The sequence below is a fragment of the Sturnus vulgaris genome, unplaced genomic scaffold (genome assembly GCF_052056855.1).
Source record: "Sturnus vulgaris isolate bStuVul1 unplaced genomic scaffold, bStuVul1.hap1 Scaffold_195, whole genome shotgun sequence".
Taxonomy (NCBI): domain Eukaryota; kingdom Metazoa; phylum Chordata; class Aves; order Passeriformes; family Sturnidae; genus Sturnus; species Sturnus vulgaris.
Window position 1 is genome coordinate 89,687 of NW_028276170.1, and position 143,100 is coordinate 232,786.

A 143,100-nucleotide genomic window follows, 5' to 3' on the forward strand; every position below is an offset into this window, starting at 1 on the left:
AAAATCCCAGAAGAAGTAGCTCTGCCATTACTTTATTTTTTTAATTCTTATTTAAAATTTAATTTTAGATAAAATACATTATTTACTTTTTCCATAATCCCGTGTTTATTCTCTGTGTCCCCCTAGCCCTTGTCCCCCTCCCGGAGGTTTGTGGCCAGGTGCCGTCCCACAGCCCTTCCTGCCCCGGCACCCGTGGCCGCTCCGGTGCCGTCAGGCCCCGGCTCGAAGGGAAACCACAAACCCCTCTGGAAATAAACCCGGTCTGGGGGAAAGCCCTGCAGGGGGGATTGAATCCCACGGGCAGCGCTGGCTGAGAGTTGGAGATTCCAAATGCTCCAAGGGGCCGGAGGGAACCGCGCTGGGGCCTCGGGGCCTCCCTGGGGCACCTCTGAGACCCCCGAGCAGAGCGACCCCTCCTGCTCCCCAAAATCCACAGGTTTGGGTCTGCTGAGGAAAAGAGCTGGAAAAAGGGATTGGAAAGGGGGTGGAGCCCGAGGAGAGTGAAACACTTATCTTAGAAAAGTTAGGGGTTTATTTAAAAGTTAGTTATTTACGAGAATTATATAAAAAGCCATTAGATAGATTTACCTTGCTGAAAATAATGAAAAGTTAGAAGTTAGTTAGAAGAAAATCGGGTTTGAGACAGTTATGTGAAACTTAAATAATTGTTTGCCTGTCATTTTATGTTTGCTCAGCTGTGCTTGCAATGGGAAAAGATGAAACTAGTCGGTAGATTCATAGAAACACAAACAATTGCAACCAGGAACGAATTCAAAGTCACAAAGAGAAGGAAACTGGAGTTGCCCCATTAGCCATTTTTATTGTCATTGATAGAAAAGGTCGAGAGTTCAGGGGGAGGAACACTCACATTACTTCTTCCTTTTGAGACCCCTCCTCACGAAAAGGACTCCAGACTTAATTCAAGAAGCCAACCGCTCTTGCTTAATAGCCATTCAAGCTAATTACTATAGGAAGCGGGGGGGGGGGGGGGGGCTCAGGCTGCTGCCCAGCACTGAATAAACATACACTTTCTAACTTTAAATTGTTAGAGAGTCTTTTGTCTGTTACAGCTGAGTATCGGACCAATAAACCAATACTCATATTTTGGTAAATCATATTGTCTCATAGTCATGGTCATCTCATGGTCATCTCACAGTCACCTCATGGTCACGATTGTCTCACAGCCATGGTCATGTCACGATCATCGTTCTGTTTTGGTAATCTCATGCTCACGGTCATGTCGCTGTAATGGGCATCTCACAGTCAAATCATGATCATGATGCACCTGGCCATGGTGTGTTGTGGGCATCTCATGGTCATCTCTTGGTCACAATCATCTCAAGTTCATGGTCACCTCACAGTCATGGTTATATTGTTGTAATGGTCACCCCATGATCCTGGTCCTCTCATGGTCACAGTCATCTCAGGGCCATTTTATGGTCATTGCCTGATCACCATCATATCATGGTCATGGTCATAGTTCAAACCAAGTTCATATCATGGTCATTGTCATCATATGGTCACAGTCATCTCAAGATCATGGTTGTGTCATGGTCATTGCATGGTCATGGTCATCTCATGATCATCTTGTGGCCATCTCATGGTCACTATCATGTCATGGTCTTGATCCTGCCATGGTCATGTTGTGGTTATCTCACAGTCATGGTCATTACATGGTCATCTCAGAATCACCTCGTGGTCACAATGGTCTCATGGCCATGGTTGTGTTGTGGTCATCTCATGGCCATCTCTTGGTCATAGTCATCTTAAGCTCATGGTTGTCTCATTGTTATGGTCATCTCATGGTCATTCTTGTATCATGGCCATGGTGATCCATGCCTCATGTCATGGTTTTTATAACCCCATGGCTATGGTTAAGTCATGGTCACTTCATAGTCACCTCATGACCGTAATCACCTCACGGCTGTGTCATGGTCATGAAATGCTCACACTCATGAACTGGTCATGGTTATGTTGTGGTCAGCTCATGGCCACAGTCATGTCATGGCCATGGTCACAGTAATTTCCTGAGCACCATCATCTCATGCTCATGGTCATGGTCCTCTCATGGTCATGATCACCTCATGGGCATGGTCACAGTAATGACCATCAAATGGTCATGGTCATCTCATGATCGTCTTGTGGTCAACTCAAGGCTACAATCATATCATGGTCATCTCATGGTCATGTGTAGCAATGAGGAACAAAGACACACGGATTTGCTTGCTTGCTCCAAAGAAGATCGTTTATTGTAACCAACTGAACGTTTTTTATACTCAAAACTTAACCCAAACCGAACCCAAACTTTACTGAAACAAGCCCGCATTGGCTGCCTGTCATTGCGGTGTCGCTGTTGACGTGTCCCTTGACCCAGTCAGCTCTCTGATCATGTGGTGTCCACGCATCTCCCCAGACCATCACTGCCTCACACACGAGGTGACCACCAAGCCACTCTCTGGCCATCTGACCTGCAGCTGAGCCCTTCCCAGAGTGCCCGCACCCTCAGGGAGCGCAGGGCTGGATTTGGCCGCCAGAGAGTTGGTGACCCTCGTGAGATCCTCGGTGCATTTAGTTCCTACAGGAGTGTGGGGACCGCTGGGAAATGATCTGCATGCCTTGTTAATTGGATGTTCTTCCACCGCTAGCCTGGGGTAGGATCTCTCCCGGTCCTCCTCTCGACTCCCAGGCCTCTCCTCAGCCAATCAGAGAAGGCACCAAAATAATTGAGCCAATCAGAGCACGCGGCACTGATGACTCCTCAGGCAGTACCAGAGCGCCCAGAGCTCCTCACCTGGACTCCACCCGCGCCCCGCCCCCAGCGCCCCCTGCCAGGAGAATTTGGGGCGGGGGAGGTGTCAGACCCTGCCCGGCGCTGGCCATGGGGCGTGTGGGGCAGCTGGGGCCCTACTGGTGCCACTGGGAGCCCCCCGGGCTGGGGGCGCAGAGCTCTCGGGTGAGCGGGAGGGGCAGGAAGGGAAGTGGTGGGAATGGTGGGAACAGTGGGGAGAGGAAGGGAAATGGGGAGGTGGGACCCCCAAAGAGATGTTGGGGGGGGGCTGGTGACTGGGGAGTGTTGGGAAATGGGGAGGAAAATACAGAGAAGGGTGGAAAAGAGGAATTGGGACTGCGGGAAGAAGGGTCCCATGGTGGCTGTGGGGCACTGGGGATGCGGAGTCGGGGTTGCCCTGGAGCTCTTGGCTACTGTGGGCTGCTGGGGGGCTGCTGGGGGGCACCCCCGGACCTATGTCCTGCACACACAGCGCTGTTCCAGGAGATGGTGAAGTCCGAGCGTCACTTCATTCACGGCACCGACCGGCTGAGGTTCGTGGAGAGGAACATCTCCAACCGGGAGCAGTTCCTGCACTTCGGCAGCGATGTGGGGCTGCACGTGGGGACACCTCCTTTGGGGACAAGGCTGCCAGGCACTGGAACAGCGACCCGCAATGGATGGAGTACAGACGGGCTGCGGTGGACAGGCACTGCCGGCACAACTACGAGTTGTCCAGCCTGTTCCTCGTGGAGCGCAGAGGTGAGCGTGGGGCAAAGCGTGTCCCCTCGGGCCCTGCTCTGGGAAAGACTCTGGAGCCCCTCAAAACCTCCCTGGGAATCACCCGAGACACATCAGCCCTTCTTGTGCCCATCCCCGGGGCCTCCTGCTCCTCACTCCAAGTGACTCCGGTGGCTCTCCAAGTTCATCCCAATTGCTCCTGCTGTCCTCACAGTCCTTCCCCGTGTCACCAGAGTCCCTCCCATTTCTTCTCAGTCCACAGCCATTCCATTCCCTGTCCACTCCCAGAGCAGAAAAATCTCTCCAACCCCTTGCCCCACCCAACACGGATCACCAGGACCACAGATCACCAGGGCTCTGCCCAACGGGGGTCACTGGGGATCATCCAACACTGATCCTCCCATGGGGGATGGAACTGGAGCAGAGCACGAAGCTCTTCCCACACTCCAGGCACTCACAGGGCTTCCCTTAGTGGAGACTCCGTTGGTGTCGGGTCAAGGCTGAGCTCTGTGAGAAGCTCTTCCCACACTCAGGACACTTGTAGGGCCTCTCCCCAGTGTGGATGCGCCGGTGGGCAGTGAGAGGGGAGTTGTGCTTGAATCCCTTCCCAAAGTCGGGGCAGCAGAAGGGCCTCTGTTCTGTGTGAATCCGCTCATGTACGAGGAGATTGAAGGTGGTCTGAAACCTCTTCCCACTCAGGACACTCGTAGGGCCTCTCCCCAGTGTGGATGCGCTGGTGGACAGTGAGGGTGGAGTTGCGGTTGAATCTCTTCCCGCAGTCGGGGCAGTGGAAGGGCCTCTCCTCTGTGTGAATCCGCTCATGTCTGATGAGAGTGGAGCTTCTGTGAAACCTCTTCCCACACTTGAGACACTTGTAGGGCCTCTCCCCACTGTGTGTGCACTGGTGGTTTATCAGGTTGGACATCCACCCAAAGCTCTTCCCACATTCCAAGCACTTGTAGGGCCGTTCCCCTGTGTGGATCACCTGGTGCTGGATCAGGCAGAAGCTGTCTCTGAATCCCTTCCCACATTCCCCACACTCGTAAGGCTTTTCCCCAGTGTGGATCACCGGGTGCCGGCTCAGGCCGGAGCTGTTGCTGAAGCTCTTCCCACAATCCCCACATTCATAGGGCTTTCCACTAGTGTGGATTCTCTGGTGCAGGATCAGCTCAGAGATGGAGTTAAAACCCTTCCCACATTTCAATCACTTGTGGGGCTTCTCCCCTCCAGGAGGCTTCTCCACCAGCTCTGAGCTCTGCCTGGATCTCCGGCCGCCTTCCCAGCTCAGGGAGGGTCTTTCCTCCTCACAGCTCCCTGGGCTGGGTTTGCAGCCGCTCCTTGAGAGGGATCTCTGGGGCTTTTCCTCCTCCTCCATCTGCCAACGTCTTGGGAATGAAAAATCCTGGTTTGGGGAAAAGAGAAGAGGAGAGTGTGTTGGGCTGGTGGTTCCTCCCTGCCCAAGTGCAACTCAGGAGGTCATTGGGCATCTTGCGTAAGAACGTCTAAAACACCAAGATTCAGACGAAAAATCCTCCCATCATGACACAGATCAAAAACCCCACAAACACCAAGATTTAGCCAAAACCCTCTCCAAAATACTGAGATTCAGCCCCTGCAAAAAACCAAAGCACCAACATTTAGCCAAATAAAGCTCAGAAATACCAAGATTAACCCATGTGAAAATCATGGATCCCCCTCTCCAGTCACCTGCTGCATGTGATGGGGACAATGCTCCTGAGGCCTGGGGAGAGGCTGCAGACACAGGGAGGGGTGGAACCTTGTGCTCCTTCCTGTTTCTGCTCTTCCTACTCCTGTGTCCCTACTATTCCTCCTACTCAATCCCACCTTCTCCTCCCCATGCATCCTTTGACTATTTTGTTCTCCATCCCTGCTTCTCCTTCCCTTCGCCTCCTGCCCCCAGGCCCAGCACCCACTGCCAGCTCCCTCTTCCCCCGAAACCCACAGCATCCCAGCGCAGGGGCAGCGATGGAGCTGGGGCAGCTCGGGCTGGGGCAGCGCTGGGCTCTCGGCCGCTCCCGCCCGCACTCGCTCCCCACTGCAGCCGCTGCCGCCACCACAGCCCGGGGGGGCCCGGCCTTGGTGCTCCCCACCATGACTGCATTCAAGTGACAGAGCCCCAGAGCCAGCCTAGGAGTGATTTAGGAGACATTCCCTGGCCTGAGGGACAAAATGTGCTTATGGATGGCTCTTCAAGGGCAGAAGAAGGGAAAAGAGCTCTAAGACAAGCTCTGATGAAGGAAAGGGAATTAGACCAAGCTCAGGTTACCGCCTGCATGGTCAGCTCAACCGGCAGAGCTGGGTGTGCTTGGAAGAGCCTGGCACTTAAATGCCCTGAGCAGGAAGGCTCAAATTTCTTCTGGTGACAGCATGGCAGCTAACAGGGTGAAAAAAGCAATTCTGACTTCTCCAGCAATCTCTGGATCACTTATTAAAGTATTTTTAAAACAAATATCTCCAAGATAAAGAATTGTGGAACTAACAGACTCTGAGATGGGGAACTCATTTTACAGGAAAAACCCTTCAGGGGGTTATGGCTGCTTTAGGAATACAATGGGACCTCCACAAGCCCTGGCACCCACAGAGCTCTGGGCAGGTAGAAAGAAGGAATGGGGAAATAAAGAAACACCTTTGGAAGCTGGTGAGAGAAACCAAGATGCCATGGATACAGCTTTTGCCATTGGCTTGGGCAAGAATAAGAGGCAGACCCAGGGCAGATATTCAATTATTTCCCTTGGAATCGATCTTTGGAATTCCTTACCCTGGGAATTCTCTGCCTAGTGCAGGGTGGAGATAAGGGATGTATATTTCAAGCAGTCTGTGGCCAGAATCCTCTCTTGTGAAATCTCTGCCACAGGAAGCTGGGCTGGCACAGAGCCTGCCCTGGCACTTTGCTGTTCACAACATCCACCCAGGACATCGGGACCTGCCTAAGGAGTGCAAAGAAGCACCACTGGTGGCCAAGTGCCGTGGCCCATTCCAAGTGTCCTTGAGCACAGAAACAGCCGCCAGCACAGCTCAACACGGGGGGACCCCTCACCCTGGGCTCAGGGGCTCTCAAGCACCGGAGATTTGGAATTCCCGGCTGCAGGAGCAGCATGGGAGGGCACCACTGACCCTGCACTGAAGGCAACGCAGCAGCAGCCAGGGCTCCACATCGGGCCAAGCCCCTGGGCCTGCCCACAGATCCTCTGCTGAAATCCTCTGCCTGGGCACCCTCCTTTGGCATCTCCACACACTGGGGCCAATCCTTGCTGCCACTGCTGGAGCTTCGCTGCTTTCTGTGCCTGCACTGCCACAGCTGCTGGGGAAGACAACGGCACAATTCCACTCTGCCTCTCGGTTACACTCACACACTGGGCTGACTGGGATTCCATTGCTGGAATATATACCAAATCTAATTGAAAAAAAAAAATCTAATTTCTCTACTCTGGCCTGGTTTGCCTTTGCACTGGGGAAAGGAATTTTAAAGGGTTTTTTAAAGAGATTTCCACCACTCAACAGAGATGAGTTTATCATCTCAAGAGACTGGGAATAGCCCAAAATATACCCACAAAGTGAACAAACATCAAGGGAACAACGGCCAGCAGCAAACATCAAGGAACACCCACGCCAGACACTGCCCTCCGCACAGATGGAGACACCTGGTCTGGAAAAGGCTGACAATGAACTCCGGGAGTGTGGACCTAATTAACATTAGACGGGAAGAAATCTGAGTCCAATAGGAAACCAAATACTGAGAACGTCACAACTTGGAAGAAACAAACACTAAACCAATGGATTTCAATGGGTTCAGACTGCATAAAGTTTAGGAAAAATCTAGCAAAACTCACGTGTCACGGAATGATGTTCTCTGCACACTCAGGCCATTATGTGTGGATGAAATGATTTCTGTTCCACACCCTGGCCAGAATCAAGTAATGCCTTGACTCTCACATGAAAGATATTGTTGGATTGCTTTTGTTTTTGCCACATTTTCAGTGACAAGATTTCACCACTATATTAATTTTTTTTAATAATCCTACTTCTATATCATCAGTTAGGTTTGGGTCAGGGATGTGACAAGCACTTTTTACTCCTAGGAGAAGAAGCAGAAAAAAATTGATTGCACTGCAAACCTTTTGTGTATCTTTGTACATGTCTCTTAGTGATGGCAAAATTCTGGTATGGGTTTTTAGGTGTTCACCTTTAGGTTGCACTTTGCAATACTAGAAGACTATTAATAGTGATGCTTCAATGCATAAACAGTTAATGTTTATGAATATTGTTAAAATTATTTATGAATATTGTTAAAAAGAAAAACAAAGAGAAAATAAAAGGAGATGGTGGGGGGATGAAATGTGAGTCTTCCAATGGTGGTCTTTAACAGAAGCTTCATTCCAGACAGCCAGGAGAGGACCTTTAGAAGTGGAAATTAACACTGCTGGAGCAAAGTGTGGACAATGTACCAGGGTCTTTTTTGCCTGGAGGAGGAATTCGGTGATTCTCTCTGCCCCTCACCCCAAGCTCTGCCTGCTTGCACAGATGGAATTTGCACAACTAAAGGCAGAGTCCATATTGGGGATATCTGACTGCAACAGAAATTGGTTAAGCTCCAAAGGGAAACAGCAAACGGAGAATGTTGGGAAAACTTTACGAAAAAAAGTGGGGGTAATCACCCCTCTCCCCGCTCCAACATGTGCTGTCACTGTCTATGTTACATTAGGGTGTATTAGAGCACTGATGTGTTTTTCCTTGCCCTGAGAAATCAGTTGGGAATTCAAGTACTTGATGATTTAATTAGAAAAAAGTGGTCAATTGACTCTTCCCTGGCTGGAAGGCACGCCCAAAAATGGAGAAAAGATGAACAGACACCAGAACAAATCCTACAACACCAAGGACCAGCCCCTGGGATCCCTAACGAATCCTACCTGCGTTGGGGCCGCCTCCGCGGGCTCCGGGGGCTGTCGCCGTTGCCGGCCCACACAGAAGACCCCACAATGGCGTCTTTGCCGCGCCAGGGGCGCCCCGGCGGCGGGCTTGTCCCCGCTCTTCCCAATCAGCGCGCGAGAATGAGAAGTGACGGCAGATTCAGCGAATCGCAGCGAGGGGCGGGCTCTACACACGGCCCAGCCTCGGCGCTGGCTCTTAGGGCTGCGTCGGAGCCCTAACGCGCTGGCCCGGGAAACGCGTGCCGGGAGCTGCGGAGAACTTTGTTTGTGTTCTCAGGCCAATCTCGGATCGAGCTCGGGGCCGTTCCAGGGCTGTTCCTCATCTCCGCCTTTGCCCTCCCACAGCCCGGGGGCCCTGAGAGCGCGGGCCGAGGCTGGGCCGTGTGCAGAGCCCGCCCCTCGCTGCCATTGGCTGATTGTGCAAATGTCACTCCTGGTTCTCGCGCGCTGATTGGGGAGAGCGGGGACAAGGCTTTTAGGCGGGGTGCAGTAAAGGCGCCATTGTCGGGCAGTTTGTGCGGGCCCGGCCGCGGCGGCGGCAGCGGCGGCGGCCCGAGTCCAGTGAGGCCGTGGCGGAGCTCGCAGGCGGCCCCAGCGTAGGTGGGAGCCGCGCTCGGTTCTGCGGGGGCTCGGGGCTCGCTGCGGGCCGAGGGGGCGGCAGGGGGCTCTGGCGGGTTGGTTGTGCCGGTCCTGGCCCGTGTTGGCGCTGGGCTGAGGAGCTGTCTCCTTCCCGCTGGGGCCTCGGCAGGAGCCGGTGCCGGAGCAGCGCTGGCTCGTCCCGATTCCTGTGGGTAGCATAGAGGTGGCTGTCCTGTTCCTGGAGCTGTTCGGGAAAATTCCCGTGGCCGGAGGTTTGTGTGACCAAAGGAGACAGAGGAGTCCTGTAAAAGTGACTTCCTTCGTGAACAAAGGGAGACGCCATGCGGCATTTGCCATGCGGTCTCTCCAGTTGTTGTAGTACGCAGTCTCCTTTCTATCCTCATTTTCCCGGCTGCATTCCCCGTTTCCCTTTCGCCACCAACTGAGGTTCTTGGAAAGTTCAGACTTCCCAATCCGCCTACTGCATGTCCTCGTTAATATGTACCTCTCCTTTTGTATAACATCCGATCTTCCTGGCTCTGTTAAGTGTTTCTCCTTCTCGAAGGTCAGGCACTGAGCAGGATCTTGGCTGAGCAGGTGTCTCTGGAAATTAGTAACAGTTTCTGAAAACGATGGTTTCTCCCATTACTTCATTTTATACAAATTCCTGGCCCTATCTCCAGGCATATTCATCTTACTCTACTCAAATCCTCTTCTCATTTTTTCAGTAATTGTCTTTACTAACTTTAATTTCCATTGGCTTAGTCTCTTTTCCTTGGTCCTCTTTGGTTTGGGATTATTCTCAGTGTCCTCATTCCCTGTCCTTTTATAGACATTTGTGGATCAAGAGGCCTGGCTGCCACCTGCATCCCCTTGCTAACCTGCTGAATGAGCTGCACTCAGCAAGGTGTCGTGCATGGTAAAAAGATGAGAGTTGCTGCAGCACATCAGAGGAGGAACAGCATTCGTTTAACCCATGGAGCCCCAAAAACTTGTCTAAATCTCATCCATTCTACATTTCTACCAGAATATGAGCTACTTTCTTCTTTCCTTTGTTATCTGTTTCACCACTTTTTGGTTATTATCTGTTTGCAAATAGCAGTTTGAATAATTTAATTTTCTACAAATGTGGCCTTCATTTTTGGCGTGTTTGGTTGTCATAAGGTTCGGAGCTGGATTTGTCTGCTTTATTATTATTTCGAGGACATCTTGTAATCTAATGCTGTAGTTCAAATGATAAATGGGTACTTATCCCCAGCAGTGTTAATCAGCGTTTCTAAAGCTCTTCTGACTGCCTGGAGCCAAAGGTTCTCTTCCAGAGCAGGCATTGCATGACTCAAATGTGGACCCTCTACAATCTGCTTTTTACTTGATATCTTCAGTGTTGGAGAGGCAAGGCGTTATTTGATTCTGGGCAGGATGTGCAACAGAAATCATTTCATCCACACATAATGGCCTGAGTGTGCAGAGAACATCATTCCGTGACACGTGAGTTTTGCTAGATTTTTCCTAAACTTTATGCAGTCTGAACCCATTGAAATCCATTGGTTTAGTGTTTGTTGCTTCCAAGTTGTGACGTTCTCAGTATTTGGTTTCCTATTGGACTCAGATTTCTTCCCGTCTAATGTTAATTAGGTCCACACTCCCGGAGTTCATTGTCAGCCTTTTCCAGACCAGGTGTCTCCATCTGTGCGGAGGGCAGTGTCTGGCGTGGGTGTTCCTTGATGTTTGCTGCTGGCCGTTGTTCCCTTGATGTTTGTTCACTTTGTGGGTATATTTTGGGCTATTCCCAGTCTCTTGAGATGATAAACTCATCTCTGTTGAGTGGTGGAAATCTCTTTAAAAAACCCTTTAAAATTCCTTTCCCCAGTGCAAAGGCAAACCAGGCCAGAGTAGAGAAATTAGATTTTTTTTTTTCAATTAGATTTGGTATATATTCCAGCAATGGAATCCCAGTCAGCCCAGTGTGTGAGTGTAACCGAGAGGCAGAGTGGAATTGTGCCGTTGTCTTCCCCAGCAGCTGTGGCAGTGCAGGCACAGAAAGCAGCGAAGCTCCAGCAGTGGCAGCAAGGATTGGCCCCAGTGTGTGGAGATGCCAAAGGAGGGTGCCCAGGCAGAGGATTTCAGCAGAGGATCTGTGGGCAGGCCCAGGGGCTTGGCCCGATGTGGAGCCCTGGCTGCTGCTGCGTTGCCTTCAGTGCAGGGTCAGTGGTGCCCTCCCATGCTGCTCCTGCAGCCGGGAATTCCAAATCTCCGGTGCTTGAGAGCCCCTGAGCCCAGGGTGAGGGGTCCCCCCGTGTTGAGCTGTGCTGGCGGCTGTTTCTGTGCTCAAGGACACTTGGAATGGGCCACGGCACTTGGCCACCAGTGGTGCTTCTTTGCACTCCTTAGGCAGGTCCCGATGTCCTGGGTGGATGTTGTGAACAGCAAAGTGCCAGGGCAGGCTCTGTGCCAGCCCAGCTTCCTGTGGCAGAGATTTCACAAGAGAGGATTCTGGCCACAGACTGCTTGAAATATACATCCCTTATCTCCACCCTGCACTAGGCAGAGAATTCCCAGGGTAAGGAATTCCAAAGATCGATTCCAAGGGAAATAATTGAATATCTGCCCTGGGTCTGCCTCTTATTCTTGCCCAAGCCAATGGCAAAAGCTGTATCCATGGCATCTTGGTTTCTCTCACCAGCTTCCAAAGGTGTTTCTTTATTTCCCCATTCCTTCTTTCTACCTGCCCAGAGCTCTGTGGGTGCCAGGGCTTGTGGAGGTCCCATTGTATTCCTAAAGCAGCCATAACCCCCTGAAGGGTTTTTCCTGTAAAATGAGTTCCCCATCTGAGAGTCTGTTTTTTCCACAATCCTTTATCTTGGAATTATTTGTTTTAGGAATACATTAATAAACAATCCAGTGATTGTTGAGGAATGTCACAGTGTTAGCTGGCTTACACTGGGCAGTGAATTTGGCCACTGATAAGAGAAGCGGCCTGGCCTAACAGACAGGAGAGAGAACTCAGGTAGGACAGAATTGAAGATAGACGAGGATGTAACCCAATGAGTTCCATCCTAAGCTGCAGGGGCTATTGTTCAGAGTGCTGAGCAGCCTAAACTTGGAACCAATCACAGCCGCTAGCCTGGGAACATTAAGAAAGCTACGTAAGAAGTAGTCAGAAAAATAAAGGCTTTTTTACATGGATCAGCGAGTGCTGTGTTTTCTGTCTCAAGTACAGCAGCAGTCGACTCAACAGAAGAAGTCAGAATTGCTTTTGTCACCCTGTTAGCTGCCATGCTGTTACCAGAAGATATTTGAGCCTTCCTGCTCAGGGCATTTAAGTGCCAGGCTCTTCCAAGCACACCCAGCTCTGCCGGTTGAGCTGACCATGCAGGCGGTAACCTGTACTTGGTCTAATTCCCTTTCCTTCATCAGAGCTTGTCTTAGAGCTCTTTTCCCTTCTCCTGCCCTTGAAGAGCCATCCATAAGCACATTTTGTCCCTCAGGCCAGGGAATGTCTCCTAAATCACTCCCAGCCTGGCTCTGGAGCTCTGTCACTTGAATGCAGTCATGGGATTCTTCCCAGCCCCCTGTGCAGGCTGTTCAAACAGGAGCCTGGGTTAAACCCTTCCCCTGTCCTCAATTCTAAATCCTCCTGTGCCACTGAACAAGTTTCATTCTGTGATCACCGAGCACTGCTCATCCATGTAGAGGCTCCTTTGGTTATCACAGCTTTCACTTGGTGCCAGACTTCAACAACAGGAGATCTCCTGCCATCAGTTTTTGGGCCTCAGGTCCCACTAAAGCTGTGGCTGCACAATTCTACAGACAGTGAGGCCACTCTGGCCACTGGGCTAACCATTTTAGCACAAGAATTCCTTTGGCATGGCCCTGTTTAACATCCACATACAATTAATTTTTTTTCCTGAGTCTGGTAGAGCCACGACTGCGGCATCAATCATTTGTTTATTTCATTTTCTTAAGTTTTGTTCCATTTCTCATGTCCCTACCACAACATTGATGCTATCTAGTGTTAAAAAGTATACAGTGTTCTGGCTAGAACAGAGAATCCTCAATCCAGATCCTGCAATTTCCTGTTAATCCTCAGACTTCTTACAAATCCTTTTTAGTCCTGGATGACTTCTGAGCTTCCCTGGTCTCTCTCTGGGTCAATACACCAGAAACCTGCAGTCAAAATATGTCCCAAATATTTAACCTTTTTCTCCAGCATTTGTACTTTTTTTTCCCAAATACTCAAAGATGCTTTTTAGCCTGAACATTAAGTTATTTCACAGAGACTTCTTCTGCCCCTTCTTGTCCTCCTGATTGCAGCAAGTCATCCACATCCTGCATTAACCCAATCCCTGGGGGTGGGGTAAATTCTTGTGATATCTTCTGCAAGGCTTGCCCGAATAAGGCTGGTGCTTCCGTGCATCCCTGCAGAAGGACCGTCCATGTCTTTCCCATTTTCCCTTCTACCTCTTGTTCCCACTCAAAGGCAAAATACATTTTACCATCCTGTGTAAGTGGCCATCCCCCAGAAAGCATCTTTGCCATCAACGGTGGCAGTGTGAGGAGGGCACCTGGTTGAAGATGGTGTAAGGATCTGAGAGCCCCTGGGTGCTTGGGCTGCCTTAATATGCACCCCACTTTTGTATAGCTAGTGATATTCATGGCTCTGTCAAGTTTTTGTGCTTCTTCTGGGAGTTCATGAATTGAGCAGGACCTTAGCTGAGCAGCAGTCTGTGTGGTCAATTAATAACATTTTCTGACCCTGATGGCTTCTGCTGTCCCTTCCTTATGTCCACGTCCCCGGCCCTGTGTCCAAGCGGATTCGCAGCATGTGTTTGCAGAGACCCTTTGCTGTTGTTCCTTGCATGGGGGTCCCCCGTTTTGGGGCCATCCCCCCTGGAGCAGGGTGTCCCGGCTTGGTGCAGCCCCGCCCCTCGGGCAGCGCTGAGCCAATGAGAGCGCGCGGCGGTGATGACGCAGCAGTGTCCAGGCAGAGCCGCAGCTCCCAGCGTTGCCCACCTGGAGCCACCTGCGCCCGGCCCGGGCCCCAGCGCCCCCCGGCAGGGGAATTTGGGGAGGTGGGAGGGGAGGAGCGCCAAGGCCGGGCCCCCCCGCGCTGTGGTGGCGGCAGCGGCTGCAGTGGGGAGCGAGTGCGGGCGGGAGCGGCCGAGAGCCCAGCGCTGCCCCAGCTCGAGCTGCCCCAGCTCCATCGCTGCCCCTGCGCTGGGATGCTGTGGGTTTGGGGGGAAGAGGGAGCCGGCAGTGGATACTGGGCTTGGGGGCAGCAGGAGAGCGGAAGGAGAAGCAGGGTTCAAAAACAAAATGGTCAAACGATGCACGTGGAAGGAGAAGATGGGATTGTGCAAGAGAAGGAGGAATAGTAGGAGGAACAGGAGTATGAGGAAGAGTAGGGACACAGGAGGTGCAGTAAGCGTAGAAACAGGAAACAGCACAATGTTCCACCCATCCCTGTATGTGCAGCCTCCCTGCCAAGCCCTAGAAGTGGTGTTCCCCCCACATGCAGCAGGTGACAGGGGAGGGGGATCGACAATTTTCACAGGTGAATCTTGGTTTTTGTGAGCTTTATTTGGCTAAAAGTTGGTACTTTGGGTTTTTTGCGCTGGCTGATTTTGGAGGGGATTTTGGCTGAATCTTGCTGTTTGGGTAGTTTTTGATGTGTTTGTCATGATGTTTGTAGAAGATTTGGTATTTTGGACATCTTTACAGATAGAAGATGTGCAATGACTTTGTGAGTTCTGCTTGGTCAAAACAGAACCCCCAGCACAAAGCTCTCTTTTTTTTTTTTCCCCCCCCAAACCAGGATTTTTCTTTCCCAATGCATGGGCAGAAGGAGGAGGAAAAGCCCCAGCGTTCTCGCAGGAGGAGGGGCTGCAAACCTAACCCAGGGAGCTGCAAGGAGGAAAAACCCTCCTTGTGCCGGGAAGGTGGCCGGAGATCCAGGCGGAGCTCAGAGCTGGTGGAGAAGCCTCCTGGATGGGAGAAGCCCCACGAGTGCTTGGAATGTGGGAAGGGTTTCAGGTGGAGCTCCAGCCTGATCCGGCACCAGAGGATCCACACTGGGGAAAAGCCCTATGAGTGTGGGAAATGTGGGAAGAGCTTCAGAAACAGCTCCAGCCTGATCCAGCACCAGGTGATCCACACAGGGGAACGGCCCTACACCTGCTTGGAATGTGGGAATAGCTTTGGATGGAGCTCTGACCTGAGAAAGCACCAGCGCATCCACACTGGGGAGAGGCCCTACAAGTGTCCTATGTGTGGGAAGAGTTTTAAGACCAGCTCTGATCTCCTCAAACATGAGCGGATTCACACAGAGGAGAGGCCCTTCCGCTGCCCCGACTGCGGGAAGGGCTTCAAGGAAAATGGCACCCTCATCAGGCACCGGCGCATCCACACTGGGGAGAGGCCCTACGAGTGTCCTGAGTGTGGGAAGAGGTTCTCCAGGAGCTCAGCATTGACCCAACACCAACGGACGCTCCACGAAGGGTAGCCCTGAGAGTGCCCTGAATTCGGGAAGAGCTTCTGTTCTGCTCCAGCTCCATCCCCCATGGGAGGATTGGTGTTGGATGATCCCCAGTGACCCCCATTGGGCAGAGCCCTGGTGATCCGTGGTCCTGATGATCCGTGTTGGGAAGACACCTGGCTGGGGGGGCTCTGCATCATCCTCTCTCCCTGTGGACATGTGGATGAATGCAGGGGCAGGAAATTCCACTGGGACCCGAACTGACATTGGGAATTGTGGAGGGAGCAGAAACCATTCCCAAAGCAGACACCCTCTCTGTGTCTTTGGAAAGGGCCCCATGGAAAACGATATCTTTAAGATGAAAAATTGCTTGCTCAGAGAGACGAATGCCAAAAGATATTCTGCCCCCCTTGGTAGACCCTCATGTTATCTTTTTGTAATATTAGTGGTCCATTTTCCTCGTGAATTAATTGGTTAGTTTCTTACCTAAAGTCCTTTGTAGATTGGTCAGTTTTAGAATTCCCTTGGTAATTGGTGCAAAATGTAAAACCTTCAAAACATATAAAAACCCCTTAGAAACCCCACCTGTTGAATATGCTAGACTGGATAGACTGGACCCCTTCGTAGAATAAAGATATGGAAAAAATCCTATATTTTTATTCCGATCATTATCTCTTCTGGCTCAGAAGGCACTTTGCAAGCAAAATTTTATGTGGGCAAGGCTTACAAGCGTGCCTTGTTGCCAAGAACTGCTTGGGCAATTTTGGGGTCTCACGGAGGGTCCCACCGGCGACAGGGAATTCCTTGGGGAGAGCAGATTTGTTGACTTTCAACCCTAGGAAATCTTCTGTGTTCACTCCTATCTTGTGGTGGCATCCAGGAATACTGAATGGTCTTGGAGGTCCTTTCCAATCTCAGTGATCTCACAATTTTGATTTCCTATTACTAAAGGGTGTCTTCCACAACAAAATGGTGATGGATTGGGGCAAAGACCAAGATTTTGGAGACAGTGGGGTGGAAACCCCTTCAGAAAAGGTTCTTCCCTCCCACCCAAGCACGTGGATCCTCAGCCAGCACGGACATAGAAATCCTTTTCTTTTGGCTTTGATTTGCTCTTCATTTCTCTTCATCCCTTTAAAACATCCAACACTGGGTAAAAATAAAGACACTGAACTGAGACATGGGTGGGGAAATGGGGGGACAATGACATGGTGGGACACAGACATGAAGAGTGACATGGGTACACATGGACATGGAGGGGGATGTGGCCATCCATGGGGATGGAGATGTGGGAGACAGTGACAGGGATGGAAACATGGTGGGGACACAGCCATGGGTGAGGACATGGTGGGACATGGCCAGTGACATGTGGGGACACGGCCACGGCCGGTGCCATGGGGGGAACTTGCAGGGGCTGTGGGAGATGCTGGCTTGGAGGGAGTTGAGGGTTCCTGGCAGGGACTTGGGGCTCGCTGAGGCCTTTGGGGACCCCAGGCCGAGCGGCTCCGGCTGCGCTGGGAGACCCTGGCGGAGGTTCTGGGGCAGCTGCTCAAGGACCCCCTGCCCTGGAGCCCCAGCCGGGCATTGGGCTCCTGGAAGGGAATGAACGTCCTTGTCCCCAGCAGGACAGATTTCTTATTTCTTGCAGGTGCAAATGGTTCTCTTACCAGAATAGCTTGTTGTGTTAATTGTTTTCAGGTTTAAGATTGTTTTCACCTGGGAACAAGCAAGTTACTTAGCTGCACATAGAAGAAGTGACAGGCTAGCTATTAATTAGCAGAGAGCAAGACCTGATTTTATGAAGCCTTTTATAATTTGTCTACCTGACTGCAACATCTCACCCTTTTTTGTTAATTCAGAAAAGGCTCATATGTTCTGATATTAATATAGCTCTCTCTTGTGAGGGTGTTATCTCATTAAGGTTATTACTGGTTATCTCTTAGATATGGGATAAGATACACAAAAGACCGATTACAATCAACAAAACTTAGCAAATTCTATCATGTCATGGACACAGGGTTTCACAGCATGAGGAAACAAAAGAATAATGTCCAGTGTGTCCTAGGGAAATGGAAAGAAATGAGCATTGCTTTAAAGTCCAAATAGTCCATTAGCTGGAAATGTTGATCTTTGACATCACTGAATGTGCTCTTGGATCCTGGAACAGGGAATAACTGAAGAAGGTTAGTAGGAACACTATACCATGATGTTGACACAAGGCTTTTGTTGGCAATTTGCCTCTAAATTTCCAGGCACAGCCATGTCTTGGCACTCCTACTTCTGGTTTTGTTTTGGCCACGAAGGCTGAATTTGTGATTAGGTTCTTTTTCTTCTCAATGGGCTTAATTTTCTTGGAGGCAACTCATGTTTGGCTGAATGAACAGGTGACTACTTTGAACTTGTTGATGATAGAAACACATGCGTATCTTCTCCTTAAGTTAATGAATTAATTAGTCTTTGTAAATTCAATTGATGAGCCTTACGTAAAAATATTTTCTTTTTTTTTGTATAAATATTGCACTGTTCATATTTTCTTAGGGGTTAATTTCCCCTTCTTTGTTTTAAAAACAGCATGCGTGACTCTTGCCATGAACATGAAGGGAACATCAAAACAAAACAATATATATAGTAAAACCAAAAACTTACAGCAATCAGGAATAATTCAGATACAACAATGCAAAACATTTCTGATAACAGATATAATTAATAACACATGTGAAATTACAGGATTACCAATCACTACAACATTGTACCATCATCCCAGCGTCTGCAACAGCTGATAAGCCTCAAATCAGTGAAGAAGTGGATAATCATCACCGAAAATGATTTGGGACGAAATGAGCGCACAGCCGCCTGTGGCTGCAGTGCAGAGGCAGCTCCCAAGTCGGGCAGCAGACGGCGGGGGGGGAGCTCCGGGCCCCGCGGGGAGAACGGGAGCCTGAGCCGGCGGCGCTGAGCAGCGGGGGCTGCAGCCACCCGAAAGGGGGGTGGGAAAGCGCCACAGCGGGGAACGGGGGGGCTGTGCTACCCCCTGAGCCGGGGCCTGAATCCTTAAAAACCGGAATAATCACGGACAGAGACCCTGTAACTAATTAAAGTTAAAAAGTGGTGTGTTTATTCACAAGCACGGGAGTCACCTCCGAAAGGAGTGACCGCCCTGAACAAGGTTCTTTGCCCTCTATTTATTGCCCAAGATCTTACATACAATACATATGCATAACCCCAGCACCTCCCATCCCCATCCCATATTAAAATGAGCCCATTCGTCCTTCATGCGTGGCAGTTCTTCTCTTGAATTGGGTCGGTGGTCTCGAAATGGGAAATGGGTCAGTGGTCTCAATGGATGAAGTTGGGAGAGTCTTCATCAGGTCTCTGTGACGCCCTGGAACAAGCCAAGGCCTGGTGCTTTGTGATTAATGGTTTATTATTTTACGTTCTTCTATACATAAATTCATAATAGCAGATAATTATACCAATTAGCTCTAGCCTAAGCATCTAGTAATTATTAACTTACCATTTACCTACCTAACTTACATCTTGGTCATGGAAACTACTTTTACCCTTAGCAAAAATCTTAACTTTTTAAAACCATGATTCACCCATTTCTCTCTCTCTCTCTTTAACTCTCCTTCTATCACAAAACTGAGTTGTTTGCCCTCAATAAAGTGCAATATTTTTTGAGCAAACTGATTTGTCCTTCTGTTGTTGTCTTTTGTAACTCTGAGATCAAAACGAATCATCACGACTCCCGCCTCGATTAACAGCGGATCGGGACACCTTCCCGCCCCTCCCGCTCACCCCAGAGCTCCGCAACCCCAGCCCGGGGGGCTCCCAGTGGCACCAGTAGGGCCCCAGCTGCCCCACACGCCCCATGGCCAGTGCCGGGCAGGCTCTGACACCTCCCCCTCCCCAAATTCTCCTGGCGGGGGGCGCGGGGGGCGGGGCGCGGGTGGAGTCCAGGTGAGGAGCTCTGGGCGCTCTGGGACTGCCTGAGGAGTCATCAGCGCCGCGCGCTCTGATTGGCTCAATTATTTCGGCGCTTTCTCTGATTGGCTGATGAGAAGCCTGGGAGTTGAGAGAAGCAATGGGAGAGATCCCCCCCGTGCACTTGCATGGGAACAACAGACCCAGCCTGGGCACAGCAACGGAATTTATTACAACCAAATCACAGAAGTACAAGGAGAAGTGAAAGAAATATCTCCAACCCCTTCCCCCACCAAATGGGGATCACCAGGACCAGGGATCACCAGGGCTCTGCCCAACGGGGGTCACTGGGGATCATCCAACACTGATCCTCCCATGGGGGATGCAGCTGGAGCAGAGCATGAAGCTCTTCCCACACTTGGGGCACTCAAAAGGCTTCCCTTAGTGGTGCCTACGTTGGTGTTGGGTCAAGTTAGAGCTGTGTGAGAAGCTCTTCCCACACTCAGGATCCTCGTAGGGCCTCTCCCCAGTGTGCATGCGCCGGTGGACAGTGAGGGTGGAGTTGAGATTGAATCCCTTCCAGCAGTCGGGGCAGCGGAAGGGCCTCTCCTCTGTGTGAATCCGCTCATGTAGGAGGAAATTGGAGCTGGTGTGAAACCTCTTCCCACACTTGGGACACTCGTAGGGCCTCTCCCCGGTGTGGATGCGCTGGTGTTTTCTCAGGGCAGAGCTCCACCCAAAGCTCATCCCACATTCCAAGCAGGTGTAGGGCTGTTCCCCAGTGTGGATCACCTGGTGCCGGATCAGATGGGACCTGTCTCTGAAGCTCTTCCCACATTCCCCACACTCGAAGGGCTTCTCCACAGTGTGCATCCTCTGGTGTTGGATTAGCTCGGAGGTCCACCTGAAACTCTTCCCACATTCCAAGCACTTGTAGGGCTTCTTCCCTCCATGAGGCTTCTCCACCAGCTCTGAGCTCTGCCTGGATCTCCGTCCACCTTCCCGGCTCAGGGAGGGTCTTTCCTCCTCGCAGCTCCCTGGGCTGGGTTTGCAGCCCCTCCTCCTTAAAGATCTCCGGGGCTTTTCTGCCTCCTCCATCCCTGCACACCTGAGGAATGAAAATTCCTGGTTTAGGGGGAAATAACAAGAAGAGAGCTCCATAAACTGGGTGTTCCTCCTCGCCCAAGTTCGTGTCTGGAAGTCATTGAGCATCTTGTGTCTGTAATAACCTCCCACACACCAAGATTCCCACCCAAAATCCTCCAGACTTTAAGACATGGATCAAAAACTCCCCAAAAATATAGATTCAGCCAAAATCCCCTCCAAACGTGTGCTGGTTTGAAAGCAAAGCCAGTGAGAGACTCCAGTTCAGAAATACAATTTTATAGGAAAAAAGAGAAGAGAAAAATAATACATGCAATAGTACAAAAGAAAACAACTGACAGAATCAGAATACAACCTGATACCCCGCTAGTTAGGGTGGTGGTAGCAGTCCCAATGAAGTGGTCTTGTTGTAGTAGAGATGCTGTAAGAAAGGTCTGGTAGCTCTTGTCCTCTGGAAACCAGTGGGTAAGGGCTGCCTTGGTGTTCCAACTCTCAGATTTTATCTAGGTAGGAAAGGCTTGGCTCCTCTCCCTGGCTGGAGCATCTCCCAATGGGATGATGGAATTTTATCAGTCATGCAGTGGCACTCAATGGCCCATTAACAGAAGATATCTTCCTGGAGGAAGGATGGGTTGTGGGAAAGATAAAGAACACTGCCCCACATGGTTTTACCAGATGGCCCATTAGCAGAGGATATCTCCCACACAGATAAGGATCACTGCTCCACCTGCTTTTTCCACCACTCTTTGTTCTTTTGATTCTTCCCGGGACCTCTGACTGGTTATTTCATGTTTGCTGCTGATTTCCTCTCCCTTTTGCAGATGAAAATGGTAAAAGTGTCTTTGACCTGCCTTGCTGGATATTGTGAAGAGGAACAGTCATCTGTTGCAAGTGGAAGTGTCACAGGTGGAGCAGAGTTCTGTGAGTGCTGTATCAAACCAGACCTCGTCAGACCTGCCAGAACAACTGGTCCATGCTGCCCTTCACTGCTCTGCCTGTTCCACACGGTTTCATGCCAGAGTAATTTAACTGTTGTTAATTGGGTGTGTATTTCACTCGAGCCAGTCCAGCAGAACCAGCAGAAAGCAGCCCCAGAATGTATGGGGCTCTGCAGAGGAGCCCCAGACTATTCATCAGCCTGCCCGCAGAACTGGCTCCAACTCTGAACCCTTGTGACCACACTCTGAAGAAGAGACACTTCTGATATTTCTGAGGCACTTATGACTGAGGCACTGCACGTGCTTGTGCAGGTAAGAATCCCAAAGTTCTTTCTTACTTCAGGAAAAACCCTGCAGCAGTGCATACCCAGCATCTACTATCAGCACATCCTGGCTGCACGTGCAGGAGAAGCAGCAGCAGCATTGGACACGTGGGATTGTTAAGCTCAATTCCCCTACACTTTGAACAGTGCTCATCACAAATATATTTAATGGCACACCGATGCCTTACATTTCTCCTAAAAGCCTCCCTTGTAACTAAACTTTGCTAGAAAGTTAATACCGAGGATGAACGAGCAACTTCGGTCTCAGTCCGGAGGTGGAGGTGTTCTAAACACTGACTTTCCGAGAGCAGCATCTCTCCTGAAGCGCTCGGGGCCACCTGAGCCGCCGCCGGGAGCGCGGTGCAGAAGCCGGCCTGGACTCAGCCGCAGCGCCGGGCACCGCGCATCGCTGCTCTGCAGGGCGGCCCGCACGTCCTCCAGCAGCTGCCGCAGGCTGCCCTTCTCCTGCTGCAGCTCGGCCATGCGCTCCTCGGCCCGCTCCAGCGCCACCATCTCCTCGCAGCGCTCTCGGGAGCAGGGCCCCGGCGGCCGCCGCTCGGACTCGGCGGGGGCTGCGCGGGCGGATGTGGCTCTCGATGTGCTCGCCCTCCCGGCCCAGCGGCAGCCGCGGCCCCGCGCGGGTGCTGAAGTGGCCGCAGAGCCGCGCGTGGAGCTGGCGGAAGGTGAGCTCGGTCCAGAGCCCGTCCCACAGCCCCGCGCACTCCTCGGGTTCCGCCGCCTCCTCCGGCCCCAGCGCCCGGCACAGCGTGCAGGACTCCTCGCCGGGGATGCGGCCCGGCCCGGCGCAGTCCCGATGCTGGAAGATCTCCTGCAAGGACTGCTCCGGGCCGCTGGCCAGCACGACCATCTCGTTCTCCACGCCGCGCTCCAGCCCGGGGCGGTGGGCGAGGGCGCTGAGCAGCCACTGCGTGCGCCGGGCCGGCCGCCCGGAGGGGTCCCAGCCCTCAGGCGGCTCCTTCGCGCCCGCCCGGCCCGCGGCGGTACCCGAGCATCCTGAGCGCCGCCCGCCCGAGCGCTCGGCCCCGGCCCCGGCACGGAGCGCCCGGCTCGCCCCGCACGGAGCCGCGTCCGCCTTTATCCGGCAGGAGCAGGGACTCGGGCAAAGCGGGCAGGTGCCGCCCTGCTCCCTTTGTCTGCCAAGCCTGAGCCCCAAGTGTGGTTCTTATTTCTTAGCTAATTTCTCCCTGGTTTCTCTCTAACACAAGCAAGACAATAGCATCGCACAATCCAGTTTGACAAGTAAGGCTTGTGAACGAGTGAGTGCTTCCACTAAATAAAAAACCCCATGTGCTTGAACTCCGATCTTCTGTTTGCTCAGGCTTCCTCATCTCTGTAGATGAGGTGACTTTCTGGTGTTGGTATGTGGATGTTAAGATGTCTGTGTTAGAGATGAGTAAGCGTTAAACTTGTTGAAACGAGCTGCCCAAAGCAGTGATTTTGGTCTCTCTTTGCCTGGGGAGCAGGACCAGCATTGTTGAACGCAGGCACGGCACGAGCAGGGCTCATCCAGCAGCAGGGACACGCCAGGAGCCAGAGGGGACCGTGACACCAGAGGGGACCGTGGCACCAGCCGTGCCCGAGGTCTGAACAGGCTGCCAAAGTCAGGTGGTGCTGACAGGCTGCGTTAACAGCCCAGGCAAGGCGTGGTGAGGAGCCAGGCCTGGGGGCCACCCAGGGAGTCCTGTCAAGAGCAAATCGTTCTAATATTCTCTCTAGGACAAAAAAGGAGCAAACCAGTCCAGCTGATATGTGAGGAAAAATAATTCAACTTCGTTTAAAACGCTGCTTAATACAGAGTTTGGTTTCTTTTGAGTGAACTGATGCTAATAAATATTTGCTCCCATATGGTGGGGTTTCTCTGCAAATAGGCCTTGATGGGAAATTTCTGACCACCTTTAGTTTTGCTCTTTCTTAGGTAGAGCACCTGAGTAGCTTTGTTGAGGAATGGAGAATTGTTTGTAGCTCAGTATTTTCTCAGGAGGAGCCTTAAATTTTAGCACAGGAGAAAGGAAAGGCAAAGGTTTGAAAGCCTTCCCCTGCTGAAGTGACACACTTTGAGAGGGGTCTGTGAGGAGAAGTCCCCTCAGGCACTGCCAGGGCTGTTTGCCTCCTGTGCAGGCTCAGTGTTCTGGGAGTTCCACAAGCCTCAGCTGCCACTGTATTTTCCTCGGAATATTTCTTGTTGTGCAGTACACAGGGAGAATATTTTGTGCTAGATTGTCCTCTGGACTTTGAGGTGAATCTCAGTAATAGTGGTGATTTTCATGTCCAGATGTACGTTTTATAGATAGTAAGGAAAAAGGAAGAGGTACCAAGGAAAATTAGTTGCTCAAAATGTGGGTGGCCAACCACACTAAAAATGAGGTCTGAACTGAAGAAATTTTTTTATTGCTTTCCCTTGAGAAGTGAGGTAAAACATGCAGTGCTTAAAATGTTCTTTGAAAAGATTCAGCCAGGGCCCAGGTGTATGAAAATCAAAACAGCAAAGGATGAGGCAGGGCATGGGAAGAATCTTCAACCCTTCCTCTTGAAGGCACAACAGTATGAAAACTGCCTCTGGATGTTATCCATAGGTAACACGTGTTATTTGTAGAGAAGAGCAGATGCCCCAAGCTGTTGCCGGCCCAAGTCCTGCCGTGGCTGGCCCAGTGTCAGTCCTAGCTGGACCAGGGTGGCTGGCTGGGCAGGGGAGGAGGTGGGGGGATCTCGGGGGGCTTCCGCTTCACGGCCGGGCTGGGGGGCCGTGGGGGAGGCAGGGAAGGCTGGTGCTCTGCTTTCCTGGGCGACTGCTGCTGCTGAGGCCGTGTGTGAGAACTGTCAAACCGGACGGTCCTTGGGCTCCCTGGGGGCGAGGGAGAGTCGGGCCTCCCTGACCGGGATGGTGGAGCTGCAGCAGGGCGAGTGTGGAGAGAGGAGTGGGTGAGGCCCCAGCTCACACAGGGACCCTCCTGCACAGCAGGGCCCAGAGCTGGCAAGGCTACCCAGCACGGCTGGAGCTGCTGGCACACCTTGGCTCAGCTGGACAGCTGCCCCTCAAAGCCCTGGCGAGCAGGGGATGGCTCTGGGCAAGGGTCCCTGGCCAGGAGCGGGCCCCAGAGCACGTCTGCCTTCCAAGGGCGATCTGGTCCCTGCTCTTTCTCCTCCCCACCTTGCTCTGCCTCTGCCCGCTGCTCCTGGGGCTGCTCTTGGCCACACAGCCTCAGTGGGAGCCAGCACTGGCTGCAGCCCCAGCGGGCTCCCCAGGACAAGGCCCAGCAATTAAGAGGCCAATTAAAGCACTGGGCAGCAGCAGAACCCTCAGCAGAACTATGTGGACAACCACTGACCATCCACAACTCCACAGCAGCCTCACTGGGAGTGTTTCCTATCAGCTGCCTTTAAAGAAGCTGGAGGGTGGAGATCAACAACAACAACAATAACAACAACAACAACTTACTGTTTGCTTTCCTTTCCTTCCACCACCGGAACCCGACATAGCACAGGACCATGGAAAGTGGCACAGTGAACATTGTCACTACTGTGCCGATCATGCAGGACCTGCGCACATCCTGGGGGCAGACAATTCTTGGGGTGCTCGGTGGATTTTCGGCATCTGTATCTGACTTGCCAATCCCTTCTGTGGGAGCAATGGGGAGCGTGAGCCCGTGCTGTGCTCCACTGCTGAGCTGGCAGCTCGCTGCATACGGCCAGGACGTTCTCTGTTTGCCCCAGAGCTGGGGCCTGCAGGCACCTTGGCACCCCTTGGCACAGGCTGTGCTACCCAACAAAGCCCAGGAGGCCGGGAGGAGAGCCCGGGGCCAGCGCAGCTGCTTGGGCAGTCGCTGCTTCCAGGGAGCCGCGCCCAACCCATCCCTGAGCAGCCACTGCCAGCCCCGACCCTCCCTGCCCCGTGACAGCTCCCCCAGCCCACAGAATGGATCCCACAACAGCAGTGCTCAGCCTGTGGGCTCAGCAGGGACACACCACTCACCCTTGCCATGGGAACTGGGTTTGTGCACAGCATCCAGCCCTGGAACTGCCAAAGTGCTCCCTGCAGACACACCTGTAACTCAACAGCCACAGAAGCTTCTGTCACCTGGTTTCTGCCAGGTTGCTAATGATTTTGCTGTGAGGGGAAGTTAAGAACTTACCTGCAGAAGCTCCCAAGAGTTCCAAATCATCTTCCACCCAACTTCCTTGAGAAGCCTTCCCAGGAATGTCACCTAGAAGGAAGCACAGATCAGAAGCATTTCCATGGTGTGCTGGGATCCCCTTCCACCATAGGGAGCTGGGCAGTGCAAGGAAGGGAAATACACCCACCACGGTGTCTCTCCAGATCACTTAGCATTTGGTCCAGATGTTTGGCAGCCTCCAGAGATTTCTGGTCTCCTGTGTCTTGGCTCTTGGATTTTGGAAGACCTTAGAGCAAAATAGTTGCACTTCATGTGTATGCATAGGGTGAGGCTGTGGGAACCAGGTGTGAATGGACATGGCCAAAGCTGCAGAGGGGCCTGGGGAGCTCTATGGTAGCTCTGGTCACTCTGCACACTCTTTCCATGCCCTGTTCAACATCCCTGGAGGGGAAACCAGGCCAGCCCAGGGCCCCTGCAGACTCTCTCCCTCCCACAGAGGAAAACCTCCCTAAAGCCCTATGGAAAACCATCCCCAACGCTTCCTGGGGAGAAGGGAGCGCTGTCCCAGGAAAGGGGAGCCAGGCCCCCAGCTCACCTGCTCCCTGTGCTCTCCACGGAGCTGCCTGGGCAGCCCTGGCAGGCAGGGCCAGTGCCAGGAGGAGCAGGAGGAAGAGGCGCAGAGCCAGGGCCATGGTGCCTTGCCCTGTGCCAGTCGCGCAGCTCTTGCTGCCCCCGCTGTCCTGACACCGCTGTCCCAATGTCAGCACCACTGCCGCCGCCGCCGCTGCTGCCGCAGCAGTTGCGCTCAAGGCCTGACTGATCGGTGCCTGTGGTGCTGTGCAACCAAGGGGCTCTGGCACCTCTGGGACCTCACAGCCTGCTGTGACCTCACAGCGAGGGTGGAATTTTGTGGGGAGTGGGATCTATGTTCTTTGGGAGGGAGCTCATCCTGCCCAGCAGCTCTGTCCAAGGGCTGTGACACAGTCCCAGTCCAGCTGATCTCACAGCCTGGGGGATGAAGGGATGGAGAGCAGCTCTGCCAAGAAGGGCTTGTGGGTGCTGCTAGATGAGAGGCTGGGCATGAGCCAGCAATGACACATCCAAAGGAGTGAATGTTGAAGGAGGTAATTCCACCCCTCTGGTCTGATGAGACCCCACCTGGAGTACTGCATCCAGCTCTGGGTCCCAACACAGGAAGGACATGGTCCTGTTGGAGCTAGTCCAGAGAAGGCACAAAATGATCTGAGGGCTGGAGCCTCTCTGCTTTGGAAACAGGCTGGGAAGCTGGGGGTGTTCATCCTGGAAGAGAGAAGGCTCCAGGGAGACCTGATTGCTGCCTTTCAGTACCTTAAGGGACCTTGTAAAAAAGATAGGACAGAATTTTTAGTGGAGCCTGTTGTCACAAGACCGAAGGGTAATGGCTTTAATCTAAAAGACAGTAGATTCAGACTAGACATGAGAAAGACGTTTTTTACACTGTGGGTTTTGAAACCCTGGCACAGGTTACCCGGAGAGGTGGGCAACCATCTCTGCAGACATTCAAGCTCATGCTTTGGGCAACCTGATCTAGTTAAAGGTGTCCCTGCTCACTGCAGGGCATTGGATCAGATGGCCTTTAAATGTCCCTTCCAACTCAAGCCATTCTGTGCTCCTGTGCACCTTCAAAGCAGCGCTGGATTAATGCTGGGGTGACGATGCTGGCACCTGTATTTTGGTAGTTGTGCCATTTAGCAATTGGCCAAGAGAGGATTGATGGGCTGGACAGTGAAGTCTGCAAACAACAGACAGTGTGCTCAAACAGAAACAGGAGAGGAAAACGACTTCCAGTTCAGATAAATGCCAGCATTTTGTCTGCCCATTTCTTGTTAAGAAACAAAGGAATGTCCTGAATATCCCTTTATGTGGGTGTGCTATTGGCTGTGTCAGTTCTTGTGTTATGTAAAACAGGTAAGTTGTTACAGCTTCTTGCCCCATTTATCACTGGATAAAACCCAAATATGCATTGCTTCATGTTTACTTTCTTCCAAGTAAAGGCAAATTTTGTTCATTATTGAGCGGGACATATTCATCCGCTCACAAGCAAATTCCCTTTGCCATTCACACAGTGTTGATTTGCTCTAATCTGACTCCAATTAAAACCTACCTCTCACTGGAATTAAGGCTGATGCATTGTGAGGCCAAGTGCTGACTAATTTGTCCTGGTGTCTGGCACTGTCGAGAGTTTTTCTGTAATTAAATGACATTTGAAGGCAGGTGTAGTCTACCATACTTCTGGCATACTAGAAATGAAAAACAGCCTTTGAAACGGGATTTTATCCTTTCTTCCTCCTCCCAGGAATTTTAATCTCTGAGGTCTAAGCTCTTCAGCTGCCTCACAAACATTGTTTTAATTCAAACAGGCATCCATGCAGTGAGCAACAAATCAGGACTGTGGCTGTGAAGCTTGAAGCAATGTAGGTTTATAGCACTAAAAATAATAATCCATTACACAGGCAATCTGTTACACAGCCAAGTATTTCCCAAATAATTCTACCTCTCCTCAGGGATGTTTCAAAAAGGATTGTAGTAAAAGCTGGGAGCAGGGAGAGAGAATGTCAACAAAATTAAAAATACAGCTTTCTGAGACCATTCTATTTCTACAAAAACAGAGTCAAAATTGTTCATATATGGAAGATTAACTAAGACGTGAATGACAGATTGTCAAAATAATTGCTTGGGAACAAAAAAACCTAAATAAAAATAAGTTTATGTGTGGATTTATAAGTAAACCATCATGTAAAGAAAAACAAAACAAAACAAAACAAAAAACAAAACAAAACCAAAACCAAAACAAAACAAAACAAAACAAAACAAGAAAACAACAACAACAAAAAACCCACCAAAAAACCAAAACCCCAAAAACCTCAGATCTGCCATAACTAAAAACAATAAGGCTGTTTCATCTGTCTCAATATTAAAAAATCATTGAAAAGGATGAGAGATCCTCAAGACCATTACTATATACAGAAGCATCCAGGTATTGGGAATAAATGAAGGAAACTGTAGTGTGCAATTCACAGAGGTGACCTGGAATTTATTGGTGGATTTGTTGCAAAGTTTCTGAGTGCAAACTGCAAAAGCAGGGGGGCTTATCAGACCACGTGTGGGCATTTACACAGCAGTCTGAGGGATGTTTCTGGGACCGACTGCAGGGAAGAAGAGCAACACACAATTCCTGGGACAATCTCTTTCCTGGCTGTAGACTCTTTGACAGTCTGCCCCCTTGGGCAAAGCACTTTCCAAGCTCCTTTGTTGGTTGCTGCACACAAGCCCAGTTCCCATAGCAGGGGTGAGTGGTGTGTCCCTGCTGAGCCCACAGGCTGAGCACTGCTGTTGTGGGATCCATTCTGTGGGCTGGGGGAGCTGTCACGGGGCAGGGAGGGTCGGGGCTGGCAGTGGCTGCTCAGGGATGGGTTGGGCGCGGCTCCCTGGAAGCAGCGACTGCCCAAGCAGCTGCGCTGGCCCCGGGCTCTCCTCCCGGCCTCCTGGGCTTTGTTGGGTAGCACAGCCTGTGCCAAGGGGTGCCAAGGTGCCTGCAGGCCCCAGCTCTGGGGCAAACAGAGAACGTCCTGGCCGTATGCAGCGAGCTGCCAGCTCAGCAGTGGAGCACAGCACGGGCTCACGCTCCCCATTGCTCCCACAGAAGGGATTGGCAAGTCAGATACAGATGCCGAAAATCCACCGAGCACCCCAAGAATTGTCTGCCCCCAGGATGTGCGCAGGTCCTGCATGATCGGCACAGTAGTGACAATGTTCACTGTGCCACTTTCCATGGTCCTGTGCTATGTCGGGTTCCGGTGGTGGAAAGAAAGGAAAGCAAACAGTAAGTTGTTGTTGTTGATCTCCACCCTCCAGCTTCTTTAAAGGCAGCTGATAGGAAACACTCCCAGTGAGGCTGCTGTGGAGTTGTGGATGGTCAGTGGTTGTCCACATAGTTCTGCTGAGGGTTCTGCTGCTGCCCAGTGCTTTAATTGGCCTCTTAATTGCTGGGCCTTGTCCTGGGGAGCCCGCTGGGGCTGCAGCCAGTGCTGGCTCCCACTGAGGCTGTGTGGCCAAGAGCAGCCCCAGGAGCAGCGGGCAGAGGCAGAGCAAGGTGGGGAGGAGAAAGAGCAGGGACCAGATCGCCCTTGGAAGGCAGACGTGCTCTGGGGCCCGCTCCTGGCCAGGGACCCTTGCCCAGAGCCATCCCCTGCTCGCCAGGGCTTTGAGGGGCAGCTGTCCAGCTGAGCCAAGGTGTGCCAGCAGCTCCAGCCGTGCTGGGTAGCCTTGCCAGCTCTGGGCCCTGTTGTGCAGGAGGGTCCCTGTGTGAGCTGGGGCCTCACCCACTCCTCTCTCCACAGTCGCACCTCTGGACAGCAGCTGAAGGATGGTGGCTGGATTTCAGAGCCAGACAACTTGAGCAGCTCCTCCAGCAGTGATGAGAACCCTGGCAGCCCCATGAAAAGCCCTGGGAGGACGGCCCCAGAACAGCTGCCATCAAGGAGGAAACATCCGATCCATGTGGAGATCCCAGTGCCACCTCCACTGCCTGCAGGAATCCCTGAACCACCTCCACTCCCCACGGGGATGTCCAAGATGTCTCCACCCCCTCCCAGCCCATCCCCACTTGTCCAGCAACCCGAGAACCAGTTCAGCACCTTCCATACCCAACTGACACCACCACGGCCACCTCCTCCACGGCCAAAACCCCCTGACCTGCCTTCCAAATGATACTGAAGGTGCCACCACTCTGCCCCCCCTACCCCGTGCCAGGGCAGGATTTGGCCCATGGTTTCTGTTTCAATAAAGAGATGGAGCTGTCACCGCTGTGTCCAGGTGGTACCACCAGCACAGCCCACACGGCACCAGCACTGGCTGAGCTCCATGTCCAGGAGCAGCCATGGATGCCCACGGTGCGGGCAGGCAGGAGCCAGGCAGGAGCTGCTGTGACCATTAACGGGGCCCCGAGGGGCTGGGGGAGCCCGTGCTGAGCGTCCCTGGGCTGGGGGCACATCTCCGTCAGTGGCATCATCTGGGACTGGACCTCCACCAGTGGCACACCCAGGAAAAGAGGGGAGCCATGGAGAGCATCTCCAGAGACACAGCCTGACCAGCAGTGTCAGCAGGCAAAACAAAGGTTTTGCTAAGCAATGGCCTTTGATGGAGCAAAACATTTACAATCAGGGCAGTGCATTCGTGCAGATGGGGGTGCACTCCGGGGGCACAGCTAAGGCCATGAGGTCACAGCAGGCTCTGGGGTCACAGCAGGCTGAGGTCACAGCAGGCTGTGAGGTCCCAGAGGTGCCAGAGCCCCGTGGTTGCACAGCACCACAGGCACCGAGCAGTCAGGCCTTGAGCACAACTGCTGCGGCAGCAGCGGCGGCGGCGGCAGTGGTGCTGACATTGGGACAGCGGTGTCAGGACAGCGGGGGCAGCAAGAGCTGCGCGACTGGCACAGGGCAAGGCACCATGGCCCTGGCTCTGCGCCTCTTCCTCCTGCTCCTCCTGGCACTGGCCCTGCCTGCCAGGGCTGCCCAGGCAGCTCCGTGGAGAGCACAGGGAGCAGGTGAGCTGGGGACCTGGCTCCCCTTTCCTGGAACAGCGCTCCCTTCTCCCCAGGAAGCGTTGGGGATGGTTTTCCATAGGGCTTTAGGGAGGTTTTCCTCTGTGGGAGGGAGAGAGTCTGCAGGGGCCCTGGGCTGGCTCGGTTTCTCTTCCAGGGATGTTGAACAGGGCATGGAAAGAGTGTGGAGAGTGACCAGAGCCAGCCCAGAGCTCCCCAGGCCCCTCTGCAGCTTTGGCCATGTTCCATTCACATCTGGCTCCCACAGCCTTACCCGACCCCCTTGCAGTGCCCAGTTCCCTAAGGCAGAAGGGGATCCCAGAAAACCATGGAAATGGTTCTCGTCTGTGCTTCCTTCTAGGCTGGGATGGTGACATGGATTATTTTGAAAAACTGGTGAATGACAGGATGAAGGTTCTAGAGCATGGTGGAGGCAAGTTCTCAGTGTGCCTTTCCTGACAAAATAATCTCTGTCACTGTGGCAAGAGCTCATTCCTGTCATGTTTCCCTTTAAATACTCCCAGGGTTGAGGTATTCTGGAATCTTTGCCCTGCTCCCTTCTGGAGCCCTGACTGATACCACAGGATTGCTGTCAGTGGGAGGAAGGAGCATTAAGCTGTCAATCCTCTTCCCGTGTGCAATGCAATCCCTGTGCAGCCACGGAGAAGAGCAGAGAGGGAAGGGAAGGGCCCAGGGCTATGCCCCAAGGCTGTGCCTTGTGTGGCTCCTTTGCCAGCCCCAGGCAGCCTGAGCTGCTCCCACTGCCGCTGCCAAGCCCTGGCCCTGGCCGGGGCTGGGTTCAGAGCTGCTGGCAGCTCCAGGGAGTCCTTTCTCCCCTGACTGCCAGGCACAGTCACAGGAGGTAATTGCTGAGCCTTTGAGCCTGAGCCCTGCTGAGCCTTTGCGCAGCCATCTCTGCTGCTTGGCAGTGCCGGCACAGGCCGGACAAAACCGGCACAGCCCAGAGGAATTATCCCGAGAAGGCTCAGGGCACTCGGGTACTGAGCAATCCTGCTGGGATCCCTCCGTGGGAGGCACCGCCCAAAACCTGGGAGGGGCTGCAAGGGGTGACCATGGTGGGGAAAGGGCAGAGGGGGAGAGCAGGGCTCCAGTGTGTCCTGACAGGGCCTGGCTCTGTTCCCTTGGACTGGGGGAGCTGGCCCAGCAGGAGGAGGGAGGGAGGTTGGGTGGGATGTTTGTGGCACTGCCTGCTGCAGTGTTCCCCAAGGATTTAGGGCGGTTTTCCTCTTGAGGACTGATAGAATCCCCAGAGGCCATGGGTGCTGCAACTGCTCCTCCAGGGATGTTGAACAGGGCATGGAAAGAGTGTGCAGAGTGACCAGAGCCAGCCCAGAGCTCCCCAGGCCCTTCTGCAGCTTTGACCATGTCCGTTCATATCTGGTTCCCACAGCCTTACCCGACCCCCTTGCAGTGCCCAGTTCCCTAAGGCAGAAGGGGATCCCAGCACACCATGGAAATGGTTCTCATCTGTGCTCCCCTCTAGGTGAGAGTGCTAGGAATGTTATTCCAGCAGCTTGGATTCATGCAGATTTGCAGCCTCTGGAGCCTCCTGCAGGTATCTTCTCAGCTTTCCACCAAAGAATAATCTTTGACAAGCTGGCAGGAACCAGGTGACAGAAGCTTCTGTGGCTGTTGAGTTACAGGTGTGTCTGCAGGGAGCACTTTTCAAACTCCAGAGCTGGTTGCTGCACACAAGCCCGGCTCCCATGGCAGGGGTGAGTAGTGTGTCCCTGCTGAGCCCACAGGCTGAGCACTGCTGTTGTGGGATCCATTCATCTGAAATGGAAATACTTTCTCCTAAGGTCCTCCGAGAGGGAGGAACAAGCTTACAGGAGACAAGCAGTCTCTGAAGGCATCCATATACATGGACCAGATGCTGAGTGATCTGCAGAGACGCCGTGGTGGGTGCATTTCCCTCAGCCTTCTCCTGACACTCAGCAGCCGGGGGCTTTCTCTGCACATCTGGACACGCCGAGCCCGGCACAGCAGGAAGGGATCCATGGCAGCCTCGCTGTCCCACTGCTGCTGTCACAGCCTGCAGGGCTGTTTCCCAGCCTGGCCTGGCTGCAGCTTCTCCCCTGTCTCTGCAGGAAGGCCTTTGGCATCACCTGAAAAGGAGCCCAAAGTGCTCCATGGGCCATGCACATCCTGAGGTCCCCTGAAATTTCCTGGTCTCCCAGCACATCAGGAGGGGTGGCAGTTTGGAGGAGGGAGGCCCTGGCCAGCCCCAATAACCTGGCCTTTCTCCTAATCCTTATAAATATCTTTGACAAGCTTTGCCTCCTGAAGATGCCCGATCCCCAGTGGGGAACAGCTCCATCTGATCCATCTGTCACTTTTCCTTTCTCCAGAGATGGAAGGACAGGCTGTGCAGAAGGCTGAGTTTCCCAGAGGAAACAGTGGCTCATTGGCAGCCTCTGCTGCAGGAAGGGAGGCGATGTCAGGGATAGTCACAGGAGGTAATTGCTGTGCCTCTGGGCCTGAGTCCTGCTGAGCCTTGAGCTGACATCTCTGCTGCTGCCTCCCTGCCAAGGATTTGCACAGGGCATGGAAAGAGTGTGCAGAGTGACCAGAGCCAGCCCAGAGCTCCCCAGGCCCTTCTGCAGCTTTGGCCATGTCCATTCACATCTGGCTCCCACAGCCTTACCCGACCCCCTTGCAGTGCCCAGTTCCCTAAGGCAGAAGGGGATCCCAGCACACCATGGAAATGGTTCTCATCTGTGCTTCCTTCTAGGTGAGCGTGCTAGGAATGTTATTCCAGCAGCTTGGCTTCATGCAGATTTGCAGCCTCTGGAGCCTCCTGCAGGTATCTTCTCAGCTTTCCACCAAAGAATAATCTTTGACAAGCTGGCAGGTGCCAGGTGACAGAAGCTTCTGTGGCTGTTGAGTTACAGGTGTGTCTGCAGGGAGCACTTTTCAAACTCCAGGGCTGGTTGCTGCACACAAGCCCAGCTCCCATGGCAGGGGTGAGTAGTGTGTCCCTGCTGAGCCCACAGGCTAAGCACTGCTGTTGTGGGATCCATTCATGGGAGAATTGAAATACTTTCTCCTAAGGTCCTCCGAGAGGGATGAATGAACCTACAGGAGACAATCAGTTCCTGAAGGCATCGAAATACACGGACCAGACACTGAGTGATCCGGAGAGATGCCATGGTGGGTGAATTTCTCTCAGCCTTCTCCTGACACTCAGCAGCCGGGGGCTTTCTCTGCACATCTGGACACGCCGAGCCCGGCACAGCAGGAAGGGATCCATGGCAGCCTCGCTGTCCCACTGCTGCTGTCACAGCCTGCAGGGCTGTTTCCCAGCCTGGCCTGGCTGCAGCTTCTCCCCTGTCTCCGCAGGAAGGCATTTGGCATCAGCTGACAGGGAGCCCAAAGTGCTCCACGGGCCATGCACACCCTGAGATCCCCTGAAATTTCCTGGCCTCAGGCTAGATCAGGAGGGGTGGCTCTTTGGAGGAGGGAAGGCCCCGTGGCAACCCCAAGAGCCTGGGCCTTCTCCTGATCCTTATCCATGTCTTGGACAAATATTACTTACTGAAGATGCCCCCTCCCCAATGGGGAATGATTCCATCTGATCCAGCTGTGCCTCTTCCTTTCTCCAGAGGTGGACCAAAAGGCCTTGGTGAAGGCAGCGCTTCCTGGAGAAAGCAATGGCTCCGTGCCAGCCCCTGGTACACAAAGGGAGGAGATGCCAGGCAGAGCCACAGAAGGTGATTGCTGTGCCAGGCTCAGCCAGGCTGAGCAATCCTGCTGGGATCCCTCCGTGGGAGACACCGCCCAAAACTTGGGCGGGGCTGCAAGGGGTGACCATGGTGGGGAAAGGGCAGAGGGGGAGAGCAGGGCTCCAGTGTGTCCTGACAGGGCCTGGCTCTGTCCCCTTGGGCTGGGGGAGCTGTCACGGGGCAGGGAGGGTCGGGGCTGGCAGTGGCTGCTCAGGGATGGGTTGGGCGCGGCTCCCTGGAAGCAGCGACTGCCCAAGCAGCTGCGCTGGCCCCGGGCTCTCCTCCCGGCCTCCTGGGCTTTGTTGGGTGGCACAGCCTGTGCCAAGGGGTGCCAAGGTGCCTGCAGGCCCCAGCTCTGGGGCAAACAGAGAACGTCCTGGCCGTATGCAGCGAGCTGCCAGCTCAGCAGTGGAGCACAGCACGGGCTCACGCTCCCCATTGCTCACACAGATGTTATCCCTGAAACAGGAATAGATGCTCAGGATCCAGAGCGCCTTCCAAGAATTGTCTGCCCCCAGGATGTGCGCAGGTCCTGCATGATCGGCACAGTAGTGACAATGTTCACTGTGCCACTTGTCCTGCTCTGCTGCTATTTTGGCATTCGGAAGCTCTATCAGATAGGACGGTAAGTTGCTGATTTTTCTCCGCAGTTTTATTAAAACTCTGCTCATTGCATTGGTAGCCTGGCTCATGGTCATGCTGCTGTGGAGCTGTGGCAAGTCCCTGTTGTCCAAATAACTCTGATAAGGGTTCTGCTGTTGCCCAGTGCTTTAATTGGCCTCTTAATTGCTGGGCCTTGTCCTGGGGAGCCCGCTGGGGCTGCAGCCAGTGCTGGCTCCCACTGAGGCTGCGTGGCCAAGAGCAGCCCCAGGAGCAGCGGGCAGAGGCAGAGCAAGTTCACAACAATATTTGGGAATGCATTTCAGGATGGGAATGTGGTTATTTAGCAGCTCATGTAAAGTTTCATGGTAACAGTGACATTGCAGGATGAGCAAATTTTCTACAATTCAGTGTTTAAACAAATCCAACCCAATGGAGGTTTGGCTTTGGTCTTGAGACTTTGCTCTGTGTGTGAGCCCTGTTCTCGACTGATTTTGGATTCACTTTTGGGTGAAGGCTCATCCCAGCCCTGATCCTTGGCAGCTCTGGGCTCAAAGGGACAGCTGAGGCTGCACTGCACATGACTAGGGTGCAGGGCTCCATTATCAAAGGGCTTTGAGAAGTTTAAATTACTGTATTTTTACTACATGGTTTTGTTTATGAAATTAATCCATTTTTTTTAAACCTAGCTTTAAAAAAATTTCTTTTCTATTGCTTTTATCAGTTATTTGATCTAGTGAATTATGGCATAATTATCCCATGGCTGAGTTAGAAGACTGTAAGTACTAGAAAATGAACTAATTTTTACACTCTTCTGTCTTTCACAGACTTATGCTGGTTTGATGTGACCAACAGAAGAGGTTTTTGCTTGCTTTGAATTCAAACAAGGAGCAAAGCTGGAACCTGTTGAAATGAGTCTCTTGACTTCACAGCTAAAGCAAACTGCCAGGGTTCTTTTTTTTCAGCTTTGGGTGGGGATATAAAAATATACCAGCAGCATATACTATAAATAAATATATACTAAATACATAGCAACAAATAGTCCAGTAAAGTAACTGATCTACCTGAGGGATTTGGTGTGTTTGCTCACTAAGCCCTGAGTTCCTCAGAGCTGCAGCTCCCTGCTCTCTGTGCAGACAGAGGCTGGCTGTGGATGACAGTGCTGTGTCTGGCCTGGTGCACACCAGCTCCACACAGGAGCTAAGGGATTATCCTTGCACACTCCATCCTGGAAGAACCGAGTTCACTGATGAATCTGACACAATTTATGGCATGGCAGCAAATAAAAAAAAAAAAAAAAAAATAAAAAAATAAAAAAAAAGGTTAGAATTGATCCCATTCCAAACACTTTACATTTTGCTGTGTGTAATGCAGATAGGAACTACAAGTCTCCTATTCATGCACAATTTGCTGTCTGAGAGCCCACAGTCCTCAAAGTCACAGGGCCTTGCAGAGCTGTGTGAGAGATGACTTTAAAAACAAAAACAACCTTTATGTGCAACACCTGTCTTCAAAACTTTACAATCCAAATCACAAGCTGATTCCTACTGGTAACTGGAAAAAACCCCAACCAAATAACAAAACTAAAACTGTGACCCAACAAAGCAGGCAAACAAAACAACCACCAAGAAAAAATAAAAACCCATATAAAAACCCCCACAAATCCAGAAAAATATAAAAATCAGGTGAAGGAGGCAGCGATCAAAGAGCAACAAATGGCCAGAGGAACTACAGAAAGGACAGATAATTAGAAAGGACAGGTAATCAGTGGCTATGGCACCAAACTAGCCAGGGGATCTGAGATACAGTTCTCACCCTTCTCAATACAAAATGAACAGAAAATAAATGATGATGATTGTGAAATGGGACTCTGCATGTTTAGCTTTAATATATCCATTGTGTGTAAGTTCTGTTTGCCTTGTTAAGTCACATCATCTGGCAAAGGTGTTTTTCTGTCCAAAGAAAAACACTGCAGTGGAAGAGGAGGCCAGCTTGGAAAATATTAAAAGCAAGAGCTAAAAATAAAGTACTTGTTTTTAATATGTTGGATGCTGTTTGATCATGGGTTTTTGTCTGTCTTTGAAAGCAACCCCTTGGATGTTAATGCACGTAACAAGTCCTTTTTAAAGGGCTGTCTTTGCAAAACACCTGCCAATTTTGTGATGCAAGACAGAAAAAGCTTCCCTTGGGCTACAGCTGGAAGGGCTTGAAAATGTGTTCCAGGAACTCGTGATATGACAGAGTCTGATTAACACAATTTAATGTCATGAAGTGCAAGATGTAAGTTATCAATAAAATACTCAGAGTGTATTCTAACTTTAGGGTCTGTGACTCGCACTGGTGCTGCTTGGGAACTGTTCCTCCTCCCCTCCTCCCTCATCTCCTCCCTCATCTCCCTCATCTCCTCTTGGAGTCTGACAATTACAGCAGAGACATGAGCCTGTATCGAGCCTTGATCATACTCTCAAAATTTCTAAGCTTGTTGGCAACAGAACCCACTGTCTCTGTTATTATCAGCATTAATTGTTGCAATGAAGGTGGTGTATTGAGATGGCCCCAGGTCTGCCAGATTCCACAACATCTGCCCTGTGCACCTGACCTTGTCAGGGTCATTGTCATGCTGTCCATCCCTCCCAAAGAGCACCTCCAGCACTGCCACTTCTCTCAGCTGTTGGATCCCTTCCTCAAGGGTTTTCCAAGGCATTCTATGGTGGTGCTCCTGCATTCTCTCTCTGTGGAAAAACCTCTCCCTCAAACTCATTAAAAGCCACTCCCAGAAGGAAAGGAGGCCTGGCTCCCTTACAAATACCTGATCCACACCTGAGTCCTGGGTCAAGGATCCCAAATTCCTTTCCTCTCTACCATCCATTTGCACACCTGTACCCATAAGGTCCCAGACCCAAAGTAATCAGGTTGTAAAAGCCTCACGGTGCATCATACAATGTCTTTTCACAGATTACCTTGATACAACAGGGACTTGGTGATGATCTCAACCTCTGTCTCCCCTGCTGGTTGTGAGGACCCTCCTTTCTTATCCTTATTATCTAGGTGCTTTGTTTTCATCTTAGACTTTGTTTCCACAGGGGTGACTGCTGCTGGCTGTGACTGCCCTTGTGGTACATTTGGAACCTGGACAGATGTAATGTCTGTGGGTTCCACTGCTGCACCATCAGACTCTCCCTCTTGAAGGCAGGGGGAGGGTTTCTCACCAGCTGGGGAAAGGTACTCCTTCAGCATCTGGCTCATCTCCTTCCCCTACCTACTCTGGGTGGTTCCTTTCTGAAGTGGGCTGTGGGGCAGGGTCAGGCTCTGGGGCAGCATCTCGATTTCCTGGGGTAGGTATCAGGGTTGTTATCCAAGTCAATCTCCCCTCTCTCTGACTGCTAAATAGAACAGGCATATCAGCAACACCAACCACTGTATGATATCATGAGCATTTAGAGTGGATCTGAACTCCTTGAAAACTGGTGGAATGGACTTAAAAAACTGTGTGATAGGCTGGGAGTAAATTTCCCCTGCTATAACTTCTTCACAGTAAGTACCATTATTGAAGTAAACCCCAAAACTACACACTTAGAGTGCAATAGCTCTGAATCCATGTGGCTGTTTTCCAGAGGAAGTTAAAAATCCATGAATTCCTCATCTTATCAACCCACAAAATGAACTGGATAATAGCCACAGTAACTTCAATGATAAGACCCATGTTCAAAAAGGGCTTTAGTCAGAGGAGCCGTGATGAGTTTCTGGTTTCATGGCTGTTCTCCAGCGCCCGCTGCACTCAATTCCAGCCACGGGCCGGGGGTTCTTCCTCCACCCTGCCCAGCAGGCAGGAGTGTGTAGGGCCTTGCCAGAACAGGGCTCAGTTGTTTTTCCCCCAGCCTGCGTGGGCAGCAGAGCGGGCCCGGCCGTTCGGAGCCGCTCCGGGCCAGCGGCAGGGCAGGGCTCTGCTGAGCCTCGGCCACGCTGGGAAGGAGGGGGTAGGATCTGAGCAACGGGGCTTTCCTGTCCCTTCCCTGCCTATCGGGGTCTCTGCTTGAAAACGAGGACCGGCAGCTTCCAGAGCCCTGCGTCAGAGCCCGCCTGGCCATGTGGAGGGAGCCTGGGCCGGCGTTACTTTGTGAGAGGCCGGAAGGGAAAGAGAACTTTCCCGGTTTTTTTTGTCTTTACATGTGTTTCACAAAGAGGCATAAACTTCCGTATTGGTGTAACAATGTGTCAGGATTAAAAATCCTACACTGATTGGTACTTGTCAGATACAAGGGAGACTGGCCAGGTCTCAGCAGATAAAAAATTTCAGGAAATCTTTACAAACCACCACAGTAGAAAAGACCTCCATGACCATTCAGTATTCCTAGATGCCATCGGAATACAGGATTGAACAAAGAAGATTTTCTAGGATTGAAAGTCAACAAATCCACTCTCCCCAAAGAATTCCCAATGTCGTGTCCTGACGTTCCTGCCCCTGAGTTCATCCAGGTGCCCACAGGGAGACAGGATGATGCAGACCCCCCCAGCCAGGTGTCTTCCCAACACGGATCACCAGGACCACAGATCACCAGGGCTCTGCCCAACGGGGGTCACTGGGGATCATCCAACACCGATCCTCCCATGGGGGATGGAGCTGGAGCAGAGCACGAAGCTCCTCCCAGACCTGGGGCACTCGCATCCCTGGTGTGGATGCTCTGGTGTCTGATGAGGTAAGAGTTGCGTGTGAAGCCCTTCCCACAGTCAGGGCAGCAGAAGGGCCTCTGTTCTGTGTGAATCCGCTCATGTTCGAGGAGATTGAAGGTGGTCTGAAACCTCTTCCCACACTCAGGACACTTGTAGGGCCTCTCACCAGTGTGGATGCGCCGGTGGAGAGTGAGGGTGGAGTTGCGGTTGAATCTCTTCCCGCAGTCGGGGCAGCGGAAGGGCCTCTCCTCTGTGTGAATCCGCTCATGTCTGATGAGAGTGGAGCTTCTCTGAAACCTCTTCCCACACTCAGGACACTTGTAGGGCTTCTCCCCAGTGTGGGTGCGCTGGTGGTTTATCAGGTCGGACATCCACCCAAAGCTCTTCCCACATTCCAAGCAGCTGTAAGGCCGCTCCCCTGTGTGGACCACCTGGTGCTGCATCAGGTTGGAGCTGTCGCTGAAGCTCTTCCCACATTCCCCACACTCGTAGGGCTTTTCCCCAGTGTGGATCACCTGGTGCCGGATCAGGCTGGAGCTGTCTCTGAATCCCTTCCCACATTCCCCACACTCGTAAGGCTTTTCCCCAGTGTGGATCCTCTGGTGCCGGCTCAGGCCGGAGCTGTTGCTGAAGCTCTTCCCACAATCCCCACACTCATAGGGCTTTCCACCAGTGTGGATTCTCTGGTGCTGGATCAGCTGAGAGATGGAGTTAAAACCCTTCCCACATTTCAAGCACTTGTGGGGCTTCTCCCCTCCAGGAGGCTTCTCCACCAGCTCTGAGCTCTGCCTGGATCTCCGGCCGCCTTCCCAGCTCAGGGAGGGTCTTTCCTCCTCGCAGCTCCCTGGGCTGGGTTTGCAGCCGCTCCTCGAGAGGGATCTCTGGGGCTTTTCCTCCTCCTCCATCTGCCAACGTCTTGGGAATGAAAAATCCTGGTTTGGGGAAAAAAGAAGAGAAGAGTGTGTTGGGCTGGGGGTTCTTCCCTGCCCAAGTGCAACTCAGGAAGACATTGGACATCTTGCGTAAGAACCTCCAAACCACCAAGATTAAGACGAAAAATCCTCCCATCATGACACAGAACACCAAGATTTAGACAAAAACCTCTCCAAAATACTGAGATTCAGCCCCTGCAAAAAACCAAAGCACCAACATTTAACCAAATAAAGCTCAGAAATACCAAGATTAACCCATGTGAAAATCATGGATCCCCCTCTCCGGTCACCTGCTGCATGTGATGGGGACAATGCTCCTGAGGCCTGGGGAGAGGCTGCAGATATAGGGAGGGGGGAACCTTGTGCTCCTTCATCTTTCTGCTCTTCCTACTCCTGTGTCCCTACTATTCCTCCTTCTCAATCCCACCTTCTCCTCCCCGTGCATCCTTTGAACATTTTGTTCTCCATCCCTGCTTCTCCTTCCCTTCTCCTGCTACCCCTAGGTCCAGCAGCCACTGCCGGCTCCCTCTTCCCCCCAAACCCACAGCATCCCAGCGCAGGGGCAGCGATGGAGCTGGGGCAGCTCGGGCTGGGGCAGCGCTGGGCTCTCGGCCGCTCCCGCCCGCACTCGCTCCCCACTGCAGCCGCTGCTGCCGCCACCACAGCACGGGGGGGCCCGGCCTTGGCGCTCCCCACCATGACTGCATTCAAGTGACAGAGCTCCAGAGCCAGGCTGGGAGAGATTTAGGAGACATTCCGTGGCCTGAGGGACAAAATGTGTTTATGGATGGCTCTTCAAGGGCAGGAGAAGGGAAAAGAGCTCCAATACACGCTCTGATTAAGGAAAGGGAATTAGACCAAGTACAGGTTACCGCCTGCATGGTCAGCTCAACCGGCGGAGCTGGGTGTGCTTGGAAGAGCCTGGCACTGAAATGCCCAGAGCAGGAAGGCTCAAATATCTTCTGGTGACAGCATGGCAGCTAACAGGGTGAAAAAAGCTATTCTGACTTCTTCAGCAATCTCTGGATCACTTATTAAGGTATTTTTAAAACAAATATCTCCAAGATAAAGAATTGTGGAAAAAACAGACTCTCAGATGGGGAACTCTTTTCACAGCAAAGATCCTTCAGGGGGTTATGGCTGCTTTAGGAATACAATGGGACCTCCACAATCCCTGGCACCCCCAGAGCTCAGGGCAGGTAGAAAGAATAAACAGGGAAATAAAGAAACACCTCTGGAAGCTGGTGATAGAAACCAAGATGCAATGGATACAGCTTTTGCCATTGGCTTGGGCAAGAATAAGAGGCAGACCCAGGGCAGATATTCAATTATTTCCCTTGGAATTAATCTTTGGAATTCCTTACCCTGCTAATTCTCCACCTAGTGCGGGGTGGAGATAAGGGATGGATATTTCAAGCAGTCTGTGGCCAGAATCCTGTCTCTGGTGAAATCTCTCCCACAGGAAGCTGGGCTGGCACAGAGCCTGCCTTGGCACTTTGCTGTTCACAACATCCACCCAGGCCATCGGGTCCTGCCTAAGGAGTGTAAAGAAGCACCACTGGTGGCCAAGTGCCGTGGCCCATTCCAAGTGTCCCTGAGCACAGAAACAGCCGCCAGCACAGCTCAACACGGGGGGACCCCTCACCCTGGGCTCAGGGGCTCTCAAGCACCGGAGATTTGGAATTCCCGGCTGCAGGAGCAGCATGGGAGGGCACCACTGACCCTGCACTGAAGGCAACGCAGCAGCAGCCAGGGCTCCACATCGGGCCAAGCCCCTGGGCCTGCCCACAGATCCTCTGCTGAAATCCTCTGCCTGGGCACCCTCCTTTGGCATCTCCACACACTGGGGCCAATCCTTGCTGCCACTGCTGGAGCTTCGCTGCTTTCTGTGCCTGCACTGCCACAGCTGCTGGGGAAGACAACGGCACAATTCCACTCTGCCCCTCAGTTACACTCACACACTGGGCTGACTGGGATTCCATTGCTGGAATATATACCAAATATAATTTTTAAAAAATCTAATTTCTCTACTCTGGCTTGGTTTTCCTTTGCACCGGGGAAAGGAATTTGAAAGGGTTTTTTAAAGAGATTTCCACCGTTCAACAGAGATGAGTTAACCATTTCAAGCGCCTGGGAATAGTCCAAAAGATACCCACAAAGTGAACAAACGAAACATCAGCAAACATCAAGGAACACCCACGCCAGACACTGCCCTCGGCACAGATGGAGACACCTGGTCTGGAAAAGGCTGACAATGAACTCCGGGAGTGTGGATCTAATTAACATTAGACGGGAAGAAATCCGAGTCCAATAGGAAACCAAATACTGAGAACGTCACAACTTGGAAGCAACAAACACTAAACCAATGGATTTCAATGGGTTCAGACTGCATAAAGTTTAGGAAAAATCTAGCAAAACTCACATGTCATGGAATGATTTTCTCTGCACACTCGGGCTATGTGTAGATGAAATGATTTCTGTTCCACACCCTGGCCAGAATCAAGTAATGCCTTGACTCTCACATGAAAGATATTGTTGGATTGCTTTTGTTTTTGCCACATTTTCAGTGACAAGATTTCACCACTATATTAATTTTTTTTAATAATCCTACTTCTATATCATCAGTTAGGTTTGGGTCAGGGATGTGACAAGCACTTTTTACTCCTAGGAGAAGAAGCAGAAAAAAATTGATTGCACTGCAAACTTTTTGTGTATCTTTGTACATGTCTATTAATGATGGCAAAATTTTGGTATGGGTTTTTAGGTGTTCACCTTTAGGTTGCACTTTGCAATACTAGAAGACTATTAATGGAGATGCTTTAATGCATAAACAGTTAATAGAATATTGTTAAAAAGAAAAACAAAAGGAAAATAAAAGGAGATGGTGGGGGGATGAAATGTGAGTCTTCCAATGGCTGGTCTTGAACAGAAGCTTCATTCCAGACAGCCAAGAGAGGACCTATAGAAATGGAAATTAACACTGTTGGAGCAAAGTGTGGACAATATACAAGCGTCTTCCTGCCTGGGGGAGGAATTCGGTGATTCCCTCTGTCCCTCACCCCCAGCTCTGCCTGCTTGCACAGACGGAATTTGCACAACTAAAGGCAGAGTCCATATTGGGGATATCTGACTGCAACAGAAATTGGTTAAGCTCCAAAGGGAAACAGCAAACGGAGAATGTTGGGTAAACTTTACGAAAAAAAGTGGGGGTAATCATCCCTCTCCCTGCTCCAACATGTGCTGTCACTGTCTATGTTACATAGGGTATATTAGAGCACTGAAGTGTTTTTCCTTGCCTTGAGAAATTAATTGGGAATTCAAGTATTTGATGATTTAATTAGAGAAAAGTGGTCAATCGACTCTTCCCTGGCTGGAGGGCACGCCTAAAAATGGGGAAAAGATGAAGAGACACCACAAAAATCCTACAACACCATGGACCAGCCCTTGGGAACCGTAACGCAATCCTATCAGGAGACAGAAAATGCATCCATAATTTCAGTGGCATAAGTAGCTTAAAAACTACACATTATTATCATTATTACTATTATGATTCATTTTCATATTATTATTATTAACTAAAGAATATATTAAAAGTCCTCCGAAAAATAATAGCCCAGACAGCTCCAGTTCCTGAACTTCCATCCGAACAATCCACGGAAGAACGAGACATTTCACCATGGCATGGGATCAGATTATCTGTTAACACAAAGAGGAGGAGTTTGTGGAAAATTAAATAGCTCAAACTGCTGTTGGCAAATACATGACAACAGAAAACTGGTAATACTGATAACGAAGGAAATAAGAAAGGAGCTCATGTACTAGTCCAAACAGGTAAAGGATGGGAATGGGACACGTTCTTGTGGTTCCCTGGCACACCATGGGTTAAACGAATGCTGTTCCTCCTCTGATGTCCTGTAGCAACTCTCATCTTTTTACCATGCACGACACCTTGCTGAGTGCAGCTCATTCAGCAGGTGAGCAAGGGGATGGAGGTGGCAGCCAGGCCTCCTGATCCAGAAACGGCTACAAAAGGACAAGGAATGAGGACACTGAGAATAATCCCAAACCAAAGAGGACCAAGGAAAAGAGACTAAGCCAATGGTAATTAAAGTTAGTAAGGATAATTACTGAGAAAATGAGAAGAGGGTTTCAACAGAGTAAGATGAATGTGCCTGGAGATAGGGCCAGATCTTGTGTAAAAGGAAGTTACAAGACAAACCATCAGTTCCAGAAAACGTCACTAATTTACGGAGATAGCGGGCTCGGCCTAGATCCTATAATCCTGACCTTCGAGAAAGAGGAACACTTAACAGAGCCAGGAATATCGAATGTCATACAAAAAGAGGAGTGCATATTAACGAGGACATGCACTAGTCGGATCGGGAAGTCTGAGCCTTCAAAGTACCTCAGTCGGTGGCGAAAGGGAGAGGGGGAATGCAGCCGGGAAAATGAGGATAAAAAGGAGGGTGCGTTTATAGAGACCGCATGGCCTCTCCCTTTGTCCATGAAGAAAGTCAGTTTTACAGGACTCCTCTGTCTCCTCTGGACACAGAAACCTCTGGCCACGGGAATTTTCCCGCACAGCCCCAGACACAGGGCAGCCACCTCTATGCCACCCACAAGAACCGGGACGAGCCAGCGCTGCTCCGGCACCGGCTCCTGCCGAGGCCCCAGCGGAAAAGAGACCGCGGGCAGCCGGTCCCGCAGCGCCCTCAGGCTTGCGGGAACACGGGCTGGGCACAACTCCCAGCGCCCTCAGCTCCCGCACACCCCGAGCTCCCGGCGGTTCAGGGCAGCAGCGGTTCCTTGGCCTCCTGCCCGTGCAGGGCCCAGCCCCGAGACGGCTCCTTAGCGAGGTTTCCGAAAAATGGCGGAGCTCGGGGAAAAGCAGGCAAGTCCCAGGCGCGTGCAGAGCCCGTCCCTCGCTGCGATTGGCTGATTCTGCCGTCACTCCTCGTTCTCTCGCCCTGATTGGGCAGAGCAAGGACATGCCCGGCCCAAGTGAGGCAGGCGAGGCGCCCTGGCGCGGCAAAGGAGCCATTACCAGAGCGTCTGTGCGAGCCCCGGTAGCTGCCGAAGCAGAGCTCGGAGGCGGCCCCCAGCGCAGCGTCCCGAGGACGGGGCAGCCACCTCAGTACCTCCAGGACCCGAGACGAGCCAGCGCTGATCCAACACCGGCTCCTGCAGAGGCCCCAGCAGGAAGGAGATCGCGGGCAGCCGCTCCCGCGGCGCCCTCAGCCCACGGGCCAGGCACAGGGACAATGAACCCATCAGAATCCGCTGCCGCTCTCTCGGCCCGCAGCGAGCCCCGAGCCCCCGCAGAACCGAGCGCGGCTCCTACCCGCGTCGGGGCCGCCTCCGCGGGCTCCGCTGGCTGTCGCCGTTGCCGGCCCACACAGACGTTCCCACAATGGTGTCTTTGCCGCGCCAGGGGCGCCCCGGCGGCGGGCTTGTCCCCGCTCTTCCCAATCAGCGCGCGAGAATGAGAAGTGACGGCAGAATCAGCGAATCGGAGCGAGGGGCGGGCTCTACACACGGCCCAGCCTCGGCGCTGGCTCTTAGGGCTGCGTCGAAGCCCTAACGCGCTGGCCCGGGAAACGCGTGCCGGGAGCTGCGGAGAACTTTGTTTGTGTTCTCAGGCCAATCTCGGCTCGGGCCCGGGCCCGTTCCAGGGCTGTTCCTCATCTCCGGCTTTCCCCTCCCACAGCCCGGGGGGCCCTGAGAGCGCGGGCCGAGGCTGGGCCGTGTGCAGAGCCCGCCCCTCGCTCCGATTCGCTGATTGTGTCAATGTCACTCCTGGTTCTCGCGCGCTGATTGGGCAGAGCGGGGACAAGCCCCGCCCTTCAGGCGGAGTGCAGCAAAGGCGCCATTATCGGACAGTTTGTGTGGGCCCGGCAGCGGCGGCAACGGCCCGAGTCCGGTGAAGCCGCGGTGGAGCTCGCAGGCGGCCCCAGCGTAGGTGGGAGCCGCGCTCGCTTCTGCGGGGGCTCGGGGCTCGCTGCGGGCCGAGGGGGCGGCAGGGGGCTCTGGCGGGTTGGTTGTGCCGGTGCCGGCCCGTGTTGGCGCTGGGCTGAGGGCGCTGCGGGAGCGGCTGCCCGCGGTCTCCTTGCCGCTGGGGCCTCGGCAGGAGCCGGTGCCGGAGCAGCGCTGGCTCGTCCCGGTTGCTGTGGGTGGGACAGAGGTGTTTGCCCTGTGCCCGGGGCTGTGCGGGAAAATTCCCGTGGCCAGAGGTTTGTGTGCCCGCAGGAGACAGAGGAGTCCTGTAAAAGTGACTTCGTTCATGAACAAAGAGAGAGGCCATGCGGCATTTGCCATGCGGTCTCTCCAGTTGTTGTAGTACGCAGTCTCCTCTTTATCCTCATTTTCCCGGCTGCATTCCCCCTCTCCCTTTCGCTACCGACTGAGGTACTTTGAAGGCTCAGACTTCCCGATCCGACTACTGCATGTCCTTGTTAATATGTACCTCTCCTTTTGTATAACATCCGATATTCATGGCTTTGTTAAGTGTTTCTCCTTCTCGAAGGTCAGGCACTGAGCAGGATCTTGGCTGAGCAGCTGTCTCTGGAAATTAGTAACAGTTTCTGAAAACGATGGTTTCTCCCATTACTTCATTTTATACAAATTCCTGGCCCTATCTCCAGGCATATTCATCTTACTCTACTCAAATCCTCTTCTTATTTTCTCAGTAATTATCCTTACTAACTTTAATTTCCGTTGGCTTAGTCTCTTTTCCTGGGTCCTCTTTGGTTTGGGATTATTCTCAGTGACCTCATTCCCTGTCCTTTTGTAGCCGTTTCTGGATCAGGAGGCCTGGCTGCCACCTCCATCCCCTTGCTCACCTGCTGAATGAGCTGCACTCAGCAAGGTGTCGTGCATGGTAAAAAGATGAGAGTTGCTACAGGACATCAGAGGAGGAACAGCATTCGTTTAACCCATGGGGCCCCAAAAATTTGTCTAATTCTCATCCTTTATACATTTCTACCAGAATATGAGCTACTTTCTTCTTTCCTTTGTTATCTATTTCACCAGTTTTCCGTTATTTTCTGTTTGCAAATAGCTGTTTGAATAATTTAATTTTCCACAAATGTGGCCTTCATCTTTGGCGTGGTTTGGTTGTCATGAAGGTCAGGAGCTGGGTCTGTCTGCTTCATTATTATTTCGAGGACATCTTGGAATCTAATGCTGTAGTACAAATGATAAATGGGTTCTTGTCCCCAGCAGTTTTAATCTGCGTTTCTAAAGCTCTTCTGACTGCCTAGAACCAAAGGCTCTCTTACAGAGCAGGAATTGCATGACTCACATGTTGCCCCCCCACAGTCTGCTTTTTACTTGATATCTTTAGTGTTAGAGAGTCAAGGCATTACTTGATTCTGGGCAGGATGTGCAACAGAAATAATTTCATCCACACATAATGGCCTGAGTGTGCAGAGAAAATCATTCCATGACACGTGAGTTTTACTAGATTTTTCCTGAACTTTATACAGTCTTAAACCCTTTGGAATCCGTTGGTTTAGTGTTCATTGCTTCTAAGTTGGATAGTTCTTAATATTTGGTATCCTATTGGCCCCGTATTACTTTTCCTCTGATGTTAATGAGGTCCATATTCCTGGATTTCCTTCTCAGCCTTTTCCAGACCAGGTGCCTCCATGTATGCCGGGGGCAGTGTCTGTGGTGGGTGTTCCTTGATATTTGCTGATGTATCCTTGATGTTTCCTTGATGTTTGTTCTCTTTGTGGGTATCTTTTGGGCTATTCCCAGTCTGTTGAGATGTTAAACTCATGTTCATTGAGTGTAACATCCCTTTAAAAACACAATAATTCCTTTCTCCAAGACAAATGCAAATCAAGCCTGCCTAGATATATAATTCTGAAAACATTTTTCAACTTGGTATATATTCCAGCAATGGAATCCCCGGCAGCCCAGTGTGTGAGTGTAACTGAGGGGCAGAGTGGAATTGTGCCGTTGTCTTCCCCAGCAGCTGTGGCAGTGCAGGCACAGAAAGCAGCGAAGCTCCAGCAGTGGCAGCAAGGATTGGCCCCAGTGTGTGGAGATGCCAAAGGAGGGTGCCCAGGCAGAGGATTTCAGCAGAGGATCTGTGGGCAGGCCCAGGGGCTTGGCCCGATGTGGAGCCCTGGCTGCTGCTGCGTTGCCTTCAGTGCAGGGTCAGTGGTGCCCTCCCATGCTGCTCCTGCAGCCGGGAATTCCAAATCTCCGGTGCTTGAGAGCCCCTGAGCCCAGGGTGAGGGGTCCCCCCGTGTTGAGCTGTGCTGGCGGCTGTTTCTGTGCTCAGGGACACTTGGAATGGGCCACGGCACTTGGCCACCAGTGGTGCTTCTTTACACTCCTTAGGCAGACCCGATGTCCTGGGTGGATGCTGTGAACAGCAAAGTGCCAAGGCAGGCTCTGTGCCAGCCCAGCTTCCTGTGGGAGAGATTTCACCAGAGACAGGATTCTGGCCACAGACTGCATGAAATATCACCACCCTGCACTAGGCGGAGAATTACCAGGGCAATGAATTCCAAAGATTAATTCCAAGGGAAATAATTGAATATCTGCCCTGGGTCTGGCTCTTATTCTTGCCCAAGCCAATGGCAAAAGCTGTATCCATTGCATCTTGGTTTCTATCACCAGCTTCCAGAGGTGTTTCTTTATTTCCCTGTTTGTTCTTTGTACCTGCCCTGAGCTCTGGGGGTGCAAGGGATTGTGGAGGTCCCATTGTATTCCTAAAGCAGCCATAACCCCCTGAAGGATCTTTGCTGTGAAAAGAGTTCCCCATCTGAGAGTCTGTTTTTTCCACAATCCTTTATCTTGAAGTTGTTTAAGAAATACATTAATAAATGATCCAGTGATCGCCGAAGAATGTTACAGTGTTAGCTGGCTTACACTGGGCAGTGAATTTGGCCACTGCTAAGAGAAGTGGCCTGGCCTAATAGACAGGCCCCCAGAGAGCAGAGATAGTCTGGAACTCATTGGGTTACATCCTTGTCTGTCTTCAATTCTGTCCTAAGCTGCAAGGGCTATTGGTCAGAGGGCTGAGCAGCCTAAACTCGGAACCAATCACAGGTGCTTACCTGGGAACATTAAGAAAGGTGTTTAAGAAGAAGTCAGAAAAATAAAGAGGCCTTTTTCACATGGATCAGAGAGTGCTGTGTTTTCTGTCTCTAGTACAGCAGCAGTCGACTCAACAGAAGAAGTCAGAATTGCTTTTGCCACCCTGTTAGCTGCCATGCTGTCACCAGAAGATATTTGAGCCTTCCTGCTCTGGGCATTTCAGTGCCAGGCTCTTCCAAGCACACCCAGCTCTGCCGGTTGAGCTGACCATGCAGACGGTAACCTGAGCTTGGTCTAATTCCCTTTCCTTAATCAGAGCGTGTATTGGAACTCTTTTTCCTTCTGCCCTTGAAGAGCCATCCATAAACACATTTTGTCCCACAGGCCAGGGAATGTCTCTTAAATCTCTCCCAGCCTGGCTCTGGAGCTCTGTCACTTGAATGCAGTCATGGGTTAGTTCCCAGCCCCCTGTACATGCTGTTCAAACAGGAGCCTGGGTTAAACCCTTCCCCTGTCCTCAATTCTAAATCCTCCTGTGCCACTGAACAAGTTTCATTCTGTAATCACCGAGCACTGCTCATCCATGTAGAGGCTCCTTTGGTTATCAAAGCTTTAACTTGGTGCCAGACTTGAACAACAGGAGATCCACCTGCCATCAGTTTTTGGGCCTCAGGTCCCATTAAAGCTGTGGCTGCACAATTCTGCAGACAATGAGACCACTCTGGCCACTGGGCTAAACATTTTAGCACAATAATTCCTTTGGCATGGCCCTGTTTAACATCCACATACAATTCAAATTTTTTTTTCTGAGTCTGGTAGAGCCATGGCTGCAGCATCAATCATTTGTTTATTTAATTATCTTAAGTTTTGTTCCATTTCTTGTATCCATACCACAGCATTGAGACTATCTGGTGTTTAAAAGTCACTCAGTGTTTCGGCTAGAACAGAGAATCCTCTATCCAGATCCTGCAATTTCCTATTAGTTGTCATACTTCTTGCAACTCCTTTTTAATCCTGGGTTATTTCTGAGCTTCCCTGGTCTCTCTCTGGGTCAATACACCAGAAAGCTGCAGTCAAAATATGTCCCAAATATTTAACCTTTTTCTCCAGCATTTGTACTTTTTTTTTTCAAATACTCAAAGATGCTTTTTAGCCTGAACATTAAGTTATTTCACAGAGACTTCTTCTGCCCCTTCTTGTCCTCCTGATTGCAGCAAGACATCCACATCCTGCATTAACCCAATCCCTGGGGGTGGGGTAAATTCTTATGATATTTTTTGCAAGTTTTGCCCGAATAAGGCTGGTGCTTCCGTGCATCCCTGCAGAAGGACCGTCCATGTCTTTCCCATTTTCCCTTCTATCTCTTGTTCCCACTCAAAGGCAAAATACAGTTTGCCACCCTGTGTAATTGGCCATCAAGGACTGAATGGTGTCAGTGTGAGGAGGGAACCTGGTTCAAGATGGTGTAAGGATGTGAGAGCCCCTGGGTGCTTGGGTCTTAATATGCACCCCACTTTTGTATAGCTAGTGATATTCATGGCTCTGTTAAGTCTTTGTTCTTCTGGGAGTTCATGAATTGAGCAGGACCTTGGCTGAGCAGCAGTCTGTGTGGTCAATTAATAACATTTTCTGACCCTGATGGCTTCTGCTGTCCCTTCCTTATGTCCACGTCCCCGGCCCTGTGTCCAAGCGGATTCGCAGCATGTGTTTGCAGAGACCCTTTGCTGTTGTTCCTTGCATGGGGGTCCCCCGTTTTGGGGCCATCCCCCCTGGAGCAGGGTGTCCCGGCTTGGTGCAGCCCCGCCCCTCGGGCAGCGCTGAGCCAATGAGAGCGCGCGGCGGTGATGACGCAGCAGTGTCCAGGCAGAGCCGCAGCTCCCAGCGTTGCCCACCTGGAGCCACCTGCGCCCGGCTCGGGCCCCAGCGCCCCCCGGCAGGGGAATTTGGGGAGGTGGGAGGGGGGGAGCACCAAGGCCGGGCCCCCCCGCGCTGTGGTGGCGGCAGCGGCTGCAGTGGGGAGCGAGTGCGGGCGGGAGCGGCCGAGAGCCCAGCGCTGCCCCAGCCCGAGCTGCCCCAGCTCCATCGCTGCCCCTGCGCTGGGATGCTGTGGGTTTGGGGGGAAGAGGGAGCCGGCAGTGGGTGCTGGGCCTGGGGGCCGGAGGAGAAGGGAAGGAGAAGTAGGGTTGAAGAACAAGATGATCAAATGATGCATGTGGGAGGAGCAGGTGGGATTGTGCATGTGAAGGAGGAAGAGGAGTGTGAGGGGCAGTAGGGACACAGGATGAGGATGCGGAGTAGCAGAAACAGGAAACACCACAAGGTTCCACCCCTCCCTGTATCTGCAGGCCCCCCCAGCCCCAGGAGCATTGCACCCCCGACGTGCTGCGGATGATTGGGAAGAAGGATCCATGATTTGCACAGGGGTAAATCTTGGTGTTTCTGAGCTCTATTTGGCTAAATATTGGGGCTGAGGTTTTTCTGTGGGTTCTGAATCTTCATATTTTTTTCCTCGGTTCCAATGTAAAATGTGCCCAAAAGTATGTATTCTGTCACCATCTGTTGAAGCCAGCTGGGTTAGGGATCCTTATCTCCATGGGAGATATCCTCTGTAAAAGGGCCATATGCTAGAAAATAGGTGGGGCAGTGTTCTTTATCTTTTCCTCCATCCATCCTTCCTCCAGGACGATATCAGATATCTTCTGTTAATGGGCCATTGAGTTCAATACATAACTGATAAAATTACATCATCCATTTTGCGATTCTGCACCCAGGGGGAGGAGCCAAACGTTTCGTACCTAGATTCAAACTGAGATTTGGAACACCAAATCATCCCTAACCCACTGGTTTCCAGAGGACAAGAGCTACCAGACGTTTCTTTGGAATCACTACTTCAACAAGACCACTTCATCTGGGCTGCTACCACCACCCTAACTAGAGGGGTGTAAGGTTGTATTCTGATTCTGTCAGTTGTTTTCTTTTGTACTATCTCATGTATTTTTTTTCTCTAATCTTTTTTCCTAAAAAATTTTATTTCTGACTTGGAGTCTCTCACTGGTTTTGCTTTCAAATCAGCACAATTTTGGAGGGGATTTTGACTGAATCTTGGTGTTTGGGAGGTTATTACAGACACAAGATGCTCAATGACTGCCAGAGATGAACTTGGGCAAGGAGGAACACCCAGTTTATGGAGCTCTCTTGTTTTTTCCCCAGACCAGGATTTTTCATTCCCACGGCGTGAGGAGATGGAGGAGGCAGAAAAGCCCCGGAGATCTTTAAGGAGGAGGGGCTGCAAACCCATCCCAGAGAGCTGCGAGGAGGAAAGACCCTCCCAGAGCCGGGAAGGCGGCCGGAGATCCAGACAGAGCTCAGAGCTGGTGGAGAAGCCTCCTGGAGGGGAGAAGCCCCACAAGTGCTTGAAATGTGGGAAGGGTTTCAGGTGGAGATCAGACCTGATCCGACACCAGGTGATCCACACTGGGGAACGGCCCTATGAGTGTGGGGAATGTGGGAAGGGATTCAGAGACAGCTTCGAGCTCATCCGGCACCAGCTGATCCACACTGGGGAAAAGCCCTATGAGTGTGGGGATTGTGGGAAGAGCTTCAGCAACAGCTCCAACCTGATCCGGCACAAGATGATCCACACTGGGGAAAAGCCCTACGAGTGTGGGGATTGTGGGAAGAGCTTCAGCAACAGCTCCGGCCTGATCTGGCACCAGAGGATCCACACTGGGGAAAAGCCCTATGAGTGTGGGAAATGTGGGAAGGGTTTCAGCAACAGTTCCTACCTGTTGCAGCACCAGTTGAGCCATACAGGGGACAGGCCCTACACATGCTTGGAATGTAGAAAGAGCTTTGTGTGGATGTCCAACTTAACAAAACACCAGCGCATCCACACCGGGGAGAGGCCCTACAAGTGTCCTGAGTGTGGGAAGAGGTTTCAGACCAGCTCCAGTCTCCTCGTACATGAGCGGATTCACACAGAGGAGAGGCCCTTCCGCTGCCCCGAATGCGGGGAGGGATTCACTCTCAACTCCACCCTCACTGTCCACCGGCGCATCCACACTGGTGAGAGGCCCTACAAGTGTCCTGAGTGTGGGAAGAGCTTCTCAAAGAGCTCAACCTTGAACCGACACCAGCGGAGGCTCCACTAAGGGAAGCCCTGTGTCACGATCCGCTATGAATGCAGAGTGGGGGTCGTGATGGTTCTTTTGATCTCAAAGGTGCAAACAGGCAAAATGCAGGGGACAAAATCAGTTTATTCAACAACAGAAAATCAGTTTATTCAACAACAGCAATGCATTTCATTAAATGCCAACAATTCAGTTACGATAGAGGGGAGAGATATAGGAAACAAAGTATAGAGAGAGAGAAAGAAAAGAAGGGGATGGGAAAATAGCTACTAACAGACGAGATGGGCGTCCTCACGGCCCAGCCGGTAGACAAGTCTTCATCTGTGGGGAGATCTCAGGGGTCTTCTCCAGAGGGTCGCTCTTTTATAGTCCTTCTCCAAAGCGAGTGGCCTCTGGCCAAGAGGTGGGAAGATTTATGGACCATTGTGTGGTGCTGCAGGAGACAGGTACGGACAAGCAGTCCTCAGTTGGTACAACACAACCTCTGGTTGGTGCCACAACAGCACAGTCCAGTGAACACAATACACCAGCACACATTCACGAGCATCCACCTTGGCCAGGCCAGGAAACCATTGTTGGGAGTCAGCCTGGGTGGGGGTCCTCGAGGTCTCCTTGCGACGGTCGGGAGGCAAAATGGAGGGGAACTTGGGACCGACCCTTACACCCAGGGTGGCACAAATCCGCGGCTCCAACAGGGCCCCGCCCGCCGCCGTCCCCCGAGGCCTCCCCGCTGCTCTCCGGGAATCGGACACCGCAGGCGGTCCCGGCCCTTCCTCTTCTTCCTTTTCTTCCTCCTGACAGCATTGAGCCCCCGCCGCTGCCCGGCTCCTTCTGCCGCTCCTGCCCGGCACGAACCGGCGCTGGCGCTGACGGGGCCGGAGCGCGGCTGCCCCGCGCCTCAGGGCCGGGCCGAGGAGTGACCGCACGGCTGGGGAGGGACCCCCGCTGGACAGGGCACGGACTGACCCCATGGAAGGGACCCCACGCCCTGGAGCAGGGCAAGGATTCCTGTCCCTGAGGGGGAAGCAGCGGCACGAACTGACCGTAACCCCCATCCCTTCTCCCTGCACGGCTGGGCAGCGGAGGGAGGGAACTGGGAACTGTTGGATTTTTACATTCCTCGTTACAAAGCAGAGTCACAAGTGGAGCTCCGCTTTCAGCTCCTAACAGGGGAATCCAGCGTGGGCGCTGGGACTCCCGTAATCTCAGGATGTTACTTGATACTCGACACTTTAGTTTTGGCACTATGAAGCCCTTTCAGCAGCAATGTCTGTCTCACCCACTGGTTTGTGGCTCAGACCCAGCCCGGAACATGGACAAGAAACCGTAAGTCCCAGGAGAAGTAGCTTTGCCATTACTTTATTTTTTTCATTCTTATTTTAAATTTAATTTTAGATAAAATACATAATTTACTTTTTCTATAATCTCGTGTTTATTCTCTGTGTCCCCCCAGCCCTTGTCCCCCTCCCGGAGGTTTGTGGCCAGGTGCCGTCCCACAGCCCTTCCTGCCCCGGCACCCGTGGCCGCTCCGGTGCCGTCAGGCCCCGGCTCGAAGGGAAACCACAAACCCCTCTGGAAATAAACCCGGTCTGGGGGAAAGCCCTGCAGGGGGGATTGAATCCCACGGGCAGCGCTGGCTGAGAGTTGGAGATTCCAAATGCTCCAAGGGGCCGGAGGGAACCGCGCTGGGGCCTCGGGGCCTCCCTGGGGCACCTCTGAGACCCCCGAGCAGAGCGACCCCTCCTGCTCCCCAAAATCCACAGGTTTGGGTCTGCTGAGGAAAAGAGCTGGAAAAAGGGATTGGAAAGGAGCCCGAGGAGAGTGAAACAGTAATCTTAGAAAAGTTAGGATTTTATTTAAAAGTTATTTACTAGAATAATATAAAAAGCAAAGAGATAGATTGGCCTTGCTGAAAAGAATTAAAAGTTAGAAGTTAATTAGAAGAAAACCGGGTTTGAGACAGTTATGTGAAACTTAAATAATTGTTTGCCTGTCATTTTATGTTTGCTCAGCTGTGCTTGCAATGGGAAAAGATGAAACTAGTCGGTAGATTCAAAGAAACACAATTGCAACCAGGAACTAATTCGAAGTCACAAAGAGAAGGAAATTTGAGTTGCCCCAAAAGCCATTTGTATTGCCATTGATAGAAAAGGTTGAGAGTTCAGGGCGAGGAAGACTCACCTTACTTCCTCCTTTTAAGACCCCTCCTCACAGAAACGACCCCAGACTTAATTCAAGAAGCCAACCACGCATGTTTAATAGCCACTCAAGCTAATTATCACAGGAAGTGGGGGGATGGGAGGGGCTGGTATTATGAATATGTATTTGTTTGAAGCTTTTGTCAATAAATCGACTCTGTGATCACCTGTAATTTTGCAGTGTGTGTTGGAGGGTTACCTCACACTGCTGCCCAGCACTGAATAAACGTACACTTTCTAACTTTAAATTGTTAGACGGTCTTTTGTCCGTCACAGTTGGATATCGGGAATAGACCAATACTCATATTTTGGTAAATCATTTGGTGACCGTGGCAGGACTCTTCTCTCTGGCCGAGGGCCAGCGAGGTTCGGGACCCCTCTTGGCCACCCACCTGGGATCTTCCTAGGAAGAGGGCTCCTTTTCCTCGCTGGCACCCCGGGGGAAAGAACCAGAACTGCCGGAGATATGGACAAAAAAAGGTATGTTTAAAAATTAAAGATAACCACCTTTAAGAAAAGCAAACTGGTAAGACGCTGCGAGACGTCGAGCGCGCAGTGAAAAAGCCTAAAGTGGATTTGTTTGTAAGTTTCCGTGGAATTTGTTAGTGGTTTGTGTTCCGGGTGAGATCAGTAACAGCCCCAGGAACTCTTGTCCCGAAGCGGGGCCGCTGGCGGCCGCGGGGAGCGGAGCTCGCCCGGCAGCGTGGGCAGAGCTGGGGCAGCGGCAATAACAGCGTTCATGGCAGGGCTATGGTGTTTGTGGTTTAAAGGCGGCGCCGTGGTGGTTTCCAGCTTGGGGCACTGGCCGCGGGTGTTGGTGTGGGGTGACTCCATTTGCAGTCGCAGGATACGGTGATCACAGTCTGTGCGCGCCGGGTGTGTGTGTGTGTGTTTGAGCGTGCAGACAGATTTTGGTTTTGTGAGCTTGGTGTGATTAAATTGTGGGTTAGCGGCACACTGTGTGTGTTTTGGTCTGTGTGGTTTTGGGAGCGTGTTGGCAAAAGTTCTGTATTTGTAGGCTTTGAAAGAATGTTGAAATTTACGCCTGAGTAGTAGAAAGAATATTTACACCTCGAAAGACGGAGGAATCCGGAGCGCTTGCATTGCGTGATTTGCGCAAGCTAAACTGTGTGTGTGTATTTTGACTGTGTGTGTGTAAGCAGTGGAATTGTGGACAGTGTATTACTGAGTGAGAGCGGCAGTTGTGTGTGATTAAGTTGTTTGTTTTGTGTTTAAAAGAAGCGAGCAACACGGGATGGTCTAAAAATTACACCCAGCATAGTCTGGCATAACCCCGGCATTGGGCACCGGTGGGGTGATCCGAGTTTTGCTGCTTTAGACAACGTCTCAGTTTCTGCTCAACCCCGAAAAGTTTTAATTGCGGCTGCTTGTTTTACCTGTGATTAGCAATTTAAAGGGGGGAGAAAACGAGTTTTTGTTTTGCCATTTTGTGTAAGTGTTGTGAGTGAAGTGTTTAAGAGTGTTTGGTTGTGATACGTGAGTTCCCTTAGAGGTGAATAAAAAGGAGTTTTCCTCAGTTGATTAGTGTGTGTGGTGAGCATTTTGGAAAAAAAACTGATTCCAATTTGTGTTGAAAAGTATAACCATTTGTCTTGCTCAGTGACTTGAGCTTTAGGAGAGTTATTTTAAGTGATTTGGTTTTTACTGTTAACCCTTTTTTGTCGGTTGCTTTTATCCATTTCCATTTCCCTTTGCTAGTAAAATTATATGTCAAGGAATAGAAGGTTCAGGGAGGGGAATCCCAAGCCAAAGGAACTTCCCTGTCCAAAAGGGAGCTGTGACTGTAACCCATGGGTTGTGTTTTGTTGTGCAGTTTTTCGAGAATTGTGGGTTCAACAATTTTGTAAGTGGAAGATACCTACAAGTGGAATTTATAGTAGACACAGAGCAGTATATTTGATGTTAAATAAGGCCCCGATCCTTACAATAAATAATTATGTTATAGTAAAAGGGGCGAATGGCCAATCTGAGAAATCATAGTTTTGCAAACCACTAAAGTATAAATTGGGGAAACAGTGGGGAATTAATTGATTTCTGTACATGCTTAAAGCTCCATCTACACTTTTGATCAGGGATCTGCTAGAGCAGTTGGAAGCAAAAATAATATTTAAAGATGGGAAAATTAGTTTGGAGGTAAAAGATCAGCAATATGTGGAACTGTTAAGCTTAATGCTAAAAACCAAAGAAACTGAAGCTGAAAATAAAGAAGAAATTTTTAAGAAAATAACGAATCAGGTGTTCCTGGGAGTGTAGGCCTCTAATATAGCAGAGAGGGCAAAGAATGCTCTACCAGTGCAAATCAGGCTCAAAGAGGGAAAACAATCAGTAAGGGTCAAACAATATCCCTTGAAAAAGGAAGACAGAGAAGGGATCAGTCTAATCATTGAGAACTTTTTGCAAATAAGAGTATTAAAGGATGTCCATCTGATTTTAATACTCCTATTTTGCCTGTGAAAAAGCCTGATGGATCATACAGGTTTGTACAAGATTTAAAGGCTGTTAATAAGGTAACTGAAGATTTGTACCCAGTGGTTGCCAACACTTACACCTTGTTAACTCATTTAACACCTGAACTAACCTGGTTTACTGTTTTAGATTTGAAGGATGCTTTCTTTTGCCTCCCTCTCCATGAAGCCTGCCAGAAAATGTTTGCATTTGAATGGGAGAATTCCAAAACTGGACATAAAACTCAGCTCACATGGTGTGTACTACCCCAGGGGTTCAAAAACTCCCCCACCATATTTGGAGAACAGCTGGCAAAAGATCTAGAATCCTGGGAAGCTCCATCAGGAGAAGGACAGCTGTTACAGTATGTGGACAACATCCTGATAGCTACTAAAACTCAAGAGGCATGTGTGGAGTGGACAGTAAGCCTCCTAAATGTTTTGGGTGTACAAGAGTATTGAGTATCCCAGAAGAAAGCCCAGATGGTGAGAGGAGCAGTTGTCTATTTGGGCTGTGAGATCAGTGCTGGACAAGGCACCTGGATTGGAGAATGCTGAAGCGAGTAGCAGCCTTAACTTCAATATCAAGAGCACATGGTACGGTCTTGAAAGACCCCTGCACTCAGCTTTGCTAGACAATGAAGGATCTACATATTAGTAAAGGAATTTACTAATGCTGAAGAAGGAGTGTGGAATGAATCATGGTTTTAAAGAGTTAAGATTTTTGCTAAGAGTAAGAAGCAATTTCCATGACCAAGATGTAAGTTAGGTAGGTAAATGGTCGGTTAATAGTTACTAGATGCTTAGGCAAGAGCTAATTGGTATAATCATCTGCTGTTATGAACTTACGTATAGAAGAACATGAAATAAGTGAAACGTTAATCATGAAGCACAAGGCCTTGGATTGTGCCAGAGGGTCACGGAGACCTGATGAAGACTCTCCTGACTTCATCCATCAAGACCACTGACCCATTTCGAGACCTCCGACCCAATTCAAGAGAAGAACTGCCACGCATGAAGGACGAATGGGCTCATTTTAATATGGGATGGAGATGGGAGGTGCTGGGGTTATGCACATGTATTGTATGTAAGATCTTGGGCAATAAATAGAGGGCAAAGAACCTTGTTCGGGGCGGTCACGCCTTTGGGAGGTGACTCCCGTGCCGGTGAATAAACACACCACTTTGTACCTTTAATTAGTTACAGCGCCTTTGTCCGTGATTATACAGGTTTTTAACGATTCAGGCCCCGCCCCCTGCTGGCCGTGAGTGACCCTGGCCCCGCCCCTGCCCCGCAGCCTCTCCCAGCGCCCCCTGCCGGGTGTGGTCATAACTGCACCAAAGGGCAAACAGCGCTCAGCAGGGGCAAACTCCTGTGTTTGTGCTGTTTGTTCTGTTCTGATCTGTACATGTTTAATACTAAAGAATTGTTACTCCTTTTCTTGCATTTTTGCTTGGAAGTTCCATAATTTTTGAAGTTATAAGGATTTGGAGGGACAGGTCTTCTTCCTTAGCAGACATTTTTCCTTTTAAAACAAGACAGTTTGCTAAAATACCCAAACCAGGGAAAATGTCAAGATTTCGTGTACTTAATGATTTCACATATAAAGAAACTGGGCTTTCTTTCCATTTGAGGGATATTTTCACAAAGGTAAGTGCATTAAGATTTGAATTCTACCCTTTTCTTCTCAAGCAGTGCTTTCCTCTACCTTTAAGTACAAAAGCAACAAAGTCATTATAGGTAACTGCGGCAGAATATGCTGTTGCTGTTACTGTCACAGGGACTCCCAGCTCACTTCACCAGCTCCTCTCTGTTATCGCTGCCCAGTGAAGAAGAGTCACATTTTCTTTGTCTGGCAGTCGAATATCATATCCTGCTTCTACCAGTTCTTTGCATCGCTCTGGCATTCCACATCTTAAATGAGACAAAACTGATTTACTTACTAATTTTGTTAAATATCCTCCGGTTTGGAGACAGTTGCATCCAACAGAAAAAATCCATCTCAGGAAGCATCACCCAGCAGTTCCTACTTGAGCAAATTGCACATTGCATTCAAAGGGAGCCTTGTAAAAAGGGTGAGGCTGTGCCCTCAGGAGTAGATGTTTCAATTTAACAAACCTGCCTGAAATGCGTTTGGTTTATTTACAATAGTAGCCGTGATTTTTCTTCTTCCACTACAGGGAGAAAATGAAACTGAAAACGTTTCCTTTGTGAAAATGGAAGCTTTGTAACAATGGACATCACACTCCTGGTGAAAATGTGTCACGGCCCTTGGAGAATTGGCAGTCACCGCTCACAGGACAGTAGAAAAGGGATAATTATCACTCCCAGCTCAGCCTCCAGACCGGGGCTAACACACAGAGCTCTTGCCACCCCCTCACGGTGGGGTCCTGGCTGTAAGGATCACAGCTTGGGTCAGGCCTTTGGGTAGAGACTTGGAGAGACATTCAGGGTACAAAAGGCTTGGCAGCTCTCATAAAAGAAAAATGAAAAATTAAAGAGCATGTGCATTTATAAAAAAAAAAACTTTCTCCAAGCCTTGTTTTGGTAGGTCAGGGCAGTAGACAGAAGGTGGCACAGATTTGTAGCTGGTGCATTCCTGCAACTCGACCTGTTACTGTGCTTTCCATCTCTGTCAGTTGTTTATAGGGTAAAGGAAGATATTTGGGGGGGCACAATGGGCCCAAGACCATGGGAGCAAGTACAGGATCTCAACAGCTTTCAGTTATGAATGATCAGGAAACCTGAGAGACAAATTCAGGTTTTTTTCTTGTCCTGAACGTGGAGAAGGGGAAATTCAGAGCTGACAAAAATATACCATATTGGGGTGAACAACTGCGGGGAGAACTCTCCCTTGCTGGTCAGGAGGTGTGTCTTGGTTTGAAAGTCTGCTAGGGAAAGCAGGATCCTCTCTTGAAATGGAGAAAATAAATCCATTCCCTTTGAATTAGTATAATTTTGAAATTAAGGGGCTCTCAGGCAAAGATATGGAGATAGGAATAACAACAACTCTGGAATTAACAACAAACAGAAGAGGAGCCCAGTTCCAGTCTCTGGGCCACGGGCACTTTCCCCTTTGGTGCAGTTGCTGTCACAGCTGGCAGTGAGCTCTGACAGGCTCCTGATGGGCAGGTGCGACGATCCCCGTGCGGCTGCAGGGGGCTGGGGGTGATGGCAGCTGTGTCCCAAATGGGAAGGGATGGAGGAGAGGCAGGATGCTGGGAAAACAGCAAGCTGAAGCGGGAGGGCGTCCAAGCAGGGCTGCGGGATCCAAAACAGAGAGGCAGCTCCCGGCGTTGGGATGGTGGGGGGGTAGCAATGACCTTTCTGCTCCGAGAGCCAAAAGCGAGCGAGAGCCAGCAACTGCCCCCCACCCTCAATACCTGCTTTGAATTCCACAGTGTTCCCCCTTTCCCTCCTCCCCTGCCTCCCCCAGCCCTCCAAGAGAAACTCACAAAACACCAAGGAGGCTTCGCCTCCCCCTGTCACTAGCCATCAGTGCTTGTTACCATGTCCATGGGAAAAAAAATCCACAGGCAGAGAGGAAAAGAAAAAGACAACCCCCAAGTCATGGCCATCTCATGGTCATGTGTAGCAATGAGGAACAAAGACACACGGACTTGCTTGCTTGCTCCGAAAAAGATCGTTTATTGTATCCAACCGAGCCTTTTTATACTCGAAGCTTAACCCAAACTTAACCCAAACTTTACTGAAACAAGCCCGCATTGGCTGCCTGTCACTGCGGTGTCGCTGTTGACGTGTCCCTTTACCCAGTCAGCTCTCTGATCATGTGGTGTCCACGCATCTCCCCAGCCCATCACTGCCTCACACACGAGGTGACCACCAAGCCACTCTCCGGCCATCTGACCTGCAGCTGAGCCCTTCCCAGAGTGCCCGCACCCGCAGGGAGCGCAGGGCTGGATTTGGCCGCCAGAGAGTTGGTGACCCTCGTGAGATCCTCGGTGCATTTAGTTCCTACAGGAGTGTGGGGACCGCTGGGAAATGATCTGCATGCCTTGTTAATTGGATGTTCTTCCACCGCTAGCCTGGGGTAGGATCTCTCCCGGTCCTCCTCTCGACTCCCGGGCCTCTCCTCAGCCAATCAGAGAAGGCACCAAAATAATTGAGCCAATCAGAGCGCGCGGCGCTGATGACTCCTCAGGCAGTCCCAGAGCTCCCGGAGCTCCTCACCTGGACTCCACCCGCGCCCCGCCCCCAGCGCCCCCCACCAGGAGAATTTGGGGAGGGGGAGGTGTCAGACCCTGCCCGGCGCTGGCCATGGGACGTGTGGCGGCAGCTGGGGCCCTACTGGTGCCACTGGGAGCCCCCCGGGCTGGAGGCGCGGAGCTCTCGGGTGAGCGGGACGGGCAGGAATGGAAGTGGTGGGATGGTGGGAACGGTGGGGAGAGAAAGGGGAGGTGGGACCCTCAAACAGATGTTGCGGGGGGCTGGTGACTGGGGAATGTTGGGAAAGGTGGAGGAAAATACAGAGAAGCCTGGAAAAGAGGAACTGGGACTGCGGGAAGAAGGGTCCCATGGCGGCCGTGGGGCACTGGGGGTGCGGAGTCGGGGTTACCCCAGAGCTTTTGGCTACTGTGGGCTGCTGGGGGGCTGCTGGGGAGGCACCCCCGGACCTATGTCCTGCACACACAGCGCTGTTCCAGGAGATGGTTTAGTCCGAGTGTCACTTCATTCACGGCACCGACCGGCTGAGGTTCGTGGAGAGGAACATCTCCAACCGGGAGCAGTTCCTGCACCTGGGCAGCGATGTGGGGCTGCACGTGGGGACACCTCCTTTGGGGACAAGGCTGCCAGGCACTGGAACAGCGACCCGCAATGGATGGAGTACAGACGGGCTGCGGTGGACAGGCACTGCCGGCACAACTACGAGTTGTCCAGCCCGTTCCTCGTGGAGCGCAGAGGTGAGCGTGGGGCAGAGCGTGTCCCCTCGGGCCCTGCTCTGGGAAAGACTCTGGAGCCCCTCAAAACCTCCCTGGGGAATCACCTGAGACACGTCAGCCCTTTTTGTGCCCATCCCCGGGGCCTCCTGCCCCCTCAACCCAAGTGACTCCAGTTGCTCTCCCAGTCCATCCCAGTCTCTCCCAGTGTCCTCACGGTCATTCCGAGTGCCACTGGAGTCCCTCCCAATTCCTCTCAGTCCACAGCCATTCCATTCCCATTCCACTCCCAGTCCTTCTAACTCCACTCTTAAACGTCCATCAGCTCTCCCAGTGCCCTTCCAAATCTCTCCCTTTTCCCCCAATGACCCCCCCAGTTCCTCCCAGTCCTTTCCAAGTCCTTTTCAGTCCAATCCCAAACCTCCAACCTCTCTCCCATTGCCCCAATCCAATCCAATCCAATCCAATCCACTCTCTCCCAGTGTTCCCCCACTCTCTCCCATTCCCAGTCCCTCTCAAGTGCCACACCAGCCCTCTCCTGCTGTGGACCTGGTCCTGGTGGCCACCACATGCCCCGAGAGCTCCTGCTGGCCCTGGAACCACCTCACCTGGATCTCAGCAGGGTAGAAATCCATCACGGAGCAGAGTAGGCAGCCGGGGCCGGGCTGGGAGCTCGAGGGCCACAGTGAGATGGACACACTGGGATGGGCACTGGGAGAGAGTGGGGACACACTGGGGTCACCTGGGGAGAACAGGGAGGGATTTGAGTGAGCCTGGAGGGAATGGAGAAAGATGTGGAGCTGGAAAGGAAGGGTTGGAATAAGGTTAGCTGTGATGGGAAGAGACTGGGAGGAGTCCTGGTGAGTCCTGATGACACCGGGTAGGGACTGGGAGAGGGTTTGGGGGTCCTGGGCTGGTGGGGGGCAACTGGGAGGGGGTTATGGGATCCTGAGAGGAAGGAGCGTTGGTGGGTGTGGGGAGGCTGGGAAGAGATTGGGAGGAGGATTCAAGGAGTCCTGGGTGGACTAGAGGTGACTGGGAGGGTGATTGGAGTAGCTTGGGGTGTCTGTGAGAGATTTTGGGAGGTCTTGACGCCTGTGGATCCCCACAGATGCCGCCGGACACCGCCCGCAGCAAGGTGCTGATGGGGATCGGGGGCTCCGTGTTGGGTTTCGTCTTCCTGGAGCTGGGGCTCGACTTCGACCTGTGCAAGAAGGGTGAGGGGAGGGTCCCGGGGGTCGTGTTCCGACCCCGGAGCGTGTGCGCTCCCCATGGGGCCCCCAGTCCGGTGCTACCCCCTTTTCTCTGCCCACAGAGCTCCTGACCCAGCAGCTGCTGCAGCCCCTCCCCATGGCCTCGGGTGCGGCCGGGACCCCCCGCTCCGTCCCCGCGCTGATTTTGGGGGGATCGTGTGTTCCCCCCAGCCCTGCTGTCACTCTGCCCCAGCCTGGCTGCTCCCAGTGTTCCCAGTAAAGTTTCCAATTTCGCACCGTCCCGTTTATTGTGGGGCGGGACTGGAGAGGGACTTGGGGGGACCCCGAGGGGGGATCGTGACTGGGCGGGGAGGGTGGGGTCCAGGTGGGGAACACTGGGTGCTGCGGATCTGCCCGGCAACCGGTGAGTCATCACAGCTGCTCTCTCTGATTGGGTGGATCTTCTTCATCGCATTCTCTGATTGGCTGAGGAGAGGCCCGGGAGTTGAGAGAAGGAACAGGAGAGATCCCGCCCCGAGCACCGGCACGGGAAAACAGAGCCAGCCTGGGCACAGCGACGGAATTTATTACCAACCAAATCACAGCAGCACAAGCAGAAGGGAAAGAAATCTCTCCAACCCCTTCCCGCCACCCAACGGAGATCACCAAGACCGCGGATCACCAGGGCTCTGCCCAACGGGGGTCACTAGGGATTATCCAACACCGATCCTCCCATGGGGGATGGAGCTGGAGCAGAGCACGAAGCTCTTCCCACACTCGGGGCACTCACAGGGCTTCCCTTAGTGGTGCCTCCGTTGGTGTCGGGTCAAGTGAGAGCTCTGTGAGTAGCTCTTCCCACACTCCCCACACACGTAGGGCCTCTCCCCAGAGTGAATCTTGTGGTCCTTGATGCTGTGGGGATTCTTGCTGAAGCTCTTCCCGCCTTCCAAGCACCAGCAGGGATATTTCCTAGTTTGGATCTCCTGGTGCCGCATCAAGTGGGAGCTCTGGGTGGAGCTCATTCCATGTTCTAAGCTCTTGTAGGGTGTCTCAGTTTGAGAGATGGTTTTTAAGAGGACACCCTGGAGTGAGTATCATCTCCTCTACAGGGTTCCAATAATCCCTTTCCACCAAGACGAAATTAATATTGTGATAAATGTGATTCGTGCTAATTAAATTGTAACTATATTAACAAAATTGTATTTAGATCAATAAAAGACTATTGTTACCGAGTGAAAGGGGGGGAGATGGGTGAGACAGGATAAAAGACATCTCCCAGATGTTGGGAGTCGAAGAAGGAGGTTAGAAGAAAGTCAGATAAGAATAGTAGAAGGACGGAGGTCTGATAAGCAGCATCTAGAAATACAGCTTCAACCTTGAAGCTGTCAAAAATTGAATGATTCCAAGCATGGGACTTAATTAAAGTCATGTTATGGAAAACATCTGCTCAGTCACACAGGGCGCCTGCGCTACCTGCAGGTCACACCTCGGTCACTGATGATGAGCCTTCACCGGAAATAAGACCCTTAAAAGGATAAGAGACCCCCTAACCCATTAGTAGAGCATGCGCCGTGCAGTATAGTTACGTAGATTTTAGGAATAGAAACTAGGAGGAGCTTTCTAGAAACTTTTGTAGCCTATAGTATATAAGTGGGATTGTTAGCCCAAATGCTTTGGTACGAGAGGAAGGGCAGGCCCCTCCCCATACCCCCGGTCGGTTTTGCTTATGCTTTATACGAACCTCAATTATACTAAAACACTTACTCTCAAATTTTATCCATCCCAAATTATACAATTGTAATACTTTACTTGGATGGTATTTAGTTTCAATAATTTTTGTAATCATCTTTAATACTTCTGATTGTATTCATTTATAATTGTTACTATTAAAAATTTGTTGTTACTTTTAATCTTTGTTGTTTGTTTAATTGGAAAAATAGAAAACCATTCATAACAATTTGGTGCCGAAACCCGGGAACTCCAGTCCAGGTGAAGAGTGGCTAGTTTTGGGAAGGAGCTCCCCACCAATTGTTAGGGTGGTCCCAAGGCTAGACCAGGCTCTCCTGGAGAAGGAGTTCCAAATTAAATAAAGCATAAGCAAAAGAAGCTAGCTACAAAGAGGCGCGCCAGAAGAAGGCTCCCGTGGGAACGCCGGCAGAAAGGGAAAGGTGCCCGTAAAACGTCTTGTGCACAAGAACCCTGTGTGAAAACAGGCTGTGTGAGTATCACGGGGTTGGGTAAAGGGGGCGGCTGTGTGCTTGTGTGTGAGTGAGGAATGTCTGAGACGGCTGCCTAGCTGAAGTGATCGGGCCTCCTCGTACCGCGGTTCCGTCTCTCCGCGAGGAGAACGGCCGGGAGCGGAGGGAAGCGACTGGGGAGAGCGAGTGAATACCCCGGGAGGGACCGGGAGGGAAAGTCCCAGTCTGAGAATTCCCGGGAGAAAAGGGAATGAATGAGTTAGGTTCAACTATTTGTTGGGAAGATAAAAGGTGGAAGTTTTAGTAAGTGACCAAGAAGGACTGTGAAGAGTAGTCAGAAAGAGAAGCTAAGGAGGAAAGGATAGAAAAAAAGAAGGAATTAGGTGGTCAGGAAACAAGTGGTTGGCAAAAAAGTGAGATAGTGCATATTAAAGGAAGGAGTTGAACCGCAGAACAAGTGAGGGAGAGCCAGGAAGCTGTTGCCGCCAGAGATGGGCCAGAAAAAAAGTAAAATCTCTGACCCAGGGGTTGTGAATTATGAGAATAGTTCACGAGAACCCGGTGTGCCTGGGAACCGAGAGGGGGTTTCCCAGAAGGGGAGCGAGATTCCTCAGGACAGCCCCCTGGGAATCATGTTACAATACTGGGATACATGTGAATCCCAGAGAGGAAAAAGTAAGCAGAAAATGATACAGTACTGTATGTTTGAGTGGACAAAATAAAAGATCCGTGCAGACAATTTATACTGGCCAGAGTTTGGATCATGTGAGGATTGGATTTGTCAGGCTTTAAATCTATATGTGAATTCAAAAGAACCTTTTAACCAGGAGGAAAGTGAGTATGCTGCCTTGTGGCTTCCAGAAGGGGAGGGTAAATTTATAGTTCAAAAGCAGGAAAAGGAAGGTTATTCATTATACCCTTTGCTAACAAAAAGACAGGCAGTAAAAAAAGACCGGCTGGAGCCATGGGACCCGTTAGATCACCTCCCACCCCCATACAGACAGCCTGTCCAGCCTGTCCAGCCCCTGGTCCCTGATGCACCCCCTATTCAGGACGAGCCAGTAGCACACAGAACTAGAGGCAGAAGGGGACAGGAGGAAGAAAGTGACAAAGAGGACGAGGGAACAGGAAGGGAGGATAGATTATACCCTCTTAGAGAGGTTCCAATGGCAAATCTGGCCCCAGAACAGGGACCTATTGGTTACGTGAGTGTTCCCCTGAACACTGGGGATGTTAGGGAATTTAAGAAAGAGATGGGCAGGATATTAGAAGATCCTATTGGAGTAGCAGAGAGGCTAGATCAGTTTTTGGGACCGAATATTTATGCCTGGGTGGAATTGCAGTCTATTTTAGGAATCCTGTTTACCGTGGAAGAGAGAGAAATGATTAGACAGTCAGGAATGCGGGCCTGGAATAGGGATCATCAGGGGCCAGATCAGGGAGATCAGAAATGGCCTATGGTAGATCCAAATTGGAATAATCAGGAGGCAGAACACAGGCAAAATATGAGGGATTTCAGGTGGATGATTATCCAAGGAATTCGGGGAGCAGTGCCCAGGGGACAAAATATAGGAAAAGCTCTGAGTGAACACCAAGGGAAAGATGAGTCCCCAGCAGAATGGTTAGAGAGATTAAGAAAGGATTTGCAATTATACTCAGGCATAGACCCCAATACTCCAGCAGGGCAGGTTCTGTTAAAAACACAATTTGTAGCCAAGTCCTGGGGGGACATCAGAAAGAAACTGGAGAAATTGGAAGATTGGCAGGATAGGGGGCTTCAGGAGTTGTTAAGGGAAGCACAAAAAGTGTATGTTAGACGAGATGAAGAAAAGCAAAAAACAAAAGCCAGGATCCTAATGGCAGTAGTTAAAGAAACACAAGCAGCCACAAACACAAAAGATCTAGTAGGAGAGGATAAAAAGAAAAGATCAGGACTTCATTCAGAAAACAGTAGACCTATGTGCTTCTCTTGTCACAAAAGGGGACATTTACAAAATTCTTGTCCTGTTTCCAGGAGTACAGGTCCTATTTGTTTCTATTGTCACCAAAAAGGACATGTGCTGAAAGTCTGCAGAAAGAGGCAGAAGGATGAAAAGATGTTTAAAGAGGATTAGGGGGGTCAGGGGCTCATTTATTTAATGGGGACCAAAACATCAAAAGAGCCCTTGATAAAATTGAAAGTAGGTCCTCAAGGTGAAGAAATTACATTTTTAGTAGATACAGGGGCTTCTAGGTCCACAGTAAAAAAACTGCCTCAAGATTGTAGAGTTAGCTCCGAGCATGTCCCAGTAGTAGGGGTTAAAGGGGAAGTTTTTCAGGTTCCCGTAATTAAAGATGTACAAATAGAATCTGATATGAAATTCGAGTTGAATGATTTATTACTAATACCAGAGGCAGATAAAAACTTGTTGGGAAGGGATTTAATCATAGCCCTGGGAATTCAAATAAAGCCCTGTGAAGGACAACTTAAAATTTATTCTTTAACTGAAAAAGATAATCAGGAAATTAGTGACACAGTGTGGTATTCTGGAGAAGTGGGAAAATTAAACATTCAGCCCCTAAGCATTGAAATACAGAATCCAGAAGTCCCCATTCGAGTAAAACAATATCCAATATCACTAGAGAGTCGGAGGGGATTGTAACCAATAATTGAGAATTTGAGGCACCAGGGGATATTAGAACCTTGCATGTCAGCACATAATACTCCAATTCTGACTGTAAAGAAGCCTGATGGCAGTTACCGACTAGTTCAGGATCTCAGGGCAATCAATCAAAGAACCATTACTCGTTTTCCTGTGGTGGCTAATCCATATACTTTACTAAGCCAATTGGCCCCTAATTATACTTGGTATAGTGTAGTAGATTTAAAGGATGCCTTTTGGATTTGCCCTCTGGATGAGAGTAGCCGGGACTATTTTGCCTTTGAGTGGGAGGACCCAGACACAGGCAGAAGAGAACAGCTTAGGTGGACGGTAATACCCCAAGGTTTCACTGAGTCACCAAACCTTTTTGGGAGAGCATTAGAAGATCTCTTGAAGTCTTTTGAGTTACCAAAAGGGATTAAGTTGTTACAGTATGTAGATGATTTGTTATTAGCTGGAGAAACTGAAGAAGACACTAGGAAAGGGACTATCCAGCTTTTAAATTTTTTAGGAAAAAATGGGTTAAAAATATCCAGGTCAAAGTTACAATTTGTGGAGTCAGAAGTATGTTATTTAGGTCATTGGATCAGCAGAGGAAGAAAAAAATTAGACCCTGAAAGGGTTTCAGGAATTTTAAATATGGGACCCCCAAGGACTAAAAGAGAAATAAGACAGTTTTTGGGTCTTTTGGGCTATTGCAGACAGTGGATAGAGGGATTTAGTGGGAAAGTAAAATTCTTATATGAAAAATTGACTACAAATCACTTGAAATGGAATGAAAAGGATCAAGAAAATTTTGAGCAAGTTAAAGAAGCCCTTCTGCAAGCTCCTGTTTTAAGCCTTCCTGATTTAGACAGGCCATTTCAATTATTTGTTAATACAATTGATCAAACAGCTTATGGAGTATTGACTCAGGATTGGGCAGGAAGCAGAAAGCCAGTGGGATATTATTCCAAATTGCTTGATCCAGTTAGCAAGGGCTGGCCAACATGTTTACAAGCTCTGGTAGCAACAGCATTGTTAGTAGAAGAGGCCCGAAAAATAACTTTTGGGGCACCACTAGAAGTATACACTCCCCATAACATAAGGGGAATTCTTGCTCAAAAGGCTGAAAAATGGTTAACAGACAGTTGAATATTAAAGTATGAGGCTATTTTAATAACCTCTCCAGAATTAGAATTGAAAGTAACAAATGTACAAAGCCCAGCGCAGTTTCTGTACGGGGACCCAGGGGAAAAATTAATACATGATTGCATAGAAGTTATAGAATTACAAACAAAAATACGTCCAGATTTAAGGGAACAGGAACTACGAACAGGAGAAAAATTATTTATTGATGGATCATCTCGAGTAGTAAGTGGGAAAAGAAAATCTGGATATGCCATAATTAGTGGAGAACAATTAGAAGTGAAAGAATCTGGTCCTCTTAACTCATCCTGGTCAGCACAAGCCTGTGAACTTTATGCATTACTCCGTGCATTGTTGCTATTAAAAGATCGAGAGGGAACCATATACACGGACTCGAAGTATGCTTATGGGATTGTGCATACCTTTGGAAAAATCTGGAAAGAAAGGGGATTTGTAAACACTCAAGGGAAAGGATTAATACACCAAAGATCAGTCAGTGAAATACTTGAGGCTTTAAAAGGTCCAAAAAAGATAGCAGTTGTACACGTAAAAGGACACCAGAGGGGGAGAGACATTAAAACAAGAGGAAACAATTTGGCAGATGATGAAGCAAAAAGAGCTGCCCTAAGGGAAAACAACAGTGTAATTATGACTTTTAAAGAGACAGGAGTACAAACTGAAACACCATACTTTTCTTTAACAGAGATAGAAGCTATAAAGAAACTAGGGGCAACCATGAAGGAAGAAGAATGGATTCTACCAGATGGTAGAAAAATAGTCCCAAAACCTATAGCCCGACAGATCCTGGACAATTTACATCGAAGAACTCACTGGGGCACAAGAGCACTTTGTGACCACTTTTTAAAATTTTATGGGTGTATAGGAATATTTGAAATTGGAAAACAAATTACACAAGGATGTCTCACATGTCAGAAAGTGAATAAAAAAGTGTTGAGGAGTCCTCCCTCTGGAGGTTGTCGGACAGCCTATCGGCCATTTGAAAAGATCCAAGTTGACTTTACTGATTTACCTAAAGTAGGCAGGTGGAAATATCTGCTGGTTATAGTAGATCAGTTGACTCAGTGGGTAGAAGCATTCCCTGCGGCTAGAGCCACAGCTCAAACAGTAGCTAAAATTTTATTGGAGCATATTATTCCACGATTTGGAATAGTACAAGTTATTGATTCAGATCAGGGCACTCATTTTACTTCAAGAATAATTAAAAATTTAAGCCAAGCATTAGGAATTGCCTGGGAATACCATACCCCATGGCATCCTGAAAGTTCTGGACGTGTTGAAAGGATGAATCAAACTATTAAACAACAACTAACTAAATTAGTGATAGAAACTAAATTACCATGGACCAGATGCCTTCCTTTAGCTCTGTTAAATATAAGAACCAAGCCCCACTCTGAAACTGGGATCTCACCATATGAGATGTTATATGGATTGCCTTACCCCCAAGGCATGACAATGGATCCCTCCCTGGTCGGGGACAAAACCATTCAGGGGTATCTTACAACCATCGCAAACAATTTAAGGGAATTAAGAGAGAAAGGCATTTTAGCACAAACCACTCCTCTCGATTTTCCAATACATTCCATCAGACCAGGACAATATGTATTGATAAAATGCTGGAAAGGAGAAAGTTTAGAACCTCGGTGGGAGGGACCATTTCTGGTTCTTTTAACCACAGAAGCAGCAGTCCGAACAGCAGAAAAAGGCTGGACTCATGCTTCAAGAGTAAAAGGACCAATACAAAACAAAGGGTGGAAAATTATTTCAGCACCAGAAGACCTAAAAATCAAATTAAAAAGGGAATTTGAAGACTGATTAATTGTAATAACTTCATGATTAGGCAGAAAAGAAAACTTGACACCACAAAGCAGTATTAATAAGAAACTGGCATAAAGTCATTGTATTTGGGGACCAAAAGGGGAGGTGTGATAGAGATATATATATATAAGAGAAAGATATTATTGTATGTTGTTATTGCTTAGAATATCAATTAAAATTGCTTTGAGACATTATATTGTTAAAGTCTAGACATCCTGGATTCGCTGCCAACTGCAACCCCATTAAGTTCAGAAGCTGAACAGTGCCGATGGAAAAGAATCAGACGCCTCCTTGATCAGTGGGAAAATCCCAGACAAATTGAAAAGTTTCTCCGGACTTTCCGACTGCCAATGTTAACCAATTTATTTGAAGAACTGCAACTCAAGAGAAAGAGACTGGTAACACCTATTATTGAGGAGGCCCAAAAACAATTAGAACATTGGCAATGTCGTACTCATGGCTTAGAATGCCGCCCATGGATTCGTATTCTTTGCACTTGCTGTTTTAATTCATAGTGGAGAGTAACTAGGGCAAAAGAAAAAGAGAGACAATTGCTTTGTTTCAGTTGTTCAGGGCGTATGCATGATCAGCTAACAACAGAAAGGTTTTTTAGTGACTTCTATGGGAAACCATTAAGACATGAAAACAGGACTTTTTATGCCGCAATTCAACTAATAGAGAATCAGGACCAACTACTCCTTGCCATATTAACTTTTGTGCAGGCTAAAGAACAAGCAATCCAAAATATTATAAATCAGAGTATCATAACTAACAATTGCTGTGGAGAAGAAGTCTATGTGCCACGTAGTAAATACGTCTCACCAGCAAATTGGCATCGCGAGTATATCTATTGGTGGAAAAGAAGGTTTAGAAAACCAAAAAGAAGAACTATTTAATTGAAATAGTGTAATTTTGTTGTGGTTGGCATATCTCCGGAGCTTTACTAAATTGGGAAAAAAAAATAGCTAATCAATCTAGGGAAAGAGATAAGGCAGTGCTGCAGAACTATAAATATTTTGTGCCATCTTTGGAACAGAAAAAGTTAAAATAGATCGTGCGAACCTTATGAGGCCAAGGGTACCAAAGAAAAATAAATCCCAGGATAAAAACTTTGCTACCGAGAAGATGGACATCTCGGCCCTTGGCTGCAACCCAAGGGGCCTTGAGACAGGTAGAAAGTTAAAATTCCTGAGGATTCTTTTCATGGTGCTTACAATAATACCCCTAGCAACTGGCCAGAACCGTAAGACTGCATGGAATGGAAAAGAACAGGCCATGCAGGAACAAATTACAAGACAACAAACCACTCAAGAAGCAGAAATAAAGACACGAACCCTTCCTGATCCCTGTGACAAATGCAATCAATCCATGTGGGTCAAGAATAAGATGGAATCAGTATTTGTGGCACACCCATATATTAGTGCAGCTTGTTATGATCATAACAGCTTCTTAGAAATTTGTGTGAAAAGTTCAAAATTGTATTGGGTAAGAAAGAATTTGGGATTCAGGGGACGAGCTCCTTACCCTAATGATAATCAACTCTGTCCTAGATACGAACATTTTTTGTGTTTTGAAAAGGATGAAAAAGGAAAAGGGCCAAAGAAAAAACTAATTGGAAAACAAAAAGAAACAATGAAGGATAAGGAAATAATCAAAAGGAAAGAGTTAGAAGAACTGGATGAGCTGTATAAACAATTAAAACAGCACTATAGCGACTGGGATTTGCCAACTTCAAACAAAAATTTGTTTGTAGATCTAATGCAAGAAATTGCCACCGAATTAGGATTATCTAAATGTTTTGTTTGTGGAGGACTTAGGATGGCTGAAAGATGGCCATGGAGAGGTGAGGGCTTGGATCCAGAACAATTTTTAAAATGGAATCATACACAAATTTCTAAGACCCTAAGACGGCCTGAAGGCTGGGTCCTGAGTCATCAAGTCATTGGAACAGTTTGTATAACTCGGGAAAGGAGAAAATACACTGAAGTGGTAGGATATACTCCTTGCCTATCTACTTTAGTAGTAAATTCAGACAATAACACAAAGACCTGGTGACCCAAGAGTCCTACTGGATATTGGGGAATAGCAAAAGAAATGAATTGCAAGTGGAATAATCAAACTAATTTGTGCTGGCATAACAGTTCTGGAGCTAACCCCTACCAATCCATAAAAGACTTGAAATCTTATTGGGAACAACCAGAAAATACAAAAGAAAGATGGAAAGCCCCTGATGGAATATATTGGATTTGTGGGCAACGAGCATAGTGAACTACCCCGAAAATGGGAGGGAACTTGTACCTTAGGGATTATACGACCCTCCTTCTTTGTCATACCAAGGTCTAAGGGCGATGTACTAGGAACACCACTTTATGAAACCTTAGAAAGAAAAAAAAGAGAATTAAATCTCGACTTTCCGATGGCGGGAGGAAACCAAAAATGGAAAGATGAAGAATGGCCTGCAGAAAGAATTATAGCATACTATGAACCTGCTACTTGGGCTCAGGATAGGTCTTGGGGATATAGAACTCCAATTTACCTATTAAACCGGTTGATAAGGCTCCAGGCCGTAGTAGAAGTCGTCTCAAACCACACAGCAGACGCTTTAAAGTTGTTGGCCAAACAGCATTCACAAATGCAAGCATTTGTATATCAAAACAGAATTGCCCTAGACTATCTCTGTTGGCAGAAGAAGGAGGAGTTTGTGGGAGGTTTAATGAATCTGAGTGTTGTGTGGAAATAGATGACCATGGGGAAGCCATAACCAAACTTGATGACGAAATTAAAAGAGTGGCACATGTACCAGTTCAAAAATGGAATTCTATCCTGAAAGCTGACTGGTGGGATAATCTTTTTGGGGTTGTGTGGTGGAAAAAATTAGGATTCATGCTATTGTGTTCTGTTTTAGGTCTATTGTTTCTGCCTTGCATGATACCATGCCTAATCAGACTAATACACTCAGTAATTCAAGGAATGCAACTTACAGCCATGCCTATAGATCCAGAATTAACAACAAAAGGAAAAATAAACTCCTTAATGGTACTGAAAGCGCAATCTAATCGCACGCAAGGAAAAGAGGTCGAAAAAGTAGTGACTGAATGCAAAGAGAATACCCTGGCACGAGAAATGTTAATCAAATTTGAAAAAGAGTGTGAAAAGCTGGAAACTGCACGAAAAATGTTAGAAAAAATGGAGGCTAGTATGAAGGAACATAGACAATACCAAGTAACAACCTTCTAAAGCACGAATCAAATTGATTTTAAAAAAAAAGAAATGGGGGAATTGTGATAAATGTGATTTGTGCTAATTAAATTGTAACTATATTAACAAAATTGTATTTAGATCAATAAAAGACTATTGTTACCGAGTGAAAGGGGGGGAGATGGGTGAGACAGGATAAAAGACATCTCCCAGATGTTGGGAGTCGAAGAAGGAGGTTAGAAGAAAGTCAGATAAGAATAGTAGAAGGACGGAGGTCTGATAAGCAGCATCTAGAAATACAGCTTCAACCTTGAAGCTGTCAAAAATTGAATGATTCCAAGCATGGGACTTAATTAAAGTCATGTTATGGAAAACATCTGCTCAGTCACACAGGGCGCCTGCGCTACCTGCAGGTCACACCTCGGTCACTGATGAAGATGATGAGCCTTCACCGGAAATAAGACCCTTAAAAGGATAAGAGACCCCCTAACCCATTAGTAGAGCATGCGCCGTGCAGTATAGTTACGTAGATTTTAGGAATAGAAACTAGGAGGAGCTTTCTAGAAACTTTTGTAGCCTATAGTATATAAGTGGGATTGTTAGCCCAAATGCTTTGGTACGAGAGGAAGGGCAGGCCCCTCCCCATACCCCCGGTCGGTTTTGCTTATGCTTTATACGAACCTCAATTATACTAAAACACTTACTCTCAAATTTTATCCATCCCAAATTATACAATTGTAATACTTTACTTGGATGGTATTTAGTTTCAATAATTTTTGTAATCATCTTTAATACTTCTGATTGTATTCATTTATAATTGTTACTATTAAAAATTTGTTGTTACTTTTAATCTTTGTTGTTTGTTTAATTGGAAAAATAGAAAACCATTCATAACAATATTAATACATGAAAGTGGAAAAAACTCCAACACTTTATTAACAAACAGTAAGCCCAAAAGGCAATTTAAAAAAAAAAAAAGTAAATAACTGGTAGACATTAAGTTGTCAGACCTTACCCCACACACATACCTGGGACAAAAGCCCTAAAATGCCGGAGAAATCTCCGCTCATGACACACGGTACAGCTGGCACCGGCTTCTGCCGCAGGGGAAAAACCAACGCGGGTCTGTCCCGAAGGAGATGAAAGCGCGGGGCTCGCCTGCCCTTGAACTCTTCCCCAGCCGGGCTCCGCGGGCACGGTCCCGGCAGTCGAAGCAGCGGGGCTGAAGCCTCGGGCTGTTTTCTCTCCCGGCTCGGCCCGGCTCGCAGCGGCTTTGGGCTGCAGCGGCGCCGCTCCGCTCCTGCCGGCGCGGAGCCCCCGGGTTGCGACACAGCAGCTGCTCAGTTCGCCTCCAGGCACGGCAAGGCTGCCCCTGCATCCTCTCCGAGCCAAGAAAAGAGAAAAAATCCTTTGTTTGCTTGGGGCAAAAACGCTTTTCAGCCAAACAGAAACCCACGGTGCACAGAGAGAGCCGCGGAAAACCCGAGCAGCGAGGCTTCAAAACGCCCGCGGAATGAACAAGGAGCCTCTCCCCGCCCCGGGCCCGCACACATCCCCTCCCGGGCTGCCGGGGTTTAGATACGATAACCATTCTTTGGGCACCAAGCAGAGGATCATGGAATTACCATCACAATAACTCCCTGCAAGAGAATCGTGTATACAATAATCACATGTATCTATCTATTTATCTATAAAAACATGTACTGAACTCTGGATCCAGCAATGTGCTCTAGGACAGGAGCAGAGAGGCTGAACAGACACCAGGGGAGATGGGGAATGTACGGACACAGCAAACCCTCCAAGGTCTTTAACCTGATTCCCAGCTTTTCCGTGCTTCCAGGGCTTTGACTGCTGGATTTGAATGAACTGAGATGTCACTGTGAAAAGCAGAGCAGTCTGGAACCAGAACTGGAGTCTGGAACTGCTGCTTGAGTCAAAGTCTGGACTTGTCACATCTCAGATTTGAAAATATATTGAATAAAAAACTCCCTTAACCACAACCTTTCCCAGCACATCCCTCCTCGCACATAACAAAATACAGGGAATCATTTCTACAGGGTAAGAAAATAAAGTAAAATATACATTGAAAATGTTCCCTGATGAAAAGTAACGTTGAGAAAATACAAAATAATGAAGTGTGTTTAGAAAAGCAGGCTGTGATTTCTCAGGTATTGGGCTCAGTGTCAGCTCCGAGCCGGGCTCTGTCTCCCAGGTGCCCAAGTGCCCGGGCCAGCTCTGAGCAGCCTCTCCCGGCTCTCCAGCCCGGCTTTGCCCCGGCTCTGCCCCGGGCAGGCACTCGGTGTTTCCGTGGTGCCCCTGCCCCGCTCAGCTCCCCGTGCCCTGCAAAGGCGCTGAGGCTGCGCTCGGTGCCCCTGGGTGTCACTGAGCGAGGCACTGACGAGCCCCGGTGCCCGGGCACAGCCCTGAGGGACACCCCTCGTCCCAGGCATCCCGCGGGACACGGAGCCACTGCCCACAAGGCCCTGGCACGTCCGGCCCGGCCAATTCCTCCTGTCCCGGCCAGCCCGGGCTGCAGCCCCAGGGCTCTGCAGGCCGGGGCTGGGGCTGTCAGCTCCCACCGTGGCCAAAGCCTCCCAGGGCTCTGGCCACGCCAGAGGCTACAAGGCCACGAGGCCGGGGCTGCTCCGGGCCGCTTCCAGGCTGTCCCTCTGCTCTTGGGTGCCGGGGGTGGCCCTTTGTGACACGGGCGTGTGTCAGGGCCCTCGGTGATGCGGGACATTGTGGTGCTGTCATGAATGAGAGCATTTGAGATCGCTTAAAAATCGGTGACAAGGGCATGAACAAAAGTCAGATTTAATACTGAGTGACAAAACACAACAAATTTGTTGGCAAGATTCACTCTACTGCCTACAGGACAGCTAAGGCACAACAAGGGATAACAAGGAACAACAAAACTAAACAAAATCCAGGCAACCAAAACAGAAATGAAGTGTGAACTCCCTAGGGGAGTGTGGGTGGGTGTGTGCTGTGTTTAGGTGCATGGGACAAAAGATAGTTGGGGCAGGAATTAAAAGGAACACGACCTAAAAACGTAACAGCACTGAGCAGCACTTCAACTTCTATCTCAATTTGTAACTTAACTTATACCTTAGGCCTAGTAATTCAACAGAGGAACAATGCTGAACTTAATTTATAATTTTAAGTTCACAATTCAACCGATGAATAACATTTAACAGCATTTAATCTAAGTTATAGCTATAACTTCCAGGTTGTACTTAGCAACTTAATAGAAAAACGACTGTTTGCTTATGACTTAAATTTAATAACCAAGCAAAAGAATAACAATAAGAAGCATTTAAGTAAGTTCATAACTATAACTAAACCTTGCTTACAGGCCTAACTTAGATATCCAAGGTACTTCCACATCTAGGAAAGCTGTATTTCTCCCACATTTGCTATAGATAGCATATGTGCAGGGGCACACACACAGACAGGAAGAGTCAGTGCAGGCAATTCCCCCCAGTGCACAGCAAAATCCTCCCTTCAGATGTTTTTGCCTCTCCCACTAGCCGAAGGATGGGGCCTTGAGCAGTGAGGGTATGGGCCCAGGATACATCGTGTTTCAATGATCCTCCAGGCACAGCAAAGCCGAGGGTTTGCTGGCTCTGAGAGGCCCCTCAGAGGGAGGCTGCTGGTCACAGCCCACGGTGGCCCAGGAGAGCTCAAAGGTCTCCTTTTAGATTTTTGTTGATAGCTTCACAAGAGAGTGGGCTCCAGTCATAACCATGTTTCATCCTGGCCTCAGTTTGGGTCAGCACTTTCTCTAGGAGTGGGGGAAAGCATCACCACACTGGGATCTCAGGGGTGCCCATGGCCTGGGTGACGCTGGCCCGATGCCAGGCACCCACCAAAGCCACTCTGACCCTGCCCCTCCAGCTGCAAGGGAAGAGAAAGTTTAACCAGAAGCTCAAGGATCACATTAAGACGGGACGAGCAAACACAGCAAACAGCAAAACGGGCGTCACAGACACAGCCTGGGCACAGCAAGGGAATTTATTCCAAATCAAATCATAGCAACAGAAGGAAAAGAGAGAGAAATCTCTCCAACCACTTCACCCACCCAACGGGGATCACTGGGGACCACGGATCACCAGGGCTCTGCCCAACGGGGGTCACTGGAGATCATCCAATGCCGATCCTCCCATGGGGGATGGAGCTGGAGCAGATCACGAAGCTCTTCCCACACTCGGGCACTCACTGGGCTTCCCCCAGTGGTGACTCCGTTGGTGTTGGGTCAAGTGAGAGCTCTGTGAGAAGCTCTTCCCACATTCAGGACACTCGTAGGGCCTCTCCCCAGTGTGGAGGCGCTGGTGTTTTCTAAGGTCAGAGCTCCACCCAAAGCTCTTCCCACATTCCAAGCAGGTGTAGGGCCGTTCCCCTGTGTGGATCACCTGCTGCCGGATCAGGCTGGAGCTGTAGTTGAAACACTTCCCACAATCCCCACACTCATAGGGCTTCTCCCCAGTGTGGATCCTCTGGTGCCGGATCAGCTGGGACGTGTAGCTGAAACCCTTCCCACATTCCCCACATTTGTACGGCTTCTCCCCTCCAGGAGGCTTCTCCACCAGCTCTGAGCTCTGCCTGGATCTCTGGCCGCCTTCCCGGCTCAGGGAGGGTCTTTCCTCCTCGCAGCTCCCTGGGCTGGGTTTGCAGCTCCTCCTCCTTAAAGATCTCCGGGGCTTTTCTGCCTCCTCCATCTGCGCACACCTGGGGAATGAAAAATCCCGGTTTAGGGGGAAATAAGAAGAGAGCTCCATAAACTGGGTGTTCCTTCTTGCCCAAGTTCGTGTCTGGAAGTCATTGAGCATCTTGCGTCTGTAATAACCTCCCAAACACCAAAATTCCCACCCAAAATCCTCCAAACTTTAAGATACGGATCAAAAACACCCCAAATATCAAGCTTCAGCCAGAATCCCCTCCAAACGTGTGCTGGTTTGAAAGCAAAACCAGTGAGAGACTCCAAGTCATAAATACAATTTGATAGGAAAAAATATAAGAGAAAAATAATACATGCAATAGTACAAAAGAAAACAACTGACAGAATCAGAATACAACCTGACACCCCGCTAGTTAGGGTGGTGGTAGCAGTCCAGATGAAGTGGTCTTGTTGTAGTAGTGATGCTGTAGAAAGGTTTGGTAGATCTTGTCCTCCAGAAACCAGTGGGTAAGGGCTGCCTTGGTGTTCCAAATCTTAGATTTTATCTAGGTAGGAAAGGCTTGGTTCCTCCCCCTGGCTGGAGCATCTCCCAATGGGATGATGGAATTTCATCAGTCATGCAGTGGCACTCAATGGCCCATTAACAGAAGATATCTTCCTGGAGGAAGGATGGGTTGTGGAAAAGATAAAGAACACTGCCCCACCTGGTTTTACCAGATGGCCCATTAGCAGAGGATATCTCCCACACAGATAAGGATCACTGCTCCACCTGTTTTTTTCCACCACTCTTTGTTCTTTTGTTTCTTCCTGGAATCTCTGACTGGTTACTTCATGTTTGCTGCTGATTTCTTCTTCCTTTTGAAGATGAAAATGGTAAAAGTGTCTTTGACCTGCCTTGATGGATATTGTGAAGAGGAACAGTCATCTGCTGCAAGTGGAAGTGTCACAGGTGGAGCAGAGTTCTGTGAGTGCTGTATCAAACCAGACCTCGTCAGACCTGCCAGAACAACTGGTCCATGCTGCCCTTCACTGCTCTGCCTGTTCCCCACGGTTTCATGCCAGAGTAATTTAACTGCTGTTAATTGGGTGTGTGTTCACTCGAGCCAGTCCAGCAGAACCAGCAAAAAGCAGCCCCAGAATGAATGGGGCTCTGCAGAGGAGCCCCAGACTATTCATCAGCCTGCCTGCAGAACTGGCTCCAACTCTGAACCCTTGTGACCACACTCTGAAGAAGACACACTTCTGATATTTCTGAGGCACTTATGACTGAGGCACTGCACGAGCTTGTGCAGGGAAGAACCCCAAAGTTCTTTCTGTCAGGAAAATTAATCCACAAACACCAGAGGTTTATGTCCAAAAAGGAGACAGAGGAATCCTTTCTGCTTTATTCAAATAAAGGGAGAGGCCATGGGACTCCCTTGGGATCTCTCAAATTTTTGGAGGACGCAGCCTCCTTTTTATCCTATTTTCCCGGCCGCATTTCCCTCTCTCTTTCCCCATTGGCTGAGGTACTTGAGAGGCACAGACTTCCCGGAAAGCCTGATACCTGAAATTCCCCTCTAATGTATAACCCTCCCTTTTAATTTTTAATTCTTATAGAATTCATAGTTTTCCCCCCGTTGCTTCTTTCATCTTTCGATATCCAATTTCATTTATCAGCAACCCTATAGTTTGTTTGTAAAGGCAAATATCTCTTTCCATTCATCAATCAGTGGAATCCATCCCATTGTTTCTTTTATCTCTCAGTGCTAGCCTTATCTACAGGCTGATCCACAGCTCATTTGTAAAGACTAATTCAACATTCCTCTCAACCCCTCCTCTTTTATTTTTTAATAATTGTCTTTACACACTTTAGCTCTCATTGACTTAATTTCTTGTTCCTGAGTCTTTTTTGGTTTTGTAATTATTTGGAATGACATCAATTTCTGTCCTTTTGTAACCACGTCTGAATTAGTGGGCGTGGCTCTTACCTGCATCCTTTTGATCACATGTTGAATAAGTTGTACTAAGCAAGGGAACATGCCTGGCAAAAAGATTAGAGTTGCTACAGCACATAAGAGGAAAAAAAGCAGTTGTTTAACTTATAGTCCACCAGGTAGTCAAGAAAACATGTCCCATTCGCATCTTTTTCATCTTTGGACTGGTACATGAGCTAATTTTTTATTCATTTTGCTATTTGTTTCACCACTTTTCCATTGTCATCTATTTGCCTATTTAGGCAATAAGTGTCTTTTTCAGAAGAACGAAGCCGCCATGGACTTCCTTCTTCATCCCAAAATCCTGTTCCATTACGGACCTTACTCAGGGTGCTAATCTACTATTGAGGGTCAACTGGGCTGGCCACCCATGGCCAGTTTTCAGATTTTCCTGGCCCTCCACAGACCCAACAATTGCTAAGGTTAAAGGTTTTTGCTACTTCTTCTCTAAGGTCAAAAAATTATTTTCCCATTCTTGGCTCCAACCTAACCAATAACATAAAGGTAACATTATTAAGAGAAACATTCTGATTGTGTAATCTAATTTCCTAACTTAATTTTTACTTTCACGTTGTCTTCCACACCACTTGTGGCGAGTGAAGGCACAGAAACAGCTCAACATAAAGAAAACAATGACAGCAAGGGTTGGCCCCCAGTAACTTGAGATCTGAGAGGAGGGATGCCCACACAGACTATTTCAGCAGGCACTCTGTGGGTGGGCACACGAGGCTTCCCCCGATGTCGACGCCCTGGCTGCTGCTCCAGTCCCCTCCTGCCGAGTGTCAGTCACGGCTTCCCGTCCTTCTCCTCCAGCTGAGATGTCCAAATCTCTGGGGCTGCAGAGACCTTGACCCGAGTGCGATGGGTCCAGCCGTGTTCAGCTGTCTTGACGGCTGTGTCTGTGCTCAGCAACACCTGGAAAGGTCCACGCCACTTGGCCACCAGTGGTGCTTCTTCCCACTCCTTAACCAGGACCCAGTGTCCCGGTTGGATGTTGTGAACAGCAAAGTCCAAAGGCAGGGTCTGTGCCAGCTGAGCTTCCTTAAAAGTTATCAAGGGCTCCTGAGTGTTGGATCCTTGGTATAATAGGAGCCCCTGACACCCCTAACAATCCATTTCCATTATCCTCTGGACTTCCTCCTCCTGAGGGTCCAGTTGTTTCTGCGGACACTCGTTTTTCCAATGCCCTTCTGCCCTGCAGACAGCACACTGGTTATTCCCCAGCCGCTGTTTGGGTCGGCTGTCCCCTGCCGAGGAGGGAATCCCTCGCCACTTCCTTGTGGCCGACCCCGTCCCCTCTGTCCTTGGGGACCCTTGGACCCTGCGGTTTATTCCTCCGGGGCTGCAAAAACTCTGCCATCATCCTTGCTTTAGCTTTTGCCTTTTCCTCATCCCTTCTTACATATATCTGCTGTGTTTTTCTAACCAATTCCTCTAGAGACTTATTTTGTCACTCTTCATCTTTCTGTACTCCTTTCCATATATCAGGCCAGACCTTAGTAACAAATTGTACTTTAAGCAATGTGTTGAAGGCTGGCCCTTCAGGATCCATCCCCCCGTGCTTCCTCAAGGCATCCCTAGTCTTCTCCAACCAATGAGGGCTTTCCTGTTTCTCCTGTTCTAACGACAGAGCCTTAGCTATGTTGTTAGTTCTGTGAGCTGCTGACTTGATTGCCCTGATCAAATAAGCACGGCAATCACGGTGAGCCAGACTGGCCTGGTTATTTGGGTCCCACTGGGGGTCTGCCTGGGGGATGGCATCACCCACCGTAGGTGCATTGGGTCCAGACCCCACTGCTGCTTGTGGATGTTCATCCTCCCACAGCTGCCGAGCTTTCTGCAAAATCATTCGTTTCTCTGATGACCCAAACAAAATTCCCAAAAGAAAATCCCAATCCTTCCATGTATAATCCGCATTTCCCAAATATTCCTCTATCTTTTTCCCCACCCCTATGGGATCATCCAAATATGGGGGTAATTCTTTTTTCAACCCTCTTATATCCTGGGTAGTAAGTGGTACAATTACAAACCCAAATCCTCCCCCTTGACCCCCCAAAGGAACTTGACAGAGTGGCATCTGGTGTACCCCTGTCTCTTGGGGGGCTTCTGATGCCCTAAATTGAGTTCCTCTTCTAGTTCTGGGGGGTGATACAACATGCTGCTCCCCTCCCCCTACACCGTCATCCTTCTCAGGTGGGGCTGCAGGAATAACATTTTCCTGATCCCCTTGCTCTGAAAGTTGAGGATACAGACGACCTGCAGCTGGCAACACTGGAGGACAAGACAGGGGAAGGTGCTGAAAAACATCCCAATCCTCACCACTTTCCTCTTCCTCCACTTTTTCCTCTTCTCCTTTTTTTCTTAACACATAAATTTTTCTTGTTCCTTGTTTGACCCATATTAATACACATTCCCTTTCAATCCATCCTTTCCATTTCTCCTCTAGATACCTCACAAAATTCGACACAAATGAATTTTATCTGTTCCATAAGGTAGCCATATAAGTCCCCTTGCCAACTTATACTCTGGCCACACAAAATAACAATATTTTACCATAATTTCCACAGTTATTTCTGGGTGAATATACAATCTGTCCCAAGACCTCAGCATTCTCCCCAAGGGACTCTCCGGGGGTATTATGGGATCATCATCCCTTTTGCCGGGGCCCCTTCGCAGCTTCACCCTTCCAACTCTCTCTGGGTGCCCCGTTTTACCTGTGCTACCCTCCATGGGTGCCCTCCCAGGGTTGCTCCCCGAAGATCCCATTTTACTCACTGGTGAGATTTTCAGTGGTCCTTCCCTGCGGACTCTTCACGGACCCCCCTGGTCCGCCACTCGTCTGTCTCCTGGACAGTCTCGGGAACCCAATGGATCGCCCGGTACTGGCCGGCACCAAGGGGAGCTGATCACCCAAACTGGGTGAGGCGCCTTCAGCTCTGCTCGCCACCCGCCGCCCTGGACAGTGGAAAGATCCCGGACAAGCCCCCAAAATTGTCAGGAAAATTAATCCACAAACACCAGAGATTTATGTCCAAAAAGGAGACAGAGGAGTCCTTTTTGCTTTATTCGAATAAAGGGAGAGGCCATGGGACATTCCCCTGGGATCTCTCAAATTTTTGGAGGACGCAGCCTCCTTTTTATCCTATTTTCCCGGCTGCATTTCCCTCTCTCCTTCCCCATTGGCTGAGGTACTTGAGAGGCACAGACTTCCCAGAACGCCTGATACCTGAAATTCCCCTCTAATGTATAACCCTCCCTTTTAATTTTTAATTCTTATAGAATTCATAGTTTCCCCCCCATTGCTTCTTTCATCTTTCGATATCCAATTTCATTTATCAGCAGGCCTACAGTTTGTTTGTAAAGGCAAATATCTCTTTCCATTCATCAATCAGTGGAATCCATCCCATTGTTTCTTTTATCTCTCAGTGCTAGCCTTATCTATAGGCTGATCCACAACTCATTTGTAAAGACAAATTCAACATTCCTCTCACAGGACTCCTCCGTCTCCTTTGGACACACAAACCTCTGGCCACGGGAATTTTCCCGCACAACCCCGGGCACAGGGCAGACACCTCTGTGCCACCCACAGCAACCGGGACGAGCCAGCGCTGCTGCGGCACCGGCTCCTGCCGAGGCCCCAGCGGGAAGGAGACCGCGGGCAGCCGCTCCCGCAGCGCCCTCAGCCCAGCGCCAACACGGGCCGGCACCGGCACAACCAACCCGCCAGAGCCCCCTGCCGCCCCCGAGGCCCGCAGCGAGCCCCGAGCCCCCGCACAACCGAGCGCGGCTCCCACCTGCGCTGGGGCCGCCTCCGAGCTCCGCCGCCGCCTCCCTGGGCTCCGGCCGCTGCCGCCGCTGCCGGGCCCGCACAGACGCTGCCACAATGGCGCCTTTGCTGCTCTGCCCAATCAGCGCGCCAGAACCAGGAGTGACATTTGCACAATCAGCCAATGGCAGCGAGGGCCGGGCTCTGCACACGGCCCAGCCTCGGCCCGCGCTCTCAGGGCCCCCCGGGCTGTGGGAGGGCAAAGGCGGAGATGAGGAACAGCCCTGGAACGGGCCCGGGCCCGGGCCCGAGCCGCCATTGGCCTGGAAACACAAACAAAGTTCTCCGCAGCTCCCGGCACGCCTTTCCCAGCCTCGTGTTTTCGGTGGGTCCAGCTCAGCGGGAAGCCCTGGAGTCTCACTTCTGCTACCCCCTAATTAGGAGCGTCAGTGCATGGCTTTGATTTCCCCCAAAATGGGAAAACTGCCCCAAACCCCAGGGGATGAGCGGACGGGAGAGATTTCTGGCAGAAAACTCTAAAAACTCAGAGCAGGATAATGAGAAGTAAATGGAGACCCTTCAAACCAGCTTTCCCTCACCCCTCCTTCCTTCCAGCTGCACCTTCTACACCAGCAGTGCAGGGTGTGAGAAACGGCACTTGCTCTTTTAAAACTTTCAGCAATTTCTTAAACCTTAGAAAAATACAGCAAAAGACTGAATTAGGAGAAAAATCAGCGCTGGGAGCGCAGGACTAAACCCCCACGTGCTCCCCTACAGAATGGATGTTCTGCCTTTTATGCCCCTGGGCCTTCCCGAAGTCTTGTCGCTGAACTCCTTCTCTGCCGTCCATTGCTGGAGACTCCTTTCTTACATCTGCACTGGAGGTCAGGTGTAGGAACAAGCCGGCCCTCCCCAAATGCCCCGACTACCTAAGCCATGTCGTGACAACAATGCAAGGGGGAGGGGAAAGAGGACTATGGGAGGATATATTACAATAACATCATTATACATCCACAAAACTTATCTTTAACATACACACACTGTTCATCCTTTAATTGTGAGAGCCAACCACTGCATTGCTCATCTGTAACAACAGCGACTGCACTGGCCTCCTAAATCAGGGGGGAATTGAACCAGCTCCAGTCCCCCTGAATCGGTGGGGGTAGAGACTACCCCCAGCCCACCTGGGAATTTCATCTTCCTAATACATATTTACAAAAGGTTATACATATTCAAACATTTTAACATAGTTCCTCCCCTGTCCCACCTTTCTCAAGCATTTGCAGTTGTCCTATTCCTGATAATCTGTTACTTTTCAATATATTCAACTGGTTTGAATTCCTTCACTGGTTAAATGTTAACATTACAACAACTCTTCACCAACATTCACAACACAACATTCGCATTAAAAGATCTCTAAACTTTAGGAAAACTTCTTTTACAAAAGTCAACCTTAGAAAACACATAGTATTCACTCTAACAATTGCTAAAGCCAACAGTTTAATATATTTATCACAGTGGCCTTGAGATTAGAGCCAGTCTTGGGCTAGGGAGTGTGACTGGAGCTGCCATTGGGCTTAGGTCCAAGAACGGTGTTGGCCTTAGGGCAGGAATTGGAGCTGAGTTTGGGAATTCAAGCTAAAGCTGGCATTGGAGTGTGGACTGGCAATCAAAGCAGCACTTAGGGCTTGAGACTGCCATTGGAGTTGGGCTTAGAGTTGCTATTGGGGCTGGTTTTGCCTTAGGGCTAAACATGGCATTTGGTTTAGGGCTGAGCATTTGGTAGGGGCTGGAATTGGGGCTGGGCTTTGCGGTTAGGGCTTGGGTTTATATTAGAGCTGGAATTGGGGTTAAGGCTAATTGTGCAATTTGCCTTAGGCCTGGCCTTGAGATTGGCTCTGAGGCTGCATGAGTCTGGCACTGGGATGAGATTAAATCCAGGAGAGTGAGTGTGTCTCAACATGGAGTGAGATTGAGATCAGGATCAGGGTGAGCTTTGGGACCGAGCGCACGCCCAGACGGACAGGGGAGATGTCACTGCAGGATGTCCCTGGCATTGTCACAGCCCTGCTCAGGCACCACCAAAAGGCAGCAGGAGCTGGCTGGTCCAACATCCAGGTGTTCCCAGCACCGAGAATATCCCTCTGTCCAGTCCCTTTGGCTGTCCTGGACAGGCTCCCTCCAGGCTCTTTGTCACCTCCTCGATGGCAGAGCATGGGATATTGAGTGGCTTCTAGGACCCTGCAGAGTCCTTGAGGAGGGCAAGCCTTGCTTAGCCACAACCAAATTCTCTCCCTGTCATACACAGCATTCCCATCCTGCATCCAATCCCATCCATGTGCCACTTTCTGGGAAGAAAGGAAGCTCAGTCAAATCCAGAACAGTGGGAACATTCAGACAGTTCTTGAGAAAATCCTCATTTATTTAACACTAATGTTCCTAAGAAATCAGATCTTGATCTGTAAAAACATTCCTGGTAGTCCAGCTTTGCTTTCAAGGACCTGTAATTGTCTGTCGGGAAGGCAGCTTTTGTTGTGAGAACCGGTGATTGGCAGGAAGAACGGGACTAAGAGCAAGGAAGGAATTCACTAGGGGAAAAAGAAATGGAAATATGTCAACAGATAGACTCTTAAATAGCTCCCTGGGAAGAAAAGTAGCCCGGTGGAAATATGACTCCATCACCAAAGAACTTAAGAGGATATAGAGTTGTGTAATAGAATAGACTAAGAGAGTAATTAAGTCCAACTAGGTTTACTGGTCGTGGGATGAGTCACATGACAAAAGGATATGTCAGGTTTTAAACATCCATGTAAAAGCTAAAGAACAGCTCTTGTACAGATCTGGGAGAGGGGATTTCTCACTGAACAACCTTTCTAGCTCTGGCATCTCAGACCTGAATTTCAAGGGAAAGCTACTCTGCACCCCATTCCCTACAAACAGAAAATCCTGGATTTGGGAAAAACACTGGCTTGGGGTGTGCTTTCTTTTCCTCTTCTCTTTTGCCACCTCCTGACTTTTCTCTCTCTCTGTGAACACTAATTTTGCTGTACACTTTCCCTCTGATAATTGAACTGCTTACCATATCAAATGTAACAGTTGTTCTCCACCCAAATTAAACACAATAAGGTGTTACTTCCCGTTCAGGTTACAATAAGAGCCTGAATGCAGTGATTTCAAAGTGAATAAATTACCTTTCCCTCTTTCAGTCGGAAATGAGCTACTGCCACCTGCACTTGCCCTTCCCTTCCTCTCCTGAACCACCGAACAGCCCCACTGGGATGGCCGGAGCTGGGCCTGGGAACTGCTGCCTTTGGAGTTGCATCTCCTCCTCCCGTGGCCGCTGCTCAGAGCCCAGAAGTGCTCTGTGAACTTGAAGTTCTGGCAGCTGGGTTAGAGCCTACATGGGAGGAGGAGAAGGTTCACCAGAGCCCTTCTCCTGCCATGCCAGCTCCAGGGCAAGGAGTGCAATGGAAGCCAGCCAATGTCCAAACCCCATCTGCTCTGCCAGTTCCTGTGGGAATGAGCTGCTGCAGAGGGGAAGATTTGGGTGGGAATGTGGTTCTCTAAGAAGGCCATAACTAAATGCTTGCATGGGGATTTTGGCTTCTGGAGCAGTGGGGTAGGGCTGTTGTTGGTTCCTACCCCTCCATCCCATGATGATGTAAGGGGTGAGGGATGCCATGTGTGCTGTGCACTGGCAGTGATCCTCAAGAAATCCTTCTAATCCTCTCCTTCGAGCTAGTCAAGCTCCTGGAAATGACAGGACAGAAAAAAAAAAATAAAAAGGTGCTCAGTTTTGTGCCCTTCTTCCCTTGTGGGGTGAGGGGCAGGAGGCAGAGGTCCAGCTTGGTCTCTCTTTGACCTTTCCTTTGAGACAACACTGTCTGCTCCCAGCACAAAGGCACAGAGGGTGCTCTTTGCCCCCACCAGTGGGAAGTGGCTCTGCTGACCCCACTAAGAGTGCTAGAAGATGAGTCTGTGAACTAAACAGTTGAATATTGCCTAGAGGGGGTAGCAGGCAGTAGATGTGCCACCATTCTCTTTCCAGGAGCCCACTGGGAGTACTTGAACTATCGACGATGAGAGAGAGATGGGGACACTGAATGGTGATCAAAATCCAATTTTTACTGAGCACTACATGTGCTTATATACCATTTACAGGAAGGCTGGTAATATTTTCCTGCAATCACATAGACAAACCTTACATAGACAAACTCTCACATAGACAAACTTTACATTTGGACTTAGTAAAATCTTATTTCCCATAACCCAGACTTGATCCAGTCCTCTTGCAGTCAGATCTCTGTTTGCTCTTGCCAGGCATCCTCGTTGTCAGGCTGCATTTGCTGATTCAATCTGCAGTACTATCAGTCTCATTTGCATTACCCATATCCACATCTCCCCCGTTTCTTTTAACTAAAAATACACTCTTCACCGATTTGTCAATTAAATTCTTAACACACTGTAAAATACAAGGAATAACTACTACAATGCATAATATGATGCCTAATACATACCAACCTATTTTAACTAAATTCTTAACCCAGCCAGTGAGTCCCCAGTGCCCTAAGAGCCAGTTCAGCCAGTCGTACCCATTATCTACCCGAAGTTTATTCACACCTTCTTTCAGGGCTTGAATGCTGGCGTAGATGGGCTGGGAGTGGTCAGAAAGGTTAAGGCAACACATCCCATCGAATTCCTCAGCCACAGGCGGCGGCGGAGCTCGGAGGCGGCCCCAGCGCAGGTGGGAGCCGCGCTCGGTTGTGCGGGGGCTCGGGGCTCGCTGCGGGCCTCGGGGGCGGCAGGGGGCTCTGGCGGGTTGGTTGTGCCGGTGCCGGCCCGTGTTGGCGCTGGGCTGAGGGCGCTGCGGGAGCGGCTGCCCGCGGTCTCCTTCCCGCTGGGGCCTCGGCAGGAGCCGGTGCCGGAGCAGCGCTGGCTCGTCCCGGTTGCTGTGGGTGGCACAGAGGTGTCTGCCCTGTGCCCGGGGCTGTGCGGGAAAATTCCCGTGGCCAGAGGTTTGTGTGACCGAAGGAGACAGATGAGTTCTGTAAAAGTGACTTTATTGATGAACAAAGAGAGAGGCCATGCGGTATTTGCCATGCGGTCTCTAAAACGCCGCCTCCTTTTTATCCTCATTTTCCCGTCCGCATCTCCGTCCCCACTGCCTGAGGTACTTGAAAAGTTCAGACTTTCGATCCGTCTACTGCATGTCCCTCTTAATATGCACCCCCACTACGATATTAATCTTACTGCTTTCAATCCCTCTTTTTCTCATTTTCTCAAGAATTGCCTTTACAAATTTTTAATTTCCATTGACTCAATCTCTTTTCCTGCGTCCTCTTTGGAGCACGGCGTCGTGCATGGTAAAAATCTGAGAGTTGCTGCAGCACTCAGAGGAGGAGCAGCATTCGTTTAAGCCATGATCTGCCAGGGAACCACGAAAACGTGTCCCATTCCCATTGTTTCTCCGGAATACGAGCTACTTTCTTATTTCCTTTGTTATCTGTTTCACCGCTTTTCAGTTATCATCTATTTGCGAACAGCAGTTTGAGTCATGTAATTTTCCGTAAACTCCTCCTCCTTCTGTTAATAGATAATCTGATCCTATCCCATGTGAAATGTCTCCTTCCTTATTTCAGTGGATTGGTCGTCAGGAAGGTCAGGAGCTGGAGCTGTGTGGTTGGTTATTATTTCGAGGAAGCTTTTTATCCTAATTCTGCCAATCAAATTATGGATGGATTTTCTGATATGAATTCGTTAGGGTTCCCAGGGGCTGGTCCATGGTGTTGTAGGATTGCCTCTGGTGTCTGTTCATCTTTTTTGCGTTTTTGGGTGCTCCCTCCATCCAGGGCTGCATCATTTGACCATTTTTCTCTAATTAAATCACCACATACTTGGATTTCCAACTCATTTCCCTGAACTTGTGGTACCAAAAACACCCCAGTGCCCCAATACACCCTATATAACCTGGACAGTGACAGCACAGGTTGGAGCAGGGAGAGGGATGATTCCCCCCCACTTTTTTTAGTAAAGCTTTCCCAACATTCTCCGTTTGCTGTTTCCCTTTGCAACTTAACCAATTTCTGTTGCAGTCAGATATCCTCACTATGGGCTCTGCCTTTAGTTGTGCAAATTCCATCTGTGCAAGCAGGCAGAGCTTGGCGTGAGAGACAGAATCACCGAAATTCCTCCCCCAGGCATGAAGATCCTGGTTCATTGTGCACACATTGCCCTAGCAGTGTTAATTTGCATTTCTAAAGCTCCTGTCGTGGCTGTGCCTGTATCTAATGCTTCTATTCCAGAGCAGCCATTGGGTGATCCACAAGTGCACAACCACAATCTGTTTTTTTTTTCTTTTCTTTTTTTTTTTTTTAACCATTTTGTACTAACTGTTTATGTGTTAAAGCCTCACCATTAATAGTCTTCCAGTTTTGCAAAATGCAACGTAAAGGTGAGCATCGAAAAACCCTTTCTGAAATTCTGCCATCATTAAGAGCCACCCACAAATACACACAATGAAATTCCAATGCAATCTAGATTTTTCTACTTCTTCTCCTAGGAGTAAAAATTGATTCTCACACCCCTGGTCCAAACCCAACTCAGAATATAAAAGTAGGATTACTATGAAAAATTTTTCTCATGGTGTAATCTTGTCACCGAAACTGCAGGAAAAACAAAAACTCTCCAACAATATCTTAATGTTAGAGAGTCAAGGCATTACTTGATGCTGGTCACGATGTGCAACAGAAATATTTCATCTACAAATAGCCCTGGTGTGCAGAGAAATTCATTCCATGAGATGTGATTTTTACTAGATTTTTCCTAAACTTTTACTGTCTGAACCCAGAGAAATCCATTAGTTTCGTGTTCATTGCTTCAAAGTTGTGTAGTTCTTAGTGTTTGGTTTCTTATTGCACACGGATTTCTCCTCTTCTGATGTTAATTAGATCCACATTCCTGGATTTCCTTCTCAGTCTTTTCCAGACCAGGTGTCTCCATCTGGGCCAGGGGCAGTGTCTGGGCTGGGTGTTCCTTGATGTTTGCTGATGTTTCCTTGATGTTTTGTTGAATGTTGTTACCTTTGTGGGAATCTTTTTGGCTATTCTCAGTCCGTTGAGATGTTAAACTCATCTCTGTTGAGTGGTCTAACTTTCCAATTGAAAATCTTTTAAAACTTCTTTCCCGGGACAAGGGCAAACCGAACCTGACTAGTAAAATGAAATATAAAAAAATTTTAAAGCTGCTACATTTTCCAGCAATGGAATCGCAGGCAGCCCAGTGTGTGAGTGTAATTGAGAGGCAGAGTCCTGGGTGGATGCTGTGAACAGCAAAGTGCCAAGGCAGGCTCTGTGCCAGCCCAGCTTCCTGTGGGAGAGATTTCACAAGAGACAGGATTCTGGCCACAGACTGCTTGAAATATACATCCCTTATCTCCAGCCCGCACTAGGTGGAGAATTCCCAGGGTAAGGAATTCTGAAGATCAATTCCAAGGGAGATAATTGAATATCTGCCCTGGCTCTGGCCAAAGGTTATAATGGCCGGATGCTTGGCCTTCAGCCAAGGGCACACACTGACTCAGAAAACACTTCCTAAATGCAGCAACATGTTGCATATTCATAGACCTTCATGCATTATTCAGAATCATTCTCCTCTGACCTGTAAATCATTCTTTTTCATTCCCTGGGGTTTTGGTGTCCCATAATTCAAGAATGTGAAGAATTTCCTGATTATCTTTTTTACCATTCTCCAAGTTTGTTACATTAACAAAAGCTTTTTACATCAAAATATTATAATCCAAAAATATATTTAGCACTACTGTTTATAAGTTCTGTTAATCGCAGAACTAAAACTATATTCATACAGCAATATTTTCCAACATAGAACATTCATTTTAATATTTACAAAAAGCCAATAATGTAATATAATACGTACTTAAAACACACATGAAATTCAAATTTCTTTTCTGAGACTTGAAGAGCCATAGCTAGGTCACCAGTTGTTTTGTTATTTTTCATTTTCTCAGCTTTTGTTTCTTTTCTCTTGTCCATACCAAAACATTGAAGCTATTGGGGTTTAAAAAGTCATACAATATTCTGGCTAGAACAGGGAATCCTCAATCCAGGTCCTGCAATTTCTTATTAATCATCAGAATTCTTGCACGTCCTTTTCAGTCCTGGATTACTTCTGAGATTCCCCAGATCTTCTCTGGGTCAATACACCACAAATCTCCAGTCAAAATATGTCCCGAATGTTTAACCCTTTTCTCCACCATTTCCTCTTTTATTTCAAATACTCAAAGATGCTTTTTAGCCTGAACATTCAGCCATTTCACAGAGGCTTCTTCTGCCACTTCTTGTCCTCCTGATTGCAGCAAGACATCCACATCCTGCATTAACCCAATCCCTGGGGGTGGAGTAAATTCTTGTGATGTTTTCTGCAAGGCTTGCCCCAATAAGGCTGGTGCTTCCGTGCATCCGTGTGGAAGAACCGTCCATGTCTTTTCCATTTTCCCTTGGAAAACAGTGGCACCTTGGGCCTTGGGGTTCATCCCTCAGGGGCTGTAGAAACTCTGCCATGGCCTTTGCCTTCCCCTTGGCCTTTTCCTCATCCCTTCTTGCATTCCCCTGCTGTGCCTTTGTGACCAAGTGCTCCAGGGGCTTCTTCTGCCCCTCCTGCAGCCCCCTCAGTGCCTGGGGGTGCTCATCCTCTGACAGCTGCTGAGCTTTCTGCTAAATCATTCCTTTCTGCAGTGACCCAAGGAAAACGCTTAAAAGCTAATCTCGATCCTTGCACGTCCAATGCCCATTTCCCAGCTGTTCCTTTGTGCTGCTGCTCCTTGTGCTGTGGCTGCCGTGGCCAGCCCGTATCCCAGAGCCGGTGCCTGTCCTGCCGCAGTGTCCAAACGCGGCCCCCCCGGCGGGCAGGGCCGGCAGCTCCACGGGGCCGGGCAGCGGCCGGGGCGTCCCGCAGCCTCCTGGGGGCCGGGGGCCACTGCCGGGCCTGCAATTGCCGGGGGGTGCTGGGCTCAGGCAGCGCCCGGCGCTGAGCCCCGGCTGCCCCACAGCCCCGGCCCGGCCCCGCAGCTCCCCACAGGCCCCCAGCCCGTGCTCCCGGTGCCGCCCCTCTGCGCCCGCTCCTGCCGCTGCCCAGCACAGAGAAACCGCCTGGAATCCTGACCTCCTTGTGTGCCTGTCCTGGCAACCGGGGATACAAAGGATCTGCATCAGCTGGCAACTTTTGAGAATAAGAGCCTGCTGAAACACATCCCCATCCTCAGTATTTTTCTCCTCTTTTCCATTATCCATTTTCTTACCACATAGATTCCTCATTCTGCTTCTTGCCTGAACCATATTACTGCTAACGATGTTTATGGCTCTGTTAAGTCGTCGTTTTTCTTCTGGAAATTCGTGAATGTAGCAGGACCTTGGCTGAGCAGCAGTCTGTGTGGTCAATTAATAACATTTTCTGAAACTGATGGCTTCTGCTGTCCCTTCCTTATGTCCACGTGCCTGGCCCTGTGTCCAAGCGGATTCGCAGCATGTGTTTGTAGAGACACTTTGCTGTTGTTCCTTGCATGGGGGTCCCCCGTTTTGGGGCCATCCCCCCTGGAGCAGGGTGTCCCGGCTTGGTGCAGCCCCGCCCCTCGGGCAGCGCTGAGCCAATGAGAGCGCGCGGCGGTGATGACGCAGCAGTGTCCAGGCAGAGCCGCAGCTCCCAGCGTTGCCCACCTGGAGCCACCTGCGCCCGGCCCGGGCCCCAGCGCCCCCCGGCAGGGGAATCTGGGGAGGTGGGAGGGGGGGAGCGCCAAGGCCGGGCCCCCCCGCACTGTGGTGGCGTTTCGGAGGCTTTTACAGACACAAGATGCCCAGTGACTTCCTGAGATGAACCTGGGCAAGGAGAAACCCCGAGCCTAAGCCCTCTCCTCTAGTTTTCCTCCAAACCAGGATTTTTCATTCCTCAGGTGTGCAGGGATGGAGGAGGCAGAAAAGCACCAGAGATCTCTCACGAGGAGGGGCTGCAAATCCAGCCCAGGGAGCTGCGAGGAGGAAAGACCCTCCCTGAGCCGGGAAGGCGGCCGGAGATCCAGGCAGAGCTCAGAGCTGGTGGAGAAGCCTCCTGGAGGGGAGAAGCCCCACAAGTGCTTGGAATGTGGGAAGGGTTTCAGCTGGAGGTATGAATTGATCCGGCACCAGAGGATTCACACTGGGGAGAAGCCCTACGAGTGTGGGAAATGTGGGAAGGGCTTCACAAAGATCTCTCTCCTGATGTGGCACCAGGTGGTCCACACTGGGGAACGGCCCTACACCTGCTTGGAATGTGGGAAGAGCTTTGGATGGAGCTCTGCCCTGAGAAGACACCAGCGCATCCACACTGGGGAGAGGCCCTACGAGTGTCCTAAGTGCGGGGAGAGGTTTCAGACCAGCTCCAATCTCCTCCTACATGAGCGGATTCACACAGAGGAGAGGCCCTTCCGCTGCCCCGACTGCGGGAAGGGATTCAAGCACAACTCCAACCTCACTGCCCACCGGTGCATCCACACTGGGGAGAGGCCCTACGAGTGTCCTGAGTGTGGGAAGAGCTTCTCACAGAGCTCTCACTTGACCCGACACCAACGGAGGCTCCACTAAGGGAAGCCCTGTGAGTGCCCCGAGTGTGGGAAGAGCTTCGTGCTCTGCTCCAGCTCCATCTCCCATGGGAGGATCGGTGTTGGATGATCCCCAGTGACCCCCGTTGGGTAGAGCCCTGGTGATCCGTGGTCCCGGTGATCCCTGTTCGGTGGGGGGAAGGGGCTGGAGAGATTTCTTTGCCGTCTCTCTGTCCCGCTGTGATTTGGTTGGTAATAAATTCCTTCGCTGTGCCCAGGCTGGCTCTGTTGTTCCCGTGCCGGTGCTCGGGGCGGGATCTCCTGTTCCTTCTCTCAACTCCCGGACATGCCCTCAGCCAATCAGAGAATGCGATGAAGAAGATTCAGCCAATCAGAGCAGCTGTGATGACTCACCGGTTGCCGGGCAGAGCCGCAGCACCCAGTGTTCCCCACCTGGATCCCACCCTCCCCCCCAGTCACGATCCCCCCGCGGGGTCCCCCCAAGTCAATGGAACTGGGTAAAACTTGGAAGCTTTATTGGGAGCGCTGGTAGCAGCTCGGCTTGGACAGAGTAACAGCAGTGTTGGAGGGGACACACTCCCCTCCCAAAATCAGCGAGGGGACGGAGCGTGGTATCCTGGCTGGGTTCGAGGACACGGGGAGCGGCTGTAGACACTGCTGGCTCAGGAGTTCTGTGGGCAGAGAAAAGGTGGTGACCCCCGGCTGGCGGTCCCTAGGAGGAGCACACACACTCGGGGAGGGGAAACACGACCCCCGGGACCCCCCCTCTCCTTGCACAGTTAGTAGCTGAGCCCCAGTGCCACGAAGACGAAGCCCAATACAGAGCCCCCATCCCCATCAGCACTTTACTGTGGGCAGCGTCCGGCGACATCTCTAGGGGACCACAGGGGTCAGGACCAACCAAAACCTCTCATGGACATTCCAAGCCACTCGAAGAATCCTCCCAGTCTCCCCCAGCCCACCTAGAGCTCCTTAAAACATTCTCCTAATGTCTTCCCAGCTTCCTTGGGATCCACCAAAGCCCTTCCTGTCCCTCTCAAAATGGCATAACTCCCTCCCATTTGCTCCCCTCTGCCCCAGGACCCCCAAACCTTCTACCAGTCCCTTCACAGCCCCACCAGGATTCACCAAGACCCCTCCCAGTCTCTTCCCAGCACAACCAACCTCATTCCATCCCCTGCTTTCCAATTCCTGATCTTTTTCCAGCTCCTCCAGGTTCACTCAAATCCCTCCCCGTTACACCCAGCACCCCCAGATTCCCTTCCAGTGCCCTCCAGGATCCCCGGAACCCCATCCCACCTTCCTAACATCCTTCAAACTCCTCAGCCATTCTAGACCCCCAATCCATTCTCCCAGTTTAAACTAGGCTATCTCAAACTCTCTCCCAGTTACCCCAGCACAGCCCAATCCCTCTCCCAGCTCCCCCAGCGCCTCCCCAACTCCCCCCACACTGTGGGGTCCGGGCTGTGCCCCAGTGCCGGCTCAGGGGGTGCTCCAGGCTGGCGTGCTCCACCTGGAGCTGGAGCTGACCCCGTGCCGGGGGGAGTTTCCAGCAGCGCCAGGAGCTGGTAGAAATCCAGTCCCCATTGGGGACCAGGTCGGTGGCCACCACGTGGCCCGAGAGCTCCTGGTGGCCCTGGAACCAGCTCAGCTGGATGTCGGCAGGGTAGAAATCCATCAGGGAGCAGAGCAGTCAGCCGGGGCTGGGAGCTCGAGGGAAGCAGCGAGATGGACACACTGGGAGGGAGTGGGGACACACTGGGATCAGCTGGGGGGGACTGGGAGATATAGGAGAGGGCTGGTGTGGAACTGAGAGTGACTGGGAATGAAATTGGAGAGAGTAGGGGAACACTGGGAGAGAGTGGAGTGGATTGGGGCAATAGGTGAAAGACTGGAGGTTTGGGATTTGACTGAAAAGGATTTGAGAGGGCACTTGGATAGAGGGGAGAGATTTGGGGAGGCACTGGGATGGCAGTGGGAGCGAGGCTGGAGGTCTGGGAGTGGACTGGGAATGGAATGTCTGTGGACTAAAAGGAATTGGGAAGGACTCGGGTGACACTGGGAGGGACTGTGAGGACACTGGGAGAGACTGGGATGGACTGGGAGAGCCACTGGAGTCCCTTGGGGTGAGTGGACAGGAGGCCACAGGGCTGGGTATCTTAGTTTGAGAGACGATTTTAAAAAGCACACTGGAGTGAGTGCTGTCTTCTCTGCAGGGTTCCAATAGTCCCTTTCCACCAATGGGAAATAAATATTAATACATGAAAGTGGAAAAAACTCCAACAGTTTATTAACAAACAATAAGCCTACAAAGCAAAAAAACCTCCCAGACTTCTGGATATTAAATTATCAGACCTTTCCCCACACCCACCAGGGAAAATGACCCAAAATGCCAGAGAAATCCCTGCTCACAACACATTGTACAGGTGGCGCCGCTTCTCCCGCAGGGGAAAAACCAACCAGGGGCTGTCCCGAAGGAGAGGAAAGCCCGGGGCTCGCCTGCCCTTGAACTCTTCCCCAGCCGGGCTCCGCGGGCACGGTCCCGGCAGGCGAAGCAGCGGGGCTGAAGCCTCGGGCTGTTTTCTCTCCCGGCTCGGCCCGGCTCGCAGCGGCTTTGGGCTGCAGCGGCGCCGCTCCGCTCCTGCCGGCGCGGAGCCCCCGGGCTGCGACACAGCAGCTGCTCAGTTCGCCTCCAGGCACGGCAAGGCTGCCCCTGCATCCTCTCCGAGCCAAGAAAAGAGAAAAAAATCCTTTGTTTGCTTGGGGCAAAAACGCTTTTCAGCCAAACAGAAACCCACGGTGCACAGAGAGAGCCGCGGAAAACCCGAGCAGCGAGGCTTCAAAACGCCCGCGGAATGAACAAGGAGCCTCTCCCCGCCCCGGGCCCGCACACATCCCCTCCCGGGCTGCCGGGGTTTAGATACAATAACCATTCTTTGGTCACAAAACAGAGGATGATGGAATTACCATCACAATAACTCACTGCAAGAGAATCGTGTATACAATAATCACATGTATCTATCTATTTATCTATAAAAGCATGTACTGAACTCTGGATCCAGCAATGCATCCCCACACTGGGATCTCAGGGGTGGCCTGGGTGACACTGGCCCGACGCCAGGCATACACTAAAGTCACTCTGACCCTGCCCCTCCAGCTCCACGGGGAGAGAAAATTTAACAGAGAATTCCTGGGTCAGATTAAGATGGGGAGAGATCCTCCAAAAACAGCAGAATAGACACCACAGACCCAGCCTGGGAACAGGGAGGGCATTTATTACCAACCAAATAGCTCAAAGACAAGGAGAGTGAAAAGATCTCTCCAACCCCCTCCCCCCACCCAACAGGGATGACCGGGACCACGGATCACCAGGGCTCTGCCCAATGGGGATCACTGGGAATCCTCCAACACCGATCCTCCCATGGAGGATGGAGCTGGAGCAGAGCACGAAGCTCTTCCCACACTCAGGGCACTCACAGGGCTTCCCTTAGTGGAGCCTCCCTTGGTGTTGGGTTAAGGCTGAGCTCCTGGAGAAGCTCTTCCCACACTCAGGACACTCGTAGGGCCTCTCCCCAGTGTGGATGCGCTGGTGTCTTCTCAGGGCAGTGAGGTTGGAGTTGTGCTTGAATCCCTTCCCGCAGTCGGGGCAGCGGAAGGGCCTCTCCTCTGTGTGAATCCGCTCATGTAGGAGGAGATTGGAGCTGGTCTGAAACCTCTTCCCACACTTGGGACACTCGTAGGGCCTCTCCCCAGTGTGGATGCGCTGGTGTCTTCTCAGGGCAGAGCTCCATCCAAAGCTCTTCCCACATTCCAAGCAGGTGTAGGGCCGTTCCCCAGTGTGGACCACCTGGTGCCACATCAGGAGAGAGATCTTTGTGAAGCCCTTCCCACATTTCCCACACTCGTAGGGCTTCTCCCCAGTGTGAATCCTCTGGTGCCGGATCAATTCATACCTCCAGCTGAAACCCTTCTCACATTCCAAGCACTTGTGGGGCTTCTCCCCTCCAGGAGGCTTCTCCACCAGCTCTGAGCTCTGCCTGGATCTCCGGCCGCCTTCCCGGCTCAGGGAGGGTCTTTTCTCCTCGCAGCTCCCTGGGCTGTGTTTGCAGCCCCTCCTCAAGAGGGATCTCTGGCTCTTTTGCTCCTCCTCCATCCCCCACACCTTGGGAATGAAAAATCCTGGTTCGGGGAAAAAAGAAAGAAAAGAGCTCCATGGACTGGGTGTTCCTTCTTGCCCAGGTTCATCTCTGGAAAGTCATAGGGCATTTTGTGTCTGTAAGAACCTCCCAAACACCAAGATTCAGAACCAAAATCCTCCTGTCTTTGTTTGAAAGACAGGAGTCTTCTAAGAAAGGCACGAACCTGTCTTTGAAATGGAGAATGTAAACACCCTCCCTCCAAATTATTATAATTTTGAAATTAAGGGGCTCTTAGGCAAAGATATGGGTATAGGGATAACAGTTCTTTACGAGGAAAATTAAAATAGAAATAGAGTATTACAAAGAACAAACCCAAAACACTGACCTAGTTAGAATACAACCTGACCCCCCGACAGTCAGGGTGTTGGTAGCAGTCCCATTAAATGGTGCCTGCAGTCCTCCTGGAGTGACAGATGCGATTCTGTTGAAGCAGTGCTCCTCTGGAAGGCTGCAGTTTTCCTCCAACGGTTCAGTGATGATGGGGAAAGGTCCGGTTTTTCCTCTGGAATCCGGTGGAAAAGGGGTGCCTTAGTGTTCCAAGTCTCAGTTTTTATCTAGGTAGGAAAGGCTTGGCTTCTCCCCCTGGCTGGAGCATCTCCCAATGGGATGATGGAATTTTATCAGTCATGAAGTGGGACTCAATGGCCCATTAACAGAAGATATCTTCCTGGAGGAAGGATGGGTTGTGGAAAAGATAAAGAACACTGCCCCACCTGTTTTTTAACAGATGGCCCATTAGCAGAGGATATCTCCTACAGAGATAAGGATCACTGCCCCACAGATGGTGATAGAATTTGTACTTTTGGTCACATCCTGTGACCTAAAACACATCCCCTGCTCGCCAGGGCCTTGAGGGGCAGCTGTCCAGCTGGGCCAAGGTGTGCCAGCAGCTCCAGCCGTGCTGGGGAGCCTTGCCAGCTCTGGGCCCTGCTGTGCAGGAGGGTCCCTGTGTGAGCTGGGGCCTCACCCACTCCTCTCTCCACACTCACCCTGCTGCAGCTCCACCATCCCGGTCAAGGAGGCCCGACTCTCCCTCGCCCCCAGGGAGCCCAAGGACCGTCCAGTTTGACAGCTCTCACACACGGCCTCAGCAGCAGCAGTCGCCCAGGAAAGCAGAGCACCAGCCCTCCCTGCTTCCCCCACGGCCCCCCAGCCCGGCTGTGAAGCAGAAGCCCCCCGAGATCCCCCCACCTCCTCCCCTGCCCAGCCAGCCACCCTGCTCCAGCTAGGACTGAAACTGGGCCAGCCATGGCAGGACTTGGGCTACCAACAGCTTGGGGCATCTGCTCTTCTCTACAAATTACACGTGTTACCTATGGATAACATCCAGAGGCAGTTTTCATACTGTTGTGCCTTCAACAGGAAGGGATGAAGATTCTTCCCATGCCCTGCCTCATCCTTTGCTGTTTTGATTTTCATACACCAGGGTGCTGGCTGAATCTCTTCAAAGAACATTTTTAACATTGCATGTTTTACGCCACCAATTGAGGGAAAAAAATAAAAAAATTCTTCACTTCAGACTTCATTTTTGGTGTGGTTGGCCACCCACATTTTGAGCAATTAATTTTCCATGGTACCTCTGCCCATTTCCTTACTATCAATAAAAAGTACATCTGGACATGAAAATCACCACTATTACTGAGATTCACCTCAAAGACCAGAGCAGAATCTAGCATAAAATATTCTCCCTGTGTACTGCACGACAAGAAATATTCAGAGGAAAATACAGTGGTGGCAGCTAAGACTTGTGGAACCCTCAGAATATTGAGCCTGCAGTGGAGGCAAACAGCCCTGGCAGTGCCTGAGGGGACTTCTTCTCACAGCCTCCTCTGAAAGTGTGTCACTTCAGCACGGGAAGGCTTTCAAACCTTTGTTTTTCCTTTTTCCTGTGCTAAAATTTAAGGCTCCTGAGAAAATACTGAGCTACAAACAATTCTCCATTCCTCAACAAAGCTTCTCAGGTGCTCGACATAAGAAAGAGAAAAACCAAAGGTGGTCAGAAATTTCCCATCAAGGCCTATTTGCAGAGAAACCCCACCATATGGGAGCAAATATTTATTAGCATCAGTTCACTCAAAAGAAACCCAACCCTCTATTAAGCAGCGTTTTAAACGAAGTTGAATTCTTTTTCCTCACATATCAGCTGGACTAGTTTGCTCCTTTTTTGTCCTAGAGAGAATATTAGAACGATTTCCTCTTGACAGGACTCCTTGGGTGGCCCCCAGCCCTGGTTCCTCACCACACCTTGCCTGGGCTGTTAACGCAGCCTGTCAGCACCACCTGATTTTGGCAGCCTGTTCAGACCTCGGGCACGGCTGGTGCCACGGTCCCCTCTGGTGTCACGGTCCCCTCTGGCTCCTGGCGTGTCCCTGCTGCTGGAGGAGCCCTGCTCGTGCTGCTGCCTGCGTTCAACAACCCCGGTCCTACTTCCCAGGCAAAGAGAGACCAAAATCACTGCTTTGGGCAGCTCGTTTGAACGAGTTGAACACTTACTCATCTCTAACACAGACCTCTTAACACCCACACACCAACACCAGGAAGTCACCTCATCTACAGAGATGAGGAAGCCTGAGAGAACAGAAGGTCGACATTCAAGCACATTGGGTTTTCAGTTTAGTGGAAGCACTCCCTCGTTCACAAGCCTTACTTATCAAACTGGATTGTGCGATGCTATTGTCTTGCTTGTGTTAGAGAGAAACCAAGGAGAAATTAGCTAAGAAATAAGAACCACACTTGGGGCTCGGGCTTGGCAGACAAAGGGAGCAGGGCGGCACCTGCCCGCTTTGCCCGAGTCCCTGCTCCTGCCGGACAAAGGCGGACGCGGCTCCGTGCGGGGCGAGCCGGGCGCTCCGTGCCGGGGCCGGGGCCGAGCGCTCGGGCGGGCGGCGCTCAGGATGCTCGGGCGGGCGGCGCTCAGGATGCTCGGGCAGCGCCGCGGGCCGGGCGGGCGCGATGGAGCCGCCTGAGGGCTGGGACCCCTCCGGGCGGCCGGCCCGGCGCACGCAGTGGATGCTCAGCGCCCTCGCCCACCGCTACGGGCTGGAGCGCGGCGTGGAGAACGAGATGGTCGTGCTGGCCAGCGGCCGGGAGCAGTCCCTGCAGGAGATCTTCCAGCAGCGGGACTGCGCCGGGCCGGGCCGCATCCCCGGCGAGGAGTCCCGCACGCTGTGCCGGGCGCTGGGGCCGGAGGAGGCGGCGGAGCCCGAGGAATGCGCGGGGCTGTGGGACGGGCTCTGGGCCGAGCTCACCTTCCGCCAGCTCCACGCGAGGCTCTGCGGCCACTTCAGCACCCGCGCGGGGCCGCGGCTGCCGCTGGGCCGGGAGGGCGAGCACATCGAGAGCCACATCCGCCCGCGCAGCGCCCGCCGAGCCCGAGCGGCGGCCGCCGGGGCCCTGCTCCCGAGAGCGCTGCGAGGAGATGGTGGCGCTGGAGCGGGCCGAGGAGCGCATGGCCGAGCTACAGCAGGAGAAGGGCAGCCTGCGGCAGCTGCTGGAGAACGTGCGGGCCGCCCTGCAGAGCAGCGATGCGCGGTGCCCGGCGCTGCGGCTGAGTCCAGGCCGGCTTCTGCACCGCGCTCCCGGCGGCGGCTCAGGTGGCCCCGAGGGCTTCAGGAGAGATGCTGCTCTCAGAAAGTCAGTGTTTAGAACACCTCCACCTCCGGACTGAGACCGAAGTTGCTCGTTCATCCTCGGCATTAACTTTCTAGCAAAGTTTAGTTACAAGGGAGGCTTTTAGGAGAAATGTATGGCACCGGTGTGCCATTAAATATATTTGTGATGAGCACTGTTCAAAGTGTAGGGGAATTCAGCTTAACAAACCCACGTGTACAATGCTGCTGCTGCTTCTCCTGCACGTGCAGCCAGGATGTGCTGATAGCAGATGCTGGGTATGCACTGCTGCAGGGTTTTTCCTGAAGTAAGAACGAACTTTGGAATTCTTACCTGCACAAGCACGTGCAGTGCCTCAGTCATAAGTGCCCCAGAAATATCAGAAGTGTGTCTTCTTCAGAGTGTGGTCACAAGGGTTCAGAGTTGGAGCCAGTTCTGCGGGCAGGCTGATGAATAGTCTGGGGCTCCTCTGCAGAGCCCCATTCATTCTGGGGCTGCTTTCTGCTGGTTCTGCTGGACTGGCTCGAGTGAAACACACACCCAATTAACAGCAGTTAAATTACTCTGGCATGAAAACGTGGGGAACAGGCAGAGCAGTGAAGGGCAGCATGGACCAGTTGTTCTGGCAGGTCTGACGAGGTCTGGTTTGATACAGCACTCACAGAACTCTGCTCCACCTGTGACACTTCCACTTGCAGCAGATGACTGTTCCTCTTCACAATATCCATCAAGGCAGGTCAAAGACACTTTTACCATTTTCGTCTTCAAAAGGGAGAGGAAATCAGCAGCAAACATGAAGTAACCAGTCAGAGGTCCAGGGAAGAAATAAAAGAACAAAAAGAGGTGGAAAAAAACAGGTGGAGCAGTGATCCTTATCTCTGTGGGAGATATCCTCTGCTAATGGGCCATCTGGTAAAACCATGTGGGGCAGTGTTCTTTATCTTTCCCACAACCCATCCTTCCTCCAGGAAGATATCTTCTGTTAATGGGCCATTGAGTCCCACTTCATGACTGATAAAATTCCATCATCCCATTGGGAGATGCTCCAGCCAGGGAGAGGAGCCAAGCCTTTCCTACCTGGATAAAATCTGAGATTTGGAACACCAAGGCAGCCCTTACCCACTGGTTTCCAGAGGACAAGAGCTACCAGACCTTTCTTTGGAATCACTACTTCAACAAGACCACTTCATCTGGACTGCTACCACCACCCTAACTAGCAGGGTATCAGATTGTATTCTGGCTCTTTCAGTTGTTTTCTTTTGTGCTATTGCATGTATTTTATTTCTCTTTTCTTTTTTCCTAAAAAATTGTATTTTTGACTTGGAGTCTCTCACCGGTTTTGCTTTCAACCCAGCATAATTTTGGAGGGGATTTTGGCTGAATATTTATATTTGGGCAGTTTTAAATCCGTGTCTTAATGTTTTCAGGATTTTGGGTGGGAATCTTGGTGTTTGGGAGGTTATTACAGACACAAGATGCTCAATGACTTCCAGACATGAACTTGGGCAAGAAGGAACACCCAGTTTATGGAGCTCTCTTCTTGTTATTTCCCCCTAAACCAGGAATTTTCATTCCTCAGGTGTGCAGGGATGGAGGAGGCAGAAAAGCACCAGAGATCTCTCACGAGGAGGGGCTGCAAATCCAGCCCAGGGAGCTGCGAGGAGGAAAGACCCTCCCTGAGCCGGGAAGGTGGCCGGAGATCCAGGCAGAGCTCAGAGCTGGTGGAGAAGCCTCCTGGAGGGGACAAGCCCCATAAGTGCTTGGAATGTGGGAAGGGTTTCAGCTGGAGTTCTGAGCTGATCCGGCACCAGGTGACCCACACTGGAGAATGGCCCTATGAGTGTGGGAAATGCAGGAAGAGCTTCAGGACTATTTCTCATCTGATGGAGCACCAAGTGATCCACACTGGGGAATGGCCCTACAGCTGCTTGGAATGTGGAAAGAGCTTTGGATGGAGCTCTGCCCTGAGAAGACACCAGCGCCTCCACACTGGAGAGAGGCCCTACGAGTGTCCCCAGTGTGGGAAGAGGTTTCAGACCAGCTCCAATCTCCTCCTACATGAGCGGATTCACACAGAGGAGAGGCCCTTCCGCTGCCCCGACTGCGGGAAGGGATTCAAGCACAACTCCCATCTCATCCTGCACTGGCACATCCACACTGGGGAGAGGCCCTACGAGTGTCCTGAGTGTGGGAAGAGCTTCTCCAGGAGCTCAGCCTTAACCCAACACCAAGGGAGGCTCCACTAAGGGAAGCCCTGTGAGTGCCCTGAGTGTGGGAAGAGCTTCGTGCTCTGCTCCATGTCCATCCCCCATGAGAGGATTGGTGTTGGATGGTAGAAAAAAATACAAAAACACAAAAACCAACCAACCAAAAAAAAAACCCCCAAAACCAACCAACCAAACAGACAAAAAAAACAAAAAACCAAACAAAACCAAAAACCCACCAAAATAGTGATACGCACATGTAAAAATATTTTGAAGTGAATATGACTGTTCTAACTGTACATATAAAGAAAAGCATTAATTTTAAAGTAAACAAATGTTAAAATTGCAGTAATCTCCTAGGTTTAGGTAATAAAAAACCCCTGCAGTTCCCCCCCCCCAAAAAAAGGAAAAAACTCTATTCTCAAAAATAAATTAAGTTTTGTTTAAACTGTTATAATCCTTAAACTGTGCATCAGAAGTTAATATAGTCCTCAATAAAAGTTATGAGAAAAACTGTTAGCCTGAATAAAGGCTTTTTAGATAGTAATCAGATTGCCATTCTCCTGGGAAGCTAATCACTGTAACATCAAAACAAAAATAATCCGTTTTCTTGTGAAGAAATCTCCATAGACTGAGAAAAAGTCTCCACTTTCACGTAAATTAGTAAAAAACTATTTTAAAGATGGTAAACTAACTGAGTTGTTTTTGTACGTGTTTAGTATTTAAAAAAATGTATGGAAGAAAAAACAGTAGTCTCAAGTTTTCTTCTAAGGGATTTTTCTTATCGTTTCTAGTAATAAAATTTATCGTTATACCATTTAAAGTAAAGCCTGCTTTTTGTCTTCCTCCTAATCCTATCTCACAAAAAAAAATCAAATTAATAAACCAAAACTACTACATTTAACCTCAGTGATCCCAGGATTTTGATTTCCTATTGTCCAAGGGTGTCCTCGTAGCACTACCCAGAAAGCCCCCACAGAGCACAGTGACTGCAGCCCAAGCCCACCTGTCAGGATTCCAGCAGGGACAGGAGCATGGCACAGCTGGGAAAACTGATGGGGAGACCTGGAAAGGCATTGCTATGGCCAGCAACTGTTCACCAGCCAGTTATCCCAGCCAAACCAGTACAAGAGCACTGAGACCCCCTGTTCCTGTCCTGTGTCCCCGCCTCTCCCCCACACCACAGCTACTGAGGGAGTCTGGCAAGTGGAGGGCTCTGGGAAATTTGGAAGGGAGATGTAAATGTGGGGAGAACAGGCTCCTCTTTTATCCCCTGTGACCACCATAACACCTCCCTGTGGTCCCAGCCTCGGGAGAATGGCCAGGCCAGAAACTGATTTGAAACCTGAGTATGGAAAAAATCCCAAGGAAAGGATGACAGGAAAATTAGAAATTTCCCGGGTTGCTCACAGTCCTGTCCAGGGAGAGGAAGGAACCACTCGAGGACAGATCAACTAAACCTGAGACACCCTGGTCACTTCTCTAACCCATCTCTCCATCAGACACCAAACTGGGAATTTGGGAATTTTCCATGTTCTAGTGAGCTGCTGATCTGGAAACAGGAACATGTGGGTGCAGAGTTCATGAACCCACAGCTGGGAACATCTGGAATGCCCCCTTAGGTGTCCAGGGGCTGGAAATATCCCTGGGCCCCTCCAGGATCAACACTCCTCAATTCTCCAACAAAGGAGGCACAAAGCATCAACAGGCAAAAGGAAAATCTTCCAGGTCACTGCTGGCTCTGCAGGAAAATCCAATGCAAACAGTCAAGTCAGGTGCCTGAAGGATTTTCTGACCTGTGCCACAACAGGTCCCTTCTGTGAGGTCAGTGTCCCGTGAGGAGGGAACATGTCCTGGAAATGTCACGGAATGTCAGTGGAGAATGGAGGCACTGGCAGCTCGTGGCAGCCCTGGCAGGGACTGTCACTGATCTGTGTCCTCGGGGTGACCCTGACAGGGGCCTCTGAGCTGGGACAGGATCATCCTGGAAACAAAACCAGGGATCCCTGGGATTCTCTATGGCTCAGGCAAACCTTCTACTGACTTCAGAACACAAATCAAGTTTTCACCTCAGCCTGTGATGCCCAGCTTGGGTCTTGAAAATGTTTCTCCACACACCATCGTAGGCAGAACACAAAACCAGAGCACTCTTTCCTGTCCCATGGGCTGCTGGAGGGGTTTGGAAGTGGATGGCAATTGGGAAGAAGGAGTGCAGAAGGACTGCTGCCCCATTCCCAACCCCGCTGTCAATGCCCATATCCCCAGCAAGGAATCCCCAGCTGGGCTCCACACTGCTACCACCCCAGCACTGCCACAAGGCCAGCCCCGGTGTCCCAGTGCCACCATTGCCCAGTGCTCCCCAGGGCACCTGCAGGGACTGGAGATCCCGGTCCCCCAGCTGCTGCCATGGCCACTGACCCCGCTGTGCTCCCCCTGCCCCTTCTCCCTGATCCCGGGGTGCTGCTGCCCCAGGAAGAGGGGTCAGTGCACCCCAATGAGCCCAGGGGCTGCAGTGGGAACAGGGACAATCCTGCTCTGACACTCCAGGTTTGGGGCTGGGCTCAGCTCCGGGGTGTCCTGCAAGGAACGCTCTGGGAGGGGAGGGGTACCGGGAGATGGGGGGTGTGGGGCTGGGGGCTGTTGGAGGATGGATTGTGTTGGAGTGGGGGTGTCCCCACAGGATCCCCAGCTGCCTTTGGATCCCTGCCTGCCCCCCTCGGCCCCCCGGGTGCCCGGTCCCCTCCAGGGGCAGCTGCCCCATGCAGGAAGCTGCAGGGATGCGGGGAGCGGGGCTGGATCCGTGCCACAGCCGGGATGGACTCTGTGCCAGGGCTGGGGGTTGTGCCAAGCCGGGCTTTGGCCTGGGGGCTGTCAGGGAGGGCGCAGGGAGGAGTCCCGGCAGGGATAAAGGTGCTCCTGCCCTGCTGCAGCCTCAGCCAGCGCTGCCCAGTGCGAGAAGAAGATGAAGGTGGCTGTGCTCAGCGTGGCCCTGCTCTTCTCCATCCTGCTGTGCCCCCGGGCAGACGCTTGGCCTGGCAGACGATGCTCCCTGTATCTCGGACGGAGTTTGATTTGTCAGCACGACTCCGGCTCCGGGGCAGGATTCCCTCCTCTTGGTGAGCAGGAGATCCTTTGGGTTTGGATCTCTGGGATTTTCCTCCTTGGCTAGGGGTCAGCGGTGGGCTGGGGGATTTGGGACCCCCTTGTCTCCTTCCTGCCCTATAAGGCCCAGTCCTGAGCTCCCCTTGCCACGGACCCCGTGGACGTGGACACAGGGGGTGGTTCCATCATCGTGGTGAGTTCTGGAAATGGAAGGGCACTCACTGGGGGAACTGGGAACCAGTTTGTGCACCCTAATCCTTAGTGGGTTAGGGACACCTCACTGGGATTAGGGACACCTCACTGGGTTCTGGGGACACCTCACTGGGGAAACTGGGAACCAGTTTGTGGACCCCAATCCTTACTGGGGTGGGGACACCTCACTGGGATTGGGGACATCTCACTGGGTTCTGGGGACACAGCACTGGGACTGGGGACACCTCACTGTGGGAACGGGGAACCAGTTTGTGCACACCATCCCTTACTGGGGCTGGGCACACCCCGCTGATGTGTCCCTGTCTCTCCACAGGGGGAAGCCACAGCCAGGAAGAGCAAGGTGAATACTGGGAATTCTGGGCCCAGACCTCCTCCCTCAGGGCTCCCTCCAGTGCCCCCCAGTGCTCCTCAGTAAATCCCAGTGCTTCCCAGAGAGGCACCCCATTGTATTCCCACCCACCCCAGTGCACCCCAGTTGTTCCCAGAGAGGACACCATTGCAATCCCAGTGCACCCCAGTACAACCCAAAGAGGGCCCCACTGCAATCCGAGTTATCCCAGTTACCCCAGTAACCCCACAGTGTCTCATTCCCCATCCATTTCCCACCCTCTTTCCCCCTTGCCCTTTCCCATTCCCACGTATGGGGTGTCCCCAAATCACTTTCTCATCCCTTCTCTCCCAATGCCCCGCCCAAATCCCTCAGGTTTTGTTCCCTGTCCCATTTTCTCCTGCCACGTCCCACCCCATGTTTCAGGCTGTGTCCCTCCCATTTGAATTCCTTCTTCTTTCTTCTTCCTCCTCATCCTCCTTCTCCCCCACTCCCCACCTCCAGCCCCAGCCCTGCCCCTGTCCCAATCCCGTGGGGTTCCCAATTCCCCCATTTCACCATCATTGAGGACCCCCCTTCACCCCGACCCTCCCATCCCTAACTGGGATTGAGGACAGCTCACTGGGACTGGGGACACCTCACTGGGACTGGGAACACCTCACTGTGACTGGGAACACCTCACTGGGATTGGGGATACCTCACTGGGGTGGGGACAGCTCACTGGGATTGGGGACACCTCACTGGCACTGGGGACACCTCAGTGGGACTGGGGACACCTTACTGGGATTGGGGACACCTCGCTGGGTTTGGGGACAGCTCACTGTCATTGGGGACACCTCGCTGGCTCAGGTGACACCCCAATGACGTCCCTTGGGCTCTCTGCAGGGAGCAGTGAGAGCCTTTCCAGTGAAGAGGTCTGAGGTGAGGACCCGGAGCTCTGCGGGGCCCAGACCCTCCCCTGGCACGGCCACGGCCCTTGGGGTCACCCCAGGGTGCCCCAGTGCCCCCCAGTGTCCCCCAGCACTGCCCTACCCCCACCTTTGTCCCCAGCCCGTGGTGGCTGCCCCTCGGGATCCTGTGGTGAGCAATCTCAGGGGGTCTGCAGCCCCCCAAAGGCTCCTGGGGGGCTTTGGGGGACCCTGCAGCCCCCTGGGGTGGGCAGAGCCCGGGGCCAGCAGAGGACACCGAGGGGGCTGTCCCTGCTCCGTGTGCGGGGGACAATGGCCAGAGCTGTCCCCAGAGCTGTCCCCAGGGCTGTCTTTGTGCCTGGGGGGCTCTGAGGGCCGGGAGGGGCTCGGGGAAGGTTTGGGGCATCCCGGGGGGAGATCTGGGGTTCACCTGGATCTGAGGTGAGCCAGGCCCCAATTCCCTGCTCCTGCCGGGGAGGGGAGGGGACAAGGCCCCTCTGCTGTCCCCAGGGGCACGGGGGGGTCACGCTTTGGCCTCTGGCTTTTAGGATGGAGCCGATGGTGACCCCGAGTGCTGCCCCCTCCAGCAGCACGAGGAGATCCCATCCCTGGAGGAATCCCGAGCCCTGGGAACCCCGGGAATGTCCCTGCAATGATCAATAAACCCTGGGCAGAGTGAGGGGTCCAGGCTTGGGTTCATTTGTGCCACAGCTCCCCGGGGAGAGATTCCCTTGGCATGGGGTCAGGAACTGCAGGAATGGCTCTGGGAGATTCCGTGGGGTCAGGAATGTTCCAGGAGCTTCCATGGGGTCAGGAAGCATTCCAGGAAATCCCATGGGGTCAGGAATGTTCCAGTTGCTTCCATGGGGTCAGGAACTGCTCCAGGAGCTTCCATGGGGTAAGGAAGGTTCTTGGAGCTCCCATGGGGTAAGAAAGGTTCTTGGAGCTCCCATGGGGTCAGGAACTGCTCCAGGAGCTCCCATGGGGTCAGCAATGTTCCAGATCCTTCCATGGAGTCAGGAACTGCTCCGGGAGCTTCCATGGGGTCAGCAGCTGCTCTGGGAGCTTCCATGGGGTAAGGAAGGTTCTTGGAGCTCCCATGGGTTCAGCAAATGCTCCAAGACCTTCCATGGGGTCAAGAACTGTTTCAGGAGCTTCCATGGGATCAGGAATGTTCCAGATCCTTCCATGGGGTATGGACCTGCTCCAGGTCCTTCCATGGGGTCAGGAACTGCTCCGGGAGCTTCCATGGGGTCAGGAATGTTCCAGATCTGTTGGTCACAGAAACCTGGGAGTTTTGGACTTTCTGTGCTTTCTGGCACTGACCCCAGGAGAACCCTGCTTTTGACTGGAGGCCTTGGAGAAGGCTTCCAAATTTGAGTGATGGAGTTAAGGTCACGGGTGTGCAGTTGGAATAGAAGTGTGTGATTTCACATGGTGAAGGGTTTGGAATGTGAAGGTTTTAAAATATAGTAATAGATATGAGACAAGATGGAGGATTTGGGGTGTTGTCTCCTTTCTGTCTTCTTCCTTCTTCTTCATGGTTTCAGGTAGTCGTTTCTGGCTGGACAATTAGTGCTGCACTCTGAGTCAGAGGAGGTTGGTTATTGAGTCAAAAGTATAAATAATATAGGTGTTAGTTCTTTATTGAACTGTTTAGCTTTGGAAGACCTTGTACCTAGCTCGACTCGCCTCCATTTTGCTCACTTTTAGCTGTTAGCGAGAAGTGTTGCCGAACTCTCTGTACTTTAGATAAGATTTTTTTAAACAACCAAACCCAAACACGAGGAAATTCACCTCCTTCGTGGTTTTAATCCTGACTTTGAGTAAAAACAAAAGAAAATGAAGACAAACCACCAATTCGGTGGTGCAGTTACCCCATTTACAAGTGACTCCATCACTTCCCTGGGCAGCCCATTCCAATGCCCAATCACTCTGTGAATAAATTTTTTCAAATGTTCAGGATAAACCTTTCCTTTGGTGCAGTTAAGGCTGTTAAGTCCTCTGGTCCTGTCCCTGTTCCCTAAGAGAAGAGTCCGACCCCCACCAGGCTGCACCCTCCTGTCAGGGAGTTGTAGAGAGTGATGAGGTCTCCCCTGAGCCTCCTCTTCCCCAGGATAAACATTCCCAGCTCCCTCAGCTGCTCCTCACAGGACTTGTGTTCCACAGCTTCTCCCCTGTTGTTCCACAGCCACTGCTCCTGTTCCAGTGCAGCTGCAACCCCTCCAGTGGTGCTGCTTCCACTCCAGTGCTGCTTGTCTGTGACAATGAGGGGACAGGTGGGACTGTGGGGCCATTGTGACACTGAAGGCACACATGACACTTTGGGGCTATTGTGACATTGAGGGGACATATGGAACCCTGAGGCCATTGTCTCTCTGAGGGGACACATGGAACACTGGGGCCACTGTGCCACTGCAGAGCCTCCTGGAAGCGTGGGGGCATTGCAACACAGGGGACACATGGAACCATGCAGATATTGTCTCACTGAGGGGACACATGAAAGCCTGGGGCCATTGTGTCACTGAGGGAAAACATGGAACCGTGATGCCATTGTGACGTAAGGGGAAACATGGAACCGTTGGGCCATTGTGACACGGCAGGGTCTCGTGCAGCCATGGGACCATGGTGACACTGAGGGGTCACATGGAACCATGGGGACACTGTGATTCTGAGGGGATTCATGGAAACCTGGGGCCATTGTGACATTGAGGAGACACATGGAACTGTAGGGACATTGTGACATTGGGGGGACACAGGAAACTCTGGGGCCATTGTGACACAGAGGGGACATATGTGGAACCGTGGGGTCACTGTGACACTGCAGGGTCTCTTGGAACCGTGGGGCCATTGTGACACTGAGGGGACACATGGAACAATGAGGCAATTGTGACATTGAGGGGACTCATGGATCCCTGGGGCCACTGTGACACTTAAGGGACGCCTGGAAGTGTGTGGACATTGTGACACTGAAGGGACACATGGAACTGTGGGGCCATTGTGACATTGAGGGGACATGTGGGACCATAGGGCCATTGTGACACTCAGGGGTCACATGGAACCGTGGGGCCATGGTGTCACTCCAGTGTCTTGTGGAATCCAGAGGCTCCTGTGATTCTGCAGGGCCTCATGGAACCAAGGATCCATTGTGATCCCACATGGCCTTGTCTTTCTCCACGACTTCATGGAACTGAGGGGACACTGTGACACTGTGGAGTCTCTTGAATCCAAGAAGTCATTATGACACTTTCGAGATTTGAGGAAAGAAAGTGACTCTGTGACACTGTGGAGTCTCATGGAATCCAGAGGCCCCTATGGCTCTGTGGAGTCTCATGGAATCCAGAGGCCCCTATGGCTCTGTGGGGATTTTTGGAACCAAGGGGCCATTGTGATGCCTCAGGGCCTTATGGTGTCCACAGATCATTGTGACATTGTGGGGTCTCTTGTAATGAAGGATCCATTTTGACTTTACAGGGCCTCATGGAGCCAAGAGTGACAACATGAGACCTCACAACAGAAAAGGGGGACCCTCTGTGCCGGTTTTGTACTTTTGACATTTGGTGAGGGGCAAAGAAGCCACCCCCGGAAATGATTTTTTTTTTGACAGGAGCTGCTAAGAGCTTCCTCCACATCTGACACAATCTAATCAGTGATTAGTTTTGAGAACTGACAACCTCTTAAACCACTGAAAAAGCTGTGCAGCCAGAGCGGCCACACTGTTCTGGCTGGGCCCCTTGAAAATCCTGGCACAGCCCCCCAGAATTCTCCACTGTAAACAGCTCTGGCCACCACCTAGCAGGGATCATATGATTATCTGCAGGCCTTGGAACAAGATATTATCTCTTTCACTGTACAGATGAGACTTGCAGACCTTCAATTCTCTCTCGAGTGAGAGAACAGGACAGAGTGAAGACATATAGAGGAACAACATTTGGACCCCAAGGTTAGAGAAGTAGAATTCAGGTCCCAGATGGGAGGGATTGAGGAGATGCCTCACTCTTGGGCTGAAATCCTCTTGTAAGTCTATGGGAAAGATAAAGTTGGTATGTCAGACTCCATTTCCCTGTAACTTGTTGAAAAGCACGTGGAGGAAGAAGCGTTCAAATTATAGACATGAGCAAAAGCATCCATGCTGAACAAGCAGATATTGAAGTAGCTTGAACAGAGAGAGATGAGAGTGATGAAGACCCTTTACCCCAGGGAAGAAGAGAATCTCTGTTCCCAGAGATGAAGATGATCTCAGAGACAGATGAAGAGAACCTTTTCTTCTGAACAGTTCATCCTTAAAAGTGTACCCCATTACCCAAAGATTGAGCCCTCAAAAACAATTGTGGGGAAAACTGTAGGTCGAGGGAAGGGACTTACACAGTGATGAGATTTCCATTCTCCTGGGCAGCTGATGCACTGTGACTTTGAAGCCAGGAGAGAATTGTCTCTTGTGGAGAAGTCTCCATAGCATGACAAGAAAGACTCCTCTCCTTAAGTGAACTGGGAAGACTATTTTAGAGATGGTAAACTGGCTGAATTGTTCCTGCACATTGTCGGTGGGAAAGAAAAGAAGGTGTGGAGGGAGGAGAAGTGTTCTGAAGGTTTTATTCTGATTCTTATAATTCTTTTAGTTTTGTTAATAAAGTTCTTTCTTTATACCCTTTAAGGTTTGAGCCTGCTTTGCCTTCCTCCTAATCTTATCTCACAGCAGGAAATGAGTAAATAATTCTAGTGGAAGATTTGGCCAGCATTAAACCTGTAGTAGCTAACAGCTGGCCTGGAGGCCTTACAGTTATAACTAATCCCGATTGTAATTTTATAATGTAAATAATCATATAACTACCGTAGTGATATAACTTGAGCAGTCTGGGCTGTTGGGGAGCAGGTCTAGGCCATCTGGGACACGGGCAGCCATTGGCCAGTTAGCCAGGTGGCAACTAATTTAGCCAAGCAGAGCTAACCATGCAGACTTCAAAGGCTACATAGGGAGAACAGCCCTCAATAAAAGTTGTTTTTTGTTGCACGAACAGGGAGGTTTTTGTCATCACTTCTGTCTCAACTGCAATGAGTGGTGACCCCGGTGTGATAGGCAATAGCCCAGCTGTGGGGGTAGTGGTGGAGATGGAACCCCAGTGGGGGAAGGTGACTGGAAAGAGCTGCCAGCAGTCGAGAGCTGTGGAGGCCCAGACCTTGTAAATAGAAGAACCTGTTGGGGACCCTTGTAAATAGAAGATTCTTTAAAAAAGAAGAAGCAGATGGAGATACAGGAATGTGATTTTCCAGAGAAGAAAGAGAAGGGGCTCCGAGCCGTGGACTGGACAAAGCAGCAAAAGCTGCAGCAGAGACACCATGGGCAATGCCCGCTGGGGAAGTGGCCAGTCAAAATTGAATGTTTCTGCCACTCCTTCCCAGTCAGGCTCACCTCAGCCTCCAGCAGAGTCAATTCCTGCAATCCTCCCATCACCCCAGCAATGGACATAGGATCTGTCCCCACATGTCCCAATGGCATTAGGGTACACTGTGCATCAGGATCAACTAACACTCTATATTTCTGTGGCTCTGGTATTCCAGGTCATCGGATCCACACCATCCAAAAGATCTGGTTTTCCTGTCCCTCTCTCTGGCTAGAGGCAGGGCCCCTCTAGCCCTGGTTATTATTTCTTTCCTGAGGATACATGCTGGAGGTTCCTTCAAGGGGATCTGACAGATCATCCTCCCTTCTGTAATACCCAACACCTCGGTCATGGGAGGCTGAGGCTACCTTCACTTTATCAGAGCTCCCTCAGTTTGTGTTTCCCCCCCTGAGCTGACACACCCGTGCTGCCAGGACAGAAGTGGGTTTCCCATCCCACCTGCTCATGTCTTCTCCATGGTCATGCAGAAAGAACCACAGGTCAGCTCGTGGGGTGTACTCTCTCTCTAGCTGGGGGACATTGGGCTCTGACTTTGGGGCCTGTGACTCGCACTGGTGCTGCACTGATCTTCCTCATCTCCTCCCTCATCTCCTCTTTAAACTCTTCTTTGTGTTCCTTAATCACAGCAGAGACAAAAGCCTGCATCGGGACATTGATCATACTCTCCTAATTTCTAAGTTTGTTGGTGACAGTACCCACTGTTTCTCGGCTGCTGTCAGCACTAACCATTGCAATAAAGGTGGTGTATTGAGATGGCCCCAGGTTTGCCAGATTCCACAACATCTGCCCTGTGCACCTGACCTTGTCAGGGTCATTGTCATGCTGTCCATCCCTCCCAAGGAGCACCTCCAGCACTGTCACTTCTCTCAGCTGTTGGATCCCTTCTTCAAGGGTGTTCCAACGCATTCTATGATGGTGCTCCTGCATTCTGTCTCTTGACAAACCTCTCTTACACTCATTAAAAGCCACTCCCAGAGGGAAAGGGGCCATTTTGGGCACCAAAAATCTGTCCTGGTTTGAAAAAGGACAGGTGTGTGCTGGAGAAGAGCAGGGCCTTCCTTCGAAATGGAGCTAATAAATCCCTCCCTCTGAATTAGTATAATTTTGGAATTATGGAGATTTCAGGCAAAAATACGGGGATAGGAATAACAGTTCTTTATTAGTATGTATATATATATATATTTAAAAGGTAAACAAAACAACAACAACTAAGTAATTAACAACAAACAGAAGATAGGAACCCAGTAACAGTTCTTTTGGTTGTGGACACCTTTCTCCTCTGCTGCAGTTACCGTCCCAGTTGGCAGTCAGTGCCAGCCGGCTCCCGGTGGGCAGGGGCAGATGCGGTGATCCCGTGTGGCTGCAGGAGTGCTGGGTGTGATGGCGGCTGTGTCCTGGGTGGGAAGGGTGGAGGAAAGACTCTGCTCATGGATCCTTGGAGTCAGTGTCAGTCCCAGTGCTCCAATAGGTTGTGTGGAGGTGGCAGGCTGAAGTGGGAGGGCATCCGACCAGGAGAGTGCGGGGTCCCACAGCCAAGCTCCCGGTGTTGGGATGGCAGGGCGAGGTTTTCCAGTGGCCATCCATCTCCGAGCCAAACGAGCGAGAGAGCGAGCAGCTGCCCACACCTCTCCTTTATCTGCCCCTGATCTTACGGTGTTCTCCCTCATCCCCCCCATCCCCCCTGCCCTACGAGACAAACTCTAAAAAGGGTCAGGGAGTCTCCCCCTATCACTAGTCATCTTAGCATGTCAGTGGGAAAAAATTCAAGTCAGCGAGGAGAGGGAAAAAAAGAAAAAAAAACAACCCCCAAGAGAAACTTAAACCAAACTTTACTGAAACAAGCCCGCATTGGCTGCCTGTCACTGCGGTGTCGCTGTTGACGTGTCCCTTTACCCAGTCAGCTCTCTGATCATGTGGTGTCCACGCATCTCCCCAGCCCATCACTGCCTCACACACGAGGTGACCACCAAGCCACTCTCCGGCCATCTGACCCGCAGCTGAGCCCTTCCCAGAGTGCCCGCACCCGCAGGGAGCGCAGGGCTGGATTTGGCCGCCAGAGAGTTGGTGACCCTCGTGAGATCCTCGGTGCATTTAGTTCCTACAGGAGTGTGGGCACCGCTGGGAAATGATCTGCATGCCTTGTTAATTGGATGTTCTTCCACCGCTAGCCTGGGGCAGGATCTCTCCCGGTCCTCCTCCCAACTCCCGGGCCTCTCCTCAGCCAATCAGAGAAGGCACCAAAATAATTGAGCCAATCAGAGCGCGCGGCGCTGATGACTCCTCAGGCAGTCCCAGAGCGCCCAGAGCTCCTCACCTGGACTCCACCCGCGCCCCACCCCCAGCTACATCTGCCAGGAGAATTTGGGGAGGGGGATATTGTGTCTTATCTTCTTTTTTTTTCTTCCAGAGTCCGGATTAAATGCTCTAGACACGGAATTTCGTATGGACTCAGATATTTATTAATTCCTATCTATATTACAGTGAGTTTTACAGCACTTCTAGTTAACAGGCGAAAAATAGACACCTATCTCTCTCTCTCTACAAGGCCTTTTAAGGGCCAATCTGTCCAATTAAGAACAGACACCTAAATTCTTTTTACTTTTAACCCAACAACCAATCACCTGTGACCTGCAATGTGGAATTTTCTATCCAATTACAAAAGTACCACCAAGACCCGTGAAGAAGGTGAAAAAGAAAGAAAACTCCACCCTAAAACTTCCATCTTGTTTTATATCTATTAATATATTCTAAAACCCCAAATTCTAAATTTTCCACCATGGGACATTACACACTTCTATTCAAACTACACACCAGTGATCCCAGTTCTATCACACAATTCTGGAAAGCTTCTTCATGGACTCTGGTAAAAAGCAGTGTTTTCCTGGAGGTCAATGCCTGTCAGCACAGAAAGCCCAAACCCCTCAGTTTCAATAGTTCCAACAGGGGGAGGTGTCACACCCTGCCCGGCTCTGGCCATGGGGCGTGTGGCAGGGACCCGGAGCTCTTGGCTACTGTGGGCTGCTGGGGGGCTGCTGGGGGGACACCCCCGGACCTATGTCCTGCACACACAGCGCTGTTCCAGGAGATGGTTTAGTCCGAGTGTCACTTCATTCACGGCACCGACCGGCTGAGGTTCGTGGAGAGGAACATCTCCAACCGGGAGCAGTTCCTGCACCTGGGCAGCGATGTGGGGCTGCACGTGGGGACACCTCCTTTGGGGACAAGGCTGCCAGGCACTGGAACAGCGACCCGCAATGGATGGAGTACAGACGGGCTGCGGTGGACAGGCACTGCCGGCACAACTACGAGTTGTCCAGCCCGTTCCTCGTGGAGCGCAGAGGTGAGCGTGGGGCAGAGCGTGTCCCCTCGGGCCCTGCCTGGGAATGACCCTGGAGCCCCTCAAAACCTCCCTGGGAATCACCCGAGACACGTCAGCCCTTCTGTGCCCATCCCCGGGGCCTCCTGCCCCCTCAACCCAAGTGACTCCAGTTGCTCTCCCAGTCCATCCCAGTCTCTCCCAGTGTCCTCACGGTCATTCCCAGTGCCACTGGAGTCCCTCCCAATTCCTCTCAGTCCCCAGCCATTCCATTCCCATTCCACTCCCAGTCCTTCTAACTCCACTCCCAAACGTCCATCCTCTCTCCCAATGCCCTCCCAGTGTCCTTCCAAATCTCTCCCTTCTCCCCCAACGACCCCCCAGTTCCTCCCAGTCCTTTCCAAGTCCTTTGCAGTCCAATCCCAAACCTCCACCTTCTCTTTTCCCCCAGGGGAAAAACCAACCAGGGGCTGTCCCGAAGGAGATGAAAGCGCGGGGCTCGCCTGCCCTTGAACTCCTCCCCAGCCGGGCTCCGCGGGCACGGTCCCGGCAGGCGAAGCAGCGGGGCTGAAGCCTCGGGCTGTTTTCTCTCCCGGCTCGGCCCGGCTCGCAGCGGCTTTGGGCTGCAGCGGCGCCGCTCCGCTCCTGCCGGCGCGGAGCCCCCGGGCTGCGACACAGCAGCTGCTCAGTTCGCCTCCAGGCACGGCAAGGCTGCCCCTGCATCCTCTCCGAGCCAAGAAAAGAGAAAAAATCCTTTGTTTGCTTGGGGCAAAAACGCTTTTCAGCCAAACAGAAACCCACGGTGCACAGAGAGAGCCGCGGAAAACCCGAGCAGCGAGGCTTCAAAACGCCCGCGGAATGAACAAGGAGCCTCTCCCCGCCCCGGGCCCGCACACATCCCCTCCCGGGCTGCCGGGGTTTAGATACGATAACCATTCTTTGGTCACAAAGCAGAGGATCATGGAATTACCATCACAATAACTCACTGCAAGAGAATCGTGTACACAATAATCACATGTATCTATCTATTTATAAAAGCATGTGCTGCACTCTGGATCCAGCAATGTGCTCTAGGACAGGAGTGGAGAGGCTGAACGGACCCCAGGAGAGATGGGGAATGTACGGACACAGCAAACCCTCCAAGGTCTTTAACCTGATTCCCAGCTTTTCCGTGTTTCCAGGGCTTTGACTGCTGGATTTGAATGAACTGAGATGTCACCGTGAAAAGCAGAGCAGTCTGGAACCAGACACTGCTGCTGGAGTCAAAGTCTGGACTTGTCACATCTCAGATTTGAAAATATATTGAAGAAAAAACTCCATTACCACAACCTTTCCCAGCCCATCCCTCCTCGCACATAACAAAATACAACGGAATTCTTTCTAAAGGGTAAAAAATAAAGTAAAATGAACATTGAAAAAGATAGAAAGTCACGTTGAGAAATACAACATGAAGTCTGTCTAGAAAAGCCGGCTGTGATTTCTCAGGTATTGGGCTCAGTGTCAGCCCAGAGCCGGGCTCTGTCTCCCAGGTGCCCAAGTGCCCGGGCCAGCTCTGAGCAGCCTCTCCCGGCTCTCCAGCCCGGCTTTGCCCTGGCTCTGCCCCGGACAGGCACTCGGTGTTTCCGTGGTGCCCCTGCCCCGCTCAGCTCCCCGTGCCCTGCAAAGGCGCTGAGGCTGCGCTCGGTGCCCCTGGGTGTCACTGAGCGAGGCACTGACGAGCCCCGGTGCCCGGGCACAGCCCTGAGGGACACCCCTCGTCCCAGGCATCCCGCGGGACACGGAGCCACTGCCCACAAGGCCCTGGCACGTCCGGCCCGGCCAATTCCTCCTGTCCCGGCCAGCCCGGGCTGCAGCCCCAGGGCTCTGCAGGCCGGGGCTGGGGCTGTCAGCTCCCACCGTGGCCAAAGCCTCCCAGGGCTCTGGCCACGCCAGGGGCTACAAGGCCACGAGGCCGGGGCTGCTCCGGGCCGCTTCCAGGCTGTCCCTCTGCTCTTGGGTGCCGGGGGTGGCCCTTTGTGACACGGACGTGTGTCAGGGCCCTCGGTGATGCGGGACATTGTGGTGCTGTCATGAATGAGATTGAAATCCATTGAAATCCATTTATCCACTCATCATTAATGCGAGTATTTAAGATCGCTTAAAAATTGGTGACAAGGGCATGAACAAAAGTCAGATTTAATATTAAATGACAAAGCACAAGTTTGTTCACTCTGCTGCTTACAGGACAGCTAAGGCACAACAAAGGAAAACAAGCAACAACAAAACCAAACAAAATCCAGGTAACCAAAACAGAAATGAACTGAGAACTCCCTAGGGGAGTGTGGGTGGGTGGGTGCTGTGTTTTGCGCATGGGACAAAAGACAGTGCAGGGAAGGATTAAAAGGAGCATGGCCTAAAAATTTTACAACTCTAAAGAACACTTTAACTTCTCCCTTAAATTGTCACTTAACTTATACCTTAGCCCCTGCAATGCAACAGAGGTACAACACTGAACTAATACCTAACTTAACTTAAAACTTAACGTTAAGAATTCCACGGAGGAATAACACTTAACAGCATTTAACCTAACTTATAGCTATAACTTCCAAGTTGTACTTAGCAACTTAATAGAAAAACACCACTTAGCTTATGACTTACATTTTACAATCTAGCAATAGAATAACCGAAGTATTTAAGTAAGTTCATAACTATAACTAAACCTTGCATACTGACCTTAGGTATCCAAGGTACTTTCACATCTAGGAAAGTAAGATTTCTCCCAGATTTGCTATAGCATATGTGCAGGGGCACACACACAGACAGGAACAGTCAGTGCAAACAATTCCCCCCAGAGCTCAGTGAAATCCTCCCTTCAGATGTTTTTGCATCTCCCACTGGCCGAAGGATGGGGCCTTGAGCAGTGAGGGTATGGGCCCAGGACACGTCGTGTTTCAGTGATCCTCCAGGCACAGCAAAGCCGAGGGTTTGCTGGCTCTGAGAGGCCCCTCAGAGGGAGACTGCTGGTCACAGCCCACGGTGGCCCAGGAGAGCTCAAAGGTCTCCTTTTAGATTTCTGTTGAGAGGGTCACAAGAGAGTGGGCTCCAGTTTTAACCATGTTTCATCCCGGCCTCAGTTTGGGTCAGCACTTTCTCTAGAAGTGGGGGAATGCATCACCACACTGGGATTTCAGGGGTGCCCATGGCCTGGGTGACGCTGGCCCGATGCCAGGCACCCACCAAAGCCACTGACCCTGCCCCTCCAGGTGCACAGGGGAGAGAAAATTTAACAGAGAATTTCTGGGTCAGATTAATACGGGGAGAGATCGTCCAAAAACAGCAGAACAGGCATCACAGACCCAGCCTGGGAACAGGGAGGAAATTTATTACCAACCAAATAGCTCAAAGAATAGGAGAGTGAAAGATCTCTCCAACTCCTTCCCCCCACCCAACACAGATCACCACAGCTCTGAACAACGGGGGTCACTGGGGATCATGCAACACTGATCCTCCCATGGGGGATGGAGCTGGAGCAGAGCACGAAGCTCTTCCCACACTCAGGGCACTCACAGGGCTTCCCTTAGTGGAGCCTCTGCTGGTGTTGGGTCAAGTGAGAGCTCTGTGAGAAGCTCTTCCCACACTCAGGACACTCGTAGGGCCTCTCCCCAGTGTGGATGAGACGGTGCCTGATGAGGTTGGAGTTGTACTTGAAGCCCTTCCCGCAGTCGGGGCAGCGGAAGGGCCTCTCCTCTGTGTGAATCTGCTCATGTACAAGGAGATTGGAGCTGGTCTGAAACCTCTTCCCACACTTGGGACACTCGTAGGGCCTCTCCCCGGTGTGGATGCGCTGGTGTTTTCTCAGGTTGGAGCTCCGCCCGAAACTCTTCCCACATTCCAAGCAGGTGTAGGGCCGTTCTCCTGTGTGGATCACCTGGCGCTGGATCAGGCTGGAGCTGTCAGTGAAACTCTTCCCACATTCCCCACACTTGTAGGGCCCTTCCCCAGTGTGGATCACCTGGTGCCGGATCAGGCTGGAGCTGTCTCTGAATCCCTTCCCACATTCCCCACACTCGTAGGGTTTTTCCCCAGTGTGAATCCTTTGGTGTCGGATCAGCTCGGAGCTGTAGCTGAAACCCTTCCCACATTCCAAGCACTTGTGGGGCTTCTCCGCTCCAGGAGGCTTCTCCACCAGCTCTGAGCTCTGCCTGGATCTCCGGCCGCCTTCCCGGCTCAGGGAGGGTCTTTCCTCCCCGCAGCTCCATGGGCTGCGTGTGCAGCTCCTCCTCCTGAGGGATCTCCGGGGCTTTTCCTCCTCCTCCATCTGCCCACACCGTCGGAATTACAAATCCTGGTTTGAGGAAAAGAACAAGATAAGAGATACTTGGACTGGGGGCTTCTCCTTGCCCAAGATCATCTCAGGAAGTAACTGAGCATCTTGTGTCTGTGTGTAAGAACTTCCAAAACACCAAGATTCAGCCCAAAAATCCTCCAAAGATCAAGATACACATCAAAACCCCCCAAAACAGCAAGATTCAGTCAAAATCCTCTCCAAAATAGAAAGATTAAGGGCCTGCAAAAAAACCCAAAGCACCAACAGCCCAATAAAGCTCAGAAACACCAAGATTCATCCCTGTGAAAATCGTGAAACCCTCTCCCTTGTCACCTGCTGCATGTGGGGGGAATAACACTCCTGGGGCTGGAGGGGAGGCTGCAGATACAGGGAAGGGTGGAACCTTGTTCTGCTTCCTGTTTCTGCTCATCCTCCTCCTCTGTTTTCACCACTTTTCCTGACATTTCTCTTCCTTCTACTATTCCTCCTTCACATGCACAATCCCACCTGCTCCTCCCACGTGCATCGTTTGACCATTTTCTTCATCAGCCCTGCTTCTCCTTCCCTTCTCCTGCTGCCCCCAGGCCCAGCACCCACTGCCGGCTCCCTCTTCCCCCCAAACCCACAGCATCCCAGCGCAGGGGCAGCGATGGAGCTGGGGCAGCTCGGGCTGGGGCAGCGCTGGACTCTCGGCCGCTCCCGCCCGCACTCGCTCCCCACTGCAGCCGCTGCCGCCACCACAGCGCGGGGGGGCCCGGCCTTGGCGCTCCCCCCCTCCCACCTCCCCAGATTCCCCTGCCGGGGGGCGCTGGGGCCAGGAGACAGACGAGTGACAGATCAGGGGGGCTGGGAAGAGTCGGCAGCCAGAGAGCACTGAAAATCGCAGCAGGGACTACAGTGGGATCTTCGGGGACTAAACACGGCAGGGCACCCGTGGAGGGTAGAAAGGGAAACCAGGGAGGGCTTCTGGCCAAAGGGATGATGATCCCAAAATATCTCTGAAGGGTCCCTTGGAAGCATGTTGAGGGAGTTTGCACATTCTCCCAGAGGTAATCAAGGACATGGAAACCCAGAGGGGACAAGAAGGGAAGTTGGGAAGGGATTTAGACAACAAGGGATGGATGGTGTTGGTGTGCTGGGAAGGGATTGGGTGAAGGGCAGTGGGCAGGAATATGGTTCAGGCAAGAAGCAGCAGGAGGAATCGGTGGCGGAAGAAAATGGATGATGGAAAAGAGGAGGAAGAGAAAAATACTGAGGATGGGGATGTTTTTCAGCAGGCTCTTATCCTCAAAAGTTGCCAGCTGATGCAGATCCTTTGTATCCCCGGTTGCCAGGACAGGCACACAAGGAGGTCAGGATTGCAGGGGGTTTCTCTGTGCTGGGCAGCGGCAGGAGCGGGCGCAGAGGGGCGGCACCGGGAGCACGGGCTGGGGGCCTGTGGGGAGCTGCGGGGCCGGGCCGGGGCTGTGGGGCAGCCGGGGCTCAGCGCCGGGCGATGCCTGAGCCCAGCACCCCTCGGCAATTGCAGGCCCGGCAGTGGCCCCCGGCCCCCAGGAGGCTGTGGGACGCCCCGGCCGCTGCCCGGCCCCGTGGAGCTGCCGGCCCTGCCCGCCGGGGGTCCGCGTTTGGACACTGCGGCAGGACAGGCACCGGCTCTGGGATACGGGCTGGCCACGGCAGCCACAGCACAAGGAGCAGCAGGACAAAGGAACAGCTGGGAAATGGGCATTGGACGTGCAAGGATCGAGATTAGCTTTTAAGCATTTTCCTTGGGTCACTGCAGAAAGGAATGATTTAGCAGAAAGCTCAGCAGCTGTCAGAGGATGAGCACCCCCAGGCACTGAGGGGGCTGCAGGAGGGGCAGAAGAAGCCCCTGGAGCACTTGGTCACAAAGGCACAGCAGGGGAATGCAAGAAGGGATGAGGAAAAGGCCAAGGGGAAGGCAAAGGCCATGGCAGAGTTTCTACAGCCCCTGAGGGATGAACCCCAAGGCCCAAGGTGCCACTGTTTTCCAAGGGAAAATGGAAAAGACATGGACGGTTCTTCCACACGGATGCACGGAAGCACCAGCCTTATTGGGGCAAGCCTTGCAGAAAACATCACAAGAATTTACTCCACCCCCAGGGATTGGGTTAATGCAGGATGTGGATGTCTTGCTGCAATCAGGAGGACAAGAAGTGGCAGAAGAAGCCTCTGTGAAATGGCTGAATGTTCAGGCTAAAAAGCATCTTTGAGTATTTGAAATAAAAGAGGAAATGGTGGAGAAAAGGGTTAAACATTCGGGACATATTTTGACTGGAGATTTGTGGTGTATTGACCCAGAGAAGATCTGGGGAATCTCAGAAGTAATCCAGGACTGAAAAGGACGTGCAAGAATTCTGATGATTAATAAGAAATTGCAGGACCTGGATTGAGGATTCCCTGTTCTAGCCAGAATATTGTATGACTTTTTAAACCCCAATAGCTTCAATGTTTTGGTATGGACAAGAGAAAAGAAACAAAAGCTGAGAAAATGAAAAATAACAAAACAACTGGTGACCTAGCTATGGCTCTTCAAGTCTCAGAAAAGAAATTTGAATTTCATGTGTGTTTTAAGTACGTATTATATTACATTATTGGCTTTTTGTAAATATTAAAATGAATGTTCTATGTTGGAAAATATTGCTGTATGAATATAGTTTTAGTTCTGCGATTAACAGAACTTATAAACAGTAGTGCTAAATATATTTTTGGATTATAATATTTTGATGTAAAAAGCTTTTGTTAATGTAACAAACTTGGAGAATGGTAAAAAAGATAATCAGGAAATTCTTCACATTCTTGAATTATGGGACACCAAAACCCCAGGGAATGAAAAAGAATGATTTACAGGTCAGAGGAGAATGATTCTGAATAATGCATGAAGGTCTATGAATATGCAACATGTTGCTGCATTTAGGAAGTGTTTTCTGAGTCAGTGTGTGCCCTTGGCTGAAGGCCAAGCATCCGGCCATTATAACCTTTGGCCAGAGCCAGGGCAGATATTCAATTATCTCCCTTGGAATTGATCTTCAGAATTCCTTACCCTGGGAATTCTCCACCTAGTGCGGGCTGGAGATAAGGGATGTATATTTCAAGCAGTCTGTGGCCAGAATCCTGTCTCTTGTGAAATCTCTCCCACAGGAAGCTGGGCTGGCACAGAGCCTGCCTTGGCACTTTGCTGTTCACAGCATCCACCCAGGACTCTGCCTCTCAATTACACTCACACACTGGGCTGCCTGCGATTCCATTGCTGGAAAATGTAGCAGCTTTAAAATTTTTTTATATTTCATTTTACTAGTCAGGTTCGGTTTGCCCTTGTCCCGGGAAAGAAGTTTTAAAAGATTTTCAATTGGAAAGTTAGACCACTCAACAGAGATGAGTTTAACATCTCAACGGACTGAGAATAGCCAAAAAGATTCCCACAAAGGTAACAACATTCAACAAAACATCAAGGAAACATCAGCAAACATCAAGGAACACCCAGCCCAGACACTGCCCCTGGCCCAGATGGAGACACCTGGTCTGGAAAAGACTGAGAAGGAAATCCAGGAATGTGGATCTAATTAACATCAGAAGAGGAGAAATCCGTGTGCAATAGGAAACCAAACACTAAGAACTACACAACTTTGAAGCAATGAACACGAAACTAATGGATTTCTCTGGGTTCAGACAGTAAAAGTTTAGGAAAAATCTAGTAAAAATCACATCTCATGGAATGAATTTCTCTGCAAACCAGGGCTATTTGTAGATGAAATATTTCTGTTGCACATCGTGACCAGCATCAAGTAATGCCTTGACTCTCTAACATTAAGATATTGTTGGAGAGTTTTTGTTTTTCCTGCAGTTTCGGTGACAAGATTACACCATGAGAAAAATTTTTCATAGTAATCCTACTTTTATATTCTGAGTTGGGTTTGGACCAGGGGTGTGAGAATCAATTTTTACTCCTAGGAGAAGAAGTAGAAAAATCTAGATTGCATTGGAATTTCATTGTGTGTATTTGTGGGTGGCTCTTAATGATGGCAGAATTTCAGAAAGGGTTTTTCGATGCTCACCTTTACGTTGCATTTTGCAAAACTGGAAGACTATTAATGGTGAGGCTTTAACACATAAACAGTTAGTACAAAATGGTTAAAAAAAAAAAAAAGAAAAGAAAAAAAAAACAGATTGTGGTTGTGCACTTGTGGATCACCCAATGGCTGCTCTGGAATAGAAGCATTAGATACAGGCACAGCCACGACAGGAGCTTTAGAAATGCAAATTAACACTGCTAGGGCAATGTGTGCACAATGAACCAGGATCTTCATGCCTGGGGGAGGAATTTCGGTGATTCTGTCTCTCACGCCAAGCTCTGCCTGCTTGCACAGATGGAATTTGCACAACTAAAGGCAGAGCCCATAGTGAGGATATCTGACTGCAACAGAAATTGGTTAAGTTGCAAAGGGAAACAGCAAACGGAGAATGTTGGGAAAGCTTTACTAAAAAAAGTGGGGGGGAATCATCCCTCTCCCTGCTCCAACCTGTGCTGTCACTGTCCAGGTTATATAGGGTGTATTGGGGCACTGGGGTGTTTTTGGTACCACAAGTTCAGGGAAATGAGTTGGAAATCCAAGTATGTGGTGATTTAATTAGAGAAAAATGGTCAAATGATGCAGCCCTGGATGGAGGGAGCACCCAAAAACGCAAAAAAGATGAACAGACACCAGAGGCAATCCTACAACACCATGGACCAGCCCCTGGGAACCCTAACGAATTCATATCAGAAAATCCATCCATAATTTGATTGGCAGAATTAGGATAAAAAGCTTCCTCGAAATAATAACCAACCACACAGCTCCAGCTCCTGACCTTCCTGACGACCAATCCACTGAAATAAGGAAGGAGACATTTCACATGGGATAGGATCAGATTATCTATTAACAGAAGGAGGAGGAGTTTACGGAAAATTACATGACTCAAACTGCTGTTCGCAAATAGATGATAACTGAAAAGCGGTGAAACAGATAACAAAGGAAATAAGAAAGTAGCTCGTATTCCGGAGAAACAATGGGAATGGGACACGTTTTCGTGGTTCCCTGGCAGATCATGGCTTAAACGAATGCTGCTCCTCCTCTGAGTGCTGCAGCAACTCTCAGATTTTTACCATGCACGACGCCGTGCTCCAAAGAGGACGCAGGAAAAGAGATTGAGTCAATGGAAATTAAAAATTTGTAAAGGCAATTCTTGAGAAAATGAGAAAAAGAGGGATTGAAAGCAGTAAGATTAATATCGTAGTGGGGGTGCATATTAAGAGGGACATGCAGTAGACGGATCGAAAGTCTGAACTTTTCAAGTACCTCAGGCAGTGGGGACGGAGATGCGGACGGGAAAATGAGGATAAAAAGGAGGCGGCGTTTTAGAGACCGCATGGCAAATACCGCATGGCCTCTCTCTTTGTTCATCAATAAAGTCACTTTTACAGAACTCATCTGTCTCCTTCGGTCACACAAACCTCTGGCCACGGGAATTTTCCCGCACAGCCCCGGGCACAGGGCAGACACCTCTGTGCCACCCACAGCAACCGGGACGAGCCAGCGCTGCTCCGGCACCGGCTCCTGCCGAGGCCCCAGCGGGAAGGAGACCGCGGGCAGCCGCTCCCGCAGCGCCCTCAGCCCAGCGCCAACACGGGCCGGCACCGGCACAACCAACCCGCCAGAGCCCCCTGCCGCCCCCTCGGCCCGCAGCGAGCCCCGAGCCCCCGCACAACCGAGCGCGGCTCCCACCTGCGCTGGGGCCGCCTCCGAGCTCCGCCGCCGCCTGTGGCTGAGGAATTCGATGGGATGTGTTGCCTTAACCTTTCTGACCACTCCCAGCCCATCTACGCCAGCATTCAAGCCCTGAAAGAAGGTGTGAATAAACTTCGGGTAGATAATGGGTACGACTGGCTGAACTGGCTCTTAGGGCACTGGGGACTCACTGGCTGGGTTAAGAATTTAGTTAAAATAGGTTGGTATGTATTAGGCGTCATATTATGCATTGTAGTAGTTATTCCTTGTATTTTACAGTGTGTTAAGAATTTAATTGACAAATCGGTGAAGAGTGTATTTTTAGTTAAAAGAAACGGGGGAGATGTGGATATGGGTAATGCAAATGAGACTGATAGTACTGCAGATTGAATCAGCAAATGCAGCCTGACAACGAGGATGCCTGGCAAGAGCAAACAGAGACCTGACTGCAAGAGGACTGGATCAAGTCTGGGTTATGGGAAATAAGATTTTACTAAGTCCAAATGTAAAGTTTGTCTATGTGAGAGTTTGTCTATGTAAGGTTTGTCTATGTGATTGCAGGAAAATATTACCAGCCTTCCTGTAAATGGTATATAAGCACATGTAGTGCTCAGTAAAAATTGGATTTTGATCACCATTCAGTGTCCCCATCTCTCTCTCATCGTCGATAGTTCAAGTACTCCCAGTGGGTTCCTGGAAAGAGAATGGTGGCACATCTACTGCCTGCTACCCCCTCTAGGCAATATTCAACTGTTTAGTTCACAGACTCATCTTCTAGCACTCTTAGTGGGGTCAGCAGAGCCACTTCCCACTGGTGGGGGCAAAGAGCACCCTCTGTGCCTTTGTGCTGGGAGCAGACAGTGTTGTCTCAAAGGAAAGGTCAAAGAGAGACCAAGCTGGACCTCTGCCTCCTGCCCCTCACCCCACAAGGGAAGAAGGGCACAAAACTGAGCACCTTTTTATTTTTTTTTTCTGTCCTGTCATTTCCAGGAGCTTGACTAGCTCGAAGGAGAGGATTAGAAGGATTTCTTGAGGATCACTGCCAGTGCACAGCACACATGGCATCCCTCACCCCTTACATCATCATGGGATGGAGGGGTAGGAACCAACAACAGCCCTACCCCACTGCTCCAGAAGCCAAAATCCCCATGCAAGCATTTAGTTATGGCCTTCTTAGAGAACCACATTCCCACCCAAATCTTCCCCTCTGCAGCAGCTCATTCCCACAGGAACTGGCAGAGCAGATGGGGTTTGGACATTGGCTGGCTTCCATTGCACTCCTTGCCCTGGAGCTGGCATGGCAGGAGAAGGGCTCTGGTGAACCTTCTCCTCCTCCCATGTAGGCTCTAACCCAGCTGCCAGAACTTCAAGTTCACAGAGCACTTCTGGGCTCTGAGCAGCGGCCACGGGAGGAGGAGATGCAACTCCAAAGGCAGCAGTTCCCAGGCCCAGCTCCGGCCATCCCAGTGGGGCTGTTCGGTGGTTCAGGAGAGGAAGGGAAGGGCAAGTGCAGGTGGCAGTAGCTCATTTCCGACTGAAAGAGGGAAAGGTAATTTATTCACTTTGAAATCACTGCATTCAGGCTCTTATTGTAACCTGAACGGGAAGTAACACCTTATTGTGTTTAATTTGGGTGGAGAACAACTGTTACATTTGATATGGTAAGCAGTTCAATTATCAGAGGGAAAGTGTACAGCAAAATTAGTGTTCACAGAGAGAGAGAAAAGTCAGGAGGTGGCAAAAGAGAAGAGGAAAAGAAAGCACACCCCAAGCCAGTGTTTTTCCCAAATCCAGGATTTTCTGTTTGTAGGGAATGGGGTGCAGAGTAGCTTTCCCTTGAAATTCAGGTCTGAGATGCCAGAGCTAGAAAGGTTGTTCAGTGAGAAATCCCCTCTCCCAGATCTGTACAAGAGCTGTTCTTTAGCTTTTACATGGATGTTTAAAACCTGACATATCCTTTTGTCATGTGACTCATCCCACGACCAGTAAACCTAGTTGGACTTAATTACTCTCTTAGTCTATTCTATTACACAACTCTATATCCTCTTAAGTTCTTTGGTGATGGAGTCATATTTCCACCGGGCTACTTTTCTTCCCAGGGAGCTATTTAAGAGTCTATCTGTTGACATATTTCCATTTCTTTTTCCCCTAGTGAATTCCTTCCTTGCTCTTAGTCCCGTTCTTCCTGCCAATCACCGGTTCTCACAACAAAAGCTGCCTTCCCGACAGACAATTACAGGTCCTTGAAAGCAAAGCTGGACTACCAGGAATGTTTTTACAGATCAAGATCTGATTTCTTAGGAACATTAGTGTTAAATAAATGAGGATTTTCTCAAGAACTGTCTGAATGTTCCCACTGTTCTGGATTTGACTGAGCTTCCTTTCTTCCCAGAAAGTGGCACATGGATGGGATTGGATGCAGGATGGGAATGCTGTGTATGACAGGGAGAGAATTTGGTTGTGGCTAAGCAAGGCTTGCCCTCCTCAAGGACTCTGCAGGGTCCTAGAAGCCACTCAATATCCCATGCTCTGCCATCGAGGAGGTGACAAAGAGCCTGGAGGGAGCCTGTCCAGGACAGCCAAAGGGACTGGACAGAGGAATATTCTCGGTGCTGGGAACACCTGGATGTTGGACCAGCCAGCTCCTGCTGCCTTTTGGTGGTGCCTGAGCAGGGCTGTGACAATGCCAGGGACATCCTGCAGTGACATCTCCCCTGTCCGTCTGGGCGTGCGCTCGGTCCCAAAGCTCACCCTGATCCTGATCTCAATCTCACTCCATGTTGAGACACACTCACTCTCCTGGATTTAATCTCATCCCAGTGCCAGACTCATGCAGCCTCAGAGCCAATCTCAAGGCCAGGCCTAAGGCAAATTGCACAATTAGCCTTAACCCCAATTCCAGCTCTAATATAAACCCAAGCCCTAACCGCAAAGCCCAGCCCCAATTCCAGCCCCTACCAAATGCTCAGCCCTAAACCAAATGCCATGTTTAGCCCTAAGGCAAAACCAGCCCCAATAGCAACTCTAAGCCCAACTCCAATGGCAGTCTCAAGCCCTAAGTGCTGCTTTGATTGCCAGTCCACACTCCAATGCCAGCTTTAGCTTGAATTCCCAAACTCAGCTCCAATTCCTGCCCTAAGGCCAACACCGTTCTTGGACCTAAGCCCAATGGCAGCTCCAGTCACACTCCCTAGCCCAAGACTGGCTCTAATCTCAAGGCCACTGTGATAAATATATTAAACTGTTGGCTTTAGCAATTGTTAGAGTGAATACTATGTGTTTTCTAAGGTTGACTTTTGTAAAAGAAGTTTTCCTAAAGTTTAGAGATCTTTTAATGCGAATGTTGTGTTGTGAATGTTGGTGAAGAGTTGTTGTAATGTTAACATTTAACCAGTGAAGGAATTCAAACCAGTTGAATATTATCAGGAATAGGACAACTGCAAATGCTTGAGAAAGGTGGGACAGGGGAGGAACTATGTTAAAATGTTTGAATATGTATAACCTTTTGTAAATATGTATTAGGAAGATGAAATTCCCAGGTGGGCTGGGGGTAGTCTCTACCCCCACCGATTCAGGGGGACTGGAGCTGGTTCAATTCCCCCCTGATTTAGGAGGCCAGTGCAGTCGCTGTTGTTACAGATGAGCAATGCAGTGGTTGGCTCTCACAATTAAAGGATGAACAGTGTGTGTATGTTAAAGATAAGTTTTGTGGATGTATAATGATGTTATTGTAATATATCCTCCCATAGTCCTCTTTCCCCTCCCCCTTGCATTGTTGTCACGACATGGCTTAGGTAGTCGGGGCATTTGGGGAGGGCCGGCTTGTTCCTACACCTGACCTCCAGTGCAGATGTAAGAAAGGAGTCTCCAGCAATGGACGGCAGAGAAGGAGTTCAGCGACAAGACTTCGGGAAGGCCCAGGGGCATAAAAGGCAGAACATCCATTCTGTAGGGGAGCACGTGGGGGTTTAGTCCTGCGCTCCCAGCGCTGATTTTTCTCCTAATTCAGTCTTTTGCTGTATTTTTCTAAGGTTTAAGAAATTGCTGAAAGTTTTAAAAGAGCAAGCGATGTTTCTCACACCCTGCACTGCCGAGGTAGGAGGTGCAGCTGGAAGGAGAGGGGCGTGTGGAAAGCTGGTTTGAAGGGTGTCTTGGTTTGAAAGACAGGTATTGTCTAAGGAAAGGCAGGAGCCCCTTTTCTGTGATGCAGAGTGCAACCCCCCTCCCTTTTAATTATTTTAGGTCCAATTTAGACACCTTCAGGCAGGAGATATGGGGAGAAGAATAACAGTTCTTTACTGGTATCTAACAAAGCAGAAAAACAACAACAGCTATAAAAATTGGCAACAGAAACAGTCTAGCTCCGCTCCAGACCCTTCTGGCTGCAGACCGTCTCCCTGTGCTGTTACCGGTGCTGTGGGGGCAGAGCAGGTCCCGCGCAGTTGAAGAGGGCTGGGTGATGGTGGCAGCGGCCCAGGAGTGAGAGGGGATGGGGAAAGTTACTCCCCCCTCACGGTGTTGGTCGTGGTGCTCAGCAGAGTGTCCGGAGGTAGTAGGGTGAGCTAGGAGAGCAGCAGAGCGATGTCCAAAGGCAGGGAGCGTGGATCTCAGTGCTGGGATGGCAGGGGAAGATGCCAGAGCAGAGCCCAGGTTGTCTTCCCACTCCACGAGCCAAGCGAGAGAGAGAGCCCAGCTCCAGACACCCCCGTCCCACCTTTCCTTTTCCGGTTCCCCCCCCTCCCCCTCCACCCAAACCCATACAAGAGAACATTATCTGTCGTTTTAAGGTGTAGCCACAATTACTTAGCATAACAATGGGAGAAAATTCCACTGAAAAAAAAGGGCAAAATCCAACCTCCAACACCAACCCAAGGATCCCATCCCACCCCATACCAGGGATCCCATCCCAGGGATCCCATCCTATCCCAGGGATCCCATCCCATCCCAGTGATCCCATCCCAGGGATCCCATCGCAGGGATCCCATCCCATCCCATCCCATCCCAGGGATCCCATCCCTGGGATCCCGTTCCATCACAGGGATCCCATCCCATCCCAGTGATCCCATCCCAGGGATCCCATCGCAGGGATCCCATCCCATCCCATCCCATCCCAGGGATCCCATCCCTGGGATCCCGTTCCATCACAGGGATCCCATCCCATCCCATCCCATCCCATCCCATCCCATCCCATCCCATCCCATCCCATCCCATCCCATCCCATCCCATTCCAGGGACCCCATCCCAGGGATCCCATCCCATCCCAGGTATCCCATTAAAGGGATCCCATCCCATCCGCGGGATACCATTCCAGGGATCAAATCCCATCCCAGGGATCAAATCCCATCCCATCCCATCCCATCCCATCCCATCACATCCCATCCCATCCCATCCCATCCCATCCCATCCCATCCCATCCCATCCCATCCCATCCCATCCCATCCCATCCCATCCCATCCCATCCCATCCCATCCCATCCCATCCCATCCCAGGGATCCCATCCCAGGGATCCATTCCAATCCGAGGGACCCCATCCAATCCCATCTCATCCCATATCATACAAGGGATCCCATCCCATCCCACGGATCCCATCCAATCCCATCTCATCCCAGGGATCCCATCCAATCCCAGAAATCCCATCCCATCCCATCGATCCCATCCCATCCCAGTGATCCCATCCCAGGGATCCCATCCCATCCCATCCCATCCCATCCCATCCCATCCCATCCCATCCCATCCCAGGGATCCCATACAATCCCATCGATCCCATCCCATCCCAGGGATCCAATCCCATCCCAGAAATCCCATCGCAGGGATCCCATCCCATTCCACAGATCCCATCCCATGCCATCTTACCCCATCCCAGGGATCCCGTCCCAGGGATCCCATCCTATCCCAGGGATGCCATCCCAGGGATGCCATCCCAGGGATCCCATCCCATCTCAGGGATCCCATCCCATCCCATCCCATCTCAGGGATCCCATCCCATCCCATCCCATCCCATCCCATCCCATCCCATCCCATCCCATCCCATCCCATCCCATCCCATCCCATCCCATCCCATCACATAGCATCCCATCCCATCCCATCCCATCCCATCCCATCCCATCCCATCCCATCCCATCCCATCCCATCCCATCCCATCCCATCCCATCCCATCCCATCCCATCCCATCCCATCACATCCCATCCCATCGCATGCCATCCCATCCCATCCCATCCCATCCCATCCCATCCCATCCCATCCCGTCCCGTCCCGTCCCGTCCCGTCCCGTCCCGTCCCGTCCCATCCCATCCCATCCCATCCCATCCCATCCCATCCCATCCCATCCCATCCCATCCCATCCTATCCCATCCCATCCCATTCCATCCCATCCCAGGGATCCCATACCAGGGATCCCAACCCATCCCAGGGATCCCATCCAAGGGATCCCATTCCATCCCAGTGATCCCATCCCAACGCAGGGATCCCATCCCAGGGATCATATCCCATCCCAGGGATCTCATTCCAGGGATCACATCCCACCCCAGGGATCCCATCCCATGCCATCACAGGGATCCCAACCCAGGGATACTAACCCATCCCAGAGGTCCCATCCCATGCCATCCCAGGGATCCCATCCCATCCCATCCCATCCCATCCCATCCCATCCCATCCCATCCCATCCCAGGGATCCCATCCCATCCCATCCCATCCCATCCCATCCCATCCCATCCCATCCCATCCCATCCCATCCCATCCCATCCCAGGGATCCCATCTCATCCCAGGGATTCCATCCCAGGGATCCCATCTAATCCCAGGGATCCTATCCCATCCCAGGGATCCCATCCCATATCAGGGATCCCATCCCATCCCATCCCATCCCATCCCATCCCATCCCATCCCATCCCATCCCATCCCATCCCATCCCATCCCATCCCATCCCATCTCATAGCATCCCATCCCATCCCATCCCATCCCATCCCATCCCATCCCATCCCATCCCATCCCATCCCATCCCATCCCATCCCATGCCATCCCATCCCATTCCAGGGACCCCATCCCAGGGATCCCATCCCATCCCAGGTATACAATTCAAGGGATCCCATCCCATCCGCGGGATACCATCCCAGGGATCAAATCCCATCCCAGGGATCCCATCCCATCCCATCCCATCCCATCCCATCCCATCCCATCCCATCCCATCCCATCCCAGGGATCCCATCCCAGGGATCCATTCCAATCCGAGGGACCCCATCCAATCCCATCTCATCCCATATCATCCAAGGGATCCCATCCCATCCCACGGATCCCATCCAATCCCATCTCATCCCAGGGATCCCATCCAATCCCAGAAATCCCATCCCATCCCATCGATCCCATCCCATCCCAGTGATCCCATCCCAGGGATCCCATCCCATCCCATTCCAGGGATCCCATCCCATTCCACGGATCCCATCCCATGCCATCTTATCCCATCCCAGGGATCCCGTCCCAGGGATCCCATCCTATCCCAGGGATGCAATCCCAGGGATGCCATCCCAGGGATGCCATCCCAGGGATCCCATCCCATCCCATCCCATCCCATCCCATCCCAGGGATCCCATCCCATCCCATCCCATCCCATCCCATCCCATCCCATCCCATCCCATCCCATCCCATCCCATCCCATCCCATCCCATCCCATCCCATCCCATCCAATGCCATCCTATCCCAGGGACCCCATCCCATCCCATCCGAGGGATCCCATCCCAGGGATCCCATACCATCCCAGGGAACCGATCCCATGCCATACCATCCCACCCCAGGGATCCAATCCCAGGGATCCCATCCTATCCCAGGGATCCCATCCCATCCCAGGGATCCCATCCCAGGGATCCCATCCCAGGGATCCCATCCTATCACAGGGATCCCATCCCAGGGATCCCATCCCAGGGATCCCATCCCATCCCAGGGATCCCATCCCAGGGATCCCATCCCAGGGATCCCATCCCATCACAGGGATCCCATCCCATCACATTCCATTCCATCCCATCCCAGGGATCCCATCCCAGGGATCCCATCCCATCCCAGGGATCCCATCCCATCCCGTCCCATCCCAGGGACCCCATCGGATCCCATCAGACGGATACCATCCCAGGGATCCCATCCCATCCCAGGGATCCCATCCCATCACATGTCATACCATCCCAAAACCAGGAATCCAATCCCAGGGATCCCATCCTATCCCAGGGATCCCATCCCATCCCAGGGATCCCATCCCATCCCATCCCATCCCATCCCATCCCATCCCATCCCATCCCATCCCATCCCATCCCAGGGATCCCATACCATCCCAGGGATCCCATCCCATCCCATCCCATCCCATCCCATCCCATCCCATCCCATCCCATCCCATCCCATCCCAGGGATCCCATCCCATCCCAGGGATCCCATCCCATCCCAGGGATCCCATCCCACCCCAGGGATCCCATCACATCCCAGGGATCCCATCCCATTCCATCCCATCCCAGGGATCCCATCCCAGGGACCCCATCCCAGGGATCCCATCCCACCCCAGGGATCCCATCCCATCCCATCCCATCCCATCCCATCCCATCCCATCCCATCCCATCCCATCCCATCGCATCCCATCCCATCCCAGGGATCCCATGCCATCCGAGGGATCGCATCCCAGGGATCCCATCCCATCCCAGAGGTCCCATCCCATCCGAGGGATCCCATCCCATCCCATCCCATCCCATCTAATAGCATCCCATCCCATCCCATCCCATACCATCCCATACCATCCCATCCCATCCCATCCCATCCCATCCCAGGGATCCCATCCTATCCCAGTGATCCCATCCCATCCCATCGCATCCCAGGGATCTCATCCCATCCCAGTGATCCCATCCCAGGGATCCCATCCCAGGGATCCCATCCCATCCCAGGGATCCCATCCCTGGGATCCAATCCCATCAGAGGGATCCCATCCCAGGGATCCCATCCCATCCCATCCCATCCCATCCCATCCCATCCCATCCCATGCCATCCCATCCCATTCCAGGGACCCCATCCCAGGGATCCCATCCCATCCCAGGTATACAATTCAAGGGATCCCATCCCATCCGCGGGATACCATCCCAGGGATCAAATCCCATCCCAGGGATCCCATCCCATCCCATCCCATCCCATCCCATCCCATCCCAGGGATCCCATACCAGGGATCCATTCCCATCCGAGGGACCCCATCCAATCCCATCTCATCCCATATCATCCAAGGGATCCCATCCCATCCCACGGATCCCATCCAATCCCATCTCATCCCAGGGATCCCATCCAATCCCAGAAATCCCATCCCATCCCATCGATCCCATCCCATCCCAGTGATCCCATCCCAGGGATCCCATCCCATCCCATTCCAGGGATCCCATCCCATTCCACGGATCCCATCCCATGCCATCTTATCCCATCCCAGGGATCCCGTCCCAGGGATCCCATCCTATCCCAGGGATGCAATCCCAGGGATGCCATCCCAGGGATGCCATCCCAGGGATCCCATCCCATCCCATCCCATCCCAGGGATCCCATCCCATCCCATCCCATCCCATCCCATCCCATCCCATCCCATCCAATCCCATCCCATCCAATGCCATCCTATCCCAGGGACCCCATCCCATCCCATCCGAGGGATCCCATCCCAGGGATCCCATACCATCCCAGGGAACCGATCCCATGCCATACCATCCCACCCCAGGGATCCAATCCCAGGGATCCCATCCTATCCCAGGGATCCCATCCCATCCCAGGGATCCCATCCCAGGGATCCCATCCCAGGGATCCCATCCCATCACAGGGATCCCATCCCAGGGATCCCATCCCAGGGATCCCATCCCATCCCAGAGATCCCATCCCAGGGATCCCATCCCAGGGATCCCATCCCATCACAGGGATCCCATCCCATCCCATTCCATTCCATCCCATCCCAGGGATCCCATCCCAGGGATCCCATCCCATCCCAGGGATCCCATCCCATCCCGTCCCATCCCAGGGACCCCATCGGATCCCATCAGACGGATACCATCCCAGGGATCCCATCCCATCCCAGGGATCCCATCCCATCACATGTCATACCATCCCAAAACCAGGAATCCAATCCCAGGGATCCCATCCTATCCCAGGGATCCCATCCCATCCCAGGGATCCCATCCCATCCCATCCCATCCCATCCCATCCCATCCCATCCCATCCCATCCCAGGGATCCCATACCATCCCAGGGATCCCATCCCATCCCATCCCATCCCATCCCATCCCATCCCATCCCATCCCATCCCATCCCATCCCATCCCATCCCATCCCAGGGATCCCATCCCATCCCAGGGATCCCATCCCACCCCAGGGATCCCATCACATCCCAGGGATCCCATCCCATTCCATCCCATCCCAGGGATCCCAACCCAGGGACCCCATCCCAGGGATCCCATCCCACCCCAGGGATCCCATCCCATCCCATCCCATCCCATCCCATCCCATCCCATCCCATCCCATCCCATCCCATCCCAGGGATCCCATACCATCCCAGGGATCCCATCCCATCCCATCCCATCCCATCCCATCCCATCCCATCCCATCCCATCCGATCCCATTCCAGGGATCCCACCCCAGGGATCCCATCAAATACCAGGGATCCCAACCCAGGGATCCCATCCAATCCCAGGAATACCATCCCATCCCAACCCAGGGATCCCATTCCAGGGTTCCCATCCCATTCTATCCCATCCCATCCCAGGGATCACATCCCATCCCAGGGATCCTATCCCATCCCATCCCATCCCAGGGATCCCATCCCAGGGATCCCATCCGAGGGATCCCATCCCATCCCAGGGATCCCATCCCAGGGATCACATCCCATCCCAGGGATCCCATCCCATGCCATCCCATCCCATCCAAGGGATCCCGTTTCAGGGATCCCATCCTATCCCAGGGATCCCAACCCATCCCAGGGATCGCATCCCATCCTATTCCATCCCATCCCAGGGATCCCATCCCAGGGATCCCATCCCAGGGATCCCATCCCATCCCATCCCAGGGATTACATCCCAGGGATCCCATCCAATCCCAGTGATCTCATCCCAGTGATCCCATCCTCGTGATCCCATCCCCGCCCAGGGATCCCATTCCTGGGATCCCATCCCATTCTATCCCATCCCATCCCACGGATCCTATCCCATCACATCTCATCACAGGGATCCCATCCCATCACAATCCATTCTAGAGATGCCATCCCATCCAACGGAGCCCATCCCATCGCAGGAATCCCATCCCATCCCATCCCATCCCATCCCATCCCATCCCATCCCATCCTATCATATCCCATCCCATCCCAGGGATCCTGTCCCATCCCAGGGATGCCATCCAAGGGATCCCATTCCATCCCAGTGATCCCATCCCAGGGATCCCATCCCAGGGATCCCATCCCATCCCAGGGATCTCATCCCAGGGATCACATCCCACCCCAGGGATCCCATCCCATGCCATCCCAGGGATCCCATCCCATCACTTCGATCCCAACCAATCCAAGGGATCACATCCCATGCCATCCCATGCCATCCCAGGGATCGCATCCCAGGGATCCCATCCCAGGGATCCAATCCCATCCCAGAGCTCCCATCCCATCCCAGGGATCCCATCCCATCACTGGGATACCATCCGATAGATCCAATTCCATCCCAGGGATCCCATCCCAGGGATCCCATCCCATCCCAGGGATCCCATCCCATCCCAGAGATCCCATCCCAGGGATCCCATCCCATCCCACGATCCCATCCCATGCCATCCCAACCCATCGCAGGGATCTCATCCCATCCCAGGGATCATATCCAATCCCATCTCATCCAAGGGATCCCATGCCATCAAATCCCACAACAGGGATCCCATCCCAGGGATCCCATCCTATCCCAAGGATCCCATCCCATCCCATCCCATCCCATCCCATCCCATCCCATCCCATCCCATCCCAGGGATCCCATCCCATCCCAGGGATCCCAGCCCATCCCATACGATGGATCCCATCCCAGGGATCCCATACCATCCCAGGTATCCCACCCCATGCCATACCATCCCACACCAGGGATCCAATCCCCGGGATCCCCTCCTATCCCAGGGATCCCATCCCATCCCAGGGATCCCATCCCATCCCATCCCAGGGATCCCATGACATCCCAGGGATCCCATCACATCCCAGGGATCCCATCCCATTCCATCCCATCCCAGGGATCCCATCCCATCCCATCCCATCCCATCCCATCCCATCCCATCCCATCCCATCCCATCCCATCCCA

The 143,100-nt window shown here is 51.1% G+C and overlaps 2 protein-coding genes and 2 pseudogenes across 4 annotated transcripts; 2 read left to right on the plus strand and 2 right to left on the minus strand.

Moving 5' to 3' along the window:
* Nucleotides 1-2,218: 2,218 nt before the first annotated feature.
* LOC106864497 (uncharacterized) lies at nucleotides 2,219-21,448 on the minus strand (annotated as a pseudogene). Its single transcript, XR_015800578.1, has 4 exons — nucleotides 19,844-21,448; nucleotides 10,406-10,446; nucleotides 8,437-8,716; nucleotides 2,219-4,910 (listed from the first exon to the last, which is right to left on the minus strand). The product of XR_015800578.1 is annotated as an uncharacterized LOC106864497 (transcript).
* LOC148217974 (uncharacterized) lies at nucleotides 9,265-16,162 on the plus strand. 2 transcript variants are annotated; one of them, XM_088158204.1, is made up of 2 exons: nucleotides 9,265-10,524; nucleotides 14,852-16,162. In XM_088158204.1, the coding sequence occupies exon 2, from the start codon at nucleotides 14,867-14,869 to the stop codon at nucleotides 15,536-15,538; it is 672 nt and encodes a 223-aa protein (XP_088014330.1). In that variant the 5' UTR covers nucleotides 9,265-10,524; nucleotides 14,852-14,866; the 3' UTR covers nucleotides 15,539-16,162. The 2 variants fall into 2 exon arrangements, with proteins under 2 accessions (XP_088014330.1, XP_088014329.1); XM_088158203.1 differs by lacking the exon at nucleotides 9,265-10,524 and adding an exon at nucleotides 14,263-14,590.
* An 18,611-nt stretch (nucleotides 21,449-40,059) lies between the features above and the next one.
* LOC148217975 (uncharacterized) lies at nucleotides 40,060-46,948 on the minus strand. Its single transcript, XM_088158202.1, has 2 exons — nucleotides 46,805-46,948; nucleotides 40,060-41,463 (listed from the first exon to the last, which is right to left on the minus strand). The coding sequence occupies exon 2, from the start codon at nucleotides 41,434-41,436 to the stop codon at nucleotides 40,438-40,440; it is 999 nt and encodes a 332-aa protein (XP_088014328.1). The 5' UTR covers nucleotides 41,437-41,463; nucleotides 46,805-46,948; the 3' UTR covers nucleotides 40,060-40,437.
* Nucleotides 46,949-47,326: 378 nt separating this feature from the next.
* On the plus strand, nucleotides 47,327-107,570 carry LOC148217976 (uncharacterized; annotated as a pseudogene).
* Nucleotides 107,571-143,100: the final 35,530 nt, after the last annotated feature.

Coding starts and splice junctions, on each gene's coding strand:
- LOC148217974 (XM_088158203.1), top strand. CDS start 14,549: ATGCAGCAGGTGACAGGGGAGGGGGATCGACAATTTTCACAG. Junction 14,591..14,851: donor GGGATCGACAATTTTCACAG/GTGAATCTTGGT, acceptor CCCCCAAACCAG/GATTTTTCTTTCCCAATGCA.
- LOC148217975 (XM_088158202.1), bottom strand. CDS start 41,436: ATGGAGGAGGAGGAAAAGCCCCAGAGATCCCTCTCGAGGAGCGGCTGC.